This window comes from Diplodia seriata (genome assembly GCF_021436955.1).
Source record: "Diplodia seriata strain FDS-637 chromosome Unknown scaffold_4, whole genome shotgun sequence".
Taxonomy (NCBI): Eukaryota; Fungi; Ascomycota; class Dothideomycetes; order Botryosphaeriales; family Botryosphaeriaceae; genus Diplodia; species Diplodia seriata.
The window spans coordinates 494,126-615,588 of NW_027117311.1; the positions used below are offsets into that span (position 1 = coordinate 494,126).

General features: G+C 57.4%; 37 protein-coding genes across 37 annotated transcripts; 23 read left to right on the forward strand and 14 right to left on the reverse strand.

The window, feature by feature from the left end:
* Positions 1-1,091: 1,091 nt before the first annotated feature.
* SLS55_003990 (uncharacterized protein) lies at positions 1,092-2,149 on the forward strand (the record flags this gene model as incomplete). Its single annotated transcript, XM_066775452.1, has 2 exons — positions 1,092-1,538; positions 1,598-2,149. 2 exons carry the CDS (start codon positions 1,092-1,094, stop codon positions 2,147-2,149), a joined length of 999 nt encoding a protein of 332 aa, XP_066633333.1.
* Positions 2,150-3,761: 1,612 nt separating this feature from the next.
* SLS55_003991 (uncharacterized protein) lies at positions 3,762-4,484 on the forward strand (the record flags this gene model as incomplete). Its single annotated transcript, XM_066775453.1, has 2 exons — positions 3,762-4,230; positions 4,288-4,484. The coding sequence occupies 2 exons, from the start codon at positions 3,762-3,764 to the stop codon at positions 4,482-4,484; spliced, it is 666 nt and encodes a 221-aa protein (XP_066633334.1).
* Positions 4,485-5,669: 1,185 nt separating this feature from the next.
* On the reverse strand, positions 5,670-7,298 carry SLS55_003992 (uncharacterized protein; the record flags this gene model as incomplete). The annotated part of the gene is made up of 1 exon (XM_066775454.1): positions 5,670-7,298. The coding sequence occupies one exon, from the start codon at positions 7,296-7,298 to the stop codon at positions 5,670-5,672; it is 1,629 nt and encodes a 542-aa protein (XP_066633335.1).
* Positions 7,299-8,438: 1,140 nt separating this feature from the next.
* On the reverse strand, positions 8,439-10,081 carry SLS55_003993 (uncharacterized protein; the record flags this gene model as incomplete). Its single annotated transcript, XM_066775455.1, has 4 exons — positions 8,439-9,097; positions 9,190-9,505; positions 9,554-9,871; positions 9,923-10,081. The coding sequence occupies 4 exons, from the start codon at positions 10,079-10,081 to the stop codon at positions 8,439-8,441; spliced, it is 1,452 nt and encodes a 483-aa protein (XP_066633336.1).
* A 4,222-nt stretch (positions 10,082-14,303) lies between these two features.
* Positions 14,304-15,779, reverse strand: SLS55_003994 (uncharacterized protein; the record flags this gene model as incomplete). Its single annotated transcript, XM_066775456.1, has 1 exon — positions 14,304-15,779. The coding sequence occupies one exon, from the start codon at positions 15,777-15,779 to the stop codon at positions 14,304-14,306; it is 1,476 nt and encodes a 491-aa protein (XP_066633337.1).
* A 1,313-nt stretch (positions 15,780-17,092) lies between these two features.
* SLS55_003995 (uncharacterized protein) lies at positions 17,093-18,997 on the forward strand (the record flags this gene model as incomplete). Its single annotated transcript, XM_066775457.1, has 3 exons — positions 17,093-17,580; positions 17,633-18,600; positions 18,654-18,997. The coding sequence occupies 3 exons, from the start codon at positions 17,093-17,095 to the stop codon at positions 18,995-18,997; spliced, it is 1,800 nt and encodes a 599-aa protein (XP_066633338.1).
* Positions 18,998-23,371: 4,374 nt separating this feature from the next.
* Positions 23,372-23,868, reverse strand: cbp4 (Assembly factor cbp4; the record flags this gene model as incomplete). The annotated part of the gene is made up of 3 exons (XM_066775458.1): positions 23,372-23,530; positions 23,706-23,778; positions 23,831-23,868. The coding sequence occupies 3 exons, from the start codon at positions 23,866-23,868 to the stop codon at positions 23,372-23,374; spliced, it is 270 nt and encodes an 89-aa protein (XP_066633339.1).
* Positions 23,869-24,737: 869 nt separating this feature from the next.
* On the forward strand, positions 24,738-28,193 carry SLS55_003997 (uncharacterized protein; the record flags this gene model as incomplete). The annotated part of the gene is made up of 3 exons (XM_066775459.1): positions 24,738-27,853; positions 27,911-27,996; positions 28,063-28,193. 3 exons carry the CDS (start codon positions 24,738-24,740, stop codon positions 28,191-28,193), a joined length of 3,333 nt encoding a protein of 1,110 aa, XP_066633340.1.
* Positions 28,194-30,554: 2,361 nt separating this feature from the next.
* On the forward strand, positions 30,555-31,761 carry SLS55_003998 (uncharacterized protein; the record flags this gene model as incomplete). The annotated part of the gene is made up of 2 exons (XM_066775460.1): positions 30,555-31,153; positions 31,239-31,761. The coding sequence occupies 2 exons, from the start codon at positions 30,555-30,557 to the stop codon at positions 31,759-31,761; spliced, it is 1,122 nt and encodes a 373-aa protein (XP_066633341.1).
* An 842-nt stretch (positions 31,762-32,603) lies between these two features.
* SLS55_003999 (uncharacterized protein) lies at positions 32,604-33,776 on the reverse strand (the record flags this gene model as incomplete). Its single annotated transcript, XM_066775461.1, has 4 exons — positions 32,604-32,687; positions 32,745-33,298; positions 33,351-33,587; positions 33,641-33,776. The coding sequence occupies 4 exons, from the start codon at positions 33,774-33,776 to the stop codon at positions 32,604-32,606; spliced, it is 1,011 nt and encodes a 336-aa protein (XP_066633342.1).
* Positions 33,777-34,794: 1,018 nt separating this feature from the next.
* On the forward strand, positions 34,795-37,660 carry rad16 (DNA repair protein RAD16; the record flags this gene model as incomplete). Its single annotated transcript, XM_066775462.1, has 2 exons — positions 34,795-34,872; positions 34,928-37,660. 2 exons carry the CDS (start codon positions 34,795-34,797, stop codon positions 37,658-37,660), a joined length of 2,811 nt encoding a protein of 936 aa, XP_066633343.1.
* A 329-nt stretch (positions 37,661-37,989) lies between these two features.
* Positions 37,990-38,667, forward strand: SLS55_004001 (uncharacterized protein; the record flags this gene model as incomplete). The annotated part of the gene is made up of 1 exon (XM_066775463.1): positions 37,990-38,667. The coding sequence occupies one exon, from the start codon at positions 37,990-37,992 to the stop codon at positions 38,665-38,667; it is 678 nt and encodes a 225-aa protein (XP_066633344.1).
* A 478-nt stretch (positions 38,668-39,145) lies between these two features.
* On the forward strand, positions 39,146-41,288 carry SLS55_004002 (uncharacterized protein; the record flags this gene model as incomplete). Its single annotated transcript, XM_066775464.1, has 4 exons — positions 39,146-39,355; positions 39,443-40,073; positions 40,944-41,204; positions 41,263-41,288. 4 exons carry the CDS (start codon positions 39,146-39,148, stop codon positions 41,286-41,288), a joined length of 1,128 nt encoding a protein of 375 aa, XP_066633345.1.
* A 2,074-nt stretch (positions 41,289-43,362) lies between these two features.
* SLS55_004003 (uncharacterized protein) lies at positions 43,363-46,752 on the forward strand (the record flags this gene model as incomplete). The annotated part of the gene is made up of 1 exon (XM_066775465.1): positions 43,363-46,752. The coding sequence occupies one exon, from the start codon at positions 43,363-43,365 to the stop codon at positions 46,750-46,752; it is 3,390 nt and encodes a 1,129-aa protein (XP_066633346.1).
* Positions 46,753-47,713: 961 nt separating this feature from the next.
* Positions 47,714-50,076, reverse strand: FRP1 (ferric-chelate reductase Frp1; the record flags this gene model as incomplete). The annotated part of the gene is made up of 3 exons (XM_066775466.1): positions 47,714-47,893; positions 48,119-49,847; positions 49,907-50,076. 3 exons carry the CDS (start codon positions 50,074-50,076, stop codon positions 47,714-47,716), a joined length of 2,079 nt encoding a protein of 692 aa, XP_066633347.1.
* A 708-nt stretch (positions 50,077-50,784) lies between these two features.
* Positions 50,785-51,183, forward strand: SLS55_004005 (uncharacterized protein; the record flags this gene model as incomplete). The annotated part of the gene is made up of 2 exons (XM_066775467.1): positions 50,785-50,793; positions 50,860-51,183. The coding sequence occupies 2 exons, from the start codon at positions 50,785-50,787 to the stop codon at positions 51,181-51,183; spliced, it is 333 nt and encodes a 110-aa protein (XP_066633348.1).
* A 1,108-nt stretch (positions 51,184-52,291) lies between these two features.
* SLS55_004006 (uncharacterized protein) lies at positions 52,292-53,120 on the forward strand (the record flags this gene model as incomplete). The annotated part of the gene is made up of 2 exons (XM_066775468.1): positions 52,292-52,705; positions 52,830-53,120. The coding sequence occupies 2 exons, from the start codon at positions 52,292-52,294 to the stop codon at positions 53,118-53,120; spliced, it is 705 nt and encodes a 234-aa protein (XP_066633349.1).
* A 1,338-nt stretch (positions 53,121-54,458) lies between these two features.
* Positions 54,459-56,119, reverse strand: SLS55_004007 (uncharacterized protein; the record flags this gene model as incomplete). Its single annotated transcript, XM_066775469.1, has 4 exons — positions 54,459-55,179; positions 55,233-55,285; positions 55,344-55,600; positions 55,687-56,119. The coding sequence occupies 4 exons, from the start codon at positions 56,117-56,119 to the stop codon at positions 54,459-54,461; spliced, it is 1,464 nt and encodes a 487-aa protein (XP_066633350.1).
* Positions 56,120-57,019: 900 nt separating this feature from the next.
* Positions 57,020-58,269, forward strand: SLS55_004008 (uncharacterized protein; the record flags this gene model as incomplete). The annotated part of the gene is made up of 4 exons (XM_066775470.1): positions 57,020-57,075; positions 57,344-57,883; positions 57,953-58,136; positions 58,207-58,269. The coding sequence occupies 4 exons, from the start codon at positions 57,020-57,022 to the stop codon at positions 58,267-58,269; spliced, it is 843 nt and encodes a 280-aa protein (XP_066633351.1).
* Positions 58,270-59,105: 836 nt separating this feature from the next.
* On the reverse strand, positions 59,106-61,146 carry MSC7 (Meiotic Sister-Chromatid recombination aldehyde dehydrogenase; the record flags this gene model as incomplete). The annotated part of the gene is made up of 5 exons (XM_066775471.1): positions 59,106-60,293; positions 60,345-60,351; positions 60,422-60,646; positions 60,711-60,889; positions 60,949-61,146. The coding sequence occupies 5 exons, from the start codon at positions 61,144-61,146 to the stop codon at positions 59,106-59,108; spliced, it is 1,797 nt and encodes a 598-aa protein (XP_066633352.1).
* Positions 61,147-62,691: 1,545 nt separating this feature from the next.
* Positions 62,692-63,836, reverse strand: SLS55_004010 (uncharacterized protein; the record flags this gene model as incomplete). The annotated part of the gene is made up of 4 exons (XM_066775472.1): positions 62,692-62,717; positions 62,831-63,456; positions 63,504-63,669; positions 63,722-63,836. The coding sequence occupies 4 exons, from the start codon at positions 63,834-63,836 to the stop codon at positions 62,692-62,694; spliced, it is 933 nt and encodes a 310-aa protein (XP_066633353.1).
* Positions 63,837-65,787: 1,951 nt separating this feature from the next.
* SLS55_004011 (uncharacterized protein) lies at positions 65,788-66,757 on the forward strand (the record flags this gene model as incomplete). Its single annotated transcript, XM_066775473.1, has 4 exons — positions 65,788-65,812; positions 65,874-66,343; positions 66,396-66,619; positions 66,673-66,757. 4 exons carry the CDS (start codon positions 65,788-65,790, stop codon positions 66,755-66,757), a joined length of 804 nt encoding a protein of 267 aa, XP_066633354.1.
* A 1,326-nt stretch (positions 66,758-68,083) lies between these two features.
* Positions 68,084-68,629, forward strand: SLS55_004012 (uncharacterized protein; the record flags this gene model as incomplete). The annotated part of the gene is made up of 2 exons (XM_066775474.1): positions 68,084-68,396; positions 68,448-68,629. The coding sequence occupies 2 exons, from the start codon at positions 68,084-68,086 to the stop codon at positions 68,627-68,629; spliced, it is 495 nt and encodes a 164-aa protein (XP_066633355.1).
* Positions 68,630-68,794: 165 nt separating this feature from the next.
* On the reverse strand, positions 68,795-70,029 carry SLS55_004013 (uncharacterized protein; the record flags this gene model as incomplete). The annotated part of the gene is made up of 3 exons (XM_066775475.1): positions 68,795-69,269; positions 69,579-69,898; positions 69,991-70,029. The coding sequence occupies 3 exons, from the start codon at positions 70,027-70,029 to the stop codon at positions 68,795-68,797; spliced, it is 834 nt and encodes a 277-aa protein (XP_066633356.1).
* A 1,257-nt stretch (positions 70,030-71,286) lies between these two features.
* On the reverse strand, positions 71,287-72,113 carry SLS55_004014 (uncharacterized protein; the record flags this gene model as incomplete). The annotated part of the gene is made up of 3 exons (XM_066775476.1): positions 71,287-71,790; positions 71,851-72,025; positions 72,079-72,113. 3 exons carry the CDS (start codon positions 72,111-72,113, stop codon positions 71,287-71,289), a joined length of 714 nt encoding a protein of 237 aa, XP_066633357.1.
* A 258-nt stretch (positions 72,114-72,371) lies between these two features.
* On the reverse strand, positions 72,372-73,371 carry SLS55_004015 (uncharacterized protein; the record flags this gene model as incomplete). Its single annotated transcript, XM_066775477.1, has 2 exons — positions 72,372-72,857; positions 72,907-73,371. 2 exons carry the CDS (start codon positions 73,369-73,371, stop codon positions 72,372-72,374), a joined length of 951 nt encoding a protein of 316 aa, XP_066633358.1.
* Positions 73,372-73,681: 310 nt separating this feature from the next.
* On the forward strand, positions 73,682-74,551 carry SLS55_004016 (uncharacterized protein; the record flags this gene model as incomplete). The annotated part of the gene is made up of 2 exons (XM_066775478.1): positions 73,682-74,249; positions 74,427-74,551. 2 exons carry the CDS (start codon positions 73,682-73,684, stop codon positions 74,549-74,551), a joined length of 693 nt encoding a protein of 230 aa, XP_066633359.1.
* Positions 74,552-76,483: 1,932 nt separating this feature from the next.
* Positions 76,484-77,884, forward strand: SLS55_004017 (uncharacterized protein; the record flags this gene model as incomplete). The annotated part of the gene is made up of 3 exons (XM_066775479.1): positions 76,484-76,665; positions 77,311-77,458; positions 77,807-77,884. 3 exons carry the CDS (start codon positions 76,484-76,486, stop codon positions 77,882-77,884), a joined length of 408 nt encoding a protein of 135 aa, XP_066633360.1.
* Positions 77,885-98,382: 20,498 nt separating this feature from the next.
* Positions 98,383-100,054, reverse strand: CIT3 (citrate synthase; the record flags this gene model as incomplete). The annotated part of the gene is made up of 5 exons (XM_066775480.1): positions 98,383-98,598; positions 98,670-99,648; positions 99,705-99,873; positions 99,929-99,956; positions 100,007-100,054. The coding sequence occupies 5 exons, from the start codon at positions 100,052-100,054 to the stop codon at positions 98,383-98,385; spliced, it is 1,440 nt and encodes a 479-aa protein (XP_066633361.1).
* Positions 100,055-100,728: 674 nt separating this feature from the next.
* Positions 100,729-102,675, forward strand: ICL2 (mitochondrial 2-methylisocitrate lyase; the record flags this gene model as incomplete). Its single annotated transcript, XM_066775481.1, has 4 exons — positions 100,729-101,038; positions 101,118-101,819; positions 101,873-102,550; positions 102,665-102,675. The coding sequence occupies 4 exons, from the start codon at positions 100,729-100,731 to the stop codon at positions 102,673-102,675; spliced, it is 1,701 nt and encodes a 566-aa protein (XP_066633362.1).
* A 762-nt stretch (positions 102,676-103,437) lies between these two features.
* NEW1 ([NU+] prion formation protein 1) lies at positions 103,438-107,433 on the forward strand (the record flags this gene model as incomplete). The annotated part of the gene is made up of 4 exons (XM_066775482.1): positions 103,438-103,441; positions 103,971-106,614; positions 106,670-106,919; positions 106,972-107,433. 4 exons carry the CDS (start codon positions 103,438-103,440, stop codon positions 107,431-107,433), a joined length of 3,360 nt encoding a protein of 1,119 aa, XP_066633363.1.
* Positions 107,434-108,825: 1,392 nt separating this feature from the next.
* Positions 108,826-110,017, forward strand: SLS55_004021 (uncharacterized protein; the record flags this gene model as incomplete). Its single annotated transcript, XM_066775483.1, has 2 exons — positions 108,826-108,831; positions 109,226-110,017. 2 exons carry the CDS (start codon positions 108,826-108,828, stop codon positions 110,015-110,017), a joined length of 798 nt encoding a protein of 265 aa, XP_066633364.1.
* Positions 110,018-111,746: 1,729 nt separating this feature from the next.
* On the forward strand, positions 111,747-113,353 carry SLS55_004022 (uncharacterized protein; the record flags this gene model as incomplete). The annotated part of the gene is made up of 4 exons (XM_066775484.1): positions 111,747-111,935; positions 112,081-112,534; positions 112,585-112,988; positions 113,051-113,353. The coding sequence occupies 4 exons, from the start codon at positions 111,747-111,749 to the stop codon at positions 113,351-113,353; spliced, it is 1,350 nt and encodes a 449-aa protein (XP_066633365.1).
* A 1,112-nt stretch (positions 113,354-114,465) lies between these two features.
* Positions 114,466-115,279, forward strand: SLS55_004023 (uncharacterized protein; the record flags this gene model as incomplete). The annotated part of the gene is made up of 2 exons (XM_066775485.1): positions 114,466-114,473; positions 114,631-115,279. The coding sequence occupies 2 exons, from the start codon at positions 114,466-114,468 to the stop codon at positions 115,277-115,279; spliced, it is 657 nt and encodes a 218-aa protein (XP_066633366.1).
* A 162-nt stretch (positions 115,280-115,441) lies between these two features.
* SLS55_004024 (uncharacterized protein) lies at positions 115,442-115,838 on the reverse strand (the record flags this gene model as incomplete). Its single annotated transcript, XM_066775486.1, has 3 exons — positions 115,442-115,522; positions 115,578-115,711; positions 115,802-115,838. The coding sequence occupies 3 exons, from the start codon at positions 115,836-115,838 to the stop codon at positions 115,442-115,444; spliced, it is 252 nt and encodes an 83-aa protein (XP_066633367.1).
* An 841-nt stretch (positions 115,839-116,679) lies between these two features.
* On the forward strand, positions 116,680-117,549 carry SLS55_004025 (uncharacterized protein; the record flags this gene model as incomplete). Its single annotated transcript, XM_066775487.1, has 1 exon — positions 116,680-117,549. The coding sequence occupies one exon, from the start codon at positions 116,680-116,682 to the stop codon at positions 117,547-117,549; it is 870 nt and encodes a 289-aa protein (XP_066633368.1).
* Positions 117,550-118,534: 985 nt separating this feature from the next.
* Positions 118,535-119,310, forward strand: SLS55_004026 (uncharacterized protein; the record flags this gene model as incomplete). Its single annotated transcript, XM_066775488.1, has 2 exons — positions 118,535-118,579; positions 118,897-119,310. 2 exons carry the CDS (start codon positions 118,535-118,537, stop codon positions 119,308-119,310), a joined length of 459 nt encoding a protein of 152 aa, XP_066633369.1.
* Between the last annotated feature and the right edge of the window lie 2,153 nt (positions 119,311-121,463).

Below are 121,463 nucleotides of genomic sequence, written 5' to 3' on the forward strand. Positions count from 1 at the left end.
TTCTATTTGCAGAGATAATCAGCTCAACGTTGGAGAGAAGGATTGAGATATCTCCATATTTTCAGGACCATAGCAATGACGTTCCCTCATCTTCTGTGTACGAAAAGAAGCGAAACTCCACATCGTAGCATGCTTTCTCAGAGTTTGCTTGAGTTTTTTTTTCTTGTTGAAGTTGGTTGGGTGGGGTGGGACGCAAATGATAAGAATTTAAGGTTGGGTGATAAGCAATTGCAGGAAAATCAGCAGCTGGACGGCAGCAGTCAAACAACAGCAGTAACTGACGATGCTTGAAACTGCACAGGTACTTCCGCGCCAAATGCAGCTCAGTTTCTCACATTAAGCAGCGGCTTCATACAAACAATTGGGAATCAGTGGTGCAAGGGATGTAGATTTGATACATCGATAAGGCCGCAGCCACCATAGTGATATCGGCTTGGAACGCGCAGATGCAAGCCCAGGCGACTAATGGCGTTGGTCAAACGCTCGCTGTGCCGTGTTTCATGCAAGGCTGGAGTTGAGAACGCGCTCCTGAACGCGACGTACGGGCCAGACAGCGTGATTGGCGCGCGCTCACAAAAGCCTGCGCCGGTTGTCCTCACGCGCGCACGTGACTTTGTCGCGTCAGGAGGGGTGTTGATTGTGTGCTGCAATGCATGCGCTGTCAGGAGTCTGAAGTGGGTTTGCTGAGGTTTGAGGGGTGAAGCGGAAGCGTCTGAAAATGAGCTGGGCGCCCGAGTGGGTTGGGTGGCGCGCGGACGGGGCAGCCCCTGACTACAGATGGACAGTTAATATATCGTGAACACCCTTAACCTTAACACCCCGCCTTGCGAGGGTCGGAAACAACTCTGTTGTGACCTCACTGCAAAGAAGGTCTGACTGGAAATGTCGATAGAGACGGCCATGGATTGCGTGCGCATGTGGACGGGCAGCTGCTGCTGCGGTAGATTGTTTCTCCGGGTAGGTCTGCGGCCAACCAGCCCGTTGCGTCTTCCTGCGTCTTGGTGACATCATCCATCACCCGAGGTCGCATAAAGATGCGGAGACGACTCACACCCCCTCCGGCTCTCAATTGCACCTGAGATACGTCGAAAATGGTGTCCTTCAGAAGCGTGAGCGCCGCAGTCTTGGCCTTTGCAGCATTCGCCGCCACCGACGATGGGCAGACGCCACTCAAGCCTCATCCCGCCGCCGCTCCCCCGCTCCTGGGCTTCGGCACATGGAACCTGAAGGTCTCGCCGGCCAATACCACCGAAGCCGTCTCCCTCGCTATCCAGACGGGCTACCGCCACATCGACGCCGCCGCCATCTATGGCAACGAGGTCGCCGTCGGGAAGGGCATCGCCGATGGGCTCGCGAGGGCTGGCCTGAAACGCGATGACATCTGGGTGACGAGTAAGCTGTGGAATGACCACCACGGTGACGCCGAGGTGGTCGAGGCAGGGCTGAAAAAGACGCTGGAGGATCTCGGGCTTGACTACCTGGACCTCTACCTGATGCACTGGCCGGTGGGCTCGTCCGGGGACTATGACTACGTCGAGGTAAGTGCGGCCGCCCCGTCGCTGTGCGCGCGCATGCAGGTGCCAATGATTGCTGGCAGACATGGAAATCCATGGAGAAGCTATTGCCCGATAAGGTCCGCAATATCGGCGTAGCCAACTTCTCCCCACACCAGCTGAGGAAGCTGGTGAGGTCCTCGACTGTAGTGCCTGCCGTGCACCAGATGGAGCTGCATCCCTACCTGCAGCAGGATGAGTGGGTACAATTCCACCAGAAATACGGTATCCACGTCACAGCCTACTCGCCCCTGGGCAACACGAACCCCACCTACCGCAGCTCCTCTCGTGGCGCCAACACGCGTAAGAAGACGCCATTGTTGCTGGAGAACCCGGAGCTGGAGGCCATTGCGGAGCAGCGCGGCTGCACCGTGGCACAGGTCGCCCTAGCCTGGGGACTCCAGAGAGGCACGAGTGTGATTCCGAAGTCGAGCCATGAGAAATGGATCAAGGAAGATTTCGAGGCGGTCGAGTGTGGCCTAGTAGACGCGGACCTGGACAAAATCGAAAAGATCGGGGAGGAGTACCTGACGAGGTTCAACAATCCCAGCAAGTCCTGGGGCGTCGAATTGTTCGAAGGCCTTGACGATGCGTGATTGGGAGAAAGGAAGAGTGGAAGGATGCGGAAGGAAATGAGATTGCCTGTCGCCCGAGATGACGCCAAACGAGGCGGAGGGATGCAGTAAGGTGAGCGCTAAGCAAAATGTAGCGTAATCATTTTGCGGTTGTGGTCCGTCCTATCCGCCGTCGCTTGTACAGCAGACAACTGGCAGCGTCCGGCACAACCGTGCAACCGAGTGCTGGAGCGGTGTCCGAAGAGTGTGAATGGCCGTCGTCTCGCCCCCATCGGACGAGGAGCCGACGGATTCTAATAATCATTGCTGCAGTGAAAATCCAACCCAAACGCATCTCTCCAAGACGGATCATCTATCGCAATCCCCAAACAAGCCAAACGGTCGAGGAACCCCAGACTAAGCTTCTCCTATCAGGCAAAGGCAGGGCGTGTGGCCGGCCGCGGGAGCGCCGTAAACGGTTGCTAGCCCACGAGCGGTCGATGTTAGCCTCGGATCGCCCTCAAGGGGTATGACTCGGGGATATTGCTCGAATAGGCGCTGTAGGTGGGAAACCACGCGCCATTTGTCTCGGCGGCTGCTCGGTGAGCGTGGGCGCGACGATGGTCAGAGACAGGCGGCATGACTTCCAGAAAAACCACGAGCTTGGGAAGGCGTCGGCTGTAGGGCTGAATTCATGCGGTGGATCCAGCGCGGCCGCCCCTTGGCCATCGCATCACGCCGGGTGGTCCTCTCGAGATGGCCGTGGCTGATTACAATGGCACCGCACACGACGGCCGGATGGGTCGGCGGATTCACGGCCACGGGCGTGGAGACAGGATGCCGCCCCGTGCGCCCCAGCGCCCCGTCCCTCGCGATTCGTACCCATCACGGCCGGTCAGGAACAGGACGAAGGCGGCCCCTCGGCAGCGCCACAACGCCCCTTTTGGCCGTGGGGCCAAAGTTTACCGCTCCGCAGCCTTCCACCCCGGGCCAAGCCAGCCGCCGGCCGACTCGTTCGGAGGAGGAAAACCCTCCGCATAACGACGCAAAAAATGATGATTTGCCGGCCTCCAATCCAACATTCGGATGAGCAGTAGGGATTCCAAGGTTTCGCAGATTAGGTGGAGATTCTGGAAATCGCGGATCAGGCTTCGAAGCTGATCGCAGCAGGCGGTAATGAGGCTGCCTGCCGGAAAACCTGGCCTGTGGTCACCGCTCGCCACGACGCGCGCCCCTTTGCCTCCGCGCTGGAGGGCCGTTCCCCTGCCGTTCCCGTCGATCAGGGCCCAAAGAGGAAGGGTTCGGGACGCAGCCGCAGGATGGCGCTGGGCTGTGCGCGCGTTGCTTGGCCTGTGATGTAAGCTCTGTTTCGCCGCGCTAGCCGCTTGCGGGATATCTGGTGAAGAGCATCATTTTGGCAGCTAGTCGAGCAGGACGAGCCCACACGACGGCCATCACGGGGGTCGCAAACAGCGGATGGCCATGGCGAGTCGACTGAGTATAAGACTCGACCGTTGAGGCGCCGCCAGAGATTTTTTTTCCTCACCATCGAGCCAACTCTTCCAACTCCAGCCTTTCGCGCTACAGTCACTCGCTTCTCAGTCGCTCAGTCACTCTTTCGAGACTTAATACTCTTTACAAAACAACCGCCAAAATGCGCTTCTCGTTCGCCTCCGCCTTTGCTTTCAGCACCCTCTTCCTCGGCGCTCTCTCCGCCCCCACCGGCGGTGATGCCCTTGGCACCGTCTCCAGCCTGACCGGCTCGCAGACCAGCCAGCTCACCAAGAGCTACTCGGAGAAGACCACCACCGTCTCCAAGAACGAGACCGTCTACAGCGTCGTCCAGACCCTGTACACCAACGTCCAGTCCCACACCAGCTCCATCAACAAGACCGTCGCTGCCGTCCCCGAGCAGCCCACCGAGCAGGACAAGAAGTCCGCCCTGATCGAGGTCAAGGCCGACATCAAGTCCATCGCCTCGCTGATGGTCGACGCCTCGGTCAAGATTGGCAAGATCGAGGTCGACGCCAACGTCGACGTCTCGGCCATTGTCAACCTCGTCGTCAAGCTCGTCTTCGAGATCGTCTGCACCCTCCAGGGCGTCGTCGCCGTCCTCGGTGGCAGTAAGTCTTACCGCTCCCTCGTCCCCGCGCTTCACGATGCTAACAGTCCTGCTCCAGCCATCCTCACCCTCCTCGGCTCCGTTGTCCACCTCCTGGTCAACGCCCTCGTCTCTCTTCTGCTCGCCCTCCAGGAGATCCTCGGTGACGTCATCGCCACCGTCTGGTCCCTCGTCTCCAGCCTCCTTCCCTTCGTCGGCGACATCCTCGTCGGCCTTGGTGACGTCCTCAAGGGCGACTGCGGCTGCATCAACTAAATTGCCTCTTTTTCCTGAGAGCGCAATTTACGAGCTGTAGCGGCACGAGTTGGAAGAGTGATATGAAGTGAAAAGAGGAAGAGGTGTGGAGGAGTTGAAGAGTGTGGGAAAAGGGTAACGTGGTTGTTGTTGCTGGAGAGGGAGTGTTGCGGGGAAGGAAGCAGTTGGGGGGTTGAGAGGTGTTGCGGAGACGTGGGAAGGAGAAAGTGCAGCTTAATACGCTAATGCTCTAATGGGTACGACTATAGAGCTTATAGAGTTGTATTTGTAATTTTTAAAAATACCCTAACTGCGGCTTGGGGGCTTCGGCTCCCGCCTCATATACACCCACATCTCCTTCGTGCAAGTGATTCTGAAGTCGGGCCATGGCTACCCCCAACGGCAATCGTGATCCAAGGAACAACGCAAGAGCAGTGATGAACGAGTCGGAGGCTTTTTGCACTTCACAATTTACAGAGATAAGAGAAATTGGCCTCTCGGCGGGGAAGCCCCACTGCCGGGAGAAATAAAAGTGCCTCCGCTTTCGTTCACTTCGTTAATTAAAATTCCAGCATCTCATCGACTGGTTCACAATACATCTCAGCAATCTTTGGTCTTCTCCCGTCTACTTCGCTTTTCTGGCTGAGTATTTCAATTCCGTGGTCGTGTTCACTCGATGCGTTCGTTCATCACTCTACAATCACGTATATTGGTTGAAAATGAACTTGTGAGTCTTCAACGACAATGCCGGCGATGCTTGCCGTCAAAGTTGATCGGATCGGTCATTTCGACGCTCAAGCCAAAACCATGTCTGGGCACAAGCGGCGTGGGAAAAGCAGGCACTAAGATGTCAGGCGCAACTGTCACATGGAAAGGTTCGACGCTACTACATACGGGCCAACGTATCCTATGCTATATACAGTAAGTGATGGACTCTGGGAGCTCTTGCAAGCGTGTCGACTAAGAACAAGACAGATGAACCATTCATTCTCATTAGTGAACACCTACGCCGGCTCCAAAGAAGAACAAAACTCGGATCCACACTGGAAGTCGACCCCAGACATGGGCATGCTCCGCTACTTCTTCCTGCCCCGTCGGCCACGTCTCCCCCATCCCGATCCACTTCGGTGCCGTCAGCCGGTTTTGTTTGTGAGGATCCAGGACGGATCGTCCCATGAATGCATTGCAACACCACATCTCCCGTCTCTAGAAAGCGGGCTGCGTAGCGAAAAACTCGGCCAGCAGTCCAATCTGCTCCGCACTCGCAAGCGGCACATCGCCCCACCCGTCGCCCAGCCGCATCGTCACATTCCTCTCCGGCGACGATTCCCTCCACCGCGGCAGCGCCCCCGTCCCCGCGTACGACCCGCCCGCGTTCGGATCCCGCGTCTTGGCGAAGTTGGCCCAGTACGCCGACATGCGCTCCGCGATGGCGAAATCCGCCTCTTCCCACGGGAGGTCGGTGCCGTACAGGTTGCCCAGCGCGTAGCAGATCTCCGACTCGTGGTAGGCGCCGCGGTCCTGGCCGGGCGGCGCGTGGTCCCAGTAGTACGTGTAGATGGGGCTGGCCGTGCCGGCGCTGGCGTCCCACCCGTTGGCGTACAGCCAGCTGGACACGCGCGACGTGTCGCGGTAGTGCGCGTTGAACGACATGCCCGCCTGCGTGCCGTTGGCGGCCGGGTAGAGCGCGAGGAAGCGCTGGGCGTAAGCGTCGCCGTATTGCGTCTGCAGGTCTTGGATGTATGCGGACACGGTGATGTTGATGGGGAGCGAGGCGCCGCTTTCGTCCTTTGTGTTGCCGGTGATCAGCGGCACGTCGTTGGCGGGCCCGTTGACCATCGTGTTGTAGTATGTGTCGGGCATGGCCCAGTAGTCGAGGACGGCGCCGAAGCTGCCCGAGGCGCTGTTGAGGGTGTCGAGGGGGAGTTGGCGCAGCTGGTCGATGGTGGACACGTTGAGGCTCGCCATCAAGCTGGCGCCTGTGGCCAAGGCTGTGGTCATGTTCCTGTAGTTCTCGGCCAGCGTCGAGCAAAGCGGGTCGAACGGGTATCGGATGCCGCTCTCGACGATCGCACCCTTGATGAGACCCTTGGTGAGAGGGCTGTTGACCATGTGGTATGTGGCGGCGGACCCGGCGGACTGTCCTGCAACGGTGATCTGCTCGGGGTCTCCGCCGAAGGCTGCGATGTTCTCGTGGACCCATTTCACCACGGCAAACTGATCTAGCATGGCCCAGTTTCCGGATACGTTTTTTCCGACCTCGTTGACCATTTCCGACCCCAGTTGAGGATGCGCCAGCCAGCCCAGGGCGCCACCACGATAGTTGTAGTTGACAAACACAACGCCCTTTGCGGCCATGCCGCCACCGTCGAACAGCGATTGAGCCGCCGATCCGCCAGCTGGATAAGACCAGATCATGACGGGGAGCTTGTCATCGGTCGAGTTTGCTGCAGACCAGATGTTCAAGTTGAGACAATCTTCACCGGTGGTGGCGTCGCTGCCAGACGATGCCTGCCTTTTGGTTGGGCCTCCGCCGAAGTTGAGAGCCCCCGACGGGCAGACGTCGCCGAATTCGTTGGCGTACAGGGTCGAATTCCAAGCAGCTCGTTTCTGTGGCGGGCGGAAGCGGTTCTGGCCAGACGTGTCGGCTGCGAACGGGATGCCTTTCCAAACAGTGACATCCTTCCAGTTCGAAATGTTGTTGATGGGTTCGCTGTCGAATGCTGCAATTCCCTGCACGGTGCCGTACTGCGTCTGGATGGTCTGATTGTAAAGCGCGGCTGATGCCAGGCAAGCCTGGCTGGTGACCACCGCCGTGATCACGTTTGCCTTCATGGTTTGGATCGGAGTGAAAGCGAGTGTTGTACAATCTCCGATGTCGTTGAAACCGCTTTTATACGTTTGTTCATCTTTAGACAATACCTCGCCGTTTCGTTTATGTCCGAACTCCTGGCGTTCATGTCCGAAAGTTGCTCGGGGCCGACTATAGTGCAACCTGCCTATTTGGTGCGATGACGACGACCTGCCACGGCTATATGAGGTGGATGCCAGATCATAGAATCACCATTACGCGGCTTCACAGAATTTTCGTCAGCGTTTCACTGAAAAAATGTCTGTTGTAGAACCTTTGCTTGTCGGACTCGGATCCACATACGAGTTACGAGCGACGTGAAAGAGTGCGAGCGCATGTTCCAACAGTTGGTCGGAACGTTTCACCGGTAGTCCGGTACTGACAGAATTTGTCTCTGTTCCGTTGCGGTCAACATTCTCCGCAAGTCACGCATGTCCGTCAACTAAGCCGAAGAAGGAAACACGGCGGATTTTATCCACTACTTCCATTTTACTTTTGGAATCTGCAGGCGAAGGCATCAAAACTAAAATATCTCGACCACAAAAGCACAGTAAAACCCATTAGTCACTCCTTCATTCAGTGTTTTTGAAAGTTTTCGGGGCCAGAGCAAATGAACTGAGTTTAAGCAGACAACGAAAGATTTCATCTCTCTAAGCTTATCGACGTTAACATACTCTTTTCGGATGTAGTTATATATCTATGAGTAGCCTTTTAAGCCAGCCCCTAAGAAGAGCGGGACTTCCTTGTTAAGAAAACCTGGAGTGGTCGTTGGTTGCATGCTTAGCGTATTCCTCTGCTGATCACCACACCATTGCATATATTACTTTCTAGCAATATAAATCATACTATTACGGCGGGTGATAAAACTTTATATTGCTAATCTACATTTACCTCAATAAAGGATTATACATGGGATGGATAGTTAAATACAAGATACGGACATATATCTGTGTCTTTAAAACTTCTATTTACGTCTGGATCTTGTATTTAACTGCCAAAAAACACGGTGATACGGTCTCTGTGTAAGGCAGATGCGGGCGGGCATTTTCTTTTGCCACTCACTATGCAGCTCTGTCCATCTTCCAAGAACGCTTGAACAGTCTGGATGGAGAAAAAAAAAAGCCTCAGATGATAAACCTAACGCTCCTTTCCCGTTCTTCCAGAGTCAAGCCATCAGCCCGCCCGGTCGGACGTCCCTGATCATCGGCGGGCTTCCCATAAACACGATCCCTCCTCCGATTCTCCCGCCACAGCGCCAGACTCAGCGCCGCGCTCGCCGCCGCCGCCACGAGCGCAAACGCGCACGACACCCACATGCCCCGCCGATAATACGGCGCCTCGTCCGCCGGAAACACGTTCGTGCCGAGCAGCGGGCCGCACTGGCCGAGCGTCATGACGAGCCACAAGCCGCCGGCGCGCTTCGAGCCCGTCTCGTTGGTGTTCACGTTCCACACCAGCACGACGGCGACGGTGACGAAGATCTGCACCGCGAGGAAGATGCCGGCGTAGCGCGCGGCCGGCGACGTTGTCGCGCCGAGGACGGCGAAGCCGGACGCGGAGAGCAAGGCGGAGAATGTGGCGAAGGGGCCGCGGAGGCGGAGATGGTCTGAGGCGCGGGCGGTGAGGATGATGAGGAGGAAGCTGAGGAGGTAGGGGGGCGCGCTGAGGCCGTTGGAGGCGATGGGGCTGAAGGCGCCGAGCTGGGAGATGATGGTGGGGAGGAAGAGTGGGAGGGAGGAGAAGGAGATGTTGCAGGCGAAGTTCATGAGGGAGAAGAGGTAGTCTGGAGGGATCGAGAGGGCGTCAGTGGCACTGCTGCTGCTGGTGATGCTGCTGCTTTGGAAATCTTCTTTTCGGGTGATGGGGGTGTGGTACTCTTATAGTCTTTGAAGGCGTCGGTGAGCTGGTCCAGCTGCAGACCCTCGTGGTGGTAGTCGCCCGGCTGGCTGTTGGCGAACTGCTGGGCCACTTGGGCCTCGCGGGGGGTGAAGAAGCGAGCGGAGGCGGGGGAGTCCGGGAGGTAGAACCACACTACCACGGACAGCAGTACCGTCGGAACTCCTTCGATGATGAACAGGAACCGCCAGCTCCCGATGTTCGACTTGATGTGCGACAGGCCATATGCCAAAGCGCCGCCGTAGGCATTGGCCAGTGCGGCGCCGGAGAGAAACACGCCGAACCGGACGCCAATCTACGGCACATGATCAGCTTCCATCGTTCATTGCTCGGGCATACTCACAGCTTCGCGGGGATAAAAGAATGAAAAGTACAGAGGGATGCCGGGCCCGAACATGGTCTCGGCCCAACCCAAAAAGAAGCGGCAAGCCATGAGGCCCGACCAGTTCATTGCAGCAGCCTGTAGAGAACTTGCGAGGCCCCAGTATAGAACCACAAAAGCCACCCATTTGTGCGGCTTGAATATCTTCCATCCAAGAGTGTTGAATTGGAAGACAATGTAAGCGATGTAGAATGTGTTGCCCAGCCATTCGTAGCGATGTCCCGAGAGGTCAATGTCATCTTTCAGACCGACCAGTCTGGCGTTTCCGAGGTTTGATCTCTACAAAGTGTGAGCTTGTCGGTAAAACAACGTCTCCGATGTCTTACGTACGTCGAGAACGGAGAAGGTGTATAGGACGAAGCAGAGGGGGAGAAGGTGGTAGTCGAGCTTGCGTACTACTTTTCGAAGTTCGTCTGGATCATGTTGTGTTTCTCCTGCTGCCGCCGAAATGTCCTCGGCGTGGATGCACTCGTCCTTCTCTACATCCATTGTTGTCGGAGACATGGTGGTTGTGTTTGAAGCATACAAAAGCTGCAATCGAGACATAACAGATATAAGTATAAGACCAACAGCAATGTGTGTGAGGAAGTGCTGTTCACTAGTGCCTTGATTCTGGTCTTGCTGAGGGTGTCGGCATCTTACCGAGATGATCACACCGATGGGACAAGCACGGGAAAATGCGGGGAACACGGCAAAAGATCTGAGATCTCTGAGCTCCACCAAGGGGGCTGTGCGCAAGGATTAGCTACGTTGCGTACGTGGGTCCGATGCTGCTCTCCGGAGGTCAAGCTGGGTCCGGTAACATGCCGAGAACCACTTCACCAACCAACCAGAGGACGTCGAAAGAACCGGATAACTCGATGTTTATTCAACTTGGCTAGTCACGGTTCAAAAGCAGCTTCACTAGCAAACATGTTGAAATCAAAACTCGTGTCCTGTGCCGTCCAGTTGAGCGAGCCTGGCACAAAGCCACCGCCAACATTCCCAAAAGCCATATCAGATGATTCCAAGCCAAGGTCGTCTGCTGACCAGAGCTGTCTGGTATCCTGTGAGCTTGAAGACTCCGAAGGGAGTGTATGCTGAAGTTCACTTGATCTGGGTCTTGTCGCCCGAAGTCCGCTTCCTGACTCGGCGGGAGACAGAAGCGAGTGCTCCGCCATTTGCTGCAATCTGTCGGACGACTCAAACCCAAGATCCCGACCTTGGCGAACTGGAAATGCCGCAGTATCGGTTTCCATGTGATTCATCTGATGCTGCAAGTCCGGGCCAGAGGCGTCTGCCACGGCAGGAGCTCCTCGCGTTGGTTCGACTTGGCGCGCTCGAAAATGCGTCCTCAGATGAAGTTTGATGATATCAATGCTCCGCCTTATTCCCGGTGTTTGGGTGGCCTCGGATTCCAGCATCCGCAACGCAGAGGAAAGCCTTTCAGCAGCAGCGTCAGACCCGGCGTCGTCGGCAGACTTCAGTTCGTGCGCGTCTATTGTGGCCGCCGTGTAGACACAGTATGAGACCAGGTATGTTTGGTTTTTGAAATGAAAAGTCTTTCCGTGAAGATTGATGAAATGGCTGATCATGGCGCTCTCTTCGACACAAACCTTTTGCGCTCGTTCAGCGAGACGAGGATATTCGGACGTGAACAGAAAGGGCCTGTAAAGGAGGATGATCACGACGTGGTACAATATACTGGGCCGGCTGTGTTAGTCTGGTGACGACATGGATGAAGAGACCGGGCCTACTTTAGTGAGAAGATGTGCGGCGGAGGACAGAATGCCAGTTTCCACGGTTCCTCTATTCTGAGTTCATCAGAGAGCCCTCGGTTAAACGATCGCAATTTTCCCTCCAGCCGAGTCACTTCTTGTAGAATGGTGGATGCTTTGACCGCCCCGTTATAGACGACTCCGTAACTTTCGTTGATGATCTGCACCGCGTTCAGTGGCTGGATCTTTCAGAGACTCAAGATACCTACTTCTGATAGTTTACAGAAACTGGCAAATGTGGATGTGTTCAGGCTCTTCGTTAGAGGGTATCCAGGATCAAGATCTGGAAGCGAGCAGGGTTTCCAGTCTTCGCCATCGTCCGAATGGTCCCCTGATTTGGTCTGTGAGTTCAGGAATCTTGGTTTCAGCATAAGGCCTTACAGAGACAGTCTGCCGGAAAAGGCATGTCAGCAAGAGAAGGTGGCCTGCCTAAGCAGACGCTGATTGTTCTATAGCAGAAGGGTCAGAAGAAATCCCGTCGAGAAAATACCATACTCACTTGTCCCAGACATACGCAGAGAGGAACAGACGTTTCCTTGCTTCGAATTCGTCTGGTAGCAGCCTCTCAGGGTTATTCAGTCTCTTTGGGTTGAGATGAAGACCAATGTCCTTCATCATCCTGATTGCCTTGGATTGATCAACGACAGCCGAGTTCTCCGTTCATTGCAACATACCATTCCAGTATAAAGCCAACCTTGGCTGTTGTGTCCCTGCGAGCACTGTCGCCCTCCCAAAATCAGAAGACCTTGGATAGTCGCAATGGTCGGCTGCGGCTGTTCCATTTCGGCCTGTAGTAGGAGTTTTGCCTTTGCAAGGAAGGGCTCGCCGTGGCCAATGTCCTTGAAGCGAGGGTTGTGCGAGTCTACGTGTCTTGCGGCATGCGCGTAGATGACGTTGAGAAGGAAAGGCGAAAAATATTGGCCGCCCAGCGCCATATCCCGCAAAAAGCCTTACAGCGTCAGGACTGAAGATTCCAACTCGGATTCACTTACAACGACGGTAAACACAGTTGTGTAAGGGGTGCTGCCATGTCCAGTAGATCTGAAGCAACTCAGATGAGAGCTCGGCGTCCACAGAGTTGTTGTTTTTCAAATTGGCAAATGCCAGTCTTTCCAAGGATCGGTGCAGCTTGGAATTTACCCGGAACCATTCACGATGATACTGCTCATCGATACCTGGTCGCCTCGGCGGGTCTGCAGCCGCCCTATCTTCAGTTGGCATGTAGAAGCGCGAGGTGGCTCCAAAACATTGAATCTATGGATGATCAGCAACAGAAGGGCGTCTGATCTGGTCTGGTGTTTTGTACCTGGCCATTCTCATCGAGACTCAGCTCGCTGCATTGCTCTGCGTTCGGCTCCGGAGGCTCATCCACCGACTCTGGTGTCCTGTCGCCAGCCATTGATTTGATCTGCTCCTCCAAGTCACGGATCCTATCTTGCGCGTCTTGCAACTGCTCTCGGAGCAGCGGATCATGCTCGGCAACCTTGTATGTGCATGTCTCTCCGCGGACGCGACAACGACGACATGTCGGCTTGTCACCGTCGCATCGGATCTTCTTTCGGTTGCATGCCGAGCACGCAAATCCGTAACGCCGCGGTGCTTTGGATCCCTCCGATCGAGGCATGGGTGTAGTTGTCGGTGGTGGTGGGCAGAGAGGCGGGGCAAAGCCGAGTTAAATTGCGGGGAACCGGCATCTTTCCGTGCATCATTCCTCAATATATTGTCTCCCGCTCTAGAATTATCCGTCAAATCCACCTTGCCACGACCAGATGATCAAAATGCCCTCCACCGAATCAACAATCGACACGTGCCAAAAGAGATCAGATCGAGGCAGACGGCCAACATTCGAGGAGCTCCCGTTTCGCAACCCAAGAGATCCAAAAGCATCTGCCTGGGGCCTCTGGGGACCGGATGACGAGCTTGGTACATTGAACCTCCTGCAGCCCCATGTTGTTTCCGCCGCCGCACAGGAAATCCAACTGGGCATCACCACCCCACTGAAGTTCGCAAGACCATTCCAACCCATGCCTACTCTTTCTAATTGGAGTTTTGTCAGCCTCCCTCTCAATGTCCCTGTGCTTCCAATGAACCCGATGAGAAAGTCATGCTCCCACAAAATCGTTGCAAAGGGCTATGCAAACGACGACGAGGTGTGCGAGTTGCCCCAGACCGGGAGGAGTGCTCAGCTGACACAAGACCGAGATATACCTCAATACACAGAGCTCGTCGCATTGGGATGGGCTTCGCCACTACCCTTATCAGGGGGGAGAGGAACCCCTTTACTATAACGGAGTAACGCAGAGCGATATCAGCGGGCCGAAGGCAAACGGGAAGATAGGCATTCAAAGTAAGCTGTCCGCGAAAACCCAGTCCGCGGCCATCGTGCTCACACATGACACGGATATTGCCCGCAGCGCAATAACAGGGAGAGGGGTGCTCCTCGATTGGCGGCGCTGGGCGCTTGACAACGGAATTCGGTACTCGCCGTTTGAGAGTCATGCCATTCCTTTGGAGCAGCTTCAAGCTGTAGCCATCGAGCAGAAAGTCACCTTCAGGACCGGCGATATCCTGCTCATCAGAAGTGGCTGGACAGAGGAATACCGGAAGCTGGGCGAGCGGGACAAGATTGCATTGGCCAGGAGGAAAGATCGAAGGTTCGTGGGTGTAGAGGCTTCGCGAGAAATGATCAAGTGGCATTGGGACAACGGATTTGCTGCCGTGGCTGGGGATACGAATGCGTACGAGGTTTGGCCTCCCACCAAGCCGGATGGAGTCGCGTTGCACGAAGTTTTTCTGAGTGGGTGGGGAATGCCGATTGGAGAGGTGTGGGACCTGGAGGCTTTGGCAGCCTGTTGCAACCGGTTGAAGAGGTGGACGTTTTTCCTGTCGAGCACACCGTTGAATCTGGAGGGTGGAGTGGCGAGTCCTGCAAATGCTGTGGCCATCTCGTGACTCTAAACGATTGCAAACGACTGTGGTGAAAGCCCCAATTTACCGGCTTCCCCATCCATCAACCCGTGCGCGTAGCATTCTCCGAGAAACTCATGTTTTCCCTTCTTTGCTTTCCGCAGAATAAACGGTGTTCTCCCCCCGAAAAGCACTACGAGCTTGTCGCCGAGTCGTGTCGAACGGGGGCAAAGACCCATGTACCCCTTCTTTGTGACGAATATGTTTCGACCGTGCGTTGCAGAGAACACTTGCGAGCTATACGCAACGAGATCCCTATACATGGCACTGTCGACGTCGTGCTCGCCGGGGCGTAGGAAGCCGGCCCTCATCATTTCGACAGCATTGTCCCGATAGTAGAGCCGGTAACACTGCTCAAGATTCGCATCTGGGGGTACCATGTTCGCCGCAAGGGTGCGGTAGTACGCCGTTGCGACGTCTTCACTCGTGGGGTAGCTCTTGAGGCTGAAGCCTATCTTCTCCCACATGCGGACACGTCTGGACGACGATATGGTGATCTGATCGGAGAAGCCAACGAGATTGAAAAAGTCCTGCTGGAATCTGGCGAGCTTTGCGTTGTTCAACGGAACCAAGTGTTCTTGCCTGATGTTCGTGCGTGGGTTGCCAACGCGAGATACGATGTCGACCTCCAGTCCCCGGATGTTCAACGTGCGGCTGTCTGCTGAAAACTCGTAGTCGGGTAAATTGTCGTCGGGACAGTAGCGAGATAGGTTCAAAGGGGTTTCTCGGCGATAGGATGGCCAATCCGGCACCCAGGTGGGTAGCCTTTGACAGGACTTCCAAGCAAGATCGCCGTTGGAGTTGAGGATGCCAATATCGCCTGATTCCAGGAATTTTCTCGTACTCTTGATGTAGAGGTCGTTGGCCGATATCGAATAGTCTGGCTTTATTCCAAGCGAATCCGAATCACACGATAGCCCCAGTAGACCATAAACCTTGTCTTCGCGCAGAGTAGAAATACTCATTCGAGTAGCGTCTAAAAGGAAGTGTAAAGGCAGACCTGGCCGTCCTTCCTCTACCCCGTGTTTGAAGTACCACCCAATATCGTTGAGGAAGGAAACACTGGCCAGAGATAGCGGTCCGTGTACCAAGGAGAGAATATTGGTATTGCCCAGGCATAGCATAGCGAGTAAGATGTCGTTCCATGCGACCTCTTCTCCTCCGACCAGAAATACGGCCGTGTCTGACATGATGACTTCCTGGATTATCCATATGCGGGAGAACCACGGCCGCGACAACAGCTTATCGAGTGCAAGCCAATCCTTGTTCCATGGGGCGGGCAGGCCGAATGCTTCCATCTCGGCCTCGGTCATGGTGAGCGCTTCTCTCTTGTAATATGCCTCTTTCAGGCCATCGGTGGCGGCCAAGCTCTTGACCAAGGACACAGCGTCCGGACTGTCTTTTGATGCCTCTCCCAACCAAACTATGACGTTGGTGGCTTTGCAGTATATCTCTTTCATCATGGTGACTTGATGGTTCCGTTCTTCTACGTCGGCTTGATTGATGCAGATGGCATCGATCCATAAGATTCGGGTTCGATCTGCATGGCGGATTCGGTGAAGAGCGTGCCACAGATTCTCGGGAACACCGATTCGGAGACCGTTACATGATATGTAGAACTGCGGCTCCGGGCGGCCCCATGTATAGGATAGGGCTTCATAAGATGGGGCGTGTTGCAGCGGATGGGTCGACATGGAACATGTTATCGGTGAGCTTAGCAACCCAGGCTCGAGATGGAGAAAACGAAGCGTTGTTCTTTCGGGCAATTTAGCATGTTCAAACGTAGCCCCGCTACTGTTGGATCCGCGTTAGACCTTGGAGCTTGCGAGCCACCTATTAAACTTACTGGAACTGTGGATATTTAGGCAAGGGCTGTAGCTCTTTCTCCCAATCATATAACGTGTGTCGAAACTGTAAGTTGAAACGTCGCGTCCTTTGTTCCCTGGAATGAAGTCAGCATTTGGATGCTACTGACTCGGATTTACCAGTTACTCTGTCGTTAGCTTATACGAGGGTGGAAAAAGGGGCGCGAGATGCGTGCGTAACCGATGGAAAAGAAAGAAAAGATGGACGTGAATCTCCCACAAGTGCAAGGTCGGGAAGAAGGCTCGATACAGCGCCTGATCAAGACGCCGCAACCAGCTTTGGTCCTTCGAAGGGCCCTGAGAAGACTGCATGGCTGTAATTTGGCTCTTACTTGTCCCGGAAGATGACGGTGAGAAGGTCTGAACAAGGTTGTCTAAATATAACTTGCTGGTTTTAGCCCCCAAACCTCCACGTGGCAATGAAGCTAGTAAGACTTGAGGGATAATGGATTTCTTTCGATTCTATTGTATATGAGCAAACCGCTAAATTTTTTTTATTGGGTACCTAGCTTAAACGTCACGAGAAGGATGTGATACGGTTCACCACTAATTTCACGTGATTGTTCAGCTTACTAACATAATCATAGACCCCAAAGGAATTATCCTAGCCGAATTGGAAAGATGTAGGAATAGAGGTACGAGCGGGAATGGGCTACGCGTGTCGGTGACACAGTGATGTCAGCGTCGGCATCTTACCGACCGCAGCCCCGCACGGCATCTCTCCGACAATCTCCATGCGGCATCTCCCCGACACTATCGACCAGCCGCCTTGGTAGGGTTTTGCCTTTGGAACTAAAGATGCAGATGATGCTACTCGCAAGCGTGGTTGACAGATAGGTTCAGCTCTCACAAGCACATTTTACTCGATCAGTTCCGCCCACTCAACGTCCCAACAAAACTGGCCAGCCACAATGGACCCTCCGCTTTTCAGCATCCTCACACCGAATGCCATGCTTGGCTACGGCTATCGCCAAGACCATTTTTGGTATGGTGTTGAAACATACCGGCCTCGTGCCATTATTGTCGACTCGGGCTCAACGGATGGCGGACCGTACAAGCTCGGGATGAACAAAATGACCTGCGGGCGGGAGGCCTATATCCGAGATCTCACTCCAATGCTGGAGGCATGCTTTTACCGCAGGATCACCATCATGATTGGATCGGCGGGAGGCGATGGGAGCAACAGCCACGTGGAAGACATGTTGGCCATCGTCCAAGAAATTGCAGACCGCAAGTGCTTGTCGCTCAAGGTTGCAGCAATAAAAGAGAACATTCCCCGGGACTTCATCAAGAAACGGATAAGAGATGGTAAATGCAGCCCATGTGGACCATTGGATCCCTTGGTGGAGGAAGAAGTCGATGCGGCAGTGGAGATTGTGGCCCAGATGGGAGCAGAACCGTACACTATTCCGTTCTCGCCATCAACGTAGTCTCAGCCTGACCACTCACAGGTTCATGAAAGCGCTGGAGACAAAGCCGAATGTGATCATTGGTGGCCGGTCATACGATCCAGCCCCGTTCGCCGCATTCTGCATGTTCCACGGCGTTGAGCCTCCGACAGCTTGGCACATGGGCAAGATCATGGAATGCGGAGGCATCTGCGCCGTGCCCAAAGGACGGTCGATGATTGCAACGATGCGCAGAAGCTCCTTCGATCTGACGCCACTGTCTCCTCTCGAGAGGTGCACTCCCCTCTCTGTAGCCGCTCACACACTATACGAAAAGACGCGACCGGATAGACTTCCCGGCCCAGGAGGCATCCTCGTGCTGGACGGCGCTACCTACGAGCAGCTGGAAGACGAAAAACCAGTCAGCGTCACCGGGGCAGCGTTCGTGCCGTCATCCATCTACCAGATCAAGCTGGAGGGAGTGAAGAAGCTCGGCTACCGCACCATCTTCATCGGCGGCATCCGCGACCCCATCCTCATCAGCCAGATCGACGACTACCTCGACAGGGTCAGGCAGTACAGCAAGGGTCTCTTTCCAGACCTGGACGAATCGGAACACTGCCGCCTCATCTACCATGTCTACGGCCGGAACGCGGTAATGGGCCCCCTCGAGCCCGAGAGTCTGACGCACCACGAACTCGGAATCATGGGCGAGGTTGTCGCCGAGACGCAGGAACGGTCTCATACAATCGCCAACAACGTGAGGACCTCTCTGCTCCATATGCCTTACGATGGACAATTGGCAACCACGGGCAACTTTGCATCGCCGCTATCTCCGCATGAACAGGCTGCCGGCGGCGTGTTCAAATTCAGCGTGTATCATCTGATTGACCTGGACAAGGGAGAGGAACTGAGCCTCTTCCCCATCACAACCTGCCATATCGACAGCGGCGGGGAAGCAGAAGCCGAGCCTCTCCGGCTGACAGAGGAAGAACTGGAAGCATTCAGGACAACAAAGCCTGTGCCCATCGGTAAGTTCCCCGGCCATCAACCATTCCCGGATATTTCTCACATGCGTTCGCAGAGAAAAAGCAGGTCAGCTCTGAGGCGGTTCCGATGATGGCCATAGCCAAAGTGGTCCGGTCCAAGAACAGCGGGCCCTTCGAGCTCACGCTGGACATCATGTTTGATGATCGTCCGTCCTTTGAGAGGGTCAAATCTGCAGATCTCTTGACGAACGACACCATCAAGAGACTGTACCAAGTTGGCGATGCAGACATCTTCGTGAACATGTATTACGAGCCTGCTTTGGCTTGGAAATGTACGATCAAACGGCCCTGGGCTCAAGGAAGCGTGGGGGAACGAGATACACTTGGCACTCAGCAACATGCACCGCTTTTGGGATTGGTTGTTCCTGCGGCATCTTAGAGTTGCATTCTCATTCAATACGAGCGGTAAATGGCAATTGAGGAAAGAAGATCAGTCATTGAAACGCATGAGGCTCTATCACGTCGGCACACGAGCGGCGCGGGGTAAACCATATGCAGTACTGTGGCATAATGTGTCCGGCCCCCAAATCCCATGCAGCCTCGCTCAGCCCACAGCTCAGCTTGATTCCTCCGCCTTCAGCCTCGCCATCAATTTTGCTAGCCTCCACCGCTCGAAACGATGATTTTCGCCTTCTTCATGCTTTGCAGGCACACTGCGAATTGCCGGATCCACCCAAGTCCCCCGAGACGAACACGACAAGCACTGCAGCATAGGCAGCGGTCGCCGCAAAGATCTCGGCACGCTTCGCATTGGTCAAGAGGCCGAGGCTGATCGCGAAAAGGATTGTGAAACAAGCAATGGTGCCCAACCTCGCCCCAGCCCTTGGGATGAAGTGAAGTGCCACGACAGCACCGATCAGCAGGACTGCAGCAACCACTGAGCTGACCACTGCAACGAGGCGTGCCACATCGCGCTCCAAGTAGTACTCAGCCCCGTCCGCTGCGCCTTGTAGTCGTTTTCCAAGAGGCCTCCAATGGTTGCGTAGCGTCCGAGACAGTGGGTCTTGGTCTGGAGGCGTCTTGAGCGCCACCAAGTCGTCTTCGTCATCGAGCAGGTGCTCGGCCTTGCCTCCGACAATGGGGAATGATGCACCGTTGCCCGACTCGAGGTAAGCCCCGGTGAACCAGTTCCTCAAGGCTGATAGCACTCGCGAGCTGGGCCGGTCCAGCCGTGCGATTCTGGATTGGAGCAGTAACGCTTCATCTGGATGTTATCAATGTTCTGACAATTCTAGTCGAGGAGACCTTCCGCGTACTGTATTCGTGAAGTTTTCTCTGGATTTTGCCTTGTAGTTCCATGAGCTTGCTCTCCGAGCTACCGGACTGCTCGGCATTTTTTGCGAAATCTTCCCAGTGCAATTGAGATTTTTTGTATCCCGCTGCTTCATCGTAGGCGTCGAGTTCGTACTCCAGCTCAAGCACCTGGCACTGGAGATAAAGAAGGTTTCGGGCGTTCAGCCTGTTAAATCTGCGATAGACAAAAGTTTCGTCATCCGGATCTCGTGCGATTTTGGTTGCAAACGCCGGATACCCGTTTCTTCGTAGACCGAGCTCCATTGTCTAAGCTGATACGAAGAATTCTCAGGGTTGAGAGCAAAATTTGAGTTTCTGCCGATAGCTTTTGACTGCGATTGTTCTCCAGCCATCAAGGCCAAGGCCAGTGCGCTTTTCGCCATGTCATGTGCCTCAGCCTTGTGTACGCCTTGCTTCGTCGGCTGACGTGGCAGTGCATACACCCCACTTTACGCTTTAGTACAAGTCTCATGAATTTCGTTCATTAAATTCGCCGGTCGCTCAAGTTGGCTAATGGGAAGCGCCAACTCGCTCTTGTTCTTGTCTTTGTCTTTCACGGTCGACTTTTTGATTCTTGATGTCGGAAACCTCGTCGAGTCGGGACAGCTTGTGGGCTTCTCAGTACCCGGTGATCAGCGTCCAGTATGTGCCGTCGCCTCTGGACAGCTCGTGGGCTTCTCAGTACGGGGTGAACAGCGTCCAGTATGTGCCGAGCTGGTTCACTGATCTTGATGCCAACCCCAAGGATTGGTGGAAAAACATTAATGTTTCGAATTGCCCAGTTCCAATCTATGTTTCTCCGAAAGCCCTGGATACCGTTGCGGATATCCTGTCGCAACTTGAGGATATCCTGTCGCAACTTGAGGACCGTATAAGATCCCTGGAATATCTGGTTCAAGGAAAGGAAATCACTGGGCGACGGAATAGCAAACTCAACAACACAAAGCGGAAGTGGCAAGTGCCCGGCTCGCTATCCGGGCTACCTATCGCCGCTCTGGCGGACTCTGGCTCAAGCTACGATATCATATCCGAAAAAGTCGCTTCCGAACTTGACGTAGACGTCAATCAGTCACAATCAAGAACGTTAAACCTTCCTCAGAGTGGCCAGATCCGTACACTGGGGACCACCACACTCCCATTCGCATTCTCGGGAGAGTCAAAAACCTATCCCTTGGTCTTCCACGTTGTGAAGAACTGTGCACAGCAATGCATTCTGGGAAAAGATTTCTTGAGGAGGACGCAAACACTTGGCAAGCATTTCGCTCGACGGGTGAAAGAGACTGTAGTCAAGTCTTGCTCGCGCCGCTTTGGGATCAACTTGATCGACGCGCCAGAGGAGCGGTTGATGGGAACAATCAATGGCCAAACGATTGGAGCACTTGCGGACACGGGAGCAGAGGTCAATATTATGTCTCGTGCGGAGGCAGACCGGCTCAGCCTGAAGATCCACCATGGAGAGGAATACAGAGCAGTTCTGGAATTCGCCGACGGGTCCGTTTCTGGCACATCTGGGATGGTCCTGGGCGCCGAATGGAGGTTCGGCACTGATCACTCAAGCCCACCGCATTTGCTGGACTTTCATATCCTGGATGACCTTCCATGTGGAGTGCTGCTCGGTGACGAGTTCCTGTACGACAATCAAGTCTTCTCGTTGCATGAAGACAAATTCTACCAGGAGCGGCCGGAAGATCAGATCTCGGACGATCTAGCTTATCTCTTCTTCATTATCTTGCGGGAATGGAAAAAGGCTCGAACTTCAGGCTTGACTCTGGAAGAACGGAATGAGTTGGAGCAAGTTCACCGCCAAATCCGCGCCGAGACCGCACCCTCCCAGTCCTCGCCCTCCCCGGGAGTGCCTCTCCAGGGTGTACCTTCCCAGAGCGCGGCATCACCAGCCCCGTCGGCAGACAACAATTCAAAGAGACGTCGTTGGTTTGTACGATTTCTGAGAAGGGGCACCCAATTCTCAGGAACTACAAGCGGCACACCTTCTCCTCCGCCATAGGAGATTACCATCTACCAGGAGTCTTGATGGTGGTTCAGTCAGACAATGTACCTTTTCCGTAGACTTTTCTCTCAGTCTCTACTGTCATGTGTGTTCTCAGCTTCACAGAACTTTGTATGCCTGGTATTGAGGATGGTTCATAGCAGTTTGAGGGATTTTACATTTGGCTCACGATCCCCGCCCTACACTCATTCCCTGAATTTGGAAAGCATGTCCCTCAAAGCTTAAATCTTTTACGTTGGAACCCTTACTGATACTGAACTGTACTTTTGAGCCACGTCGGTCAACCCTACGACCGTTGCTTCCAATTCTTGTTCTTCCCGCCTGCCGCTGTCTGGAACTTACCAATTTGTGCATGCTTCGCGACCATAACTGCTTCAGGGATCAAACCGGTAACATCTTGAGCCGAAAGCCCTGAGCCGATGCACGTCGCGTAGTAGCTTCCAAATGGTCTCGTAAACCGTTGCGCCAGTCATGTAGGGGGAAATGGTGAAATCGAACTACGACTTTCGCAACGTGCGGCTTTGGCAATTAAACTTCGTCCTCGCAGTGAGTAGCGACTAAATCGTTTAGAATGACTTTCTGAAATCAATGTCATTGCGTCAAACCATTGTGTTGAAGGATGAGACAGTACGAGTCATGGAAAGCCAAGTTACTTGCCTACATGGTGGTGGTGGGACACGGTGTAAAGAATACAGGCACAGAAAGAAAGGTTGCATCATTTTCCGTATCATGCGCTTTACGTGCCGAGTACCGGGCCGTGACGTTCCTTGTTGGCTGATCATTCCTCGAACTCTATCCGGAAAGAACCGCGACGGTTCGCGTTTCGCATTGAGTATCATTGCGTGCTTGGCAAGATCGTGTGTGTGATGCAATCGCGATCCGGGCTTAGTGCTGCCGGTATGAGGGTACGTACGGATACGGAAAAGATGGCAAGACTGATAGCCGTTGGGGTTACCATTTTAAGGTTGGTAGAAGTGTGGTAAATTTCTTTTTCTTTTCCTTGCACGCTGATGCCCAGTACTCAATCCCTACTTTTCACGGTGCTGTCGAGCCTTTGTCTCATCCACAAATCGACATTAATTGAGGGAGCGCAGCATTTGCCAAGTTGAGTGGGTTGTAAGGGCACAACGACAGTGGAAAGAAGGATTCGTGCACTGGATGAGCAGCGCGTGGCAGGTCGTCGCATTCATGATCGCCGCAGAACCGTTTAGCGACGGAGGCTCTGATAGTACATGTGTTGGATGATATCATACAGCTAGACACAAGGCAAGGGAATCGGCGAGGGGACGAGACCACAATCTTCATTGCTCTCCTGCTGACTGCCGAATTTCTTGGCGTCTCCGCTCGACATCGACAGCCAGCTGGCGCTGTTCATCCACAATCTTCTGGCGCTGTAGGGCTGAATGCTTGCGCTGTGCCTCGTCTGCGGCCTCCCAGACTGTGGTAAGAGTGTCAGTGATGAGGATACGAGGGGTGTGATGGGGCGGGGCTGGTCATACTCGGCTTGTCAGACTTGGAATATTCCTTGAGCCTGCCGACAAAGTCGTCAAAGTCCTGCTGCTTTCCAATGCGGTTCTCCAGCGAGCGTTTCTGCAGCTCGGGGTTGTATCTCTGCTAGCGCGTGAGCTGCCGTACCAACCAAGGAAACAAGTGAATGGAGCCAGGAAGACTAGAGATCGGAAGACTGCGCCAAACGAGAGCAGGCCGGCGATGCGGTGTCACAGGTCTGATGGAAGCGGCGATGAGGGGAAGGCCGAGGCATAATTGATGCAAGTAAGACGCATACCTTGAACAGCTCCTCCTCGGTTGGAGACACGTAGTAGACGAGTGCGGGACCCCCAATGCACAGCACGGCGCCGCTGTCGGGCTGTCAGCATTCAGCGGCCGATCCGGGGATGACGGTGGACCCACGAGGCGAACATCTTGAAGTAGGTTCCGAATCCAGGCATGTTGGCGGTGGCGACGGGAACCGCGGTGAAACAGGCGCAGCGACGGCGATCAAGGTATCAGCACGAAGAGGAGCGGATTTGGCAGGTCACGCGCGGACGTGGCCGATTAGACTGGTGAAGGTTGGGGTTGCGATTGGCGTCGGATCGTCCGTGTCATGGATTTTCGGGCGGCGCTGTGGCGGTGCTGTGGCGCGGATGCGTAGATTGGCCAAGGGCGCGTGAAATTGCAACGCGCCGGGCGCCAGTGATTGGTCGCCATCGCACGCCTGCCCTGTCTCGTGCCGCCGTGGACGACGCCGCGCGTGGAGAGCTGCGCGCGAAGCAAACACTCCAACTCGCCGTCTGCGCGCTCGCGCTCGCCCGCCCCAGTCGCTCCTTTCGCGCCCTGCTGCTGCGCCGGCCTGTCCGATCTCCTGTGCGACCTTGCCGGCCCACGTTTCTGCGCCCACCAGCCGCCATTGGCCTGCGCCGGCTCTCGTTCCAAGACCCGACCCTGCGCGCCGGGGTGCTTGAAACGCATCAATCTCCAGCGCAAGCGTTGCTGAGCCTCCGACACGTCCGGCCTCAGCTCCTCGATCCGGACGTGCGTCGTCCGTAATTGCGATAGTTCCCGCCGCCCCAAGCCAAGTCATGGTGATCTGCCTATAGCCGAGCAATTTCAGCAAAGACACGCCAGCGACTGCAACACGACACGCCCGCAAAACGACACCACCGCCTGTCTTAAGGTGCCAAAGCGCCTTATTGCATGGCAGGCATCCTGCCTCCAACCCAGCGACGCTCCCTTTCCCAGCACTCACTGTCGACCACGCCACTGAACTGAAAACCACCGCCCTCGCTCCCCCGCTGCCGCGCAAGTCGCGCCGCCCGACATGGCTTACGACGCCCACCAGAACTACCGTCCGCCCCCGCGCCAGTATTACGACCAGGGTGGCTACGACAACGCTCCTTACAACGACGGCTACGGGCAGGCCCAGCAGTATGACGGTTACGGATACGACGAAGGATACCAAAACGGCTACTACGATGATGGTTATGGAGGCTACTCAGGAGGGTATGGCGGTGGTTACCAGCAACAGCAAGGCCCACCCCCTCGCCAGAACGGTCCCCCGGCGGGTTACGGGAGGATGAATGGTGGGCCGCCACCGCAAAACTATGGCCAGGGTCCGCCACCTGGAGGCGCTCCACGAGGCCGAGGTGGAGGCCCTGCTCCGGCGCCCAGAGGTCGCGGAGGATACGGTCCTCCTCCAGGGCGAGGAGGCTACGGAGGTCCGGCGCCGCGAGGTCCCCCGCAAGGTGGACGGCCGCCGCAGGATTATGCTCCCAGCGGCGATCCGATGGGTCGCGGAAGACCCCCGCCTCAGAATGCTCCGCCGCGTGGCGCCAGAGCGCGTAAGCACACGGCACTCCAAACGGTTGAATATTCTGTTGACAGCCAGACAGCGAACCGCCCACGCTCGCCCGAAGCAATGGGCTTCGACAACCCTTTTCCGGTATTTCCGAACAACAAAACTCCCCCAAGGTCGAAAGCCCGCATGGCCAAGGACAATACAGCTAATGAAACAATGAAGAATGCCCCACCACCCAATGGCGACCCTTACAGGAAAGCTCCGCGGAAGATGAGCAAGGCAAGTGATGGACCGCGCCCAAGTTTGGACAGCAGCAGACCGAACATGCCTGGTTACGGCCGCGGGCCTGACCAGTTCGACTACCCTCCCCCGCCGCAGCGATCGCATACCGCTAAGCCCGAGGCTTCGATTGGCGGTTTCCGTATGCCGTTTGGTTCTCCCGAACAGCCCCGATCGATACAGCGCTCGCAAACGATGCCGCAAAACTACCAGGAAGAGTATGAACAGCCATGGCAAGAACCTGGTCCAGTTCCGGGTCACTACGGTGCCAATCCAGATAATTACGGCCAGCGGCCCACGACTGCAGGCGGCGAAAGACGGGTGCCGCCTCCGCAGAAAGCGCAAGCTCCTACACCTTATGCCCCACTTAAGTACCAGCCCGACAAACGCGATACCGTTGAGGATGTCGTCGATCACTATTACAATAATCAGCACGGACATGACCCACGCAAACCTTTGAGTCGCGAGGATGCCATTGAAGCTGAGATGCCAGATTTTGACGCCATTCCACAGGCGCCCACACACCGACGCGGCCTGTCCTTTGAAGAGCATTTGACTGGAACCACTAGTCCCCCAGCCCACCAGCAGAACTATCCTCCTCCCAACCCGCGCGGACGGTCAAACTCAAATTTCAGCCAACCACTCCACAGGAGTAGGTCTCAACCGGATTTCAACCGAGGCCAAGATCCAAACTACATTCCCGAGTTACCTGCTGATGCGCCGCCTGTGCCGCAATTGCCGCGGAGTCAGACTTACAACGACCAGGGAGGGTACGGTGGGTATGGCCAGATGCCACCCCCGGCACATCCGGGAACATCGCAAGGATACGGACGTGGACCACCAGGACAGGCTTACGGCGGTCTGCCACCGAATGGTATGCCACCGAATGGTATGCCTCGCGGTACCCCCGGTCCTCCAGGTCCTGGAATGCATCCCTACGGAGGTCGACCCGACCAACTGCAGCGCAACGCTACGGATATGTCCCAGTCGTCTGATCCTGGGCCAAATGGACGTTACAACAATGGCCCTCCCAACCAGCCGCTCCCCGATCATAGAGCACGCGGTCCACCGTTACAGACAAACATGGGGCCGCGCGGACCGAACATGATGAGTCCGTCGGATCAGCGCAACATGATGAGTCCAGTGAACAACATGAAGAGCCCTGTAAATCAACGGGGAAACAATGTGATGAGTCCAGCCGAAAATCGCAAGGTTAATCCAGATGCTCTCCCACACCATGCAACACCAGTCCGTCCTGGACTCCAGCAGCCGGGTGGGCAGCAGGCGCCGCAGCAAGCGCCGCAGCAAGCAGGAAAGCCTATCCCAATTCGTCAACATAATGTCACTCCCAACCCCGATGTACCGGGTGGCCCATCCCCAAGTGGCTCTCAAAGGAAAGCCCGTCGCGGGTCTGACCCGATTACCATGGACGGATTGGCCAGACTTCGAAACGACGCTGCCGCTCGTGCGAGTGACAAAGATCTTCAGCTGCGACTTGCGAAGAAGCTTGTCGAGGCTGCCGCCGTGTTGGCCGATGAAGGAGGTCGTGCAGATCCGAAGACCCGCAATAAGAACCGAGAGCGTTATACCATGGAGGCGCATAAGATTGTCAAGAAGCTCGCCCACAACAAACACCCAGAGTCTATGTTTTACATGGCAGACAGCATGGGATCGGGGCAGCTCGGTTTCGAGCGCAGCGAGAAGGACGCCTTCTCGCTGTACTTGGAAGCGGCGAAGCTAGGACATGCGCAAGCAGCGTACCGTACGGCCGTTTGCTGTGAGATCGGCGCTGAAGATGGCGGTGGCACTCGCAAAGACCCAGTCAAGGCGGTGCAATGGTACAAGCGGTCAGCAGCTCTTGGAGACACGGCGGCCATGTACAAGATGGGCATGATCCAGCTCAAGGGCCTCCTGAACCAGCCGAAGGCCCCGCAAGAAGCCATCACCTGGCTCAAGCGCGCCGCCGACCACGCGAACGAGGAAAACCCGCACGCGCTGCACGAGCTCGCACTTCTTTACTCGAACAAGGCCGGCTCCCGCGATGCCGCCGCCGACGTCGTCGCTCGCGACGAGCAGTACGCCTTCAACCTGTTCAAGAAGGCCGCCGAGTTCGGTTACAAGTTCTCCCAGTTCCGGCTCGGAGAGGCGTTTGAGTACGGCATGCTCGGCTGCCCCATCGATACGAAGAAGAGCATCGGTTGGTACACGCGTGCGGCGGCGCAGGAAGAGCATCAGAGCGAGCTGGCGTTGTCTGGTTGGTACCTGACCGGCAGTCAAGGCATCTTGGAGCAGAGCGATACCGAGGCGTACCTGTGGGCACGGAAGGCGGCGTGCGCGGATCCGCCGCTTCCGAAGGCTATGTGAGTATCCTTTCAGTTCTGCACATGCTTCAGGAGGAATCTAACAACAAAATCTAGGTTTGCCATGGGATACTACACCGAAGTCGGAATCGGTTGCCCAAGGAGCTTGGAAGAGGCGAAGAGGTGGTATGGTCGGGCAGCTTGTAAGTCAACCTACTTAGAGCACGAGTATTTTTGTATCATGTCGCTGACGGCTTTGCTCGCTATAGCCTACAACTTCCCCAAGGCACGCGAACGTCTCGAGGAGCTCAAGAAGGGCGGTGCCAAGGCCCAGAAGGGACGTGAGCGCCTGTCCAGGTCCAACAAGGAGCAGCACGAAGAAAATTGCGTGGTGATGTAATTTTCTTTCCGCTTTCCATGACCCCGTCGTCCTTCATCGATGTTATTGTTGAACAGGGAACGAGATCGCGTTGGTACACATCTCGGCACACGTAAGAGATTGGCTCAAGCTATCTGGGGTCCCATCATTAGGTTCTTCGATTTCTAAAGTTCCCAGGCTCTCTCGGACGGCTATACGACCGGAAGCAGAAGGAGCACAAAAGGATGGGGTCGTTGGACCGACACACATAGTTGTCTGTACGATTTTCTTACTTGTAATGGCGGATGGGTGAGGATTGGCATGGGCATCAGGCGTACTCATTCAGCTTACCTCTTTTTTTTGCTGGTCATAGTTTTCCTTGCTCTGTGCATGTTTTTCTGTTTCTGTTTTTTTTTTTTTTTTTTTTTTGCGAGGAAGGCACTCAATGATCTAATGGGGGGCGCAACTGGCTGGCATGGCTATTGGTGGAAAGGAGCGTGGAGGGTATTGCCGCCGAGGGATGGGAATAATCTTTTTATACCACATTTTGGTTGCAGCTTGGGGGTGGGGAGGGCTGAAGCTGCGTCATCGGAGAAGATGTCGGCTTGCCTGGCGCTTGCGGCATCTGGAGGAGCAGGAGGGAGGGGTTACATGGGGTGAGGTAGGATGAGACTTGGTTGAATTATTGAAAAAGGTTCATTCTTGAGAGACTTTGGGGCCCGCCTGACGACGAGCTGCTCAGTGACGGTTCAGTGCATCCTGAAGTCGGCCCGCAGACTGACAATGTACCTGTTTCTGTTAGGTCATGCTCCAGGCCTCGTGGTGGAGACAATGGGGCGTCCCCCGTGGGCAAGTGTAGCCCCCGCTGGTGCAACAACTTAGGACCGACCAAAAGCCTATAGGCGGCCTCGTATGGATGCAACTCCGAGCGCGATAAACGCCGGGTGTTGCCCAAAGCGGCACGTCTTCAGCAAGATCGACAGACGGAAGACTGTCAGAACGCGTCGCCAAGAGCGACGGACGGCGCAAGGCGAGCGCATCGGCGGCTCTGCCATCTAAGCTCCAGATCCTCGAGATCAGGGGTTCCAGGTTGGCGGCCCAAAAGTCAAATCGCGGCGCGTACCTACGTCAACCCGCAGTGGATTGCGGATCCCGAGGGGTAATGCCAACACCACGGAAAACCGCTCACGATGTCCATCGTCGCGAGGCCGCATCAAAATGTTACGTTTCGGCGCGTCTGAGCGTTCGACTCTAGGGGACCAAGCTGCCGCCGGTCTCGCGAGCCGCAGTTTCCGTTTGTCAACGCGTGCGTGTCTTGGAGTTGGGGACGGCGAGCTTTCCATCGTGCAAGAAGGGTTTGGTCTGGAGATGCGCATCAATTGCCGGATTGGGAGATGCAGTCTCGCACGTGTGGCGGCGTCGGGCTGAGTCTTGGCGCTCGATCGGTCGGCAAAAGGCGGGAAAACGGCGGGACTTTCTCCACCCGCCGTTCCCTATCTCTCTCGCCCTCAAGCCATGCCATGCCGACGCCCGTCTCACTTATCGCCGCCTTGCGTAAGCATAACTGACGCGCCTCATCCGACTTCGCTGCCTACATGTGCTTGCCGCCGTGGAGAAGTCGCCGGCTGGGCGAGCGCTGAGGGTCGAGCGCGCCCCGTTCGCCTCCTTCGTTGCCGCATGCGGGACGACGATAAGGGCCCAGCTATGGTTTCCATCAACCAATTGCTTACAGCAACATCGGCATCCGGCGGATGGATTCAACAATAATGGCGATTGCCGGCTTCTCCAAGCCATCATACCAAGCCAGGCCGCAGCGCTAGGAAGCGGATACGCGCAGCCAAGACCATCGGGTCTTCCAACAATTGTTTCTCCCCATCTGCTACTGAAGGACCTACGCTCGGCCCTGCAGCTGCCAAGGCCGATCGTGCCGGCCTCTGTCCGTGGCTCACGTCCCCCCGCAAGGGTACCTGAGTAATAATGCAAGGCCGGCAGCCAGAACCCCACGCGGCCAGAAGATAGCTACCCGCACCAGCTCTCGGCCCACGACTGTCCCTTTTTCTATCCTCTCTCACTACCGTCGTTCGATTTTAGCGCTCACTGTGCCAATTCGATGACACAATGGCAGACGGTACGGCGTGCACCGTGCGCCCCTCACCCAGCTCTCGGCATGGATGCTACCAGGGCGAGCATTGATTGACACGGCCTGGCAATCGGTGGGCTAGAAGAGTCAGTGGGTGGTAGGTACGGTTGGTGTCTCTCGATATCCACAGTATAAATACCTGTGTGTAGAACCGCCCAGTGTGCTGCTTTCTCCTTTCCCTCTCCAGCTCCAGCTCTCTCATCTCTCTCTCCTCCTTCTCCTCTGGCCAAGCAGGGCGTTTCTCCCCTCCCTCCCACACCACAATGCTGTCCTCAACCTTCTCGGCGGCCACCGCCTTCGCCGCGGCAGCAGCCCTCATCCCCAGCACCATCTCCGCTTCGCCCCTCGGCCAGCCCATCTTCCCGCGCCAGGTGCTCGAGCAGCCCAGCATCAACGCCTCGCTGCCCAACATCACCATCTTCGCCACGGGCGGCACCATCGCCTCGCAGGGCAGCTCGTCGGCGCAGACTGTCGGCTACCAGGTCGGGCTGGGCGTGCAGGCGCTCGTCGACGCGGTGCCCGAGGTCCTGAACATCTCCAACGTCTTCGGCCAGCAGATCGCCAACGTCGGCTCGCAGAACATCAACTCGTCGATCCTGCTGCAGCTGGCGCGCAACATCACCGAGGAGCTGGAGAGAGACGACGTGCAGGGCGTCGTCGTGACGCACGGCACCGACACGATGGAGGAGACGGCGTTTTACTTGGATCTGGTCATCAACAGCACCAAGCCCGTCGTCGTCGTCGGCGCCATGCGTCCCGCGACGGCGCTGAGCGCGGACGGCCCGCTGAACTTGTATCAGGGCGTCAGTTTGGCGGCGAGCGAGAAGGCGAGGGGGAGGGGCGTGATGATTGCGCTGAACGAGTGAGTAGTCCACCACATCCCCTCAGTCAGGGGGAGTGAGAAAAAGAAAACCCCCATAAACTAACATAACCACCCCCCCCTCCAGCCGCATCGGCTCCGCCTTCTACACGCAAAAGAACAACGCCAACTCGCTCGACACCTTCTACGCCACGGAGCAGGGCCAGCTCGGCTTCTTCATCAACCAGATCCCCTACTTCTACTACACGCCGGCCTCGGTCCCCAACAAGCCCCACTTCCCGCCGTCCGCCTCGGCCACCGCCCTGCCCACCGTCGCCGTCGTCTACACGCACCAGGACGACGTCGCCGCGCTCGTGCCCGCCGCCGTCGCCGCCGGCGCAAAGGGCATCGTCTTCGCCGGATCGGGCGCCGGCTCCATCGACGACGCCGTCAAGGACGCTGCCAGCGCCGCCTTCAACGAGACGGGAACCGCTATGGTTGCGAGCAGGCGCACGCCTGATGGCTTTGTGCCCAAGGAGGATGTTGAGGAGTGGATGGTTGCTGCCGGCTGGCTGAACCCGAGCAAGAGCAGGATCTTGCTGCAGTTGGCCTTGGATGCTGGGTACGACGTTGACGAGATCAGGGAGACTTTTGATGGGTTGCACCCGTAGATTGGGGGTGCGACCGACCCATGTATGTGTATGTGTGATGTTTGGGGAAATCTGGCTGTAATACGTGGAAAAAAAGAAAATGATGAGGAGGGGAAACGAGGTAATGTCGAGCTTAACAGATAGATGCTCTAATGACCAAAAGTAGGAATAATGAGACGAGGTTATTGTATCGTGTCCTTGCAGACTGAATATCTGGGTTGCCATGCAAGTGTGGATGGAATCGACTTTACAGCAGGGGGACAGATTGTATTTGTATGGGTAGTTGAATTTAAGATTTGGACGGAAATTTCAGATTTAGATATGCACGTTTACGTCAGGATCTTAATCGACTGCCTACGCGGGAAGAATATATCGTTCTCGGTGAGATTAATGGGCTAAGTCTTCTGTCACCTGTTATAACGGGTGAAAAGAGATTAGCCCGGCCCTCTAAGCTCCTAGCAACGACGTTTCCACTCTTTTTACGTAGGGAGTTAAATCTAAGATCCGGATGAAGATGCGAGCTTTAAAAAGGCATATTTACGTCCAGATCTAAGATCCAACTGCCCATGAATATAAAGCACTATCTGTGGGAAAGCCGACTTCATCTTTCTAATTGAATTATACTGGTTCGTAATCGCCAAGTATAACCACCTACTGCTACTTCGATGTAAAAACACGATTGTTATTCATAGTCAGGCTTTAAATGAGTCGCACAGAGTCATTGGCAGCAAGTATGACAGCAAAAGTTTCCCCGTACGTTCTTGAATATTTTGTGAGAAGAGAGATGATAAGAATATATACAATCGAAGCAACAACCCGTCCTGCAGGACACTGCCAGCATCCGCTCCAAAGTTACGAGTCGTCTAAGCGTAGGAAGTAAGGATGTCAAGGTAAGAGGTGTAAGCGACACCGTCGGTAGGCTCCATGCTGTACATGTAGTCGCCCCACTGCGAAGGCCGTCAGTACAATCACTTCAGCGGAAAGGAAGCAAGGCGTGGACTTACCCAGGGACCGGCCGCCCACCACAGAGCACCCTCCCAGACGTCGTTGTTCTCCTTCATGTAGTCGAGCATGCCCTTGACGGCCGTCTTGCACTGGTCGTTGTTGCCGCCGGCGAACTCGCCGAGGAGGCCCTTCTTGCCGTTGTTCTTGAGCCAGGTGGTGGCGGCCTCGAGGCGCTCCTTGCCGATGGTGGTGCTGACGCACGTCTCGCTGGTGCCGCTGCTGTCGGAGTCGAGGTACTGGTGCATCTGGTAGATCAGCTTGCCCTCCTGCGTGTCGGTGAGGTCGCCCATCGAGTCGGCGTTGCCGCTCGACTGCCAGCTCCACGCGCCCGTCCACGAGTTGCCCTCGACCGTGATGTACTGCGAGGTCGCGCCCGCGCCGCGGATGGCGTCGATGCCGGCCTGGTTCAGCTTGACCACGACGTCCTGGTCCATGTCGTGGAACTCGTTGTTGATGTCGAAGACGACCTTGGTGTTGTTGGCGAACTCGGTTGCCACGTTGGACCACCATGTGCCGAATGCATCGACGTCGCTGATCACGCTGCCGCTGAAGCCTGGGATGGGTCAGTGTTGGCTGCAGTGTCCTGGTGGAAAAGGAGGTCATACGGCCATAGTTGTGGGGAACGATCATGGCATAGGCGCCCTTGTCGGTGATGTAGTTGACCGTCTTCTTGAGATCGGCCAGGTAGGTAGCATCGAGAGAGGCGGTCATGGAGTCGTGGGTCAACCTTTCCATAAGGATGTTGATTCTGAAAATATTGAATTTGGGCAGGAAGGAATCGATGGTAGAGAGCGTTGGCCAGACATAGTCGGTGCCCAGAGTACCGGGCAGGTTGGTTTCACCTGAGGAGTATAAGCCACAAAGTATTTCTTGCTCGCCGGCAGGCTAGACTCACCGAATTCAGGGCCCGACTCGTTGACTCCAAGGAACGTGAAGGTACCGTTGGAGGCTGCACGCTTGTTTTCCTTGACTGGCGCAGCCAGGGCAAGGGAAGCCGAACCGGCGACGGCGAGAATGTTTGAAACGCGCATTTCGAAAGACTAAGATAAACGAAGGAGGTGGTAAAAGAGTGAGACGGGGATGAGCAACTTGGCTTGAGCCGCAAGAAGCTTGAAAGGCTGGGCTACTCTTATTTATACGGCATGGCACAAGTGAAGTCACGCATGCTGGGCCGACCAGCCTAGCCAAATTCAAGGAGCTGGCAAAAGTGAGCTAAATGTCAGGCAATGGAGGGTTGCGGGCCGTCGGTGTTTCGACTTAGGATTCCGGATGGCGGGCAAGGGGCACATCCCGGGCCATTCTAGACGTCTGAGTGGCCGCGCACCGCCATTGGCGCTCTCTGCAACGACACCACGTCGCACGGCCTCTCCACAGTACATATAGTACCGACAGCTGATTCCCGGGGTAATGGACTGAGCATTAGCTGAGGGCCCGGCTCGCGTCCTGGCATATGTTTTGGGGGGACGGGGCTTCGTCAACCCAATCCGATATAAGAGTGATGGCAGAAACGGCGGGTGGGCCGGCCGATGGCGAGAGGCGGCTTTCTCGGAGTCATGCGTTGGCACCAACCTAGGGCTGTGCTCATGGGCCGTCATCTCCGCTCCCCGCTCGGACAGGGGCGGGAGCCTGGTGTGTTTGACATGTTTCCGCGCAGAAACAGGCCGAAGAGAAGCTACTTGACATGTCCGCACATGGTACGGAGAAACACCTCCGCATAAGAGAGGCGTCAGGTAAGGCGCGCCACGGTCCAGAGTGTGCGGATGGAACGGGCACAGGCCGACCGCGGGCGGTGGGCGGCAAGACGAGCAGCGAGCCGGCAGAAAGTGACGCGGACGTGCTTGAAACCCCACAGACGGCGCGAGGGCGTTTCAGAGGCCGTCGGCTGGACGGGATCGATGCTGTGAGGTCGGCAGAGGACGAGGGAGCGGGCCGGGCCCAGAAACTATGCAGCCAAGTGCCGCGAGCCCGGGCCGCCAGAATCCCGTCTCGTGCCTGCGCGCGTCGACGCGACACCGTCATGTCATCGACTCCCCACCACCCACGCGCCAGATGCCGCCCGGCGATGAAAAAGCCCCCGTGAAGCTCTCGCTGCCGCTGCAGTACCAGCAAGACATCTTCCAGGATCTGGTGCGCCCCCGTCCCAGTCCGGCTGCTGCCGCCTGTTCGGTGCTGACGTCTGCAGCGCAATGAGGACCAGCTCGTCATCCTCGCCCGCGGCCTCGGGCTGCTGCGCATTGTGACAAACCTCCTCCACGCCTACGATGCCGCTGGAAACAACCTCGTCCTCCTCGTCGGCGCCGACGACCGCGAGAATGGCTGGATTGGCGAGTCGCTGGCCGAGCACGCCGCCGTCAGCAATGCGCCCAAGGCCCGCGGCCTCAGCCTGGTCAACACCGACATGATGAGTGTCGGCACGCGCGAGAAACTGTACTCGCGCGGCGGCATCTTCAGCATCACATCGCGCATCCTCATCGTCGACCTTCTCTCCGGCCTTCTCGACCCGGCCACCATCACCGGCTGCGTCGTGTTGCACGCCGACAAAATCGTGGCAACGTCGCTGGAGGCTTTCATTTTGCGCATCTTCCGCCAGAAGAACAAAGCAGGCTTCCTGAAGGCCTTCTCCGATGTTCCTGAGCCATTCGCCACCGGCTTCTCCCCGCTAGCTACCATGATGCGGAATCTGTTCTTGCGGAAGCCTACCCTCTACCCCCGCTTCCATGTATCTGTAGCAAAATCTCTCGAGGGCCGCCGGAAGGCTGAAGTAATCGAGCTGGAGGTGCCAATGACTGACAACATGGCCGCCATCCAACAAGCAGTCATGGAATGTGTCGAGGTGAGCATCATCGAACTTCGAAAGAACAACTCGGGCTCCCTAGACATGGAGGATTGGACGCTGGACAGTGCCTTGCACAGGAACTTCGATGCCCAAATCAGACGTCAGCTGGACCCCGTGTGGCACCGGACCAGCTTCCGGACACGCCAGATAGTTCGGGATCTCTCATTGCTACGCCACATCCTCCATGCGCTCTTGGCGTATGACGCTGTAGATTTCAATAAGTATTTGGACACCGTCATCGCCGCCTCATCCCCGCCGCCCGGATCAACACGGATGAATCAGTCGCCGTGGCTCTTCCTCGATGCTGCGAACACATTGTTTGAAACTGCTAAACGTCGTGTCTACGCCGGCAAGCTCAACGATTCCACTACAGCCAATGCTTCCAATGAGGTCCCGGACTCCCTCAGGCCTGTTCTTGAAGAATTGCCAAAGTGGCGCATGCTTGCTGAGGTTTTGGAAGAGATCGAAAGAGACTACTATTTCAATCCTGTTCCGCAGGATGACTCAAGCGGCGCTATCCTCATCATGTGCGGAGACCACAGCACTTCCCGTCAGCTGCGTGAATACCTGCAAACCATGCGTGTCAGACCAGATGAGCCTGAGGAAAACAATGAGGACCAGGGAGAGAGGAGCCCGTCTGCTGCCTTCATGATGAGACGGAAGTTGCGGAACTACATCAGTTGGAAGAGAGACTTTAGCAAAGTCAGCGCTTCTCTCTTTGCAGAGAACAGCAAGGTGATCAATAACGATACCCGCAGCGGTCAAGTCGGGCCGGGAAGAGCACCTCCGAATAAGAGACGGCGTGTCCGCGGGGGAGCCGCGGCTGGATCCGGGCCATCTAGGGCCGTGATGGGGGAGATGCAGCAGAGCTTCAATCGTGATGCTCATATTCAGAGCCTTCTCACCGAACTTCAACCAACGGGAGAAGAAACTCAGCAGAAGGGCGAAATTGCCGCGGATCCCCTTGAAAACATGGAGGACTACTACGAGCTGTATGAGATGAAAGAACTACTCGTAATCCACCCATACGACGGAGACATGGACGAGCATGTGCTGGAGGAAGTACGGCCTCGGTATGTCATCATGTATGAGCCAGACGCAGCCTTCATCCGACGGATAGAGGTCTATCGCAGCTCGCACACGGACCGAAACGTCAGGGTGTACTTCATGTACTACGGCGGGTCCGTCGAAGAACAACGCTATCTCAGTGCTGTCAGACGCGAGAAGGACGCCTTCTCCAAGCTGATTCGTGAACGAAGCAATATGGCCGTGGTCCTGGACAATAGCAACCTCGCAGATCCACAAGAAGCTTTCCTTCGAACGGTCAACACCAGGATTGCTGGTGGTGGTCGCCTCGCCGCCACTGCAACTCCGCCACGGGTGGTCGTGGACGTACGCGAATTTCGATCGTCGCTCCCTTCTCTACTGCACGGTCGACAAATGGTCGTTGTGCCGTGCATGCTGACAGTCGGCGACTACGTCCTTACGCCCAACATCTGCATCGAGCGTAAGAGCGTCCGGGACTTGATATCCTCGTTCAACAACGGCCGCCTGTATAACCAAGCCGAGACCATGCTCCAGCATTACAAAAACCCCATGCTGCTCATTGAATTCGATCAGAACAAGTCTTTCACACTCGAGCCATTCTCGGACTTGAGCCAGTCGGCTGCAGCCGCCGCAATGGCCGCAGCCCCAGACCTTCAGGCGAAGATTGTCATGCTGACAATTGCATTTCCCCGGCTGCGCATCATCTGGTCCAGCTCACCGTATCAGACGGCTGAGATCTTTGAGGAATTGAAGAAGCAGCAGGATGAGCCCGATCCCGTCAAGGCAGTGCAGATCGGTCTGGAGGAGGGCGAGGATGCTGAGAGTAAGACGTTCAACCAAGTGCCTCAGGATATGCTGCGTGCTGTTCCTGGTATTACGGGGAACGAAAAGATGCTACAACGGATTGCGTTTAGTGTGGGGAGCGTCTTCGAGCTGGCGAACATGACGGAGCAAGAGCTGAATGAGTTGTGTGGCAGGGAGGCGGGGAGGCAGATTTTCAGGTTCTTCAATCGTGATGTGGTTGATGACTAGCATGAGCGAAAGTTCCGACTCCAATGGGGGTTTTTTTTTAAAATAAAAAATAACCTGAAATCGTCAAGTTTGGCACGAGCTGATTGATGATGTGGTGTTACGAGTGACAAGGACTTGGAAACCGAGTCATGTTGTTCTTCCAGCAGTCCTGAAATGACTCGCTAGGCTGTTAAGATCTCCAGGCTCGTCTGAAAACTCGCAGCCCCATCATCATCATCTACGTTAGTACTGCACCAACACAGTCCAATCCTCCATTGTTCGCAAACTCGTTCGCCCCAGCCTTCATCTGCCCAACCCGGTAAAATAGCATCTCATCAACCCAGCGCACGATGAGCGGTGCACGAGGCTTCTCATTCAAGCCTTCATTGCGCTTCCCGCCGGCGAGGAGGCCCACACTCTTCGCTACAAATTACATGGCCGGTTTACGCCCCAGCATGGGCGCAAAGCTGATCATCGATGACCCATCGCACCCGCGTCACTACAAACTGAAGCGCAAGTACGAGGCGAAAGACCCAAAGTGCCTTTGGTTGGCGCCCATGGTGACCATGGCCACCTCGCCCAAGCGAACGGTCAGAGTCTGGTGCGTCCGCAGGCTGCGGGCGGCCGTCAGGGAAGAAATGGAGGCGCGCGGACTGAACGAACTGGGCCAGAGGATGCGGGACGGCAAGCCAACGGAAGGGCCCGCGGCTGTTTGGGGGACGCTGGTCCTGAATGTAAACGAGAAGATGGTCTCGGCCAGGTATGAGCAGGTGCGCAAGGAGGCTGGATGGACGGCAGATGCGCTGCTGGAGGCGTTTAGGCCGCAGGGAAGCAGGCCGCAGGGAAGCAGGCCACAGGGAAGCAGGCCGCAGGGGAGCAGGCCGCAGGGGAGCTCGCCGCCGCCCAAGCCCCAGTCCCAGCCCAAGCCCAAGCCCAATCCCAGGCCGAGCGACGGGAGAGGCACGAAGAGGCTGGTACTCGACTGTTTAAAGGGCATCCCACGGCGGCCACGGCCAAACCACCCGTAATCGTTCGAGGTCGCAAGAGCTGCAGCGGCGCAGCCTGGAAGCGAGGGCGGCGTCACGGGTAGTGCTCAGGCAGGGAGCTTTGGAGCGCTTGGCGGGAAGGGGCTTAGTCACGACAGGGAAGCGCGGGAGCGGGTAACGAGCAGGGCAGACGGGCCACTTGACTACTTCGCAACAACCACCACTGCTGCGAGGCTGTGCAGCTGAGGCCGCGCACGACACCACGCCGCTGAAGCTGACCTCGACCGCGGCCCGCCGTATTCATACCGCTCGCCGCCCGCGCACTGCAGCCTGCACCCCGGACCCTCGGGCGCTCGCGGATAATTCGCGAGAGACGGCTTGCACTGGCCCCTCTCTCCTGCTTATGACGCACGCCTGAAATTGCAGCAACCCGTACGCCGCTGCCCAACCACACCCTTCCATGTGGACAAATCGCGCGACCCCGACTCTCTAAGACCGCCCGCCCGCCCTCGTACCCAGCATGCCTACAATATTGTCCGACGACGACAAGCAGGTGGTCAAGCGGACCGTGCCGAAGGGCTCCAACAAGATCCACGCCGTCGCTGTCGCAAAGCTCTACATCGCGTACCCCAACCGCCATAAATGGACCTACACGGGATTGCAGGGAGCTGCCGTGCTCGCCAACGATCTTGTGGGAAACACGTTCTGGATCAAGCTGGTTGACATCTCGGTAAGTTGTAGCCTGTGAGCAGCGAGCTGGGGGCATTTCAGGGACAGCCAGGGAGAGGAGGTGAGCCCTTGCTAACTGCGTGCGCAGCCCTTGAACCGCGGCGTGATTTGGGATCAGGAGATCTACGACACTTTCCAATACAACCAGGACCGCACTTTCTTCCACACGTTCGAGCTCGAGCAATGCCTTGCCGGTCTGTCGTTTGCCGACGAGAAGGAGGCGAAGCAGTTCAAGAAGAAGATAGACGAGCGGGAGAAGAATGCACACAAGAACACCAAGAACAAGCCTTTTGGCATGGCCGCTGGAACCTCCAATGGCGCGTCTACGAACGGTGGCGGCCACTCGCATGGGTTGCTAGGCAGCCTCTTCGGCAGCCACAGGCACTCGTCGCACCAGAATCAGGAGCAGCATTCGATTATTCCTCCCAAGAAACCGGCCTCCCCCGCAAGCCCACCCCCGAACCAGAACGGCAAGAGCTCGACAATTGATACCGCAGACCCGGCAATGCAACCTGTGCTCCAAGAACTATTGCAGATGGGCATCACAGCGGACCAAATCGAAGAAAATGCCGACTTCATCAAGATGTACATTGAGCAGAAGAAGGCCAGCGAGGCTACGGCCAATGAATCCAAATCGAGAGCACCACCGCCGCCGCCTAGCGCACCCCCCGCAAGCAAGCTCAGTCCCCAGAACACGGGAAGCACCTCAACGTCACGGCGTGGGCCGCCTCCGGCACCGCCGCCAGCGCGCAGAAAGGGTGGTGCACCTGTGGCCCAGCCAGCATCACCTGGCCGAGAGCCATCACCGCCGACTCAACCAAGGTTCAGAGCGCCGCCACCGCTTGCCGATGCAGGCAAGTTTGCGAATCAGGCTCCTCCTCCACCGGCAAGAGCCCGTGCGTCTTCGAATGTCGCAAATGCAGCTCCTCCGCCGCCGCCGCGAAAGACGGAGGAGGACTCAGGTCACAGGTTTGGAGTGCCGCCTCCTTTCAGCGGTCAGCGTGCCGTATCCAGTCCAGTCCCACCTCCTCCCCCATCTCGTGGTCCTGTTCCTCCACCTCCGCCCGCGCGCTCGGCCTCTCCCGCTGCGCCGCCGCCTCCACCGCCTGCACGGGCTGTGCCTACTCCAGCCGCTCCTCCTCCACCGCTTCCACCAAAAGTCCCGGCAGCTCCACCGTCACCTGCTGCCCTTCCGCCGCCCCCGCCGCCGCCCCCTTCTGCTCCATCTGGGCCCCCTGCTCCTCCCCCGCCTCCTCCAGCTACCTCTCGTCCTGTTCCTGTTCCTCCACCGGCAAGTCCGGCACCACCGGCTCCTCCCCCACCTCCACCGTCTGGCGGCGCACCTCCACCACCCCCAGCTCCGCCTGCTCCGAGCGGTGGCGCACCACCGCCTCCGCCGCTTCCTCCAACTGGATCTCCCGCCGCCGCGCCTCCGCCTCCTCCGCCTCCACCGCCCGCTCCAAGCGGAGGAGCTCCTCCCCCACCTCCTCCTCCACCACCCCCTCCGAGTGGAGGCGCTCCTCCGCCTCCCCCGCCTCCTCCGCCGGGCGCGGCCGGTGGCCCTCCTGCACCACCTCCACCTCCTCCAGGAGGCGCACCCGCGCCAAAGATGCCCGTGCCAGCTGGCGGCGGTGGCAGAGACGACCTCCTGGCCAGTATCCGTGGCGGAGCCAGGCTCAAGAAGGTTTCGGACACCGAGAAGAAAGATCGCAGTGGAGCGGCGGTGCCCGGCAGCAGCTCCTCACCTCCTCCGACTGCTGGAGGTGGGGGTGGTGCGGGTGACGGTGGCGGATTGGCGAATGCATTGGCTAGTGCTCTTGCGGCGAGGAAGAGCAAGGTCAGCCACAGTGGTAAGTTTGCCATGTTTGAATGCAGCGAATTGAGAATCATGCTAACACCGTTTTACAGATGATGAAGACGATGACGACTGGTGAGCGCGTCATAGCACGGTTTGCTGCAGGGCAACACCCACGCAAAAGTGACCCGAAAAGCGCCAAGACGAGCTGCTCACGTGGAAGAGTTTCGGGGAAGCGGAGGACAAGTAGTAGAAAGTACAGAGCAATCTTCCAAACTTCAGCACCAAGGTCGGAGTTTGAGGGCAGGATCTTGTTCCGTGTGCAAAGGATACCCGCGCGTCGAGGGCGAATGGGAACAAGGATCGATACCGAGGCTTATACCACGGCGCAGTGGAGACTCATGCTAAATGTTTTGGTCCCGTCGGGCTTTCTAGGGGCTTTCTGGGTTCTCGGCATGGGAAGGAAAGGAAATTACCCCAATTTTCATTGTTTTTTGTGTGCCTTTTTATTTTCCTTCAGAGGCGAGGGAGGCGTGCGAGGTAGAATTGTTAGCACAGAATTGAAAAAAGTAATTTTATACATTTGGGAATTGACCCGAGTGCGTTGAGAGTGTTCAGGTGGAGTACACTCGTCAATTGGATTTACCTGGTCCAACTTTCTTCCCTCTTTTCTTTCACGCCAGGGGAATTTCAATCCCCTTTCTTGAAAGAGCCTTCCTACTCTTCTTGCATGGCCGAGTGATCGTGCCTTCGCAAGTGCCATCTGCTAGAGTCTCTCGGGTGATGTTGAATATAGTGACAGTAGCTTCGACTGTTCGTGCTTGCCAAAGTAAATTTACAGTACTTGAGACCATAGTTTGGCCTCTTTAAGCCCGCTCGATAAATCGTGCTTAACAATCACAATCGTATTCCGCGAGCCATATCCTTCCAACAAATGGAGATCAAATAATGCGGATTGAGCACCCTACGTTTAGCAGGCAAAGCCAAAGAGAAGGTCGGACGTTGAGAGCAGCTTTCAGGCCCCCGGCCAATCGCTATTGCGTGCTCGCTCTGTCAATCTACTAACAATATCCGGTATATGCACCCCAGGTTTTTTCCCCGCAAACGCCTTTGGCAAGCACGTTCTCTGGGGTATCCAGGAGCTTGGCGTTGCTTTCGTTACTTAGCATGGAATAAGAGAGAAAAGGGTCTGCAGCCGAGCAGCTTGGCGCTCTTCTCCACTCTTCTTCCGAGTCCATCTCCTGCCTCATTGGGTAATTCCCGAGAACGCTCGCAGACGATGGTCGTGTTCTTATCTTTTTTTTTTTTTTTTGGCCTTTCCATGGGGCACCTGCGGCTCGTGCCGCCCGGGACTCGGTAGCCGGCGAAGAGATGGCGTTGAGACGGTGTGTCGCCAGCACGGGTGTTCGACGGTGCTTTTCTGTGGGGTCAAGATCAATGTTGCTGTCCTTGACCGCCTTACGATGTTTCGAACAGATTTTGACGGTGGATAAAATGGACGTCCGCCGCTGCCTGCCTGACAGGGCTGAGTTTTTTAATCCCCCCTGGTCAGTGTGAAACTGGGACGCGTGGAACATGCATGCTATCCTATTGGGCTGTCGATGACACAGACGACGGCGGGTACCAATCGCTCCAGCGAAAGCAGGCGACACTGTCCAATGGCGCATGGAAACGCAGTGTGTTGGAACAGTGGCCGCGCAAGGCGGATTGCGGGCCCCGTCTGGCGAAGGATCGGCAGGGAGAGCAGGGGGCCCCGTGGCGGGCGGGAAGGCAGAGGCGAAACCCCGAGGCTGCCGGTGTGGCCGGGCGGGCGGCCGTCGATTCAGCGTCGCAGAGTCAGGGCCGCGGCACGGCTGACTGCACGTCGCGGCGGGGGAGCAAACTTCTCGGTGTGCGACCCTTTCTCTATACACGTGCCATTGAATGGTGTAGGGCGCGAGGCAGGCCGCGCGCCGGATTCTCGGCCTGCCTCAGCTTGACATGTCTTGACGTACCAAGCCTTGCCAAGTGAAACAGCTCGGGCTCAGGTGCCAGAAGTTCCCACAGTCACCACTTCGACGCCCCCAGCCAAACGCCTCCTTGACTTTTCCACCGCGCCCTTCTTCCTCTCTCGCCCCGGCGCTCATGCAGATACCCTCCTTACCTCCTCACGCCGCGCACGCGTGAGACCAGACTAATCGTAATAACCTCACCCCCCGCCAACAGCACACACCATGCCGAACGACTACGAGCTCCGCGGCAAGTACAAGGCCGTCGAAAACGCCGACAACCACGACGGCAACTACCTCCAGAGCCACAAGCACCTCCACCTCCGCAATGCCTCGACCGGCAGCAGCCTGCGGCCCTCGCTCGACGCCGCCTACCTCTCGTCCGACGACGACGACCTGAACGAATTCGACCCGCTCAACGAGGAGAGCACCCCGCTCGACACGGGCAAGAGGAGGAAGAGACGGCCACGCAGCGAGTCGCGGATCGGCGCCGCGGCCGACGCATACACGGGCGAGCGGTGGCGGCGAAACGACGAGTCCCGGCGGCCGCCGTGGGCGCGCGTCGCGGCGGCGTGCACGCCCGCGCGCAAGCGGCTGTGGTGCTGGCTGCCGCTGCTGTTCGTGCTGGCGCTGCTGCTGCTGCTGGGGGCGGGCGGGCTGTGGGCGTGGCGGGCGGGGCCGGCGGAGGGCCAGAGCCCGCCGTGGTACCCGGCGCCGCGGGGCGGGACGGACGCGGCGTGGGCCGAGGCGTACGACCGCGCGTCGCTGCTGGTGGCGGGCATGACGCTGGCCGAGAAGGTCAACGTGACGACGGGCGTGGGCTGGGAGATGGGGCTGTGCGTGGGCAACACGGGGCCGGTCGAGCGCCTCGGGTTCCCCAGCCTGTGCCTGCAGGACGGCCCGCTGGGGCTGCGCTTCGCCGACCGCGCGACCGCCTGGCCCGCCGGCCTCACCGTCGGCGCGACGTGGAGCAAGGAGCTGATGTACCGGCGCGGGCAGGCGCACGCGCGCGAGGCCAAGGGCAAGGGCGTCAACGTGCTGCTGGGGCCGGCCATGGGCCCGCTCGGGCGGCTGCCGGCGGGCGGGCGCAACTGGGAGGGCTTCGGGGCGGACCCGGTGCTGCAGGGGCTGGCCGCGGCGTGGACTATCAAGGGCATCCAGGACGAGGGCGTCATGGCGACGGCCAAGCACTGGGTCGGCAACGAGCAGGAGCACTTCCGCCAGTCGTTCGAGTGGGGCGCGCCCAACGCCCTGTCGTCCAACATCGACGACCGCACCCTGCACGAGATCTACGCCTGGCCCTTTGCCGACAGCGTGCGCGTCGGCGTCGCCAGCGTCATGTGCTCGTACAACCAGGTCAACAACTCGTACGCGTGCCAGAACAGCAAGCTGCTCAACGGCGTGCTCAAGGACGAGCTCGGCTTCCAGGGCTTCGTCCAGTCCGACTGGCTGGCCCAGCGCAGCGGCGTCGCGAGCGCCCTGGCCGGCCTGGACATGAGCATGCCCGGCGATGGCTTGAGGTGGCAGGACGGCAAGGCCCTGTGGGGCCCGGAGCTGACCAGGGCGGCGTTGAACGGCTCGGTGCCCATGGAGCGGCTGAACGACATGGTCACCCGCATTGTGGCCGCTTGGTACCAGCTCGGCCAGGACGATCCGGAGAAGTTCCCCCAGGACGGGCCCAACTTCTCATCCTGGACGGACGAGGAGGTCGGACTGCTGCATCCCGGCAGCGATGACAAGACCACCGGCAAGGTCAACAAGTTCGTCGACGTTCAGGCCAACGGCAGTCACGGGGAGCTGGCGCGCCGCATCGCAGCCGAGGGCATCGTGTTGGTCAAGAACGAGAACGACACCCTGCCCATTTCCCGCCAGGGCCACAGCATCGCGAGCGGCTTCGTGTCGAACAAGGACGATTTCAAGATGCATGTCGGCATCTACGGCGAGGATGCCCGCGGAAACCCCGACGGCCGCAACGCCTGTCCCGACCGCGGCTGCAACGAGGGCACGCTGGCCTCGGGTTGGGGCAGCGGCGCCGCCGACTTCCCCTACCTCGTTACCCCCCTGGAGGCTCTGAGGCGCGAATTCGACATCGATATGGTTCTCCTTCACGAATACCCTGCGAACGAGATTCCCGAGACGAAGCAGCGGGCGCTTGAGGCTCAGGACCTTTGCCTTGCCTTTGTGAACAGCGATGCTGGCGAGGGATACATCTCTTGGGAGGGCATCAACGGTGACCGGAACGACCTTTACACCCAAAAGGGGGGCGACAAGCTCGTCGAGACCGTGGCCAAGCGGTGCGGTGGGGGTGATAGCCCGGTGATTGTCGTCGTCCATGCCGTTGGCCCCGTCATCCTGGAGAATTGGATTGACATTCCCAACGTCAAGGCCGTTCTCCTGGCGCATCTGCCCGGACAGGAGAGCGGAAACGCCGTCGCCGACGTCATCTTCGGCGAAGTGAACCCAAGCGGACGCCTGCCGTACACGGTCGCCAAAGACGAGGACGACTACGGCCCGGACAGCCACGTCATGTATTACCCCAACGCCGTCGTCCCGCAGCAGAACTTCACCGAGGGGCTGTACTTCGACTACCGCTACTTCGACAAGAACGGCATTGCGCCACGCTACGAGTTCGGCTACGGTCTCTCGTACAGCACCTTCGAGCTCTCGGAGCTCCAGATTGTCACCGACCCCACCAAGAAGACGCTCCTGCCCGCCCCGCGCCCGGACCCGAGGGTTCTCCCCGTGCCGCCGACTTACGACAACGGCACCGGCCCGGCCGAGGACGCCCTCTTCCCTTCGGGCTTCCGCCGCCTCAGCAAGTACATCTACCCGTACCTGGACAGCCTCTCCGGCACGGCCAACCCCGGCGTCCCGGACAAGGCGTGGCCCGAGGCCTTCGCCGACGAGAAGCTGCACGCGGAGCCGTCGCAGGCCGGCGGCGGGCCCGGCGGCAACCCGGACCTGTACACGTACGTCGCCAACATCTCGTTCACGATCCGCAACACGAGCCCCGTCCGCGGCAGCGCGGTGCCGCAGCTGTACGTCTCGTACCCGAAGCACTGGACGGATCCGGAGAACCCGGCGATGATGTCGACGGCGGGGATGATGAATGGTGGTGGTCATCACGACCACCACACGGCGAGGGCGGCGGCGGCGACGAAGGACGACGACGACGCACCGGTGAACGAGGGCATCATCAGCGACGACGGCAAGGTGACGAGCCCTTTCGAGAACGGGCCGCTGCCGCCGCCGAACTCCAACTCGAACAATCACAACAACAACAACAACAAGGTCCACAACAGCAACCAGAACCACACCACCACTCCCCTCGACCTCCCGCCCGACCGCCACGACCCGGCCGTCGTCGCGCAGCTGCGCGTCGTCGACTTCCCCGTCCGCGTCCTGCGCGGCTTCGAAAAGGTGGAGCTGGCGCCCGCGGGCGACGACGGCGACGCCGCCCGCGTCAGCTTCGCCGTCACCCGCCGCGACTTGAGCTATTGGGACACCCGTCGCCAGAACTGGGTCATGCCGACCAGCGGCGACGGCACCGCGAGGGAGTTTGGCGTGTGGATCGGGTGGAGCAGTCGGGATTTGGTGCTGAGCGGGATGGTTTGAGTGGTGGTGAGAGGTTGAATGAGATATGGTGGGGGGAGGGGCTTTTGCAATGCATGGCGATGGTTGGGTTTGGCTGGCTGGCTGGCGTTTTCTGGCGTGGCTTTTTGTCTTACATACTTTTTATTTCCCCCCCCCCCCCCCCCCTTTTTTTTTCCCTCTCTCTCTCTCTTCCCGCTTCCTCCCCTTTCTTTCCCCTTTTTTCTTTCCCCACCCCCTCCCTTGTCTCTCGGAATGGAGAGGCTTGACATGAGGGTGGATGATGAAGGAAGGCGGGGCGTGAATCACATGTGTAGACGGGAATACGGGTACTACAGGTGGGAATGGGGGTTATTAGAAGAGTACATCAACGAAAGGGACGGTCGCTTGTTGGCCGGGGAATTACGCAGACGGTACAAATGCTAAAGATACACGTTCCGTTGCGTTGTTGCAGTGATGTTGGTGACTAAGGGGAAGAGCGCGTTTGATCATCACCTTTCTGTACTTCATCGACTATGACTGAACCGACCATATTACATAGAGGCAGGGGGAGAAGAAGAGCAGTGAATGGTGTGGAATTATGTGGAGTACTTGTTTGCAATTACGGTTTCGGCTCTGGTCACAACTGCGAGTTGTCTGCTGTCTTCCATGTCCAACTTACTCGAAACTTAGTTGCATGGTCTAGGCATGTATGTATGTACTATTCGTCTGCTTCGTAAAGGTCTCGCCGCTCTTCTTTTCCCGTCTCACCACCACCACTCCCGGCCTCTGATCCATACAACGCGCGCCTCCCTTCTCTAATCGCAACCGTCTCCCTCCCTCCCTCTCGATCCACCAAGGGTATGTATACCGACGCCGTCCTCTCCCCCTCTAAAAACGCATATGCACCCAACCATCCGAAGCCCCCAAAAACAAAAACAAAAAAACAAGAAAGAACCCTCTCTCAAAGAAGAAGAAGAAGAAAGAAATCGAGAAAAAAAAATAATCAGTATCCAAACCCCTCGACGTGACACCACACGCCCTGGGCGCCGGTGCCGCGATGCACGGCGCGCTCGTCGCTGAGGCGGACGACGGCTCTGCGCACGTCGGCGCCGAGGGCGGCGGGGCCGCACGCGACGACGGCGGTCTCGCCGAGGGCGCGCTCGAGGACGCGGCGGGTGAGGGTCTGGGGGTGGGGGCGGCCGGTTAGGATCTGGAAGAGGGTTTGGGTTTGTTTTGGTGGTCGTGGTGGTGGGGGGTTGGTTGTTGAGGTGGAGGAGGAGGAGGAGGAGGAGGATGGGGGCGGTTGTTTTTGTTTTTGTGGTGGTAATGTTCTAGGTTTGCTGATGTCGTTGTTGCAGCAGGTGCAGGTAATGGGCTGGATGACGTCGGGGGAGGAGGAGGATGCCACTTCTTTTCCGGCTTCGTCTTCGATGACGGTGGTCTGGCAGCAGCAGGTGCCGTCAGGGCCGCACGCCGCCTTGGGCGCTGACTTCCGGTCGTTTTGGTCCCTTTCGGACGACGACGATTGGAGGGAGGATACGTCACTGTCGCGGCCCTCCGTCTCGGTGACGCGGCTGCCATCCTCACCTTTCTTGAAGTAAGTCTTTTCATCGATGGCACCGTCGACCTTCGGGGCCGAGATTGAGGGCAGTGCAGTGGTTGGGTCACTGCCGGTGCTGTAGGCGACCTTTCGGTCGTCGGTGAATGAGGAATCGCATGTCACATAGACGCTCATGTCTACATCGACATCCATTCCCGCGTGCCGGAGCGCCGCCACGTCTTCGGCAACGCGTGACAGCTGCTCTGCAAACCAACCGAGCTGGCCGCGCGACTTGACGACCCAGACGAAGCGGACGCGGCGGGTCGCAGCTCCATCCGGGAGGCGAAGCTTGGAGGAAAGGGTCGACGACGCTTTCTCGACGCCTCCTTGGAGTTGTTGCTTCTTCCAGTGCGCCACGATGTCCCGGAGTAAGGGCATGGTGAAGGTTGCGCCGGTGCTGCCGGCAAATAGCACAACGCTGTCGAACTGTCGAAGCGGGCGTAGCCGTCCGTACGGTCCTTCGATTGCGACAGGCTTTCTCCGCTTTTCATCTGGATGTCCCTGAGAAGGTAACAAATGCAGTTTTTCGGCGTGCCGGAAAAAGCGTGCAGTCGCGCCGCCCTCGCTCTTGATGTAGAACTCCATCTTCCCGTCCTCAGGGATGGAGGCGATGGTGAAAGGATGACTTTGAAGCGGAACGACAGTGTGGCATGATAGGAAGACATGTTGACCCGGATTCCAACTCACGGCCGGGTTGTGGATGGTGATGCGGGTAGTGCCATGGGATAGAGGGGTGAATGATGCTTCGCAGGCCCATATACTGGACGTCCGACTCTCCTTCGGCTGGGAGGGGTGGAATATGGAGAAGTTGTTGTAGAGAAGCCAGATGGCGCGGACGACGCGGTCGAAGCAGACAAGCGCGATGGGGAGGATGACGTAGATGCGGACGTACATTGGCCAGGAGTTGACGTGCAGATAGACAAAAGCGATGAAAACAGCCATGGAGCCCAGATGCTGGAGGACGAAGAATTCATACGAAAGCCCGCGAATGGGCGCGACGGAGCTAAAGACGATCCAGAGTAGTAAACACCATGAGATCAGACCATGCTGAGTGATTGGGTCAGTCTTGATTTTGCTTCCGATGTAGTTGTAGGGCGCCCAATCAGCGAACCAGTAGCCCATGTGGATGGTGACTGTGAGAAGCAGACATCGTGCTGTCCAACGGTGCAGCCAGTTCAAGCGCTCGTAACTCGAGCCGGTTAGCCATCCGATAATGTTATTCTTCCCAGCCAAGAGAAAGATCAGAGGGAGCTGGGCGATGGAGATGCAACCCGTTCGGTAGCCAATATCCTCGAATGACCACTGGTCGTTGAGGTCGAGCTTGTAGAAGCACAGCACCAGAAGAGTGACGACGTTGGCTGCTACAATTGTCGTCCGACCCACGGTGGGCAGACAGATGCTGCGACCCTTGAAAGTGAGCGGGGCCAGCGTTGCATTGCTTGCTTCTCGGATGATTGCAGTTGCGGTGGCATTGATGCGCAACAACAAAGCCTCAGGCTTGGCTGGTTTCGCATCGCCGCGGCAAGCAGCAGTCAGTCTGTACTTGTTGCATCAGCATGAGATTATTGTCGAGTTTATTGCAAGACCGGAACTGACCTTTGCCGACAGATCAAAGTGTTGGTGACGTTGGCGAGAGTGGCAATGCCGACGAAGGTGCCCACAACAGCCCAATAATACTGCATCAAGAAGTCGAGGGAGGGCACGCCGGGCACGCTGGGGCCCATGTCCGTGCCGCCCATGTCCATCCCACCCATGTCCATGTCCATCTTGACAAGTGACCAGGCCTGCTGGTGACGATGTAGGTGATTAGGGTCTCGCGAGACAGGCTCATGCTTCCATGGGCGCAGTGTCGCGAGCAGAAGGTGCTTGTTGCGATGGAAGTGACGGTGGGAAGCGTGGGCCGAGACTCGGGTCAGTAATAACCGCGGAATGCGAGGCTTTTGGGCGACTTGCGGGTAGCGACAGGGTGGCGTCGGGGGCGGTCCAGCCCTTGGCCGTTTCAGCCAATGGGGCGCCCAAGAACTCCCTCAAACCCTCTCTGCAGCTCTGCTTGCCGTTTTGGGCACCTGGACAAAGTCAAGCCTTCTGGTCCTGCGGCGCCCGGTCCGCCTCCACTGCCTAAATTCTCCCGGCCTCGCGCGCATTACTACCAGCCTGCGACTTGGAGAGCCTCACCTCTGTCCTTATCTTACTCGGCACCAGCCAACTGGGTCGTACGTGCGCAACATTCCGTCTGCCTGCGCAACCTTCCTGTCTGGCACTCTGATACAAAAGACGCTGCGCCCTGCTGGCATACACTTGATCAACAGAGAAAGCTGAACCACGAATTCACGCGTCCGACGGAATTATCGAGAACTGAATCCTCCAACATGCAGCGACGCCACGACGACGGGACAGTGAGTATGGACCTGGGCAGCCACAGCGACCACGACGCGAGCACGAGCAGCAGCAGTAGCAGCAGCAGCAGTATGGCCATGGCCATGGTCTTCAACAACGCCGCCGACACGCCGCTTTACACCAACGCCTTCACCCCGTCAACAGTAGGCCAGTACGCGGGCATCTGCATCTTCCTCATCATCCTGGCTGGCGTGTTCCGCGGGCTCTTCGCAGCAAAGCAGAAGATCGAGGAGCGGTGGCTGGCGCAGGCGCTGCAGCGGCGCTACATTGTGGTCGCGGACAAGCAGCCGGCGGCAGAGCGCATCGAGGGCGACAACGACTCGCGCACGGCGGTGCTGACCGCGAACGGCGTCGAGGAGCGCGTCAGCGTCGCGCACCGGCTCGGCAGCAGCTCGGTGCAGCCGTGGCGGTTCGGCGTCGACCTGCCGCGCGCGGCCATGGTCACGGTCATCGTGGGCGTGGGCTACATGCTGTAAGTTCCCTAGCTCGCCGGCTGCGAGGGCGCTGTGGAATGCTGACAGCTTCAGGATGCTCGCTGTTATGACCATGAACGTTGGCTATCTGCTATCCGTGCTCGGCGGTACCTTCCTGGGCGAGTTAGCGTTCGGGCGATATTCTCAGGCGGCGGGGCACTGATGAGTGTGTGAGAGTGGGGAAGGTGATTGTTCGGCGTTGAGGTTTCATCTTGTAATACCCGGAATCAGAAGCTGCTACCAGCACCCTGATGGACGCCTGCACAACGGGCGACACACGGTTTCCCTCCGCAATCAGGTCTCGCAGAGTGGCACACTCACACTGGACTGCAATGTCGGAATATCCATATCGTATCCATGCATCCGAGCTGTTTGCTTTGAACCAGTGCAACCCACCCTGTACAAAGATGGATCGAGAAGCCGTCCGCGCCCTGGCTGACCGGCGCCCAACGCCGGCTGTTGTCGATAATAAGCTCATCCTGTCTCCGCAGACAAGACCCCTGCGGCTGCTGACCTACAGGAAGCCCATGCCCCATGCAGTCTAGCGCTCCCGATAATGTGCTCAATTGCGCGCAACCTACCCAGCATTCCGTCCAGAACTCACCTCCCGCCTTCGTCCAGACCACAAACCGCCTCGCCTCGTCGCACCACGGTACTCACTGACCCAGGTGGCGCCCACATTGTACGGCTGGTGCGGCTTGCCCTGCTCGCGCCTACCGTCTGCAAGCGCCACCGAAAGTGCCCGCGCGACCAGCTCAAACATGCAGAAGCTACGCGAGCTGCGCTGTCCGGCGTCTGGATCGCGCCTGCCGGCGGGTGACTTGTGCCAGTCCATACTTATAAAGCTGTTACCTAGCACGAGGTCAATCGCCAACCACACTCAAGACCTCCCCCTCATTCCTATCAATTGCTGCCCTCCAGCGTGGAACCTTGCCCCGCCGTGGTCCGAGCTCCTCCTGTTTACCTTTTAACACTTGCCATTGTTTGCTCCAGCTTTCCTCCTACAACCTAAACAGCTGCCTCGAGGTCCGCGCGACAGCTCCAACATCCTCACCTCCCAATCCAAATCCAAATCTACCAACATCCAAAAACCCCCACCAAACCGCCAACAATGCTCTTCCACACCACCCTCCTCAGCGTTGCCTCCTTCAGCGCCCTCGCCGCGGCCCACTTCACCCTCGAATGGCCCATCGCCCGCGGCTTCGACGATGACAAAGAGCCCAACTTCCCCTGCGGCGGCTTCGACAGCGTCTCCAGCAACCGCACCTCGTTCCCGCTCACGGGCCCCGCGCCCATCCAGCTGAAGATGGGCCACACCGAGGCCAACGTGCAGGTGCTGCTGGCGGTGGGCAACGACCCGGGCAGCGCCTTCAGCGTCGAGCTGCGCCCGACGTTCCGCGAGCGCGGGCCCGAGTCGTTCTGCATCGGCGGCGTCGAGATCCCGGCCGGCGCGAACCTCACGGCGGGCATGAACGCGACGATCCAGGTCGTGACCAACGGCGACCCGGACGGTGGCTTGTATCAGGTATGTGTATTGCACTCTGTTTTTGGTTCCCCCCCCCCCCCCCCCCCCCCCCCCCCCCTCCCTCACATATACGAACATACATCCCGTGCCATTTTCCCCTCCAACTAACCACAAATCGAATCAGTGCGCCGACATCACCCTCACCGAGGAGACCCTCTCCACCGACGCTTACAACGCCCACTGCAGCAACAGCTCCGGCGTCACCTCGCAGGCCATCTCCAACCCCCGCAACGCCAACGAGACGAGCGAGGGCGGCTCCTCTACTTCGTCCGCCTCCGGCACTGCGTCTTCCACGGCTGGTGCTGCCAGCTCGACCACCTCCGCGGGCGCGGCTGCGGGCGGACACATCGGTTCGTGGGCGGGTGTGTGGGCGCTTGGTGCGGCGGCGCTGGGCGGTGCGGCGGCCATGTTATGAGACCGAGTGGAGGGGATTCAAGGATGGAAGATATACCCATGGGTGGCTTTGCGTGAGAAAAATGCAAGCACAGAGTAGCTATGGTGGTATCTGATACCAGATACATATGCAAGGGTGGAGGGGAAAAAACAGGATAAGGATTGAAGGGGGAAACCTGGACGCCGTTATGGACGTCTGGGCCCTGTCACAACAGGCCTTAAATAATGAAAATGGAAAGAAAAATAAAAGATATTTGCAATCACTTGTATCAGCTTATTGCACTGGCTTCCACCTCGTGCTCTGAATCGGGTTCGAGAAAGCTGTTTGGCCTACTGAACAAGTTGGGGCCACGTTCAAATTAACATGATGATGTGGTCTCGTGGAATATGTGCTGGTCATCGTATATCAAAATCTCAAGGTCGAAGCGCACTGGTTGGGAGAAGTGTGCGACCGCAGGATCGACATGCAGAACCATTCGCTCGACGCCAGCACCGTGTGCAATCGAAACTGCAGCAAGCGGTCAGCAACATATCCTCCGAGTGAACAGTAAAGTCTATGTACGTGCCAGGACAACGTTCCTCACTTGCCCCCGTATACTTCCACAGGACTCGGTATATAGATGTTGTTACGACCGAAACCTCTTCATGCAATAAAGCTCCATGGATTAGCTAAGTACATCGCACTCAGACGGGGCCACGTCCGTACCGAGTTCCCCGATTCTGCAGGTGCGAGGACAACCCGTCCGCCCCGATGCCGTTCCACCCCTCCTCCTGCCATTCTGGGCTGGACGATTTCGGTACCTTATCGCAGTTGTGGATACCAATCTCATTCTTGGCGAAGCTTGTTCATGCTGGGCGATGTGGTAAAAAAAGGATAAAGGACCGAGCGAGTGAGGGCGGAGACAATGGTAAATAATAAGCAGCCTGCAGTGGGCGGATCGGCGAAGGGACGTACCCCGCGTGCGGGGACGGACGGGAGGGAAGGAGAAGAAAAAGGGTCTTGCTGCTGCAAGGATCCATGTTAGTGTGCCCCACCGATGGAAGTTACATCATTCGGGACTTTTCTTTTGTCTTTTTTTTCTCGTAGCAGTAACCCGCGGCTGCACGTATTATCATGCAACGAAATCAGTCTCCAAATGAGCATAAAAGGGAAAACTCGTCATTCCTGGCCAACGGCGCAGGATGAATTCCATCAATTGTCCTACAGGAAAATCGTTGATAGGGATATCAAGATAAAACAGTCAGAACTCGCACCAAGAGCAGATGCCACATCCTTAAAGACATACGTCGTAAAATCGAGCCGGGCGTAAAAAAGGAACAAAGGAAGACAACGGCCTCGCAAAGAGACAACGACGCGTTTCTAGACCGTCTCGATGTACCTTCTAAACTCCCAGTCCGTGACTGCCTCGTCCCACAACCTGATCTCATGCTCCCTCGTGCCGCAAAAGTGCTCTACAAACTCATCGCCCAAGGCCTCCCTGGCGATGCTCTCCGGCCGGGCCATCATGGCGGTCGCGTCCTTCAAGCTCTTCGCCAGTCGCTGCCCCTTATCTTCCACGCCGCCGACGTTCTGGCCCTTGCCAAGCGGCGGCAGCGTGAGCTCCAGCTTCTTCTCGACGCCGCGCCAGCCCAGCGCGAGGATGGCGGCGAGCACGAGGTGGGGGTTGGTGTCCGCGCCGGGGACGCGCACCTCGAACCGGCAGGCCTTTGGGCTGGCCGTGGGCGGCGTGATGAGGCGGATCGAGGCCGCGCGGTGCTCCAGGCCCCACGACACCGTCACCGGCGCCCAGAAGTTCTCGACGAGGCGCTTGTAGCTGTTGATCGTGGGTGCCAGGATGGGCATGATGTCAGGTAGACCCTCGATGAGGCCGGCAAGGAAGTGCCGGCCGAGATCTGACAGGTACCGCACGTCGGGGTACGGCGGGTTGGGGTCCTCGGAACCACGGTAGAGGAGGTTCTTGCCCTCGCCGTCGACCAGCGAGACATGCATGTGGCCGCTATTGCCGGGGAGGCCGCCGCGCGGCTTCGCCATGAAGCAGGGTGTTATGCCGAACTTGGAGCCGAGAGACTTGACGGTCAGCCTAGAGATGGTCAGTCATGGAGGCATTTGGGCTTGTTTGCCGGAAGAGCGTACTTGAAAAGTGCTGCCTTGTCGGCCATTTGAGTGATCTCGCCAAACTCGAGCGCCTAACACTGTGTATTAGCACGGCGACCTCTTCAATTCTCTTCTATTTCATGTGCTCACAGCCTCAAAAACACCCGGTCCGCTTTCAGTATGCCAGCCTTCGATGCCACACCCGAAACTGTTGCAAGCGTCGAAGATACCATAGTAGTATTCCTGGTTGTGCACTGGCCTGGTCAAGCTGTAACCAAACATCCCCTCGGTCAAAGCAGGCAATTGGTGGGTGGGGTTGTCTCTCAGGAACGCGGCGGTTGACGAGGAATTACGTTCGCTGGTGTCTTGCGAGGCCGGGGCCTTGAACTGGTAGAATTCGTACTCGGCTGCGAAGCAAGAACACGACGCGATTAGCTCCAACAAAGTACGCGTGGCCTGCTGTCTGAATAGTGCACCCAGAAGTATGACCTACCTCCGGCCATGGCGCCCATGCCCTGCGCCTTGAGCTTGTCGACCGTCCTCCGCAGCAGCGATCTGGGGCACGCGCTCAGGCTCTCGTTGGTGTCGGGATCGAAGAAGCTGACGAGGAAGAAGGGCACGTTGTTCTCCCAGGGGATGCGCCTGAAGGAGGCGAGGTCGGGCACGGCAATGACATCGCGGTAGCCATTCTCGGCGTTGCTGATCTTGAGCTCCTTGAAGTAGGTCTGGTCGTGCATGTCCCAGCCGAAAATGACGGAGCAGAAGCCGAAGCCAGCCTCTGCGATGGAGAGGAACTTGGACTTGGCCATCAGCTTGCCGCGCAGAATGCCATCGACGTCGATACCGCCGACCTTGACGGCGGTATCGTCCTTGAGCAGCTCGGGCAAGCTCGCGGCGGTGACTTCGGAGGGCTGCGGCGGCGACATGGTGGGCGACTGTTGAAGAAGCTCGGGGCCTTGTCGCGTGAGCGGAGGTTATGGGGAGAGCAGGCGTGACTGCGGAGGCGGTCGGCAAGCTAGGGAGGAGGTGGGCATTGGCGCGGTGATGGTGGGGTGCTGGATAAGAGATGCAAGCCTCAGCCCAAACAGGCGTCCAGCCAACGATAGGTAGCTGAGATAACCGACGATCACCGAGCTGGGAATCGGCCGCTGCGGGCATCCCGAGCCGTTGGCACATCAGGTTGGCGCCGCTCAGCCCTGCGCGGTCAGCGGAAAATTAAATCTCGTCCTCTGACCTCACGTCTCGTCGCGCAGGCCGGCCAGCGCGAAGGCAGCGGCGCCCGTCGAAGCAGCGCCCGCGGCGAAGCATGTCATGCAGCGACACAGGGCGATTACGCTATGCGAACCCGCAGCAGGGAACAATTGCCAGAAGCGTCGAATTACGGCATCGCTGGGCCCGTTCCCGCCAGGTCATGGAGCTTATCTGGCCTCACCAGCACGCCCGCCGTTATCGGACAGCTGCCCGGACGCGACAGCAGCAGCAGCAGCAATCGCAGGCGCGCCATTGCCGTCCACTCCTCGTCTCCACCCCGCGATTGACGCCCCGCGCACCGTCGTGAGTTTCGCGCGTCGAGAGCCACGAGCCGCCTTACATATCTGATATTACGTCTTCGCTCCGTGCGTGAGTCAGCCGCCCGGACATCCCACCGCCAGGCGGACCCGCCACTCACGCCGCTGCTGCCACTCGGCCCGACACCAGGTGCTCTGTGCCATCGCGGGGCTGCTTTTCACTGACGTCTCCCCGTTAAAGCAGACGCTCACGACCATCTTCCCAAACCCAGACCTCTCCAGTCCTCTCCCAAGCCCGTCAACAGAGCCATCGTCACAATGTCTTCTCAGGGTCGCCTCGCTGGCAAGAACTGCGTCGTCACCGGTGCCGCTGGGTAAGCTCCATTTCTCATCATGTCCTCTCTCATTGGTGCACTATCCCAGCTTCTTCTGAGATGGTTTTACGATTTTGCTGCTTTGTGATATGAGTTCCATCAGCGGAGTGGCCAGAAACAGCCATTTCCAAACCATCGCCAGCTTGATATCTCACCTGATGTCGATACCAAAAAATCTCTCAGAGGGAGCATTTCCCACTATGCAGTCCTCAAAGCGCACTTCTCGATGCCTTCTCAGCTTTCCGGGCATCCGCTGACCATATCTCAGTGGCATCGGTCTCGAGACCACCATCCTCTTTGCCCGTGAGGGCGCCAAGGTCCTGATGTGCGACATCTCGGGCCCGGCGCTCGAGAAGGGCCTGGCAAAGGCTAAGGAGCTGTCTCCCGCCGGCGCCGTGATCGAGACCAAGACGGTCGATGTCTCGTCCGAGGAGTCGGTCAAGGCCGCGATTGACCACCTGGACGCCTGGGGCGGCCTGGACGTCATCTTCAACAACGCGGGCATCATGCACGCCGATGACGCCGACGCCGTCGACACGCCCGAGAAGATCTGGGACCTGACGCAGAACATCAACGTCAAGGGCGTCTGGTTCGGCAGCAAGCACGCCGTCCTCGCCCTCCGCAAGCACGGCAAGAAGAACGGCTCCATCATCAACACCGCCTCCGTCGTCGCCCTCGTCGGCTCCGCCACCCCTCAGCTCGCTTACACCGCCTCCAAGGGCGCCGTGCTCGCCATGACCCGCGAGCTGGCCATCGTCCACGCCCGTGAGGGCTTCCGCTTCAACTCCCTCTGCCCCGCTCCCCTCAAGTAGGTTCCCCCGACTTTTCCGCGTTCCATCAAATCCCGCGGCAGCTAACGCCGAAATCACCCGCACAGCACCCCTCTCCTCCAGGACTGGCTTGGCGACGACATCCCCAAGCGCCACCGCCGCGAGGTCCACTTCCCGACCGGTCGCTTCGGCGAGGCCATTGAGCAGGCCAAGGCCGTCGTCTTCCTGGCCAGCGACGAGGCCAGCTTCGTCAACGGCACCGACTTCGTCGTCGACGGCGGCATGACCAAGGTACGTCCCCCCTTTCCGCATTGAGCGAAGCCTGAGGAGAGAAGATCGTATCTTAACGCCATGTTTCCAGGCCTACGTCACCCCCGAGGGCCCGCCCTCCGTGGCTCCCCAGAACCTTGCTTCTGGCAGGTAAATTTTTGCCATTTCTCCCAAGATCTTTAGATTCCACCTCTTTGTTCTTTTTTGGCAGCTTTGCTAGAGATTGATGATAATGCCATGGCCCTTTTTTTTTTTTTTCTTGGTCCGTCTCCGGTTCACTATTGGTTGCCTGCTGGGTGTGATCGACAAACGATTACCTTTCCCTCGACCCGGCGTTTACCTGCTTTACGTTTGGTACGGATAGGTAGAATGCCTCACAAACAATACCCAGAAAACATTTGTTTCGTCTTCTCTCTTCTACGTGCGATATCTAGCGTCTCGGTTCGAAATTTATCTCGCTCATACGGACGGAAACCATGAGTGCTGCTTTCCACCTTTTTCGAAACATGGAATATTTGATCAGCAGCGGCTGGTGTGAGCAGCTGGTTTATTGTTCACCTCGAAAAAAGCAAGCAAACTCAAGCTTCATGATCCGAGCTGATGACAAGGCATATGTTATGCATATGCCAGTATAAACTTGAACCGTTACTGTAACAAAAGGCAAGATAACGTGGAGCAGTTCCGGGGACCCGCACGCCGACGCAGTCGACAAATTTTAACATCAGCAGTACGACACTATTCTGCATTAGACAATACTACTTCCAAGCTGGTTTGCACGTTTGAAACCAGCCGCTATCACTCTTCACTTTCCTTTATCCTCTTCTTCTCTCCTTTCACATACCATCGTCCCATCAATACGAGCTAGCCAAACCCTGACAGCTGTGACGCGACCGTATATATATATATGTACATCTGTAATCCACAAAACATACTGCACCTTCCCCACCCATATCAACAAACACATTTCGCCCTTCCCTCTTTTTTCCACCCCTAAACCCCAACGACCCTCCTCAACCCCCTCACCTTCCTCCCCAGACTCTCTCCGTACCCCAACTCGACGACGCCGCACGCGACCTGCCACGCGCGCCGCATATCCGCCACGGGCACCCTCAACTCGGGCGGGATGCCCGTCTCGATCCAGCCGGGGAAGCGATCGCGGCAGACGGCCTTTGTGTTGCACATTCCGCGCAGGCCCTCCTCGGCGGCGAAGCGGCCGTAGCCGGAGCCCTTGACGCCGCCGAACGGCAGCTGGACGGCGTAGTAGACGGCGAAGTCGTTGACGCTGACCATGCCGGATTCGACGTTGTCGACAACAAAATCGAGGTCGGACTGGCGGGCGCCGAAGACGGAGGCGCCGAGGCCGTATTCGGTCGAGTTCGCGATGGCGACGGCGTCGGCGACCGAGGCGGCGCGCATGAGGAGGAAGACGGGGGCGAAGCACTCGGTCTGCGCGATGCGCATGGCGGGCGTGACGTCGGCGAGGAGGGTGGGGGCGAAGTAGTGGCCGGAAGGGTGGTCGGGGTGGGCGTAGCGGCGGCCGCCGGCGACGAGGCGGGCGCCCTGGGCGACGGCGTCGGCGATGAGGGACTCGAGGGCGTCGAAGCCCGCGGCGGAGATGCTGGCGCCGACGTCGATGCTGGCGGTCGAGTCGGGCGAGTTTTCGAGCGAGAGGACGGAGCCGGAGCGTAGGGCGCGGATGCGGGGGGTCAGGAAGTCGAGCAGGCGGTCGTAGGCTTTGGGGAGGGCGACGACGCGCTCGATGCCGATGCAGTTCTGGCCGGCGGCTTGGAAGACGCCGCGGAGGAGAATGTGTCCGACTTTCTCGAGGTTGCGCACGTCGTCCAAGATGATGGCGGCGTCCTTGCCGCCCAGCTCCACGCAGACGGGGGTGAGCGATTTCGCTGCCGATTCGCAGACTTTGTGCGCGACGGGGCGCGAGCCGATGAAAGTCAGGTGCGAGATACCAGGGTGGGAAGTAAAGTGGCCTGCAACATCGGGCCAAGTGACGACGGATTGGACGAGGGAGGAGGCGTACGACCCGTAACCGCAAGCGGAGAGGGCTCCGTGGACTATGCGGGTGAAGTATTGGGATGACCATGCGGTTTGCTCCGAAACCTTTACGATGACGGCGTTTCCAGAGAACAGGGCTGATATTATGGGGCCGACAAGGTTGTGGAACTGTAAAGAGCATCAGAAAAGCAAAGGATCAAGGCTTCCAAAGGTTCATACGGGATAGCTAAGAGAGCAAAGTCAGCTTCAAAATTGTGACACGCAGGAAGGGGGATGCCTACTTCCAGCTCACGCACGCCGCCACCACTCCCAGCGGCTCCCATCTAACCTCATTCTTCTTGTACATCATGAGGAAATTAGTCGGCCTGCTCTCAGGAGTCAAAGCCTTCTCGCCGTGGTCGATGGTCCACTTGAGTTTCTCCGCTGTGACCAGAATCTCGCCGAAGCTCGAGTCAACCCGAGTCTTGCCGCTATCCAAACACGCCGCGGTGGAGATGTTTTGCTGGTTCTCGAGCACGAACCTGGGGTGATCTTAGCATCGTTGTCGAGCTTCTGAGAGCTAAACCCATCCTAGGATGTACGCACTTGAGCATAGTCTTCAGGACCTGCCTTCTCTCGGAGAAGGTGGTAGTCTTCCATTCTTTCTGCGCCTCCTTTGCGCGCGCAACCGAGTTGTCAATGTCCTGCTCGGAGGCTGGCGTGATCTGGTCGAGGAACTGGCCGGTCGCGGGAGCGTAGCACTGGATGTCGTTGGAGCCGGTGATCTGTAGCAATTGGAGAGCAATTAGTCGGGTTCAGCAAGCATGCTCAGGCGGAGACAAACCTTGAGAGAAGGCTGGTCAAGAACCCTCCCCTTCCATCCAGACGAGCATTGCTCCGGTGGTTCGACCGAGTAGTCGACAGCGGCTTCGACGTCGTACGTGTACCAGGTGAAGCAGAAGAGCGTCGTCAGAGCTATGGTGGCGAGCACGAGATAGCCCTGAGGGCCATTGAGGCTCTCGGAGAGGGTTGGGGCGTCCATTGGCAGGGCGGTGGTGCGAGTCGAGCCCGCGGGAGAAGACGCACGAGCGAAGGAGCTCGGTGGTGGAGCCGGGGCAGACGCGCCTGCGCGATCTGCAGGGTCCGTCCGCCTGGTGCGGGAACATCTGATCCTCCCCGGCAACTACTTTTTGTTGTGACATGACCCGTGGGGCTGGTCGGAAATGTTTGATGAGCCTCATACACCAGCATTTGAGAATTTGCCTGCCTTGGGTGTTCGAGCATCAGGATTAAGTTATTACTGCCTCCATGCCTGTCCATGCACATCTGCATGCCTGGTCACCTTCACTGTAGCCACTGGTTATTCGGCCCTTATTGATGGCCAATCAGTTCACTCAGAGGAAAAGGGGCTACCCATTACTGCCATTTTTTATTAGCTATGGAGTTCGCATGTTCGGTACAATATTTGCCTATTCGTTGTGTTGTTTGCTGGCAACAAATTCAAGCCGGATGTCGACTCGTCCATTGTCGGGATAAACCTCTAAGCATTGACCAAATTCTTTTTTGATCATCAGTTCAAGCAAGAAAGCCGAAAGATCTATCAGGGCCATCGCCCAGCGGCTATATCCTGATTGCTGTAGGTATGAACCTCAGGATCTTCCTTCCGTTTCTGAAATCCGGGAAAAGAAAATCACCGGCTATCTCGTCCGCTGTACTTCGGTACGCCGTCTCTTAGTTAAATATGCCGGCTGGACATATTGTAGTATAGCCATAGTGCTGGATTGCTGGATTCATGGATACTCAGGGTCTCAAGTATGTATGTTGTTGGTGCACTCGGCAAGTCACGAGGATTCATCCCAAGCTTCAATCTAATGTGAGCGGCTTAAACCAAAGCTCTCACACATCCAGAACCTCTTCTTCCTTCACCTTCACTCTCTTCGAGATATGTGGCTTGAACGTCGCCAAAAGATTCTCTGCCGTTTCACCGTTTTCGTCATCCGAAATCTCGATCGCCGATACTGAAGCTGCCGGCTTCGATTGCTGGGGCTTAGCCCTAGGTGAACAAGCTGTGAGAGGCTTTCGGTCCGAAGGAATGGTTGTTTTGTCGACTGATCCCTGAATTGTAGATATGCTGGAAGCCGGTTCCTGTGTTGTAGATGCATAACCCACTGCAGGAGGTTGCGCTCCTTCGCGGCCCTTGAAACCGGAGCCCGACGTCGTGAAGCGTGCCAGTTTCCTTTTTCTACCGATACCATGAGGCTCTGGTCTATGCATCTGTTCAAGTTGGTCTGCCATGGAAGTGGCGGTGTGTTCCCGTGGCTGAGCTTCCACACTTTCGGGCTGAGAACCTGCTGGCGGACTACTGGCAGATGATGCTACCTCTGGACGATGATACAGCGTGAATCGCCGGTCACTGTAAAGGGTTTGGACTGAATGTGCTGATACTGCACTTGGTGCGCTTGTAGGCGTCGTTGAAGGTGGTTCAGGGTTCGTGTCTCCACCCATGAGTATGAGAGCCGGTTCAATTGCAGGGCTCAAGTGGGCAAGCTTTTGAGTAAGGGTGGTCCGAATTGCGACCAATGTATCGTTAGGCGTCCCCCTGGGCGTTGACGTCTGCGAAAGAGTTGTAGAAGGTCTTGCCTCGTGTTCGTGTTGAGGCAGAAGGCTTTCTATAAATGGCCACACGCAGTCCCAAGATGATTTGTTCATCCGTAAGTCCTTAAGACACTGTCGTAGGTAAAGACGCATGACCCGAATGCTCTCGAGAAGGAACAGATTGCCCTCATTATTCAAATGCAGAGAAATCAGGACAGTAGTTGCCATGAACTCGAGTGGCGAGAAGAGTCTCGCATGGGAATACTGATTGTCCATGAAAGTTGCCAGGTCGACCTCGATCAACTCGTTGAATTTCATGTATGTCTGGCGAATTTTCTCCTTTGTCCCAGCGTTGTATTCTTCCAGATTCTTGAGTAGAGCTTTGATGGTCGCTGTCTGTGTACTGAAGCTGGGAGTGTGTCCATCACCAAGGCCGCGTTGAACCTCGATGATTTGGCCAAAGGACGTAAGAATGTTGTTGAAATTTACGCCTCGCTTCGTCCCGGACAATCCGCCCACTAGACGGAACTCCCGTTCGTAGAGTTTCGCGAAGCTTTGCCATGGGCCAGTTGTAGCTCGGAACTTTTCGGCGTTCGTCAGCTGCACCCCCTTCTGGACACGGGAGAACAGGTCTTCCTCTTGAGCTCTTTGGAGATTAGGGTACTCGTAAATGATGAGTTGTCGGTCCCGGAATGATGCTTTGACATGTTCGGGAACGACACGACGACTATTTCTGTTCGCAGATTGGGTGTAATACCTGCAAAGGTAAGCGCCGCGACGAACATGGCTAGTAGCTATACTTACCAGACAGATCCACGGCGGTCATGGCACCCGATCTTGCCATCGATAAATGCCTTTACCGAGGATAAGCGCTGTTTACCATCAACGCAGACACGCTTGACGCGAGCTGTGCCGTCGCTATTACGAGTGATCTGGCGGTTGAAGATGATGGGAGGGATGTAGTGGTTATCTACGGCTGTGAGAAAGTCGTCGACGCGGAAATGGAGCAGAGCAAAACTCACCAATGACCGAGTCAATGAGACCCACCATACGTTCTTTGTTCCACACAACGTCTCTTTGGTACTCGGGATGAAGATCGACATTTTCGTTGTCCAACAAATCTATTGATGTGAGCATTGTTAATGTTAGTATAGATAGACCCCTCACCTATCAGATTTTGCAACGAGCGATGCTCAACCCGGGGAGCTGGGAGGCTCTGCCTTGATTGGAATGCGCGTGAGCTGTCTCCCTCGTTGTCTTCGTCTTCGTCTGTCTCACTTTCCTCCTTGACCTGGCGAGGTTGGCTTGAGGTGCTCATGTCAAGAGAATCGCCGCTGAGGACGCTTGTGGTGTGGCACTCACGCGGCAGCGCAAAGTCTGCATTGTTGACGCGATCGCTGCTGCGTGCGCTCAGCCGAGCTTCAGCATTTGAAGTGTTTGGTTGAGCTGCCGCCAACGACGTTGCCATTGCCTGGGAGACGTGAGTAAGTGTGGAACCACGCGCGCACCGCGCCTATGATTGTTGTATGTAGTTGAGGCGCAGATAGGTCAGCAGAGATGCGGGTCAAGGCGCGGATGGTGTCGGGGCGGCTGTAGGGCGATAGGGAAAGTGCCACGGGTCCACACTAGTCCAAAAGTGGACGCATGCATGGAGTGCGACAGGCATCCTGACCCTCCGGTCCTGGAAGGAAAGAGTCAATGACGAGCCAAGGATACTTTCGTTCCTTGCCGTGCAGTAATCCTAGTTGAATCGAAAGTAATAAGCGAAATAGCGGGAGGATTCCGCAGGTTGCAGTTGTCGCTTACACCGTTTCCAAATTGAAGCGGATTACAAATAAGCGTAGCGATGCAAGTGATCACTCTGTATCTTTTTAGCCTTTATCAACATCAAACATCTCCGCCGAGTGCATAGTTCCCTCCGCAATTTAAACTCCATGCGTTCTAGCGATCCGGAAATGCCCTCAATCATTGAACGACCCCCACCCGAGGCCGTCATATACGACCTATCATACTCAGATCGTGTTTTAATCACCCTCCCCGCCGGATCCACATGGTCGAGCGGACTCCATTGGCACGAGCGGCATGTCGAATACCTGCGCGTCATCAAAGGAAAAGTGCGTGTACGGCTCGGAGACAAGGTGCAGGTGGTCTCCGCACCAGAAAATGGGGATGCGAGGGAAATCAAAGTGGAGAAGAACACGCGCCATGAATGGAGCAGGGAAGCGGCAGATGGTGGAGATGTCGTGGTCATGGAAAGAACCGAGCCGCAAGATGGAGAAAAGGCAATGTTCTTCTGGAACCTCAACGGCGTGATATTGGACGCGCAAGCAGAATCCAGAGCGCAAGGCTTCTCGTCCCTGAGGAAATTTCGCGTACTTGTGCAGCTTTCTACCATCTTTCGATCGCTGGACAACTTTCCAGTTCTCGTGGATCTGGCTGGATCAAGAGTGGGCGGCTACCTCAAGACAGTACACCCGAGTCTGCTCCTTCAGGTCGAATGGATCATGGCTCACTTCTTGCTGGAGGCGCTGGCTATTCTGGCCTTTGTGTGGGGGATAGAACCGGTGCAAGAAAAGTATACTCCACAAGATGCTTTCAACAATTGGCAAGACAGGGCAGCCGGGAAGCCAAAACACGAATGATTAGGGTTATCGCCAGCAAAGAACGCAATTGACACCTTGATGAATAGCCGATCAACCCCCGCCTGAGCCTGGTGGGGCAAGTGTGCTGCGATCCACGGCGGCGGCATGGATCGTTGCACGGACAGGCGCCGGCTTGGAGCTCAGCACGGTGGTCAAGCGCCGGACGGCAGAAATGCATGAGGCAGTGGCAAATGCCTTCAATTGCAACGCGATCGATGGTGGTGTAGTCAAGCTGCCGTGTGCATGACATCATCTGCCGAGTCGCGATTGCGGGGCTGCTCTCCGCCGATAGACCGTGGTTCCCTTCACAATGATCCCGACACACGATGCGCCCTTTCCTTAACATCGCCTCCCGCATCCTCCGTACAGCTCCAGCCCGCCCCATCAATTGCTTCTCACCTCACTTCAGGAAGCCTTTCGCCATCCAACCCAGACTCTCCTGCACAATGGCGTCCCAGCATTCCCTTGCCTGTGAGCCCCACCTTATCGCCTCCCCACCTTCATCCTAGCTGAGAGCTCACCCCAACCCCAGGTTGCACCATCCCGCCCGTTGTCACCGAGGGCTACGAGCCCAAGGGCGAGTACATCACCGTCGATGGCCTGAAGACTTGTGAGTTGGAGCGATCGCAGTGTAAGCAGAACGACTCACAAATCCAACTAGATCGCACCGGCCCTGCGGATGCAAAGCATGCCATCTTGATCATTTACGACATCTTCGGCTTCTACCCCCAGACCATCCAGGGTGCCGATATCCTCGCCACGTCCGACAAGGATCGCAAATACCAGGTCTTCATGCCCGACTTCTTCGAGGGCAAGCCTGCCGATATTTCTTGGTACCCCCCGGACAACGAGGAGAAGGGCAAGAAGCTGGGCGACTTCTTCGCTGGCCCCGCCGCCCCGCCCAAGACCATATCCCGCATTCCCAAGGTCGTCGACGAGATCAACAGCAAACACAGCGCCATCTCGGCCTGGGGTATTCTCGGATTCTGCTGGGGTGGAAAGGTACAACATAGTCTGCGTTGCGCTCAACCGGCCATACTAACATGGACTGCAGGTCACCAACCTCTCCTCTACCGAAGGCACCAAGTTCAAGGCTGCCGTCGCTGCACACCCCGCCATGGTCGATCCTGCCGACGCCCCCAAGGTCACCATTCCATTCCTCATGCTGCCGTCAAAGGATGAAGACAAGGAGGCGGTCAAATCCTGGCAGCAGGGCCTGAAGGTCAAGGGTCATGTCGAGCCATTTGACGACCAGATCCATGGTTTCATGGCTGCCCGGTAAGCAAGCGCGCACAATGCAAGGGACGTTTAAGTAATTAACAAGCTTGTAGCTCGAACCTGAGCGATGCTCGCGTTAAAGAGGAGTACACACGCGGTTACAAGACTGTCCTCTCCTGGTTCCACGAGAACTTGTAAGCGCAATATTCCGCTTCGTTGCGAGGGTGAAGTAATGGTACGACGAGGCTGCTATTCCAATCTCGAGAACGATTATGTCCTTGGAGAAAATGTAGCCTTGGTTAACATCTGACTAGGAACGGTCCACCTTCGAAGATCTGAGGGGCGCAACGAAGTTTTATGATAAGATGTCTAGTCCACGGTTGTCTTCCATCAATGATGAAGATCAGACTATCCAATTGATAAATCACATTCAAGGACCATGATGCGCGTCGTCCTTGTTGCGGAGTCAGCTTTGTGTTTGTTTGCTTTCGCCTTGCTTGTACCCCACACCGGACTACAAGTGGACCAGGAGCCCTATGCCGTGACGATACGAATTCTTTTTTCCCTCCGTATGTTACTTCAATTCGGAAGGGTCATTGTCGTGCCTTGGGAGTTGTACACATGTTGCTGTCAGAAATGTCTACTCGGCGCACTCTAGGGGCGCACGATCAAGGTAACCAAGTCTGCTGGCAAGGTCGCTTCAAAACCTACTTGTGGCAATTGGGCAGCCGATGACATCGACGAGCCCCTTGACATTTCTTTTCCTTGTACACTGTGGCATAGGGCTGTCGTCATAATTAAAGGAGCGTGCAAAGGCGAGGCTTCAGATCCATTGTCTGTCCCCTTGCATCTAAGGAAAGGTGCGAAGGATGGGGAATACGCAACACACCACAGAGCCAAGAGCAAGCTGCGGAGCGAGCTCTAGAATCTGGCGAGTTGATCATCAGAGGGGAGCTATTTGTGGGTACAAGGCTGTTGGTACGTGGGGGCGAAGCCGGCTTGGCCTAGGCTGCGCAATGCTAAGCGGGTCGCACCATTGTTGGCCTAAGGCCAAACTGTTCTTAGCTTGAAGCCACATTATTTACAATAGGTACAACGATGAAGTTGGTGGAGGCAATTTAGGGCAGGTTCGCAGCCCTAAGGTCTAAGCTTCAGTACTATGTGAAGAGCTCGAACACGACGCACTACACCAAAAGTAGTATATCCACGTGGGTCTCTTGGTCTATACTGACGGCTGCGAACCTGCTCTATCCTTCCTCCTGGGTACATTTTTGGGCAGCACGACTAATGAAGGCCGTGAAACTTCGTACAGTCCAACATGGTCAAGACGATCCTTCCAACGAGATATGTTGGGTCGTGTCGAGAGATCAGATTGAAGAAATGAGGCGGAAAGAGGTATATATATAATGGCTACTGTGCGGCTTGATGAGGGACACCAAGCAACCATTCTATTCATCAGTTCCAATCGCACCTCGATCCCAAAGCACCACTCTTCTCAATCTCAAATCTACACTCCTCTTCACCATGTTCCACAAGTCCATCATTCCCGCCCTTCTCGCCGTCGGTGCTCTTCAGCAGGTCACTCTTGCTGCTCCAACAGACACGACCCCGAACACCCTTCAGTCTCGCGCCTGGGACGGAGCGGTCGCGATCCCGGATGGCAAGGACGCCGCCATTTCCTACACCTGCGATAGCGGCGCAGTAGCCGACTGGTCCATCACGAAAGACACCATCAACGAAGACTGCATCACCATCCCCGGCGGTGCCGACAACTTCGAAATGAACTACAACACCGATGTTTACGCCGACTTCTCGGTTTGGACTTACGTCAACGGCGGTGAGCATCATGAGATGAACTTGAAAGAAGCATTGCGCTGACTTGCGACAGATTGCACCGAGATCGACTACGGATGGTGGAAGAACATCTGGGGCAAGACTGGAGTCAGCAGCAGCTACGCCAAGGGCGCGTGCATGGGCGACCCGTCCTTCGCGGTGCAGGAGAACAAAGACACCGCCAAGTGGAACTCTTTCCAGGTTTCGTACGTGAAGAAAGAGGACATTGGTAGGTGATTACTCGACTGAGGATATTGGGCATTTTGTTTTCGTCCGGTTTAGACTTTCTTCCCCCAGCGCTGGGATCAAAACTTTCTTCTTTCTCTGAATATATTCGACGAATCATGAATGTGATCTCCTGTGGTCATTGGCAGATTACCTTCCAAAAGCTTTCCACGTTCCTCAGTGCGCCTTCTCCAACACCCCCTTGACAACATCCTCCAAAGTCACCTTCGGCAGCCCCCCAACCAAGTCATTCGCCAGCTCCAACCCCGTCTCCTCAAACCACGTACCCCTCGGCACCTCGGCATCACCAACGGCGCTGATGGCGACAAGATCATACCCGGCCTCAACATCGCCCTCGGCCAGCCTCTCCCTCGCCCTGGCGATCTCCGTCTCGCTCGCCACGCTCTCGACCGTCCACTTTTCCCCCGTCTGCCGCTCCAACTCGGCGAGGATGTCGCGCTGTGAGCACGCAAAGTCTTGGAAGTAGAGGTACCGGTTCGCCGTCGCGGCGGGGTCGTCGAGCAGCAACGTCCGAGCCGTCGCGTGCGCCACATTTGCCAGCGTGACGGCGGTGAACTTGTGCGTGCCGGAGTCGAAGACCTTGGCCTTTCGGCCGCGCACGTCGATTTTGAGGAAGCCGTTGGCGAGGGTCCTGGGGGCAACGTAAGAAAAAAAATGCCCAAAAAAAGGACAAAACCCAGTCAGTTCGTCCACCCCGGACCCTCCATCCCTCGCCCTTCCCACTCCACTCCCCCGCTACTCCACCAACGTACGTCGCCACGGCCATCGTCTCCAACGAAACCGGGGTACGAACTCGCTCACTCACCAATCAATCCAACTCCCCGTCGCCACCGCCGTCCACGCGAACCCCCCTCCCTCTCCCTCTCCCTCGCCGCCTTCCCCCTCCCTCCCCCTCGCATACTCCACCACCCTCCCCTTCGCCTCAAACACCGGCACCAACCCGCGCGCCTCCGCATTCGCCGTGTCGCCCCCAAAATCGCCCGTGACCAGCCGCCGCACGCCCGCCGCCACGCACGCGTCGACGACGCGCTTGCCCAGCTCGTCGCCGGCCGTCGTCAGCGCGTTGACGACGGCGTCGTGGCCGCGGAAGGCGGCGGTCAGCTCCGCCAGGGTGAGGGCGGGGGAGACGGTGCGGACGGGGATGTGTGGGGGGAAATGGGGGGAAGAGGAGGAGGAGGAGGAGCGGGTGAGGATGGTGAGGGAGAGGGAGGGGTGGGTGGAGAGGGCGGCGAGGAGCGCGGTGCCGAGGGTGCCGCTGGCCTGCGTGGGTTGGAAGTGAGTGGGTGAGATTGGTTGGTTGGTTTAGGGGATGGGGGGCGGAGGGAAGAAGGGGGGGTTGGGTTGGGACGTACGCCTGCGATGAGGATTTTGCGGAAGGGAGGGGACGACATGGTTGATGTGGTTGTTGTTGTTTTCACTGGGGTTTCGTTTTTGACGATTTGAAGTCCTCCGGTGCTGCTGATGGGCGAAGAGTGAATCTGCGCATGCTCTTAGAATGTTTTATGTCTGTACCTTTGAGCTGGATTTGTAATGCTGGAGGCCTTTCAGCCTCGTGGGTTCTCCATTGCGGCCACCTGCATTTGGCCGTCGTCACTCTGCCTAAGCGAAGGTTGGCAGCTGGGTATGTGGATGTAACAGTAAGCAACGAGAATCCTACATTGCACGCAGAATCAGTGATGCTGTGGCAGTTCGGTTACTGGTCTGAGAGGTATCAAGCTCTTATCTTGCATTCTGAGTGGTTGAGACGCCGTCGAGTAGGCTCCATCCACACGCACACAAAGGTCGCACCAAGATTAGGCAGTAAAGCAAGAGTGGTCATGGAGAAGGATCACATTCGTCACACTCCAGAGATGGTGGTACGAAGCTCGAGAAGTTCCCCGCTGCGGCTTGCGGCGGCGCTGACAGCTCGACCCCCTTTTGCCGAATAAGCCGCGATTGCGTGACCAGGCCATACCTAACAACGTAATACGGACAAGGTTTTCGGGGCAACCATCTCATATTACCAATCCAACACCCTTTTGAAAAATGAATCCACCAGTTCTTAGCCGAAGCTTTCGCTGTCGCCTGTAGGACATTTTGCTTTGGCTCCTTTTGCGCCGAACAAGGGCGCGGGCAGGAGACCAATGATACAGGTGAAAGACATGTGAGAATAATCAATAACCGTCTCATATATACTGTGACTCCAGCTCCAAAGACAGTGTTCGATGTCATCAACTCAGGAAGTTTGGACGAGTCGCTTTTGATTACACGTCTTTGCAATAACGAGTACAGAGCACGAATAAAGGTTATTTTTCTCTGGAGGGGGGCGGAAAGGGGAGGAGGTGACCCTTTTTTCATTTTTTTTTGGGGAACGCAATATTGCTGCTGCTAGGGTTCGCAGTCGCATATACCGGTCGAGAAAGTGAAAGCTGGGGTTGAGTCGCCTGATTCCAGGTATCGAGTGGTGAATGATCGTATGCTGTCGGCCTTCCGTCGTATTTACGTACACTAGATCGCGTCCACTGATGAGTCGGCCTTGTAAACACCTTGCAAAGAGATAATTATATGCTTGCTACCATGTTCGACTAAGTAAAGAGTAAAAGGTGAACCCCGATCAAGAGCTGGAAATCTAATCGGAAAACAATGTCATTCGAGTCTCGCGCATCTCATTACGCGGGCTTCCTCCCTTTCGCGATGAAAAGCGTTACAGTGAACTTTTCTCCAGACTTCTTCTCCATCTTGGCCTCCTGGTCTATGACACTGAAACCGAAATCAATCAGTCCAGCCCCTTCAAAGAGACTGCGCATTCCTGCCTCGTTGAAGCCGAAAACTTTGACGTAGTCCTTGAGCTCGGGCGGTATGTCATGTGGCTTGTCGGTAAGCAAGTCGACGATGAAGAAGACACCGCCAGGCTTCAACCGCTCTGAGATGCGCTTGGTTGCCAGGAAGACGTCATCAAAGTGATGGAATCCAAGGCCAACAGCAGCAACGTCGAAGTTGAAGAGAGCCGGGTCGGCCAGATGGGCCTCGGGGTCGTTGGCGGCGACATTGCCCTGGACGGCGGACATTTGCTCAGGGCTAAATCCTGCAGCGATGGCGCGAGAATTGTACTCGGTGGCCATGTTTGCGGACAAGTCGATCCCGCGGATCGTTGTCACAAAGGGACCAAGGGTCTGGCGTGGGCGAGCTAGTTAGCATCTTGGAATGCAGCCGGAGGAGTGGGGATCGAATACCCGAGAGATTAGCCCAGTGCCGCAGGCGTAGTCCAGGAGACGAACATCTCTGCTCTTATCGTGCTCCTTTGCCCAATCTACGCCAAACCAATCAAGACGTCCTCGAATCTCGCCAGTGATCATGCTAGCCATCTTCTTGTGCCAGTCTTTGGCGTCGTACTGCGACGCCATTTCGCTTTGCATGGTTAGTCTGATATCGGCCCTACTGGGGCAACAAGGTATGCATACTCGAACTTTTGGCGGTTTGCTTCGGTCAAGCCCATGGTTGCGGATTGTGATGGCGAGAGTGTCAATGGACAGTGTGATTCTGAAGCTGGATGTGATGATGGTCTATTTCACGGCTGCACATGTTTATGTATTGATGCTGTTTGAAGAGGCTGTGGGGCGCAGTGCCTGCGGGTGGCTGGCGGATAGAAATCGTTAAGTCTCCTAGTAAATCTCCCATTGGCCGTGCATCTCGGGGAACGGGACTAGTCATTTAGTCTCCGCGGAGCCATCGAGGTTGACAGTCGCCGAAACCATCAGGCAAAGATGCCGTCGAGAGCAATGTCGCCGTGTGATGGGGTGGGCGAGTCGCTCTGCGCCTTCTGGCGCTGGTTCTCGAGCCCCTCGGCCCGCTTTCGCTCGCGTCTAGCTGCAGCATCCTCCCAGCTAGCTTGACCCTTCTTCCCCTTCGCCGGCTCGCCGGTCTTCTGGAACTGGGCAAGCAGGTGGGCGCGGAACCTCGCAATGCGCTCGGTGTTGACAGAGAAGCGCTCGTTGGCCAGCTCAACCAGCGATTGCAGGTACTGCTCGTCGACGACGGGCACCATGCGACCGGCCCCGCCCTCGCAGGCGATGACGGAGTCAAATGTGAGGCCGATGGAGCGGACGGCAACCATTGGGGTGATGGAGCCGTCAGTGTTGGGATGCAGGCCGACCGCGCCACTCTCCCTGAAGCCTGCCTGCAGCGCGGCCGACAGGACTTTTTGGGCATCCGCGAGCGAGGCGGTCAGCAGGTGCAATATCTACGTTTCATCAGGCGCTGCACGACTCAAGCGGCGATGCTGGACGTACCATGGCCTCGAACTTCAGATGAACGTGTCGCTGGCCGGCGTGGTGCTCAGCGCGCGCGCGGCCGCCGGCAGTGGCAGCGGCAGCAGCGTCGAGGCCGAACAGGGCCGTGAAGTGCTGGCCCGCTCCAGCTGCATCTGCTGCGGGCATTGGAACCGGTTCATGGGACACGAACAGCCACTGTCCACCGCCTTTTCCTCCTGCGCCGGCAATGCTCGTCTCCGCGGGCGCTTCGCGCGGCTCGCTGCCCTCAGCGGCAGCCGCCCGCTTCCTGCCCTCGAGGAAGGCGCTGATGCGGCCTGCGCAGCTCGACGTCGTTACCAGCCCCTCAATGGCATTTATATCGTTGATGAGCGTGCGAATGCCCTCGTCGATGGAGCCCTTGGGCGACGCGTCGCTGTAGTCGGCTGCAGGCTGCGCGAGCTGCTGCAGAATGCGGTGTTTCTTGGCGGCGAATGCAGACGCCATTGGGGCAGCGCGGCACAGATCGAGCGACAACGGCGCGGGCTGGAGCTGCGACGGTGTGCGGGCTGCTGGTGGAGAGATTTTTGTCGGCGGCCGGGGGAAGCCTGACGGACCAGGCAGCAAGGCCAAGGCCTAGCCCGCGCGCCCCCGTCAGGTGGACACGCGAGGAGGCGTCGCAGCTAGGAGCTCCTGTGCGTCATCCACCCACCGCCCGGCCGCCAGAGCATTGCTGCGCGAACACCAACACCGCCGAACTCGCGCACATCGCCCCAGTCGGACTGCCGCCCGCACAGTTGCCTCCGAATCCGCAGCCATGCCCCGTCGTTCTCTCCGACAATCCGCCGGCTCCGCCCACCCGGCCGCCTCCAAGAGGCCCAGCTCGCCCCAGTCCACGCCGACTCGGCAGTCCAAGCGGCCCAGGGTCTCTGCTCGCTCCAAGGCTACGCCTACCAAGAGCCAGTATTTCGAGCAGGAGCTAGACCAAGACCCTGGACGCGATCAGTCCGAGCCCGACCACACGCCTGCAAAAGACGAGTCTGGCTACGAGGACGAGGACGCCACTGGCATCGGCTCCAGCACGGGTTCCGACGATGCTGAGGATGACGCATACTCCTCCGATGAACGCCCCGCGTCCAAGAAGAGGGGTCGTCCGCAGAAGCCAGCCCGCGCGACAAAGGCTGCTGCGGCGGGGGGCAAGAAGGGCAAAGAGATGTGGAGGACGGGCGTCGACACAGGCCTAGAACCAGGCACAAAGCTGATCATCAAGAAGCCCAAGCCCAGGGACGCTGGTGATACGCCGTATACAGATGACACCATACACCCGAATACACTGTTGTTCTTAAAAGACTTGGCCCGCAACAATGACCGCGAATGGCTGAAGAGTGAGCACCCCTCCATCCTCACGCGCGCCCGACTCGGTCGCCTTGTCACCGTGTCTCTCGGCTCATCGTCATACCCCCATCATATCTGCCCACAAGAGACCGCTGGCCATCCGACACGTGTCACTCCTTCAAGGTCGCGCCCCGAGTCTAAAGCTAACGTACTGTGACTATATGCAGTGCACGACCCGGACTACCGCACATCCTTGAAGGACTTCAACTCATTCGTCGAGCGGCTGACAGAGAAGGTCATCGAGGCAGACGACACCATCCCTGAGCTGCCCACTAAAGACATTGTGGGTTGAATGCAAGTCAGCTGAATCACGCAAAGCTAATGCACCCTGCACAGGTCTTCCGAATCTACAGAGATATCAGATTTAGCTCTGATCCAACGCCGTACAAGGTCGGAAACTCCCACCGGAAGCTTGCAAGATACACGCTAACAGACAGCAGACGCACTTTGCCGCCGCCTGGTCTGTTTTGAAACCGCCCTGCAACGCCATTCACTGAACCGCCTCTAGGTCCAGAACCGGCCGGAAAGGGCCATATGCAGCGTACTACGTGCATATCGAACCGAATGCCAATTTCGTCGGTAAGTCAGCTCTATCAAAAGTTGTTATCACACATCGATTGCCGCCTGTGGGTGAGGAGCGGAGCATTGTCGACAAGGGTCCATCTGCAGTAGCGTTGCAGGCTGCATGGGCAAATTCCAAATGAGCCGCAAAATGCGCCACGGTTCGTCTCCGACAGCGTGCTGCTGTGGAACCCTTTCTGGGCACCCGTAACGCAAGGGACACGAACCTTCGGCCAAACCGCCTTGCGCGGGATCTACGGGCTGTGATACCTTCCCACGCTACGCTTGTGGTCGGCAGAAAGCCACGCGCCTTTGATTGCGGACGCCAAGAGCTGGAGCCGTCTGTCACTTCTGTACGACATCCACCCGGCCCAGATGGAGCGACCCCTGCCAATGGCTTGCTTCGCCAGGACCTAGCCGGACGACGATGGAAATGGTCAGCAGACGATGTCGCTCGGGCAATTAAATGCCGTGCAACGACGCCAGAGGCTGCCTTGCCCTCATCTACCGACCTTTCCTATCGTCACGATCGCCTACGCCTTTCCCACTATGCCAATATGTGCGTATGTCGCTCCGCCGTAACGCCGTTGCCAATCCTCGATGAAGGTACGCCCGCTTCGGCGGGTGACCCTGTTGTGGCCAATCGCGGCTGAGAGATGTGCGTACGGGGGTACAACGTCAGAGGACGAACCCACAGTCACCCGCGGTTGTTAACCTCAGCCCACTGGCAGCACCCCTCATCGACAGAGAGGGTGTCATGTCTCTGAACTGCCTGTCCAGAGCTTGGTGTGAAGGCTCAACTGCTACACCGCTCCTTCGGCGCCCGGCGGCGCAACTCGCTTTGCCCAGGTCTTCACCGCGATTTGTTCGTCTCGAAAGGATTCAACCTACTGCAACACCGGTTCATTAGCCCACGACACAGCAGCAAGTTGTTAGGCTTCAGCTCTCAGTACCCGTGACTGGAGGTCACTGCTTTTGCACGACGGATTGATCCTGGGGCCGCGGCTGTTGCGTTTGCAGTGTCTGCTGCACCTTCCGTTGCACTACTTCGGAGCATGGTCCAGACGACCCTGCTATCAGCATGGGCTTGGGTGTTCCTATCCATTGAATCTGGGACAACGGGTAGATGCTACAGAAGTGATCCGTAGCGCCTGGTCAACCGCACTCCCACCCGATAGGGCGTACTATGCCTGTCAGTGCACAAAAGCAGCATGACGAATCGAGGACGACGTTTTCGAAGTGCCCAGGAGATCGAAGTGGTTAAAGAGATGGATGCGCTCCCAACACAGCCCCACGAGAGATTCGCCACTCGTGGAACCTGTAGGCTCCGACCACCCTGCAGACGACGACCGGCTCGTGTACAACGAAGCATGACAACTGCCGTTGATACGAGCGTGGAAGTCAATCCACGAGGTCTCCGAGGCACTCTGACTGCTTTCTGTCAAAGCTGCGCTAGCTCAGTCGCTCGGAGTCGTGAACTGCGCGAAGGACGAGTCATCTAGTGTGGATGAACCTAGAGGCTCTGACAATGTCACGCTGGCCGTCCATCGCGCCAATTCCCCTTTATTGTCATTCTGCCGATCCCTGTAGTCGCTCGGTCGTGTGCGAGTGTGTGGTGATCGCGTTCCGCTGACTGACGGCTCGTCTAGGTGGCGGCCTCTGGATGCCCGCAGCGGACAGTCTCCAGAAGCTGAGGCGCGAGATTGATCGCAAGCCCCACAAGATCAAACGTGTCTTGACCGATGTGAATCTCCGGAGGGAATTCTTCGATGGAATTCCGAACGACGAGAAGGCGGCGGTGCGAGCCTTTGCGAAGAAGAATGCTGAAAGCGCACTCAAGGTTAGGTCAGTATCTTCAAACTCCCCAACACGACAGTCCCAAGCACCGGAAGCACAAGAACACGATAGCAAGGCGTCCGATGATGCTGTTGATGATGGTCGCGCGAGTCCGAGGTTGCGAGTCGATTCGACGCGTCATCGGCATGCCAAAGCACTGGGTACATTCCTCGCCAGCCCATGGTCGGTATGGCTGTTTTCGCACAGTAAAAGCACACGAGCAACGGTGAGAGGAGTCGGAGGGATGAAATTTGCACTCTGCCGAAGGATCCTTCTTGAAGATGGAACGGCTATCTCTAGTGGGGGAAGACTCCCGTGGGCTCGGTTCACTAGCAAGTCATTGTCCGGAGCCACCATCCAACCCCAACAGCAGTTTAGATTGTTTTGGGAGACCCGAATCCGCCCTATCGAGGCGAAGGAGGTGGCGGATGAGTGGAAACGAAATAGTCTTCACGAGGGTCGGACACACGGGGCGTCCGGATGGCGCTCTGGACAGCTCACGCGCGCAGACTTCTCGGATGACTTCGTGCTCCGGACCGGCGCTGAAACGGCTATCTCTTGCCACGTCGGGTGCCTGGATTGTTCACGCTAATCATGAGGCGTCTGATTCGCCGCTTCTTGTTGGAGCGATGCTAACAGTTGTGCGTTCGCTAGGCCTCAAGGATACGAGAAAGACCATCGAGACATCGAGCTGCTGCGGCTGCGCAGCTTCACGATTGGCAAGAAGCTGGACGACAGCGCAGTGATGGGAGCGGGAGGACTGCAGCGGATAACTGACTTGATCGCATGCATGGTGCCATTTGTAAGTTCTCTCCGCACAAGGCGCTGGAAGGCCGAGAGTCTATTGCCAGTCTATCGACGTGCTTAGGCGCCAAGGAAGGCGCGCGTTTCCGCAACGAGGAGCAGGCGGTGTCTGGGCTGACAACACATCGCCGAAGTCATCTGCTGCGGGCCGGCAGGCCTGGCAGAGACGGCGGAAGTGTAAGCCGGGCGCGGCAGGCTTACAATGTTACCTGTCTTATTTTTGCCGTCTGCCGCGCTGGGCGGGGATGATGGTGGATTGCGCCTGGCCAACCACGGGCAGCAGCGGCAGAGCAACGCGGTGGACACATCACCGCTAGAGCAGTGGCTAACCTTGCGGTGCATGCAGATCACGTACCTCAACAGCGTAGTCATGCCGGACGCGCCGTCGAGCGGCGACGGCAGCGGCGCCGAGGGCGACGAGTAGCCCGGCTCCGCCGAAGAAGGGGCGGCCGCGTGAGCGCCGCGAGGCGGTGGGCTCGAGGAGCGTTTGCTCTGGCGGTGCAGCCTGTGCAGCTGGCCGCTCGGACGGAGGGCGGCGCAGCGCATTGGCGTGCGGGCGATCGTGTAGACGCGAATGAGTTGTCACTCTCTCGTACTTGCAGGTGCGGCAATGTGGTGCGAATCAAGGCAGCTGAAACGCCCGGGTACCGCCGCGCCTAGCGGGACACTCGCATATGGGAGAGCATCATGTGACCGCGAGCCATGCAAAATTCGGATTTAACTGATGGGCGTAGCAGGGAGCGTCGCGCGGGCCGGCAGGACGAGTGGGTGGGGTCGCGCCCGGGCGTTGGCTACCCGGGGCTACGCTGCCCCTGCACCTGCGCCTGCCCGCCGCGGCCAAGCACCCAAGCACGCTCGGGAGGTTGTGCCCGTCCGCAGCAAGCAGAAAAGTTTAATTGATTGTCTGCTGCACGTCCTAGCGCTTCGTCATGCTGCCTGCGGTCATCCCATCCCCATCCACAACGCCCGGCGAGTGCGAGCGCACCACCGGTCAACCACGCGGGCGCTGCCACGGTCTGGCGCTGGCGCGGCGCCGCATGCCCGCGCCTGAGGAGCCAGCCCCGGCGCCCCAGCCCGCCCGGCCTCCCGCGCGCCTGAAGAATGCCCGACGGTTTCGTCGATATGCGCGCTCGCCTCGAGATAGGGACGGCCCGCAATTTCTGCGAGGCTGCATGGGCTTTCCGATCGTTCGAGATAAATAAAAGCACGCCCCCCGTCATCCTCCGCCGCCGCACACCCACCGCCAAACCCCAGCCCAGCCATGTACTGTACACCCCCCCAATAATCTATCCACGGCGCGGGACCGTCCTCCCGTTTGGGAAGCGCCGCGCCGCCAACCTCCATGCGTCGCCTGTGTTTCCCGCGGGGCCTGGTGTTGAGACGCGCAACGGCATCCTTCCGCCCAGCCTTCTAGCTTCCAGCCCTCGCCCAGCCCTCGCCCGGCGCTACGCCAACGCCCATCTGACGGAAACCCCCTTGAGTTCACATCCCCCGCGCTCCGGCTGCGGCCCAGACGCCCGCACCGTTGCCTGTCAATCGTCTCAGCCCCAGCCACTGCTGCTCCCGCCGCCGCAGCTGCCGAACCGCGCGAAGCGGCGGTGAGCATGCGCGGCAGTTGAGCGCACGCCGCGCGTGCCTGCCGCCGTGCCTGTCGATGCGGCGGCGGTGATGACGATGTGTTATTGTTGAATCTGCGCGCTGCATGGGTGCACCGCGTCGCAGCCGGCCGACAGGCCCGGGGGGCACGCAACCTAGCGCACAGCAAGTCAGCCGCCGGAGGAGCGCAGAGCGGCCTCACGATCACCTCGAGTTCCAGATCTCCCCCGCCTGATCGCGCTCTGGCGCACGCGCCGGGCTGCTGCCGCATCCGCCGCCTCGCCTTACCCTTGCCCTTGCCTTGCCTTGCCGCAACCGCAGCGCGCGCGATCAGCCATCCACCAGCCAGCGAGCCACCAGCCCGCAGCCCGGCCAGCCAAAGCAGCCCATGCATCCAAGCGTACCGCGGCACCCCCCCGGCCCCAAGCCCCAATCGTCCAAAGCGAGGGGCAACGGCTTGCCGCGGATGCATGCGATGCTTCTGCTTGAGGGCTTCTCCAGTATTGGCCGACGGGGCGGCGCGGTCCAATCGAAGGCTGCCCGCCCTGCCAAACGCCATCGTGTGCTCCTGTGCTCCTGCGCCTCCTGCCTGCAGACTCGATGTGCTCCTGCTTATGGCAGACGGCCCTCTCGGCCGCACCTGCTCCTTTCAGGCGCGATCAGTACATTGGTTTGCCCGCTTGAGTTTGCGGTGCAGCCAGCGGCTCCGCAATAAATCAGTTAGGGATGCAGCCTTTTGAGGGGGAGAGTCTTGGTCAACGACTACAGGGCGCTGACGGCAGCCATCACGGTCGAGGCCTGACGGCAGATGCACCAGAAACACCACCGCAGCCCCTCTCTGCCACCGCCCCATTGCGCCCCTCGCCGTTTTCTAATGACTTCGACCGCCGCAGGGTTTGCCAGATGGAGCATTTCCGCGCCTCGCGGATGGATGCCTGCCGTACATAACCTCCGCGGCCGCACGCTAAAAACAAAAATGGCCAAGTGCCACGGGCTGCAGGCCTGGGGCCAGGGCCTGCAAGTGGGCTCATCCTTTCCGCGCCGCCCCCAGCATGGACGTCGACGAATGCTATATTCGGCGACGTGCTGGTTAAAGTTCTGTCACATTTTCTTTTCTGTTGATGCTCCGTCGAGTGCGTGTAAGACGGAGACCGTCGATGTTTCGGGTCCGCCTCAGGCCACAGGGCGGGAGAGGCACACCTTGCGGGGAATAAAACAATGCTAATGCCAATGCCGGACGCCATTGCCGCCCAGCTGAAGAAGGACCTCGCAAGGTGCGCAGGCCTTGGTCTGATCGGGGCTTGCGGTGGTGTGGCGGGGCTGAGCCAGCTGGTGACGACGATAGAGCTCGCGTGGAGGAGGCATGACGCCGTTTGCCCGTCGGCGGCGCCAACGGGCATGAAGTAAGCGGCTCGTAACGGACGACGGCGGGCGCGACACGAATCGATGGGCTGCATCTGCGAGGATCAGCAGGTCCATGGGCGCGCAAGGAGAGAGTAAAAAAAAAAAAAAAAAAGAGGCGCGACTGCGCGAAGGCGGAGGTGCCATCACCAGTCAGGAATTGCTCGCCCGCCATCGGCTGTTGCCTTGTCACGCACCGTCATGCCTTGCCTTTCGCCTTGCATTCCTGGCCCCTCTCACGCCCCCTCCTCTCCGCGTCCTCCCGCCTTTTCGTGTTACCGAGGACGGGGGCGTGCGGTAACAGAACCAGGATTTTCTGCCGTTGTCCACCCGCCGCCGCCCTTTTTCCCACGTGGAATCTCGAACCTCACGAATCGTCCCGGCCCGCAGCAGGTCGCGGCGGGCGATTTGGGGCCCGCCCCGTTCCCGGTCAGGTTCCATTCCTTTGTCTCACCACACCAATGCCTTCCTTCGAACCGGCCAGCCACTTCTCTCGTCGCTTTCCCCGTTTCTTCGTGTTTCATTCCCCTATCCCAGTTGCAAGCCCGCGATACCACATATGAGCATATGAACCACACGCGCGTACTCGCTTGTCAAACGCCCATGATCCCTCCCTTGCTGGCCGAATCCGGATCCGCGTGCGTCCGGGGAGCCGCACCGCCTCCAGCGCACCGGCGGTGGATTGGGCGTTTACCTTTTTCGATTGTCATCGAGCCCCCTTGGCCTCCATCTTCCCTGGCGGCCCGGCAAGGCAACACTGCGAGGCCGCTGCAAGGCGCTTGTTGTGTGCTCGAGGTTACACAACCTCCCCGCTTTTTCTTCCCCCCTCATGCCCTCTTCTCTGCGGCGCCTCCGCTCCCCTGTCCCTGCGGCGGTCCATCCCGAGTCACGGCTCTAGACTTGCAACTTTGGAGAGAGGTCACGCCGGCAACCTCGACTCGGATCATCATGTTTGACGACTCGCCAAAGAGCATCTGACGTCCGATCCCGCCCTCGCCATCCCATGAGAAAGACAGGATTGGAAGCTGTGCTGCTGGTTGAGAAGCTCTACGCTCAACGCGCCAATGGTGCTTTCGTGCAAACCTGTCGGCCGGCTGTATCATGCCGAGATTCATTTCATGTGAGGTTTTTATTTTTATTTTTATCTTGATGTTGGTCCGTCGTCCCTTCGAACGAGGCCGTTTGGTCTGCGTCACGCCGGGGAATTTAGGTTATTTCTTTTTCGGGCTGCTTGCTGCCGCTGCGGTTTCAGATTTGGAAAAGCGGGTTATCCCTGCCGGCCGGGGAGCAGCAGGGCAACATCGTAAAGCTAAGGCTCCTCTGTCTAGGTAGTACAAGGCGGCCGTTGCGAAAGAGGCTTGCAGCTGCACAGCAACCAAAATAAATATATTAAAAAAACGCCGGGTCCCCTGATGGCGGGTTTGTTTGGGTGGGGGAGGGGAATGCTCGGGTAGGACCGCAACTGTTGATGACGATGCAAAGGCATTGTGGCACCGGCGCCCTGCGACGGAAGGGCAAGTATGACGGGAGTGATGAAAGAACGTTACTGCGTAACACGAGCTTCTTCGCCCCCAACAATGCACACGCTCACGCGCCGCACGCGCCGCGAAGAGGCAGAGGGAGGAGGGGTGAGGCCACAAAGATGACGTGTTGCGCGGCCGCTAGGATCTGTTGCTTCGTAACCGACCTTTGTACTTTCTCCTGTGTGGGACACGCGATGCAGAAGAAGCGTGGAGTGCTCCAGCGAGGCGGTTGAGGGTATCGTAGATACGAGAATGGGACCTTATTTGGTGGCGCTGCCGCCTTGCCCGACAGCCGACCGCGATCCCTAGGCGGGGGGCGCGTGTGCCTGCCTCGGTCGCTAGAGGATACGGTCCGCTGCTGGCAGCCGGCTCGTAAAAGCTTGCTGACGCTTCGAACGTGCGCCGTCCGTGAGGCACGCATGTGACGCATTGGGTGGGCACGCAGCCGCAGCGGCGGCCGCCACCATCATTCCCGCAGGGCGCACCGCCCAATTGGGCGCCGGGGAATGCGCACAGGCAGGAACCGAAGCCTGAGGAAGCGTCACGGCGCGGCGCCCTGGGGCTCCCTTTGCAGAAAAATAATAATCATCCAAGAACGAGGGTGTCCTGTACGGGGGCGGCACAGCAGCAGTGTGGCCTCCCAGACAGAGGCGAAATAGAAAAAGAAAGAGGAAAGAGGGAAGGGCTTACGGGAACTCCGCGATGATCGCTTGGGGATCTTCTGACCTGACATGATGTAGCCCTGCGCGCCGGGGCACCGTCACAGTCACCAAGTCGGCCTGTCGCCGCTCGCTGCAGCTATCCATGTCTTCCCGCGCACCCGCGCTCTGCATGGCCGTTCCCCTCCCTCTCACCGTCCTCCCGAACCGCTATCGCGCATCGGCGCTCCGCGCCTCCCATCCGCATTGCGTGCGTCCAAGTGGTCAGCGGTACTGTCGGTCGGTGAGGCACAGCCACGCTGCGAGTGGAGTGGAGTGGTTGGGAAGCGCACGCGAGCATGGGCACGGCCGGCGGCAGCGGGCTAGCCCGAGCGAGCTGTCGTGCTCGCCCACACAGGAGATTGCTCCGGGGCAGAGGGGCACCGATCATCACGGCCATGGTCATTCTCCTGCTCGCTTGACGCTGTGCCCAGGAATGCCTCCGGTTGACAAGAACGGTCGTCGCCCAGGATTGGCGTGTATGGGTGGGTGGGTGTGCGTGCTCTGCGGCAGGTCGTGCTAACATGCTGGCTGACGGCCGCTCCGCGCCGGGCGAATCTGCAGCTGCGGGACGACGGCCGGCCGGCGGGCATGGTGTGCGGTGGCATTGATGATGAGGGCATGCTAGCTTGACGGGCAACGTGCTGGTGCATGTTTGTGTGAGGGTGGTCATAAAAATGGCAAAGCATAACGATTTTTTTCTTCCCTTTGATCCTCACTGCCAATGCGCATCCGTATTATGATGATGGGCGTGTACTGGCGGCCAGCCGGCGGTTTCCCATGCGCAGCAGCTCCGCGAATCAACGGCGGCAGCGGCCTGTTTGCAATCGGATCGGTTCCAGCACGCTTTCAGCTGGAGATGGCATGCTCCCAGACGAGCGTCTCCACGCTCAGCCGCTGCCGCGCACATCCCTCCCCTCGGGCTTTTGGCTGCGGCGGCGGCGTCTTTGCAGACGGGGCTTGGTACGTCTTGGTACGTCATGACCCCTGTTTCCAGAGGCGATTGCTATCCGCGCTACCGCCTCGGAAGGGTGCATCGGCCGCGGCGCGGGCAGCGGGCGCGGGCAGCGGGCTCGCCGGGCGGGCGGCCTCGATGGCGGGACGGTCTCGATCTGGTTTCTGCTCGCTGCGGCGCCTCTGTCTCCAGGTTCAGGCTCAGGCTCAGGGCCAGCGGCGCGCGCCATTATTGGGGTCTGCAACGCCGGCCGCGCATTGGCCACCACGGCGACGAGCGCGGCACCCAATCGCGCGGCAAAGCTCGCATCTCCACCACTTCACTACCAGGCAGGGCCCGGGATATGACAGCCGTCGGCCGCCGCCTCCGCCCGCTTCGTCTCGCAGCAGGTGACCGCATCCAAGGCCGCGCGGCGATGGCTCGCTGCTAGCCACGGCACCATCGCAGCGCCGCAGCCAGCCAGCGTACGAGAACCGCCAGCCCTACTGCACAGCCCCGGCCACGCGCTCGTTAAGATGTCATCTCCAGAGCGGCGCCGAGCCGGGCCTCCCCTCCCTCCTTTTCCACTTTTTCTTCATCTTCTTTCGGTTCGTCGCCTCGGGCACCCCGCTGACCGGGATGGCGGTTCACAGCAGCTGAAACGGGCAGCTGCTGGTACCTGCCACGTACGCGGTCTCACGATCCACCGCCGGCTTCGAGACGGGCACGACGGGTCTCGGGAGCGATGGCTGGCCCGCTGTCAGCCGCGTCGCTGCATCGACCTGAGAGGCAAACCAAACGCAACCTTGCGGACGGCACGGCTGCACGCTGCAGGTCTTCCGCGCTCGGGAGAGCCAGGATCTGGCCGCCCCTTCGCCCGCCGAGCCATCCGTGGTTGACGGGAACCTGGCGGCGGCCTAGTGCGGCCACGCTGGGGAAAGGGTGAACCGGCGGATGCTTGCCTGAGGAGGCCCGAATATATGCCAAATAACAAGCGTGCCGCTCGGCGAATCTGCAAGCAAGACGGGGTTGACAGGAGTGTGACAGGTGTCCGATGGAGCAACATTCTGGAACGCTGGCCGTCGTTAAAGGGAAACCTTGGACACGCGCACGTTCGTTTTCCAGAAAATTCTCCCGCCTGCTTAGCGGCTGCCGGCGCTTGGGACAAGGGGAGCGCGCAATGGCTCAAGCTCCGTCTCGCGGTTTCGACATGACGCGCTCTCAGGAGGCGGTGATGATGACAATGGTCATAAATAATAGTGGGTGTTCCGGGGCGGGCGTGTGGGCTGCGCGGATGCGCCGTCACGCAGCGTTTTTGCAGCTGTCCTGCTCATCGTACGAGGCGGGCTTGGCCGAGGGCGGGCTCAACGGGACCGTCTGGTCTTATACTCGCCGCGCTTCTCATCTCCGAGCGGCGCGCCAATCGAGCAGGACGGGAGGCGGTGGGGACGGTGTCGCGATACGCAGAGGCGGTCTCCTCGGGTTCTCCCGCGCGGCGGCTAGGGAGCGTGACCAGCTGAGGCACGGCTTGGTTGTGGTGCTAGGTGCTGCTGCTGCTGATCTGGCGAAAGCGCCGCTGCTCGCGTCAGCTTTTGGGCAGGAGGCGGGCAGGAGGCGGTCGGGCTGCAGCGCCTGCGCTGGCGGCGGGCAGCTTGCGGCGGCGCAGGGAACAGCCCTGTATTTGATTCAGGCAGGCGGCCTGGCAGCGGTCGCAAATTTTGCGGTGGGCGCGGGCGTGGACGCAGATCGCCGCTGCTGCCCGCTGCTGCCGGGGCGGATAATGGCCGCGCTCGCGTGGCAAGCCGCGCTGGGCGGTCCTCGCTCCCTGCTCTGGCGGCCTGCGGCGGGCTGCCTGCTGCCGTCCCCTAGCTGCATGCGCGCTTCCTGGCCGGTGATCGCTCCCACGGCAACCGCGCACCCATGGTTCGCGCGCCCACTGACTAATTGGCAGCCTGGCGTTAAGGTTCGCGGCGAGAAACGAGCGCACGCGGGCAGCCAGACTCCGCCGCAGGCCCGCCGCCGCCAGGCACAGAGCCGAGTCGCCCAACGGGCTCTTCCGCAGCGCGCTCAATTTGCACCTAGCGCTCGGCAAGGGCACTTACGAGCCACCGCACCGCACCCGCCTTTAGCGTGTCGACGGCCCAACTGAAGTGTGGGAGCTGGGAGCATCCGCTCTCTAAAGGCGCCAGAGCCCCGCTGCCGGGACGTCTTCCTCGCTCGTCTCCTATTAACTGGGCGCAGCTTGCATCCACCTCGACCCTTCGCATCACCGCGACCGCCTGACGCACCCCCAGCTCGGCTTCCGAATCATAAGCAGATCGCCGCGCACCCCCAGGACCGCGCCTGCACTGCCTCGAAGCCTCCTCGGCCCTGCAGCGTCGGCGCCCGCCTCCCTCCCACGCGGCCCGGCTTCTTTGTGCGACTCTCCTCTCGCGCGGCGGGCTATGACACACGCCTGAAAACCAGGCACTCTCGGCACCCGCGGCCCATTCTTCAAAAACGCCCAATGTACCCTCCACACACGGGCGGCACGCACCATCCGTCGCAGCAGCACCACGCGCCCGCCTGGCACTCGCCCTCCACCAGCACTAACGGTGCTCCTCCGCCACCGCACTGGGCCCATCCTTCGCAGTCGTCGCCGCAGCCCTCCAACGGTGCATACCCGCCTCCACCGCCTCCGGTGCGTCGATCCCCACCACCGCAGTTGCACAAGAAGAAGCCTAACCTCCCCACGAACAGTCACACACGCTCCCTCCGCCCACCGGTGATCCGCGTGCCGACATGACGTCCCTACAACAGCAGCAGCCCTACCGCCTGCCGGCGCCTCACCAGATGTACCCCGGCCCTCCGCCGCCGGATCCGTACAGACAGGCGCCGCCGCACATGTACCAGCAGCACCAGCCCGCACCGCGACAGCGCACCGCCATTGCCTGCCGCTACTGCAGACGGCGCAAGGTAGGTGACAAGAACACACCATGGTTGTTGCGCCCACGATGTCGCTGACGCCGACGACTGTAGATCCGCTGCTCGGGCTTCGAGGCGTCCGAGGATGGCCGCTGCACCAACTGCGTCCGCTTCTCGCAGGAGTGCATCTTCACGCCTGTGTCCGCGCAGACTCAAGCGTTCGTCCCCGCGCACACCGTCTGGCGCGGCGCCGGCGCGCCGCCGCCGCTCTACGGGGCCTACGGACAACCATTGCCCCCCTCAACCCAACAGCCACCTGACGCCGCTTACCGTCCTCCTCCCCCTCAGCCGGGCTATCCCTTGCCCAGCCCTACAGGTCCGTATTCTGCCCCGGGTCATGCCTACCCGCCTCCCCCGGTGGCCCCGGGCTACGATGATCGAAGCCGTGATGCAGCTGGTCGGAAGCGTCCGACGACGGAGCCTCACACGCCGACTCTGCCTCCGCCGAATCCAGCAGCCGCATCACAGCTTCCCAATCATCGCGCCAGCGGACCGCCTGAGTACACGTACCCTGACCCGTCCGCTCTAACACCGGCTGCTGCCTCTCCAGCCTCGTCCAATGCCTCCTACCCGTCTGCTCCGCCTCCGCCGCAGCAGCCGTACTACGCTCCTCAGCCTCCTCGCCGATCCAGTCCTCAGTCTACCTACTCCTACGACCCCAGCCGCGCAAGCAGCAGCCCTCACACGCAGGGAGCGCCGAGCACGCCTGGCGGGAGTGCGTACACATACACCAGTGACACTACGCTGAGGCCGCCAGCGAACTTGCCCTTGAGGAACGATGGAAGGACTCCTCCGCCTCCACCGCCTACTTCGGCAGCGCCGGTTTCCTCCACAACCGGCAGTTCAAGAGCCGGCATGCGCATTTCAGACATGGTCAGCGGTGGCGATTCGGGCGGCAGGAGCGCTGCGGATGCCGACATGCTCAACGCTCTCAACCGCAGAGGGATGTGAAGAAGAGAGAACGTTGATGAATGAACGGCGAAGATATACGAGCGATGAGAACTTCTAACCTTTTGGGGCGGCAGCAGCAGCAGCAAGGAGCTGGCTCTCGGCTGGCTGCGCTATACGAGGGCCTCGCTATGAGCATGATTTTCGGTCTTACGGTGTCGGGCAAAATCACTCGGATCCATCGAACCATAATTTCCTCCTGCACCGGCTCTCCCAGAAATACGTCTGTACGGGTTCTGCGATCCGCGCGACGCGGACGGTCGCTTGAGCGGATTTTATACGTTTCCCGCCCTTTCTGCCATGCTTTTTTTTCCCTGGTTTTTCATGCATCAAGTCCTCATAACATTTCGGGCGGCTCATCTGTGCTTTTTCCACTGTTTTTCCCTGCGAGGTCTCGGCGGTTTTTCTTTTAATCTGGAGATTCCCCCTTCGGATGGTTGCGAGCAAAAGTGAGCCTCGATATCCTGTCGTTTCCGGAAGTGTCTGCTGTGTTATTGCGCCTCAACCCAACCCTTGTAATTAGACATCCGAGGTATTTCTTCTCAGACGGGAACCAAACACGATTTGCTGGGATTCACTTTATCTCCTTGTCTCCTTTTCTCTCCTCCGACGCCATTTTCGGTTCCGGTGATGATGATGAATGACGGGAGATGTTTTCAGATTGTTTATTCTTTTTCTCCTTCTCCTTGTGAATCTCCTTTCTCCTCGAAAGAGCGACGACGAGGTTTTACGAGTCCGAGACGAATCTTTCTCCAACTCGCATCTGCTTTTGGCAAGGGTTAGAACTCTGTCGTTTCTGTCTGGGCGGTTCAAGTCTTTTCTGGTCTGCAAAGAATATCTGTATCCTGGGTGGCTGTCTGAAAAACAAAATTTGATCACTGTTTGCGCTTTCGGTTGGCTTTTTGGATTTTGCGTCTCCTTTTGCAGCGAGCATACAGTTAACAATCGGGGACAGTTGTCCCCTCGACATCATGTTCATGCTGTTTTGCCTGTTTTCGTTGTCTTTCTCATTCTATGACTGTGCTCATTTCTGCATGGCCTTCGCTTCGTTCTTCTGCCAGCCTTTCTGTTGAAGACACGGCAGGATTCGTTGACCGGCCCACAGATTACAGCATGTTACAGCAACAACTTTTCAGCGATACTTACGGCGTGCTCCAATTTTACAAACATCTACATCGATCAGCACATGGCAGACGTGCTTGCGTGAACGTGGGCATGAAGAAACGGCTCGGACCGCTCTCGTTTCGACGGATATACACCTTGTCCACACGACCATCCTCGCATGAAGATGGCTTGCTCTCTGACAACCGGAGCCCGCTCCGGCCGGGGCATTGTCCCTTCGTGGGAAGACTAGCCCTATTCTTCTCCAGATTCGTACGCTTTCCCTCCTTTGAACGATTGGTAGCGATGTCTAATAGTGGAAACCAAGGTATGGAGAAGCCATCGACGTCTCCTTTCGGCATGGTTCGCGACTTGGCCGCAAGCGTCGTCATGGGCCTTTCAGACAGGCATCGTGAGCAACCCCGCACCTCAGCAGACATTCTCGCGATAATCCCCATAATCAATGCCCCCTTACTGGTGCATGCGGCAGACGTCATCCGAATTGCCGCTTCTGTAGACACAAGCAACCGAAACGGGTGAGGAGTACGGCACAGCAGGCGCGGCAAACACCAGATTGTGAAGGGTCAGACCGGAAAGCTATGGTACCCGTCTCTCGCACAGCCCCGTTATGAGATGCCCACACAGATCACCACATGGCATGGCCGCGGCTCGTCCTTGGTCTGCCTCGTGCTCGCCAAAGGATCGAGGGGAGCGCGTGAGAGAAGGAGGGTTTTTGGTGGGAGCCGGAGACCCACGCCGCGGGAGGCCCGCGCTGCTTTGCGCTGCGCCGCTGCGTGTCCCGCACCCGCATCACAGAGGCCGTTCCTCCGTCATCTGCTACGCTCACCGCCGAGCATCACTCTGTTTAGTCTGAAGCACCCTCCATCTATCCGGGGGCACCGTCGTACGGCACGTGCTTCCTGGTTCCGAAGTCCGCTTCACATTTGGACATGGCAGGCTCGTGCGAAGTGCGGGTATAAACTAATCACCACACGACTGCCACTCGGTTCGTAGCGAACCGGGGTGGGTGGATACAGAGCGTTGGGCCCGATGGGACGGATATAAGCATGGCACCTACCATTATACCGTAAAAAAACTGGGTTCTATTGATTCAGACACGGAGAACGACACCCAATGGACAGACCCTGGAGACGCGGATTTGCTGCAAGCATTTGGAGCCGCCCTTCTCAAGATCAAACATGGTGGAAACGGACAGAAGAGGAAGCAAGAACAGGCGCACAGATCTCTCCAAGGCAATTTATTTGCCCAGTGCCACGTCAGATCTCTGTCTATCGAACGATCGGAGATTCGGGTGCACGGGGCTGGCCGAAGCTTTGAAGAGGAGACGTGAGCGAAGGCGGTTGGAGGCCATGGCTTTTGCACTCTGCTAATGTCAGATTTCAGCTGCGGCCTGATCTTTTTGCCGTCTTCTCGCGCGGGCGTCCATCATCGTCACTAAACGTTTCAGACCAGAACCCGAGACGGAAAAGGGTCCGCTCAGCAAACGCACCACGGCCCACACCGACGATTTCAAGTTTTGTCCCTCTCTCCTCGCACCCAACCAGTCACGTCTGTCCCCAAGCGCCCTACGCATGGTCCCGGCCGGTCTCAAGGGACGGCACCACCACAGGGTCAGCAGCAGCAGCAGCAGCAGCAGCACGGGCGGCGGGCAATGGCCGAAGCACGGCCAAGACAGGCATGCGCACGGACGGCGAAAAGAAGTCATCCGCAGGGCGAACGCACGCACAGCCGTGCCTCGTGCTTTTCGGCGGGACCTGACTTGGGTGTGTCAATCGGGGACTTTTTGTGGCTTCGTCTCGCGTCTTTCATGGGGGGCGTGTGCACCCGCGCTCGTGCGTCTCGGGCGTGCACGCGCGCGCGTGTGCGTGCGCTGTGGACGTGCGAGCAAGAGCAGAGAGGGGTGCTGGAGAGGAGACGCTGACCGGGGGCGGGAGGCGGTGTGGGTTTGAGAAGCGCTCATTTTGTTCTGCTTCCGGTTCGACTCACATGTGGCTTCGGCAGCCGGTCTAGACGAGGAGAAGAGAGGCGCGGGCACTGTTCCGTCTGACGCCGGTGCTTTCCGGAAGAGGGGGGAGAGGGAGGAGGGGCAAGAATGGGAGGGCACTGACGGTGATGAGCCGACGCCAATCTGTTGAGAAAGAGGAGAGAGGCATGGAGCGGCGAAGCTCGAGCGTCTGCCTGACTCTCGCGCTGCGGCTGCGGCTGCGGCGTTGCTCCTTGTGGAGAAAGAGGAGAGGGGCCATGGCGGTGGTGGAGGTGGTCACTTCGTGCTTCTCGAATCCTGCGGATTTTCATGCTCGTCCTGCGGCACGGCGCGGGGGCAAGGGGCAAGGCAGCAGCGCGTGGCCGCTTACCACGGAGGTGGTTGCAGGCACGAGGCACGAGGCGGGTGGCTGGGCGGGAGGCATGCTGGAAATAGAAGCGGTGGCGAGGATGGGGAAGGCATGACGAGAGGTGATGGTGGTGCTAGCGGGCCTACGGCACGGCAAGAGCGGGCGGCACGGGAGGGAGCGGGACGGGGAGCGGCGGTGGTCGCTTAGGTTGAAGAATCGGGTACGGGACGGGGCTCAGAACTTGGAAGGCAGGAGAGGGAGGCGAAGGGGTGTGACAGAGGGAGGTGTCGGGGTCGGGCAGGGGAGGCGGCTGGCATGAAGGCGGGCGTGGAGAAGAGGCCGGATTTGGCGACGCGGCGAATGTGATCAGTCGGCCGGCACGCCCCTGGGCGGGCAGGTGGCAGGGTGAGTTGTGCAGCCTGGGCCGCAGATAACGGTACGGCCCGGCAGGGAAGACGCCTGGAGCACAGCTGGAGGCTCTGCGCGCTGGACGGCACTCTCGGCGGGCGATGTCGCTCTCTTGTCGTGCTGCGGGAGGCGGTGGGTCGGCGTGTATGGGCGGATAAAGAGCGGTGAGGCGCGCTCTGACGCGCTTGGGGCTCACCGGTTGGCCCTCTGGCCGCTCTCTGCGCGCTCGCCCTGCGCCGCCGCCTCAGCCACCCACTGCTCACCACCACCACGGCCCATGACGAGATGCGCGGTGGAGACGGGGACGCCCGCCAGACCACGCGCCGAACGCCTGCCATGCGCGGGCCCCCGGGCGGCGCCCATGACGTCGGGCGCGCGCGCGCGCTGCCGGCGGACGGTGCCCGGCTGGCCTCCAATGTCGTGCGTATTTCCACATGTGGAAGGTTGAGGGTTGAGCTTGATCGCCGCTCCGCCCACTGGCAGATCTGCTGCTGGAGGGCCAGGTCGCCGCGCCTGGCTCGACCGCAGGGCCAATACGCCTTGCCGCCGCCGCCGCCGCCGCCGGGCCCGCCGCGCGCGATGGGCTGACGATGGGCGGGCGGACGGTGGGCGTTTGGATGTCCGTTGGAGGCCAGGGCCCGGGCGGTGCGGCAGTAGTGGATGACGAACAGCGCAACGGACCACCTCTCCGGCGCTTCCATTGCGCACTGACGGCCCATTTGGCGACCGCCTTCTTCGCATCTCCGTCGCCCCATGCCCACCACACCGGCTCCCCCCTCCCGGTCAGTGTCAGTGTTCTCGTAACCGGTCCCAACACGTGTTCACTAGATGCCGATTTTTTCTGCCATCCCGTCTTGTGACCGCGCCCTGCTGCGTTGTCCATGTCTCATTCTCATTTGCTCGCCGCGCCCTGACCGTCCATCAGGCCGATGCTGCACGTGGAGCCGCTTTGGGAAGTGCCCCTATACACCACCATCCAGGCCGGCCAACTCCTGAGCCCGCGGTGGCGAGATGATGCGAACGGCGAGAGGGGACTCCTCGTCCACCCGCCGCCGCTTCGGGAATGGGGTCGCGAACCCTTCGCCCTTAGTCTGCCCCTCCCGCCCTTTCATCGAGCCGGCCCGAAGAGAAGCTTTCGAAAGATCCTGGATCCTTGTGCAGAAACCACCAGAGCTGCTCTTGATTATTTTGAATACTCATCAGCCTCCGTTCCGCTCACTTCTTCGCCAACATGGCAAGGATGTCCGCTCTGTCCAGCCGCACGTCCTTTCTCTCCTGTCTCTGTTAGATGTTTGTTTTTTGTCCCTATTCTCCGTGCTTTGGAGGCCCGTCCTACGGCCTTCGCTCTCACTCGTCGCCCTGCCTTTAATCATTTCTTTTCTGGGGCGGCAGCACGTCCTCCCGCTAGCCTCCGTAGTAAAAGCACGATCGTCAATTGTCGAATCGGTGGCAGCTTGTGTCTTTATAAGATCGCCAACTATATAGCCAGGTCGCCTGGGGTGGCTCGGCGAGGCGGCTGAGAAGACGGAGGAATGACCATAGCTCCTGCTTTCTGGCGTCAGTGTCGACCAAATGATGGGCTCAGCAGTCGTCACCGTGAGCGGTGAGCCGGATCCGGTAACCTTCCATATTGGAGCGATACAAGCGAGACATCTGACTTAAGAGTGCCCAAAGCACCAAAGAGATTTGCTCGGAATGAGCAGAGAGGGCCTCTCTTTTGTGATCAGAGCCAAGATGGTCAAGGAACCAATAGTGGCAGCGGGCGAATTGCCTGTTCGGTAACGCTCTGTCGTATTGATGTCGCTCGCGGGCTGCACAGTCTTCGAGTCGCTGGTGGTTGACGATGGTTGACGTTTCCGCTCTGGTGATATTCGCGCCTAGAGCCGGGTTAAACTCCTGAGCGCCCTCTCTGCTCGGCCGACTGCTTTCTTGCGTTGCCCGTGCTGCTCTCGTTTTCGGCTCTTGCTCGCGGGGGTTGTTGGGCGCCGACGTCCTACCTAGTCACGTACCCATCTCCGTGCCTTAGGCTCGACTTCTAGCATAGTACTGACATAGCACCCTCGTCGCTCACCCCTTTGTTTTGCAGGGCAGGCCATGTCCGCCTAGGGAGGTGGTGTCACCCAGGCTCGAGGCAAGAGACGAGCTATCACAAAACTCTCGAATTCCCAATCGTCGCATTTGGGGGCGGGCTGAGTTTTGTGATGAAAGGTTGGGTAGAGCATACGACGGCATCTGTCAGGGATCTGCAAAGCTTGCGGTCGGGCGCGTCTGTCTCTCCTTACGCTCGTGGACATGGAGGGGGCATCGCGCTTCTTCCTTGTACCTTGCTGTCCACCTTGCTCTCGGTCTCCTGAATGATACGGATCTGTTTCAGTGGGCAGCAGCGAAGACCCTTGGCCACGCCCAACGTTCGCAGGCTTCCCCTGTCCGCGGATGGGACCGGCCGCGGGAACATGACAGTTGGGGGAGGAGAGAACAGGCGCTTATAAGGGATGCGACAGCTGCGGGTATCGCTGGGAGACGCCGACACGCGCGACGGCTGGTACCATTGGCTCGCTACGTTCCGAGACGCGCGTCACTGATTAACGGCGCGGGGAAGGGGGGTTCAACCGCGAAGACAGGATCGGATAGGCATTTTGGTGGAAACGAGGGATGGAAGGGAGCTCTCCAACACTGGGGTCGATCCGATGATGCCACGAATGCCGTTGTCGAACTCTCGTTGCTTCTCTTGTTTGCCACATTCCAATCTAAGAGCCTGCGCATCATTGCTCGAGACGAGACAACTCTTAATTCGATGACGGCTCGCACATACAATGTCTGGCTGTCGAATGGGTCTGCGATAAGACGAGTCTAGGGCCAGCTGAATCCTTCACCATGGCTATCGTTCCAGTTTCACTTCAGTCCATTGCAACACCGCCGACGCTTGCCACGAGGGCATCTCGAATGTCATTGCACCTCTCTTTTCTACTCCATTATCTGACCTCCCGTCAAGCTAGTCCGTTCAGCCCGTTTGCCCTTCACCGAACCATCGTCCCGCCTCCGCAGATTTTGACCGTCCAGAAGAAACCTCCGAACTACGTGGCATGGCCAAACGCAATCGCAAACAACGAACGATAGCCACGATGATGCCGTTCTGCGGCGTTAGGCACGATGCAGGCCGCAAAGTGCAGTCCACGATAGGAAAACAAGAGAGGAGATTCCCTCCGACCACGCCTTATCAGCCCACGAACCGTCCGCCGAAACCATCGCTCCGTCCTTCTCCCCATGACCGCGAACAATTAGACGCCGTCGTCCGCTAATACGCTCTTCTCTCCATACTCTTTCTCGCTCTTGTCTCTCTCTCCTCTCCCCCCCTCTCTCACCTCCACCGACCAACCAACCCGAGACCCACAACCAAAACCTAATCCTCGCCCCTAAACGTCGCCGCCGCCGCCCACGCCTCCTCCTCCTCCTCCCTCGCCGCCGCGCAAACCGGACACTCGCCCTGCACGCACACCGCGCCCCTCTCCACGCCCGCCCGCCGCACTTCGCACGCATCCTGCCACACCACCACGACCTCCTTCCTCTCCTCTTCTCCTTCGTCCTCCATCAGCACACGGGTGTTCTTTGTCCGCCGGAACCAGCGCGAGGTGACGATACTCGATAGGAGCCAGCCGCGCAGCGACGAGTCGTTGCGGACGACGCGAGGCGGCTGGCTGTGGCGCTGCTGGCCCTGCTGCTGCTGCTGCTGCTGCTGCTGCTGGGCAGAGCGCAGGACGCGGGTGGCGTGGGCGGGGATGACGGTTTTGGAGGGCGGGAGGGTGGGTGGGGGGTGGTAGATGGGTAGCGGGTGGTGGTGGTAGTGGGGATACTGGGGCGGCGGCGCTGCTAGGGTCGTCGATGGGAGGGGGGGAGGCGCTGGCGTGGTGGTGGTGTTGTTGTTGTTGTCGGTGCCGGTGACCGTGTCGCGGTGCTGGCTGGTGCTGGTGTTGTTGGTCGTGTGGAAGCCACCGCTGCTGGTGGTGGTGGTGGCGCTGGCTCCGTTGCTGCGAGTGGATGTCGTGGTCGACGCCGCCTTGCTGCGCGTGGACGGTGGGGGGATTGAGGTGGTGGTGCTGTCGTCGTCCTTGATACTTCCTCCGTTTGAGTCGGGCGAGCTACCGTGGGAAGAGGAGTAGCCTGCGTAGCATTGCTTGTCGCAGGTGGAGATTATGTGGAAGGCTCCGCCGCAGCGATACAGGTAGGTGGTTGCTTTGCACATTTCGGTTGAAGTGGGGCGGACGTAGGGAATTGGTAGGTGGGTCGGTTGAGGAGAGTTACAAGGGGAGCTCGAATGTTTAGAACCGACGGGGTTTAAGAAGTTGGGCTATAGCAGTGAGTGTGGTCCGAGACCGAAGCCCCGGACAGCGACTGTGTTACTCGGAGGATAACCCACCGTTGCTACTTAGTAAGTGAGTGGCCTGGAAAGTGTTAGCACTGTTTCTGGGAACCTGATGTTTGCACACTGACTGGGGATTTTAGTCCAACTGATGTGATCAAGCCATCTAGTAACTTCATACGTGGCTGAGTCCCCTGCGTCGCAACCAACGCTGATTCTTGGGCTGGTTATCCAAGGTCGTGACAAATGAACTGGTTCTCCATTGGAACCTCAGCTAGCCGACGCACCAAAGCAACGTTCACACATCATGGATGCATCTCACGACTGAATCTCGCACCCACTTCCTCTATACCTAGGTATATCAGTCTCACTCTTGTTTACCCCGATTCAAGCGTTTTGATGCGCTTCCAGCCACTCTATACCGCCTCGTAACAGTCACGCATAGCCAAGGTACAACTGCCACAGTTCAGTAATTCCAACTTCATAGCTTTCCTCCCTTTAGATGCGAACGAAATATCCTCAAACTCTTTCGTCAACTCTTCTAGTGCTGTTCAGAAATGTTTTGACCTTATCACTGCTTAACTAGCAAATGTTGGATAGCCGACAGTCTAGCTGGCAAAATAAAGTGTACCTGCTGCTTTCTTTGGTCCTTTACCACCACTGCTTTGAACCGGACCTAGTATCATTATACTACAATAAAGATATCTAACTCTTGACTGCACAGGTTCACAAAAGCGGTGTCGGGAAAGCCCTGGTCCGATACAGTCCCGCAGAGTCAAGCCCCTCAACAACTCGAAAAACGCCTTGACTGGGAAACTCACAAACCAACTACTGTACGGAATAATTACGGAGGCGGGCGTTATCACCGCATTGCAAGAGGACACAGGCTACCGCTCCAGCTCCAGTGCCATACTCATCACTCAATATTGCTCCCTATCATTATACAAAATCGATGAAGAGATCCATTTACTTCGCTTCACAAACTTCGCCATCGGGAAAATCTGGACTTCTGATGACTGCGAGAGAAAAGTCTATGCCTCCTTGTTGGGGAACAACGGCAAAGCAAAGTATGTTGAAGGTATATTGTAGAGTGATGGAGAGTACAAGCCAGAATGTTTCTCTAAGACTCCTGGGGTGTGTGTCTTTAAGGCCCGCTGGACGTTTTGTCGGCACATGCTCCAAGCTCAAGGAGCTATTTGAATGAATAAACACGGTGTCGCCTCGACCGCGGATTGACATTTAGCTATCTTTCGGCATTCGATGAGCATTGCGCTCTCATCTAAGTCGTCCCAATACTCCCAACGGCCCTATTGCCTCTGTTTTGCACACAAATTATTCCACAAGCTAACACTGTGGAAATACGTGCTATCAACACTTCCTAATTTTTGAAATATTGGAAGACATTGTTGCACTGCGGTTTCAGCTCCGTGCTTCACTCCAGCAACAACCCGCGGCGATGCAAACCAGCAAGATTTACGGATGAATAGTTTCTCACGAAGACGTGCTGAACTTGCAACAAGTTGCGGATCGTGGAGGCTTTCAGCCCCCGCGAGTTTCAATCAAGCTTTGTCGAAACGGTGTACTGTTAGAGCATGCCAGGTGTCTCGCGATACATGCTGAAGTTATTCAAGCCATCCGCTGCTACTACTGCTGCGCAACATATAAGCGGGCTTTTCCGAGTAGCAAAGTGCACAGGGCGCAGCAGGCGCCCTCGCTACTTTTACGATGCACGCGCAAGGCTGCCGTCAACGCAATGGGCTAGTCTATAAATTACGATCACTGGCTTCTCCCATCGATCCATGATCGCTGGCTGGAGCAGATAGAAGTATTCCGTCAATGAAGTCAAGACTCTAGAACCTCACCTCACTTGGCTCCGGTGAGGAAAGTAGTATTATTACTAACGAGCATTTCAGCTTGCTCCACAAACGTCATCGCGTCCCGGTTTCCAGATCGCAGCATCTGAACAAATTAGCTTTAAGCATCATTCATACATACCGTGGACGGCCATACTTTCTGATACTGGTGCGCTCCGGCATCAGTAGCTCTACAATGGAGATCTTCAAATGAACTCGTGATAATCCCATCGAACGGCCGCTGCCACAGGATGAGTTGCTGGTAGCACGACCCCGAGTATCCCACATTGTTTTTATTTTGAATGATGACAATGTTTACATCGTAATTCTCATGGAGATGGTGAAGCCTGAAATGGAACCATCTTTATAAAGACTCCGGAGGAGTCGGTTCACCTCTCGATTCACATGATGCAAAAAGGTGGAGATAAGATGGGTCTGACAACTTTTACCGCGTGACTTGACCGTGGAGGGCTTTGGCTTCAAGATGTTTCGAAAGTAGTTTAAATCAACCGTTCAGCTAAAGTCAATGTCTCTTGGGGATACTCAAGCCTGTTTCCATGCAGGGTAGAGGTTACCGGCTTCGGAGCTTGGGAACAGTACCGCAGTCTATTGAATCCGAAGCTCACCTAACTGAGCAAAGCCCATTTTCCGTATTTGCTAGCCTATTCATAAGTGTGAATCGTAGACATAACAGCACATAGGTAGATTACTGCCTGTTTGAAGCTACGCAACCAAATCATTCATTGCAGAAGTTGATATCTAAGCATTTTTGAAGCAAACCTCACTCACGCGCCGCCGACCTGCTTGAGTATGCCTTCAAGGTTGATACTCTTCGGCCTTTCAATTGGCAGGCCTAGGGCACGGTCCCAGATCAGCTGGGCGAGGGGACCAAGACCACGGCTGACGCCGAAGGTCGCAGTGTAGTAGAGAGTCTCTTTGAAGCCGTAGTAGTGGAAAAGGACGCCCGACGAAGAATCGACATTGGGGAAAGGGTTCTTGGTCTGTAAAATGGTTAAAATCTCCAAGGTAAATGCGCGACTGCAGGTGGACCGGGGATTTCGAGAATGCTTACCTTTCCATGCTCCGTGAGGACACCTGGAGCGATTTCAGAGTTTGCCTTGACCAGACGGAAGACAGGGTCGTTTGCAATCTCCGGCCTTGCGGACGCGAAATCCATCAGAGCTTGGAAGCGAGGATCTGGTTTCCTGAGAACGGCGTGACCATAGCCAGGAATAACACGGCCAGACTTCAGCGTTGTCCAAAGGTATTCCTTGATGTGGCTTTCAGTGAAATCATTGGGGATAGCCTCCTTCATCTGGATAATCCAACGGAGCACTTCTTGAGCGGCAAGCCCGTGAAGGGGGCCAGCAAGACCCTGAAGACCGGCGCTGTAGCTCAGGAACGGATCGCTGAGAGCGCTACCCACGAGGTGAGTTGCGTGTGCCGAGACGTTGCCGCCCTCATGGTCTCCATGGAGCGCAAGGTACAGCCTCAGAAGGTCCTGGAAGCCTTCATTTTCCTTGCCGCCCTTGCCCAGCATAGCAGCGAAGTTGTAAGACCAATCCTGGTTCAGGTCAACTTCAGCGGGCAGTGAGCCTCCACCCTTGTAGGCGTTTTGATAGATTTTGGCGGCAATGGTGGGGAGTTTGGCGAGGAGGGAGATGACATCGTCGAAGGTTGGCTCCCAGTACTCGGCTTTGTTAAGTCCCTGCTCGTACAGCTTTGCGAATTTGGACTCGTAGTTCAGCGCGGACACGGCGCAAGCGAACTGGGTCATGGGGTGAAGGTCCTTGGGGAAATCGTCAAGCATCTTTGAAACGAAGGCAGGAATTGCGGCCTTCTCCGCCAGCTCCCGCGAAAGTTTGCGAACCTGGGAGGTAGTGGGGACCTCGCCAGTAAGCAGAAGCCAGAACATGGCTTCAGGAAGCATTTCAGTGCCGCTGGTGCCCTTCGGGAGGACTTCCTGGCAGTCTTTGATTGTGCGGCCATGGAAGCGAATGCCCTCATTTGCGTCGAGGACCGAGCCTTCCCAGACCATGGCCTTCAAGCCTCTGGATTCCGCCCCCGTCAGAGGCAGCTCAACGGTGGGGAAACCGGACCCACGTACCTCATTCCACCTAACGTGTTCTCAACCTTCAAGTCGCCAATCTTCTTATCCGCGTGGCTCTTGACTTTCTTGAGCAGCTCGCGCTTCGCGGGGATGACCTTTGCGAGGGTCTCCTTGAGGCCAGGCTCGGAGGCGGAGGCATAGTTGCGGGAGGAGTCGCGGGATTGAACTGCGACGAGGAATGAGCAGCCGGGTAGGTTCGGCGCGGCAGCGGACAGGCTTACCAGAGGCGAGAGGTTTGACGGTGGAAGGCTTCGGTGATGTTAGCGAATGGGTCAGATTGAGGACTCTGTGATGCTTACCCGTACGCTCCTGAGAGCTCTCGAGGCGGTGCGTGCGTTCAATGCCATGGGAACGAAGGATGCAGTGGTCAATTGGAGTTCTGAAGCTGCTGCAGGCAGGCTGGGCAGGAGGATTGGGGTGAGGTGGGGATAGAGTTAAAATAGGACTCTGGCTGCAGCTCTACACAGGATCTGGCGGGCAGGCAGGAGGCTCGTGGGAGGGAAGGGTTGCGTCGGCTTTGGAGCTGGCGTTGGCGTGCGGGGGCCCCAGACCTCGGCCCAGGGAGCTCTGACGTTGGCCCGCCCCACTGCCACGGCCACTGCCTGCAACAGCATGCGGTCAACGGGAACCCCATCCCTCCTCCGGCCTCGCACGCCCTCTCACTCGTCGCGTCTTCCGTTACACCTCGGCGGCGGCGGCCCTTTTTCTGACCGCGATTGGGCGTGCCGCTTGCTGCCTTCAAAGACAATATCCACACGGAGCGCGCCGCTTGCTCCCACAGCCGAGCTCCCGAGGGATCGCCGCCAAACCGTTACCTGTCCGCCGCTTGCCTCGAGCTTCATCTTTCCCTGACCGCTGCAATCGCACCTCAACCGCTGTGTCGTTAAGCCCAGGACTCTTCCAAGGCATCCACATCATGTTCCGGAACGCGTCGCGAGCTCTCGCGCGTCGGAGCCGCTACACCGCACGCCTCAGTGCCCCGCCTTCTCTACTCCGCCCGCTTTCCACCTCCGTTGCCCGCATGGCTCCGTCTACTCTAGGCGCCGTATCCCCGCCTGTATCGACAGCACTGCCAGCAGACTCATTCCAGCTTCAGGCCGAGTCCAACAAGGCGGGCGATGCCGAGGAGGCACTGTTCGATGCCCAAGTGCAGCAAGTGAGAGATTGGTGGGCCTCGCCGCGTTACAAGGGTATCAAGCGCCCTTATTCCGCAGAGGATGTTGTGTCCAAGCGTGGTGCTCTGCAGCAGACATATCCGAGCTCACTGATGGCGCGGAAGCTGTTCAATTTGCTCGAGGAGCGCGCTGCCGAAGGGAAGCCGGTACACACAAGTACGTTCATTGCCAATCCCTGAAATCGCTCCCTTAGACTTCCTTGGTACATGTAGAAGCTGACACCTTTTGGCAATAGTGGGCGCCATTGACCCCGTTCAAATGACACAGCAGGCCCCGAACCAAGAAATCCTCTATGTCTCTGGCTGGGCCTGCTCGTCCGTCCTGACTACCACCAACGAGGTCTCGGCAGACTTTGGCGACTATCCGTACAATACCGTCCCCAATCAAGTGCAACGACTGTTCAAGGCCCAACAGCTCCACGACAGGAAGAATTGGGACAACAGGCGGAAGATGACCAAGGAAGAGCGGGCCACCACGCCGTATGTCGACTACATGCGGCCAATTGTTGCCGATGGCGATACCGGCCACGGTGGCCTGTCGGCAGTCATCAAGCTTGCCAAGCTCTTCGCCGAGAATGGTGCTGCTGCGGTTCATTTTGAGGATCAGCTACATGGCGGCAAGAAGTGTGGCCATTTGGCGGGCAAGGTTCTCGTACCAACTGGCGAGCACATCAATCGTCTGGTTGCTGCTCGCTTCCAGTGGGATCTGATGGGAGCCGAAAACCTGGTCATCGCTAGAACAGATTCGGAAAGCGGGAAGTTGCTGAGCAGTGCCATCGATGTCCGTGATCACGAGTTCATTCTCGGCGTAACTGAAGACGTAGAGCCATTGGCCGAAACACTGCAAGAAATGGAAATGAAGGGTGCCAGTGGGGCAGAAATCGATGCCTTTGAGGCACAGTGGGTCAAGAATCACAAGCTGGTAACCTTTGATGAGGGTATGGGTTCCCCGATTAGCCTGCCACCATGTTCGATCTGCTAACTGTTACAGCTGTTCTCGAACACCTCAAATCCGAAAACGCGTCCAAGCACGCAATTGACAGTTATTTCTCCGAAGTTGCGGCAAACCCGAACCTCTCTCTGAGCAAACGCAGAGCGCTCGCTTCCAACTATACCAGACGACCTGTCGTGTGGTCAGAAAACCTCCCTCGTACGCGTGAGGGATACTACCACTTCAGGGCAGGCCTTGCACCGGCAACAAAGCGTGCAATTGAATTTGCTCCTTATGCCGACCTGCTTTGGCTTGAAACGAAGGAGCCAAGTGTGGAGCTGGCAGCAGGCTTCGCAAAGGAAATCCACAAGGCTGTGCCTGGAAAGAAGCTGGTTTACAACCTAAGCCCAAGCTTCAACTGGATGGCACACGGCTTCACGGAAGAGACACTCAAGAGTTTCATCTGGGATCTGGCGAAACATGGTTTCGTTCTGCAACTCATCTCCCTTGCAGGCTTGCACTCGACTGCCACTATCACCAACGAGCTTTCGAAGGCTTACAAGGACGAAGGAATGTTAGCATACGTCAACCTCGTCCAGAAGCGCGAGAAGGAGACAGGCTGTGATGTCTTGACACACCAGAAGTGGAGCGGCGCGTCCTACATTGACGGTATCTTGGGCCACATCCAGAGTGGTTCAAGCGGAAGCAAGAGTATGGGTGAAGGCAACACCGAAACATGTAAGTTGCGACTATTTTTCTCATATAACCGGGCAAGAGCTAACGAGAACTCAGCATTCTAATTTCTCGAATGAAATTCGGGATTGAGACTTGTTTCTACTGTACATATACCAGGCAAGGCGTAACTGCGTAGAATGAAAACAACAGCGGTGATATCTTTGGATAACCATCCCTTGTATCGCTTGACATGTATAGAATGAACCTGTACAATTGCGTCATCTTTTCCATCGCGATTTTTGTAACCTTGGTTGTAAAATTGTTCCGGTCCCGGCCAGGGAAGCTGTCGCTATAACCGTCGCTTCCAACTTCCTTTATTGCTCGTAGCTTCGTGTATGATCTTCTCGTTTCACTTACGTGAAGAGGTGGAGCCAAAGTCTGGATGCATATTGATACGCTCGAAACCCGCATCTACACCTAGATATTGGCTTCGACTGCCCATGCGGAGAGTATGGTGTCTTACAGGACCTGAAAGGGGGAGTTTTTTGTTTTGTTTTTTGCAGCCCACTGTACCGCTACGTCACGGGATCATATTTGCGGAAAAGGAGGTCGACACTTTTTGCTATCAGGCATCCAGCAAGTCCTGCTACAACTCAGAGTGCGTTCTCCCGGATTCTCCGGCTGTACCCACACACCCTCACTGGACATATTCTACTCCATGATTATCTAGAAATTCGGTTTGCCACAGCGTGCCTTTCAATCATCTAGTCTGTGTACATCTTCTACGGTGAAGATTTGTTAGAGCAAGAACAGCAAGAACGAATCCAGCTAGAATTGGATTTCGGAGAAAAGTGACAACACATGTTTCACTTGGTTTTTACGAGTTCTGCAGTCTCTGTTCTCCTGCTGGGGTTGCGCCGAGGTATTGCCGCTGGATATAGGCGTGGTACATGCGTGGATCGGCCAGACCGTGGGCAGCGATAAGGAGGCGGAAGCGCCGGGGCGGTGGCTTTGGAACAGGTGCAGAAAACAAGGGTGACGAATGGGCGACCAGATTTGCGGAGAAAAGAGGCTTTGTGGTTGACGTCGGGCTCGACGAGTGGCCAGAGCGACCCAGCCCTACGCGCTTGCCCGAGTTTAGCCTGCGCCGGAAGAGCGCAGCCTAGAGTTATTTTTTGACCGGGGTGCCACGGCCAAGGGTAAAAGAAATCCACCGCCTTCGCCGCCCACCCTTTCTTACCCCCACGGCTTCTTTTTTTTTCTTTGCGGTCTCACCTCTCCACTCTACCTGCGCGAGCAAGCCTACCCGTCTCAGGCTCGCCCGCTCTCTCCCTCGCGCTCCCAGCAGCGCCACTCGTGCCGCGTCCCGTCGCACGAATCTTCACCGCGCCCGCTGGTCCTCTCCCTGCGCCCCCCGTAAGCCCGCTGCTGCGCAGAGAGCCACGACACCCGGAGCGCTTGCGTTTCCTTCGATTTTTCAAAGATACCCGGGTCATGCCCCACCACGAGTCGCCTCCCATGGCCGCCGCTGTCGTCGCAAAGACCGCCGACCCCTCCCAGGCCGTTCCGCCGACGGCTGACGAAGTCTCCTCCCTCCTGAACAACTGCCTTACGGCAAAGACGTCGCAGGCCTCGCTCGATGCCGCTTACGCGCTCTGCGGCCTCCTCGAGGGCTCCGTCGGCTTCCGCGGCCTGAAGGGCTATGGTATCCTCGACGAGGTGAAGAAGGCCGCCAGCAACAAGAAGGATGTTGCGAAAAAGGAGGGCGCCATGTTTGTTTTGGGCGCCCTCTTTGAGCGTATGCCTGCGCATCAGCCGCTGAGCGAAGTCGTTCTTCTCCTGCAAGAGGAGAAGCTGCTGCCGCTGTGCCTCGACGCTCTGGCCGACAAGAACACCACCATCAAGGAGTCTGCACAGTTCGCTCTGGACGCGCTTTTCAAACAGCTCAGGGCTGAGGCGCTCGTCTTCGGCCTGCTTCCTGTTTTGACCGACTACCTCGCCAAATCCACCGGAAAGTGGCAGGGTGCCGTTGCTGCCTTCTCCCTGCTGACACAGATGGCGGACAAGGCGAAGATGGGCATGGGTAGCCTCGAAGAGGAGACCGAGAAGGACGTTCTCCGTGACGCCATGGGCAAGAAGCTCGCTGGTCTTATCCCTATTGTCGACAACGGCATGCACGACCTGAAGCCTGAGGTTGGCAAGCAGGCCATCAAGGCCATGAACGCCCTCTCTACCCTTCTCCAGAACGACGATGTCATGCCCAAGATCCCCCTTCTGATCAAGGCCATGGAGAACCCCTCTCCTGCCAGCACGCAGAAGGCCATCCACGCTCTCTCAATGACCACCTTTGTTGCGGTCGTCACCGCCCCCGTTCTAGCTCTGCTCACCCCGCTTCTGGAGCGTTCTCTTAACAACCCTTCGACCAACCAGGAAGTTCTCCGCCAGACTGTGGTGGTTGTCGAAAACTTGACAAAGCTTGTCCACGACCCCGTGGAGGCTAGAAATTTCCTGCCTAAGCTCAAGCCCGGTGTTCAGGCTGTCAAGGATCGCGCTTCTCTCCCTGAAGTTCGTGAGCTTGGCGAGCGTGCCATGAGCGTTATCAGTCACGCCATGGGTGAGGATGCCGATGGCTCCTCGCCTATTGAGCGCACCACTCCAGAGCAAGTCGGAACCGTGCTGGACAAGGAGATTGCCACCAACGGTGGTCTTCTGGACCACCCTGGTGATGCTGAGCTCTGGAAGTTCGCCCGTGCCTACATCACCGAGATGGTTGCAGAGGACACTAACCAGCGGGCTCTTGATCGCGTTGTTAAGAGCATCGAGCCCTACATCAGGCCCCTGACGAACGAGGGCAGCTCTGCCACCATCGCGGAGAACGTCCACCGCTACTTCCTTGAAGAGGATGAGCGCAAGTACGGCAAGCCCGTCGTTGAGGATGACGGCGAGACTGAGATTGTCAACGCTACCTTCTCCCTTGGCTACGGCGGTATGTTGTTGCTGTCGCACACCAACCTTCGTCTCCTGAAGGGCCACCGCTATGGTCTCTGTGGCCGCAACGGAGCCGGAAAGTCGACTCTGATGAGGAGTATCGCCGAGGGCAAGCTCGAGGGCTTCCCTCCCCAGGACGTCGTCAAGACGTGCTTTGTCGAACACAACCAGGGCGAGGATGCTGAAATCACCATTCTCGAGTATATCTCGAACGATCCTAGATTCAAGGATGAGAGCATGGAGCGCATCTCCGAGGTCCTTGAGGAGGTCGGTTTCACTGCCGGTCCCAATGGTCGCCAGTCGGAGAAGGTCGGCTCGCTTTCTGGTGGTTGGAAGATGAAGCTTGCTCTCGCCAGGGCCATGCTGATGCGCGCTGATGTCTTCCTGCTGGACGAACCTACTAACCACTTGGACGTTGCAAACATTGCCTGGGTGCAGGACTACCTCAAGAAGCACACCGAGATCACCAGCTTGATTGTTTCTCACGACTCTGGTTTCTTGGACGAGGTGTGCACCGACATTTACCACTACGAGCAAAAGAAGCTTGTGTGCTACAAGGGTAACCTGGCCGACTTTGTCAGGCAAAAGCCTGAGGCAAAGAGCTACTACACTCTTTCCAGCACCCAGGTTCAGTTCAAGTTCCCGCCCCCTGGTATCCTTACTGGCGTGAAGTCCAACACTCGCGCCATTCTTCGCATGACTGGCTGTTCGTTCACCTATCCCGGATCATCGAAGGCTTCTCTCAGCGATGTCACCTGCTCGCTCACCCTGTCCTCCCGTGTCGCCATCATTGGTGCCAACGGTGCTGGCAAGTCCACGCTCATCAAGGTCCTGACTGGCGAAGTCATTCCGCAAACCGGCAAGGTCGAGAAGCACCCTAACCTGCGTATTGGTTACATCAAGCAGCATGCTCTTGAGCACGTCGAGATGCACATGGAGAAGACGCCCAACCAGTACTTGCAGTGGCGTTACGCCAATGGTGACGACCGTGAGGTGCTCATGAAGCAGACTCGTGTCCTGACTGCCGAGGACAAGGCCCAGATGGAGAAGGAGATTGATATCGGTGATGGCAGGGGCCCTAAGAGGCTCGAGGCTCTCATTGGTCGCCAGAAGTGGAAGAAGAGTTTCCAGTATGAAGTGTAAGTGTCTCCCTCCGCACGTGATTTGTTCGTTCCCGACTGACAACCTCTACAGTAAGTGGGTTGGCTGGCTGCCGAAGTACAACACCATGGTTTCTCGCGAGACCCTGCTTGAGCTCGGCTTCCAGAAGTTGATCCAGGAGTACGATGACCACGAGTCTTCCCGCGAGGGTCTCGGTTACCGTCAGCTCGAACCCAAGGTTATCTCCAAGCACTTCGATGACCTCGGCCTGGACCCCGAAATCGCCAACCACAACGAGATTGGTGGCCTGTCTGGTGGTCAGAAGGTCAAGGTTGTCATTGCTGTAAGTCAATACCCGATGTTTCGACCTGTACGTAAGCTGACCTGATATTCAGGGTGCCATGTGGAACAACCCCCATCTGCTCGTCCTCGACGAGCCGACTAACTTCTTGGATCGTGACTCGATGGGAGGTCTCGCTGCCGCCATCCGCGACTACAAGGGAGGTGTGGTCATGATTTCTCACAACGAGGAGTTCGTGGGTGCTCTCTGCCCCGAGCAATGGCACGTGGCGGATGGCCGCGTCATCCAGAAGGGTGCCCTTGCTGTCAATTCCAGCGCTTTTGAAGACAGCAGGCCGGGCAGCATTGCCAGCTCCACTGTGCCAAGCACTGCCGCCAGCAGCGCGGTGAACTCGGAGGCCGAGGGTGGCGATATGAAGTTCAAGGCCAAGAAGAAGAAGAAGATGACCAGGGCTCAGCAGAAGGAGAGAGAGGTGAGGAGGCGTCTCAGGCACATTGAGTGGCTGAACAGCCCCAAGGGTACGCCTCACCCGCCGGATACGGATGATGAGGCCTAAGTGGCTCTCCTTTTGCGTATCACGAGAGAGCGGATGGTGTCGACGATGGTGAGATGCGCTCAGGGAAGAGGTCTTGGGGTTCATTTTTCAAGAACATAATCATGGGTGATACGAGTGTTCCGTCATTCTTCTGTTTGTTGTTTTCTTGCACAAAAAGGCGTAATGATTATAGACGGGCTATCGGGAACGACTACTTTTAACGTTTGCTGTTGTTTCTTGTTTGGGTTCTTAACGAGACAAAAGACACGAAGACGGCTTTAGAAGAGATTGGATTTGGATAGTCTTATAGAGGGAGGGGAAGGGTTATCTGTATGCATCCTTAGGACACGACAAATCATAAATTCCGTCCACCTGTGTGTCTGGCTGTGCTGCCGACTAGATTCTCGCCTTCCGTACGCTTTGTCGGTATACCATATGTATCCATCAGGAAACCCAAGGCATCCAACGACACCACCACACCATGCTCGGATTATGTCGCGCGGGAGCGGGTAGTGGCCTGTTTACTGCTGATAAGCATCACGCACGTGAGGAGGGAGAAGGAAAAAAGGACGCAGAAATGAGGAGTGGCGAAAGACCGGCGCGCGTGACAGTAGTTGCCTAAACGATGAGCGGCCGGCAACTCACGATTTTCCCGCTTGGGATCATGCGGGAGCCTCCCCCGCTCCGCAGCGGCACACGCACGCACATAACAATGGACCCGCTGATTGGCGGAGAGGATCCGATGCCATCCCGTCGACGCCGTATTGCGAATATCTTGTGTGCGAGCCTGCACTCTCCCTTTCCCTTTTGTTATCACATCAACCGGCGGTGTCCTGTTGAGGGTGACCGGTTCGCTTTTTCGCTTATTCCGCGTTGCTTACCCCGCGCGTGCGGAACATGCACGATGCATGATGCGAGCACCACGCAAGCGCCGGTGCTCGGAGGGTTGCGGTGTTGTGCGGGCTTTGTGCGGGCTTTCTTTTTTGGATTTTTTTCTCTTACTTATTTAGAGTCACGACTGCCGCCGAGTCGACATAAACACCCTTTGCCAAGGTCCTTCAGGAGATCGTTAGAGCGCATCGATATTCGACGTATTGCGTGCTTCTTCGTCCTTTTCGTTCCTTGCATCGTTCCGCCGTCTTGTTCAGTGTAATCTGATCATCCGCTTCGAAGACACCGACGACCATTATGAGCGCAACAACGGCGCAGGACGCCACGAGAGAGGCAGTGCCGGAGCAAGAGCAAGGGCAAAGACATGGCGGCGACGAAAAAGCCTCTGCGGTGGCCCTTCGCCGCTGGTGGCAGCGCAACAGGGCGTGGGTGCTGGTTCTGACCGCCGAGAGCTTCGGCGCGTGCATGGCCGCGACGGCGAGACTGCTGGAGGACGACGAGAAGGGCGCGGCTATGCACCCAATGCAGGTATGCTACTCTGGCCTTCCTCCCTCTCGCTTCTCTTCTATTCTTCTTCTCCCCAGAAACATGGAAGAAGACGTGAGTACGCTGTAGACAGGCCTAGGGAGCTTACCATCTCTACGTAGATCATCTTCGTTCGCATGGCCCTGACGGGCATCCTGAGCACGATATACATGCGTGCGACGAATGTTCGAGATTTTCCGTGGGGCCCGCCCGGCGTGCGGTGGTGGTTGGTGCTGAGAGGACTGACGGGCTTTTTTGGGCTGTCGGCCTTCTACTGTGAGTTGCCAAAATGCCATCGAAAGAGGGGAAGGAGAGAAAGAAAAAAAAAGGAAGAAAAAGATCAATCGCTAACCAATCCGTACTCGCAGGGGCGCTGCAATACCTCCCTCTGGCAGAGACGACCGTCATCAGCTTCCTCACGCCCATGATGATCCCCTGGGCCGGGGCGCTGCTCTTCCACGAGCGGCTGTCCAAGAAGGTCGTGCTCGCCGGCCTCGTCTCCTTCGTCGGCGTCATCATCATCGCGCGGCCGCCCTGGCTCTTCCCTCGCACCGTCAGCCACGACGACCCGACGCACGACGACGACGACGACGCCAACCCCGCGGCCAGCGCGGCCATGCGCACGCTAGCCGTCAGCCTGCTCCTCATGGGCGCCGTGACGGCGACGGTGTCGTACACCATCATCCGCGGCATCGGGCACCGGGCGCACGCCCTCATCAGCGTCAACTACTACTCGCTGGTGTCGACGGCGGGGTCCGCCTTGTTCCTGCTGTTCGCGCCGGGCGTCGACTTCCGGCTGCCGGCCGACGCGCGCCAGTGGGCGCTGCTGGCCGTCATCGGCTTCTCGGGCTTCTTCCTGCAGTTCCTGCTCACCGCCGGCCTGCAGCACGACAGGAGCGCGCTCGCGACGACCATGATGTACTCGCAGGTGCTGTACGCCCTGCTCTTCGACAGGTTCATCTGGGGGAACGTGCCCGCGCCCGCGAGCTGGGTGGGCGGCGCGGTCGTGTTGGCGAGCACGGTTTACGTCGCGCTGTGGGGGAGTGGCGGCGGTGGCGGCGACGCCGCGGATGGGGGTGGTGCCGGGAAGGAGGCGGCGGATGAGGAGCAGAGCTTGCTCGCCGGCCATCGGAGGCGCGATGGGGTGGATGAGACTGATGCCGAGACGGCGAATCTCGTGAACGAGTAGCGGGGCATGGAGAGGTCTAGGTTTTGTTCTCATCCGGTGATGGGTGGCACAGGAGTGATGGGGGGAAATATTCTGCAGGCCTGAGAGAGGCCAGGATGCACGCGAGTAGCTTTTGGGAGTGGCAAAATAGAATTGTATGTTTCATTCTGAAGCATGGTCCCGGAAGAGATTCACAGCCATTGGCGTAGATTTGGAAGCTGCGGGAGTCGTAAATCATTGCCTTGATTATTTCTCGTAAACAGTTCAAGGTGCAGAGTGAGGAGAGCCGTGACAGCGGCTGGAGGATCGAGGTGCATAAAACAGCAACGGAGTCCAGCCAAATGCGGTCATGTGAAGAGAGTTTCGGGAGCTGGAGCCGTGGCGCTGGCCGACATGTTCCGCTCTCTAGACAAAGGCGAATGGGAGACGTGCTCGTAGGTATTGATGGCGTATGTGGAGTTTGCTGCGGGGAAGGCCAAGCTTCTGCTTCTGGGATCCATCGTAATTCAGCCTTTCGTCAACGTGCGAGTAAGACTTTTGCATGGGGCTCAACAGGCGTGGGCACATGGGCACCAGCCAGCGCTCAGCCGTTTTCGGCAGGCGGGCGCAGGCGTCAACTGCCGTTTGGGGCAGACGGCAGCGGCGATCGCCTTGCTCAGCTCGGCCCATCATCACCACACAAGATCTCTGCGCCCTCGCATCCCCGATAAGCGATCCGCTTGCGCAATCCTCACTGCTCAACCCTCTCCCAGTGGTTGGTCGACAGCCGCGGCGCAATTTCCCGCCCGCTCGGCTCCAGGCCATCTTGGCTCCCATGCAGTCTGCGAAGCCTCCACCACGGGTCACACTCTCGCACGCATCGCCTGCCCAATCAGAGCCTCTCCAAGCCAGCTTCAGCTCAAGCCACGCCCTGAGTCCATGGAGACGTCGCCGACATGGCTATCTGGTTCGGCATCCCCCGCTGCGGTTATTGACCCTTGCACCACCGGCTGAGACTTGATCATTGCCTCCCCTCCCGGCAAAACCACCTGATCTGTCACAAGAAACATCACAAGCCAGGCTCTCCGGCTCAGTGAAGCAGCCAGCCTGTGTGCACGGCCAGGCACCGAGATGCTGGTTGACAGCACCGGCGCGTCTCGAACGGTTCATGCGGATGGCGTCCCAGTAGCCGCCTAGGCTTCGGGAACAGAACGCTATTATTGGCGCCGTTTAGTGTCATGCCTGTCTGCACCTGTGCGGAACCTCTCCCTGTGCCAGTGCCTAGGTACTAGACACCCATGTTGATGCACTATTGGCCATCTTCCCCTCCCAGCCGGGCCACCATGTCTCTTGTTTTAAACGCTAGCCCGTGGCCTGGCTTTTCATTTACCCAATCCACCTCCAAGAACCGTTTATTCCGACCCGCTGCTTTCCTGAGAACAAGCAAGTATCCGTCTCCTGCGGTAGTGCCGCTCTAGCTCTGTTTGATGGCACATTAAACTGTGAGTCTGCTCTGCAACCTATGCCCGTGCCTGGGCGTTCTTCCAGACGTCCTCACTTCCTCATCATCCCCCACTCCGCTCACTTTCTATTCAACTTCGTCTTCCTTCGCTCTACTCCTTCCATCTCACTGGTGCCTAGTCATTGCTGACAATCTGTGCCCCCTCGAAGTCTCCCGTAACTGCCGTTCACATCAACCAAGAAAGATCAGGTTATCCCTGGCTCAGCCTATCAACGCTCATACGGGGGTTTTAGCTCGGATCATTTCAAGATGGTCTATTCACTCACCTACCGGAGACCTCTGTCCATTGGGTCTATTCCCGCGTCTGAGCATAGCAACGATGAGAAGAGGAGATCGCTTGACGAGTCCATCACCGGAAGATCGCAGAATTCTGGCATGGCCCATGGAATCCCAGATGCGCTATCATTCGACCGGATCATTGCCGGCGGCACATGTCCCGTAGGTGTCACTGCATCTTCCCGTCCCCCTTGCTGTGGGCGGTCTGTGTCACTGGGTTGCACAGCACTAGCTTCAGAGTCATATGATATTCCTGTCTCCTCGCGCACCCGACCAGCAAAAGCGAATACTGACTTGAGTATGGCAGCCCTGCACGCTTCGCGAATTCCTCAACTACCTAAGGTACATTGAGCTAGCGGCAGAAAATCTTCAGTTTTATCTGTGGTTCCACGACTACGTCAAGCGTTTCGAGGCCCTTCCGCAGAGCGAGAAAGTACTTTCGCCCGAGTGGACCGCCGAGCAGTCCGAGTCAGAAGCACATGCAGCCAAGTCAAGGAATCGGAAATCTACCCCTGCGACGGCTGCCGTGTTCAAGGGGACAACCTTTTCAGATGTTCCCAGATCCGCAGACGGCGATCGAGCCAACCCTTTCTGGGATCACGTTGGGCGCACGCCATCTGAGCACAGCAGGAATGATGCCGCGGACGCCTACTCGGAACACAGCTCGATGGGCTGGCAGACGTCGTTGACAAACTCCACAGTCAATCATTCCGAAGCAACCAAAGATGCGTTCGAATCTGCAGGCGAAAAGTTCCAGCCATGTATGCTTATTTCCTCTTCGGGTGCCGTGCAGTGACTGACCACCCCGCAGTCACGATCCAGCCGTATCGCGAGGAGATGTCGCGTATTGTAACTACCTACATTGCCGACGGCGGTGCCCGCCAACTCAATCTCTCCTCGCGCGAGCGCAATTCCCTCCTCCGCGCTCTCGCTCAGACCACGCACCCCTCGGCTTTCCGTGAGGTTATGGTGAGCGTTGAATGGTCTCTTCGCTGTCAGGCCCACCCGCATTTTATCCGCTGGACCATCTGCAATGGCAACCGCCCGCGCGTGGCCTTTGCCCGCGGGCTTGGAGTCTTCACCATCCTTGGCGGGATTGTCATGGGTATTCTCATGACTCTGAGCAACGTACCTCGTGGCTTCCGCGCCCTTTCCGCCATACCACTGGTAATCGGCATCTCGACGATGATTGCTGCATATAAAGGAATGTGTGTAGTAAGTCAAGCTCGGTTCCATCCTACCAGTCCATCCTACCAGTCTGATGCTGATCCGCGCAGGTCCTCCATGGAATGCACCATCGACACTTGCGTCCGTGGGAGCTTTTCACCTCCGAGGACGAGCCAACCTTATACTCGGAGAAGGAGGCGACGAGGAACAGCTATGAGGACGAGCCGTGGGTTGCCAGATACGAGAAACGCAACATTGTGCGCAAGATCTTCGATCGAGAAGTGTGGATTGAGGAGCCGGCCATGCGTCAGATCCAGGATACCATTTTCGTGCAGAGCATGATCGGGGCAGTGGTTGTCAGCGGTATCATGGCTGCTATCTTCGTTGCTGTACCTGGAGGTGGCTTGTTCTAGGTGGAGCGGCCGAGTGAGTGTTTCCTACCGACTGTTGATGATACCCTGGAGCTTCTCACTCATTTGATTCATCTTATGGGACTGTTGTTTAATGATCTATATATGCCTCGACTTGCGCCAGGGAGGCGAGGCTGGCCAAGTCTTATTGGTGGCTGAGCCGTCATGGGCCGTCCATCGTAGAGTGGGATGCTTGAGAGCATTTTTATTGGCCGCAAAAACATATCGTTCGTTTCTCTTTTGTTTTTCTACATTTGAGGTTTACAATACCATGAAAGCGTCCGCATTTTACCTAAAATCCAATCGTTTAATTTCCACGGCTGTCTGGACAGCCAATTCAATCCATTCCTGGTATGCGATCACTTCATGCCTAGGTTCGGACTCAAACTAGATCCCATCACCATCGCAATCAGGCAAGTTCATGGTGGGGTTGGTCGGCGGGAAGATCGGCAGCGGCAAGGGGCGCGCGGGCCCCGATCTTGGTCGTCGATCTTCCATTCGAGGCTCAAGCTCCCGCTCTCCTCGCTCGCTCCACTTGCGATACCGTCGTCATTGTCGTCATCAACGAGCTTTCCTCCAGGGACCTGGCGCTAGGTAGTTCAACAAAAGCTTTTAATTCCTCGAATTCGCAATGTTTCTTACGTCTCAGACGAACCACTCTCGACGTACCAGCAGCCACCCAACTACGCGATCAACCAACGCACAGCCTCGGGCTTTGAAGCCAGACGTGCGCAAAGATAACAAAAGAAACACAAGTCGCCCTTCCCAACCCAGCCAAGAAGAGAGTCGTAGTCTGTAGATACCGGGCCTGATCCACACCGCACCCGTACCGGATTGCGTCGACCCCACACGCGCTCGGCGCCTCTGCCCAACCCGACGACGGAAAACACTCAGCGCCAATAACACAATCCACGCAATAATGCCGCCGCCGCCTTCTTCGCGCCCCTGGGCCCTCATCGCACCCGCCTCGCGCGGCATCGGGCGCGCCCTGGCGCGGCACGTGCTCTCGACGACGCGGGCGCCCGTCGTCGCGACGGCGCGGGGAGGGGAGGAAAGCGTCGACGCGGCGCGGAGGGGGATTTTGGAAGGGCTGGGCAGGAGAGCGAGGGAGGGCGATGCGGACGTGGAGGAGAGGTTGACGGTCGTGGGGATGGATTTCTTGGGTGAGTTGATTTGTTTTTTTCCCCCCCTGTTTTTCCTTGTTACGAAGCGCACGGAGGGAGGGAGGGAGAAAAAGGAAAGATGAAGACGAAGATGAGGAGACAAAGCTGACGAGAGAGCACACAACTCAAAGACGAACCCTCCATCGCGTCGGCCGCGGCAACGTGCAAACAACGCTTTCCCCCCGACGACCGCCGGCAGCGATGGCACCTGCACCTCGCCTTCTGCGTCCCCGGCCTGCTCTTCCCGGAGAAGGCGCCCGCCCAGGTCGACGCCGACGCCGCGCTGCTGACGTTCCGCACGAACACCCTCGGCCCGCTGCTCGCCATCAAGCACTTCTCGCCCTTCCTGCCGCGGAAGAGCACGAACTTTGGCGACGGCGGCGGCGACGGCACGGATGCTTACGAGGGCCTGTCCGGGGAAAAGGCCGTCTGGGCAACCATGTCCGCCCGCGTCGGCAGCATCGCCGACAACCGCCTCGGCGGGTGGTACTCGTACCGCGCCAGCAAGGCCGCCGTCAACCAGGTCACGAAGACCTTCGACAATCACTTGCGGACGAGTGCGGGGGCGAAGGCGATGGCGGTGGGGTTGCATCCGGGGACGGTGAAGACGGGGTTGAGCGAGGAGTTTTGGGGAGGGGTGAAGGAGGGGAAGCTGTTCAGTCCCGAGTTCGCGAGCGAGCGGCTGGTCGAGGTGGTGAGGGGGTTGGACGCTGAGAGGGGGAGGGGGAGGTGCTGGGATTGGAAGGGCGAGGAGGTGGTGCCGTGATTGCGGTGGTGGGGTCACGCGAGAGGGTCGAGGCGGGACGAGAAGAAGTGGATTGTATTTATCATGTATCATAATTTAGGAGACGATTTCGGCTTCGATGGCCTGCCATGGTGTTTGTTCGTTTCATCATACAATCAGAGCGACGAGCGAGCCTGTGTGCCCTTACTTGTTCAGCTCCGCGGCCCGGGCCTTGAGTTCCTCCTTGCTCGCAGGCTTGCCGATGTCCTCTGCGATCACGGGGCCCTGGGTTAAGTGTGAGCGCTGGAGGTCGGTATGGGTGGGGAGTGGAGTGACGTACGGGGTGAGCCTTGTGGTCGGAAGCGTGGGCCTTGCTGCTGGCTCCGCCCGAGGTGACGTTGGTGTCGGTGTCGTGCAGAGGGTGGTCGGATGCGGTGCTGTCGGCAGAGTTCTTGGCGACGTGGTCGGTGATGCCTGCGGGGAGGTTCGTGGTCAGCGCTCAGGTAGCTCCTCTGGTGAAAGCGGGGTTGAGCGAAGGGGAGATGGAGACGGAGGGAAACTCACTGCCGGTGGCAGTCTCCTCAGCGGGGTGGACGGGCATGTTTGCGGTGTTGGCTGGGTGTTTGAGGACTGAATACAGTGTGGGTTGAGTGTTAAGGGAGAAGAGTGATTGATGGAGGGGTGCAGAGGGTGGTGGATATATCAGGCGGACTGGCCAGGATGACGTAGGCGCCAGGCTGCGCCCAGAGCTTCACTGCAAAGTTGACATGCATGAACCGCACCTAACCGCCAAAGCTACGTCCCGGTTTTTACTTTCTTCTTCACGCGCGCTGCAAGCCCAGAGCTGCTGCCGGACGCGCTTTCCAGGGCTTGGCGCCATGGCGCAGTGTCGTTGACGTCACTGCTTCCCCGCGACCTCACGGCCCCTTCCTTGTCTCTCATGCGGGGTCGAGCCATGTGGGGCCTTTGTCCTTATCGCTCAACATTTTCATCGCTCTTCTTTGTTCTACACATCGGCACAATGTCTTTGTTGCAGACACCGTTCCTGTCCTGCCCCGAGGCATCATCTACACCGAGGACAGCCACTCGTTATCTTGCATCCAGGAATCCCATTGAGATATCACCTCGATTTCGTCTCAGATCTGTCATTCAACAGCTCTGGCCATGTAAACGAACAGTCAGCCCTGTGAATGACCACTGCACAAATCACGTTTACTGCCGATTCAACATTGTTTCTGGACACTGATTTGGCTATCTATCACACTGTCTGTGTACATACAAACACGATGCTGCGGCAACTATATTGTAATTTGACAACGCATGGGAGCCAAACCCTTATAATGCGAGCTTCAGCATCACGACCTATCACCCTGCATTCCAACGACTGCTACCCAGCTGTCTACACTGACAATCCTCCATCAACAATAGCTACCTTGTAAGTCATGGCCCAGAACAACGCGATTTCAGTCACAGAGGCTGACAAGCCTGGCTGGGTTGCTGGCGATGCGACTTGGGAGACCCTGTGGGGGGAGGTTGAGCTGGATTTCAACCAGGGAGCATACGCTGACAAGACAAAGGCACTCCTTTTCGCCGGTCCCGACGCAGAGCCATTCCGCATAGACGAGAAGACGTTGAACATGTTCTGCCCGCACATGACTCGCGGCAATCCGCGGGATCCTGAGACGAATGCTTTGGACATCGACCTACCCCAGTTCTCGCCTAGAGCCGTACTCTTTTTCATCTGGTGGTGCTATGACGGCCATTGCTCATCCCCCGAGGACACGGATCTAGAGTTCTCGTCTCTCGCATTGGCTGAGATCTCAGTCATTTGCCAGAGCTATCGCCTGTACAGCTTGGAGGACTGGATGAAACAGTATGCTCAAGTCCAGTTCTTTGAGGGGTACTTCCTGTACCCGAAGCGCCAGCCGAAGACGTTCGTCATCAGCTTGCAGGTCGTTGGACTGCTTTGGGAGATCTCGGACGACAGCAACTGCCTCCGCGCCGTTTACACCGACTTCTTGGCACATCTGATGCCTCTCACCGTCAACGAGGACGGCTCTAAAGCGGTGAGATCCCTTCCGCCCGGGACCCGGGAGAGGGTGCCGCGCGACCTGCAGGCTATGCTAGAAAGCAGGGTGCAGACGCGCATCGACAAGGGCAATAGGAATGCCTGGGAGTGGGGCCTCGATCTCCCGGAGGCTCTGATCAAGTACGCTTTCCTATCGTCTTTGCAGAAAAGCCAAAAGGCCGTATTGAAGTACATAGCCACGAAAGACGGCACGGACCCTTCAGGTCTGGATAGGTTCCTTTAACCGACACTGCCAGGCTTTTGGACCTGATCAAGGACACGAACACCTGCCATCCGGATTTCTTCTCGCGCTTTGTTTCATTTGTCCCTGTCGGTATTGGAGTGTTCATTTCGATTGCAACCATACTATACACATTCAGAAAAGCACAAAAAAAAATTTAAACAAATTACAAAAGGAACGGCTCTTGTCCAACAAAAGCCGATATCCGCCCATTCAACATGTTAAGTCCATATCTTACTCGTCTCTTGTCTTTGTGACGTTTCTCGTATTCTTCTACATAGGTGCAGCCACATTTTGAGGCAAGCGACGGCTCGCCCTCCCCTGTCCGTCAGCAGGCACATGAGGGCGTCAATCAGCCACTCATATCTTTCGGCTTAGCGCCACGCTGCACTGTCAGCAATGCATATCTCGAACGGCCGTGGATTCCTGCGCAGCGACAACTCTCGCAGAAACCTGTTGCCTTGCGACCCCACGCTGGACTTTGCGCCTCCGCACCCTGAAGCTCCGCAGACGACAACGTCTCCTGAGCTCACCTTATCATCATTACTGCATCTTCACATCCCATGAGAGTTCGACCGCAATGATGAAGAGATGGCGCGAGACAAGATACTGACATTCCGCGTCCGCCAACTTCCGCTGCAAATCAACAAGGCTGAAGCAGAGCAACTGATCCAACATACCCTCGACGCATGGGAATCGACCGTGACCGTACACTCGCTAGCCGTCGGTCTGACTTTATCGCATATCTCACACTCAAAAACGGCAACTGTCACTTTTGTTCCACTTCCGCCATGTCTCGAGGGAGAAGATGAGGTGCCCTTCACAACAAGTTACGGAGGATTAGAATGCATCATCATCTTCGACCGCAAATTCTTAGGCTTCACTGTTCTAAGCGACTTTAGTGCCTCTGAGCACAGCCTTGAGTAAGTCCCCTTGCTGAAAATCAAATGTTGCCTCCAAACTGGGTTGTAGGAAAATTGAGCCCACCATGAGCCTCGACGTGGACAGTTGGATCAGATTTCCGGCCGTAAATGTAAGTTTCAAGACTGCACATTTGCATCCAGACATAGAATTCAACTAGCGCCGCTGGAAGGCAGGTGGGCTTTTGATTTTTGCAGCCTGCTTTACCGCGATAAACACTTGAAAAGGTCAGTCTTTTGAACCCTGTTGACTCGGAACAGTTGCATTGCAATCAGCGGCCTTGGAAGTCACCCCTTCGGATCTTGGCAACAGCGCGGAGATGGCTCAACATTCATGTGGCTTCGAGATGGGCTTCCCAAAGACCTCCCCGGAGTAAGAACGATCGTTTACGGCTATGATTCTCAAGTGGCAGGGAGCAACTCCTTCCAGCACATCTACGATCTCTCCAGAAATTTTGTCAATGGTCTTTCCGCACTCGGTTTCGGCTCCTCCATGTCCAAACCGATTGTTTTCGTGGCTCACAGCCTCGGTGGGCTGTTGCTGAAGCAGTCTTTGATCAGCCTGGCAGCGTACTCGGACCAAAAGTTCTCAGTTCTTGAGAACGTCAAGTCGGTGATTTGTTTCGGCGTGCCCCACAAAGGCATGGAGACGACTCAGCTGCGTAGCATGGTCAAGGGCCAACCGAATGAAGAGCTTGTCCAAGAGCTTGCTCCAAAGTCCTCATACTTGAAGTGTATTGAGGATACATTCAACGGGATCCAAACTACAAGGGGGTTCACCGTTGTCTCATTTTATGAGACAGGAATGACAAAAACAGTAGAGGTGGGTTTCAAGCACAATTGAGATGTATTCATTTTACTAACTGCCCAAAAGTGGGACGGCGAAAGATGGAGTCGAGTAGGAAAGAGAGTGGTTATGGTAGATCGAGATTCGGCAAGACAGCGAGGTTCTCGTCCCGACGAAGAACATGCTATCGATGAAGATCACTCAGCAATGGCCAAATTTACGAGAGGAGATGTCAATTATCAGCACGTCCTGGATTACGTGCGGAAATCGACTAATTCAGTAAAATCGGAGAAGCCGCACAAGATCCAAGGAGCTCCCATGAGAAGCCTGACTCCATTGGGAGAAACAGACAAATACCACGGCTCTGAAGAAAGCAGCCACGGCAAAGAAGGTGTTGCAGCACTTTCGGGACGAAGGGCATATTCTCACGCTGGTTCGTATTACGCTGCCATTTTCGTGGTCTTCTGAGCTGACTTGAGGCTAAAGAGATCATTGAATCATTGTATGTGGAAGCATTCGATCGCAGGCAGACTGAAATCGTTACCAATTGGCCATCCACGTGTGAAACTATTTTCGAAGATCAGGACCTAGGAATAATCCCATGGCTGTCGAAGGGTGAAGGCGTGTATTGGATTCACGGCAAACCGGGCAGCGGAAAATCAACGCTCGTGAAGTATATTTTCGAGCGTGACGACACACACCAACTTCTACATCAGTGGAGCGGCTCTGGCACCCTCGTTACAGCTGGATTCTTCTTCTACTACCGAGGTTCAAGAATCCAAAAGTCTTTCGATGGCCTCGTGAGGAGCATCCTACACCAGATCCTATCCCAGGCTCCTGAGCTCTGCGACGAGATACCACGGCGCTGCATCCTCAGTGGGAATAATTCGAACATTGAATGGACATTTGGGAACATCCAAACTGCTCTGGATACAGTTCTGAGACAGCAGCGCCATAAACTGCACATGTGTCTATTCATTGATGCACTAGATGAGTTCGATGGCTCCCTCGAAACGATCTCGGAATTCATCCAGGGCATGATCGCTCCAAAATCTGGCAAAAGCCTTTCCGCCAAAGTTTTCTTCTCAAGTCGTCCTCGAACTGTCTTGTTCAATCGTTTCTCACACTTTTCCAACATTCAGCTCCAAGATTACACCAAAAAAGACATTGAACGCTACACCATTGGAAGATTCCAACAGTGCCCTGGAATCATTGGCCAGATGGAAACATCGCAGGAAGCGCGGCAGACATTCATCGGTATTGTTGAGCAAATTGTCCAAAGGGCTGATGGAGTATTCCTTTGGGTTCGGCTCGTTCTGGATAGTATCACCGAATCACTCGTGGATCGGGGCAACTACGCAGCGGCGGATGTGATGCGGCTCCTCCAAGAACTTCCTTCCGAACTGGGTGACTTCTACGCTTCTATCGTCCAACGGATTCCAGAGACCTTCCGCTGGTCTGCCTATCTTATTTTGGATGCAATTCTCAAAGCCTTCGAGGAACCTTTATTGGGGGAACTCTACCAGATTTTCGAGATGCGGGAGTGCCAAACAATGCAAGAATGCGAAAGTCGACAAACCAACGCAGACGGGTTCAATCGCTTCTGTACCTGGCTTAGCGAGCAGTGCGGAGGACTCATTGAGTTGCAAGTGCCGTTCCGGAAGTATGACAGGGCTCGACTGATGCATGAGACTGTTCGGGGATTTCTGGACCAGCCTGCGTTTCAGGAGCTCATCGTTGGGAGAGAAGCCCTCTTTCGGTCGCAGAACGGTTACACCGAACTCGCAAAGCTATGTTATGCTGATTTCATGATCTCAAGAAACCGGGACATGGAATTCCAAATGCGTTGTGCAGCAGCTTACCACTATCTCGCCGAGATCACTACTGGTTCATGCCAACTTCGATTTATTGATTCGCTGCGTGAAAAGCATATGGAAACAAATGCAGATCTACCCAAGGATCCGCTAACTTACGCTGTCGCCCGTGGTCTTTTTCTCTACACACAAACGGCATTAAGCAGACTTCGGGAACACGAACTCTACGCAAACAACGCTCTGCTCCATGCGGCTTGCCATGGCGCTAACGAATGTGCCAAAAAACCGGTTCTAGGTTATAGTGGGGCCTGGCCTGAAGTGTACAAGCCTAATTACGTTCAGATCATAGAGCTTGTAATTGATAAAGGGCTCAAGGTGGCGTCACACAAGAACATC